Raw genomic sequence first — 118,612 nt, 5'->3', positions numbered from 1 at the left:
GGCTAAGACAGCAGCTAAGTGATTTTGGAATTTTGTTAAACAAGATACCTATAAATTGTGATAATACTAGTGCCATAAATCTGTCTAAGAATCCTGTCATGCACTCAAGGACTAAACATATTGAAATTAGACATCACTTTCTAAGAGAACATATAGCTAATGGAACCTGTGATATAAATTCATTGGCACTGAATTTCAATTGGCTGATCTATTCACTAAACCTCTTGCTAAAGACAGGTTTTATTTTCTTCTAAATGAATTGGGTATCATTAGCTTAAATTGTCCTCTGCAGTAAAAATTTTAATCTATTATTTTATAGTTTAACATGTTTTGTTCCCTGTTTCAGAATCACAGTTGTGACTAGGAAAGAGAAAGATTTACTTTTTCTCTCTCTCACTTTATCCTTGACTGCTTTTACGGTTATTAACCAGCAGGTCTATGCCAATTAGCTTATGGGTATCCTAACTGATTGGATTGTGTGTAAGTGCAACAGATTTGATTTATCAAATTAAAATCTGGTTCCAATATATTCTTGCGCATATCAACACCTGAATCTGCTGCACCACAGGAATAAAATCTGAAGTATATCAAATTGATTTTTCTGTTAATCTATAATTTCTGAAATCTGATTAAATTGATTTCCTTTTAAAATTTGTGATCTTTTGAAATCTGATTTAAAGACTCTATATAAACCTAACACAAATCAGCTTTTCTCTCACACCTTCTCATTTGTGCTATAAGCTGTCCAGGTTCAAATCTGCTTCTCTACATGTTTCGCTTCTATTTTTAGTGATAATATGAACTGCAATTTTTTTTCTAGCTGGAATTGTATATTAATAAACAGGTGCAGGTAACAACAGATTGAGTATGGCATCCTCATCACACAGAAAGAAGAAATCCAAAGAGCAATCCAGCAGCAACCAAGGCATTCTGGAGAAATGGTTTGCTGGAGATTTTGAAGCTATGACTAGGTTCATCCATGAGACAAGCAGAAAGCAAGTCAATGCGCCCAAAGTCCTGGAATTCTCTTGGTTGAGAGAAGAAAATCTGACTGAAGCAAAAACCTTGCTCAAGCATCAAAAGCTGAAGAACTTCTTAGAAATGATTGGAAATGTCTATCCAAACTTGGTGAAAGTATTCTACAGCAACTTAGTTCAAGATGGCAAAAATTTGGTCTCCCATGTGAAAGGTGTGAAGCTGAAAATTACAAGGGAAATATGGAGCAATGTGGAAGGAATCAAGTACTCTGGAATGAAGGTTAGCAAAGGGAATACTGCTGGAATTCAAGGATTCAACAAGATGCAGTTTTACAGAAGTTGTGTTAGAAATCCTGTTGAACTAGTAGCTAGATTTCAAGCTGGAAATCTGACATTAATTCCAAGACTCCTAGCCTACATAATTGCTTGGCAGCTTACTCCAAGAGGCAGTAATCATGCTACTCTCCATGAAGAGGACTTGATTCTGCTGTACTGTATCATGAATCAACTCAAGGTAAATTGGGTGAGTACAATGGTGGAGCATATGCTCAAATCCACAAGGCTACCAGACTATCGTTTTCCATATGCTATTTTTGTGTCAAAGCTAATCGATTATTTTGAAGTTGACACTACAAATGAGAGAAATGACATCATTAAGGCAGCAAGTGAAATAGACAACTCTACTCTCTTGAAGATGGGGTTTCAAAAGGAGGATGACAGTTGGGTATTTAGAAGGAATGCTGCAAACAGAGCTGAAAATGAAGCAGCTGATCCAGCAAATGAAGAAGAAGAAAATGCTGATGGAGTGTAGCACATGGATGAATCACCAGTGCACTCTACTGGACATGAAGATATTGCTACTACAAGTCAAAATGCACTGGTTGCATATGAGGAACCTGAGTACAGAGGTGAACCTCTGTCCATGTTTGAAAGACAAGTACTAAGCAGGCTGGACACACTCACATATGAACAAAAGGCACACTATGAAATGACTTACGCCAGGTTTCAACACTTAGATGACCAAATTGAAGGAGTTCAAGTGCAGCTAGCTGAGCTTTACTACAACAACAAGTGATCCTATTTCTTAGTCTTTATCTTTGATGAACAATTTGAATTCAGTCGGTTTGTTTCTATTATGCACTGTTTTTAGTTGGTTTTATTTTGGTTTGTAATAGAACTCAATACTAGCTTTGTAGTTTGAACTGTGATGAATGTCTATGTTTTGGTATGTTTTTATCCCATGCTTTATTCTGTTTGATGAATCCAAAGGGGGAGAAGAACAGCTCACAGAAAGCTCATAAAAGTTGTTGTTCTGACTCAAGCTACGTGGAGGTAGCACAAAACTCACAACTGCTGAATTCTGGTTTTATGTCTAAAAATTACTGTGCAGGTTTTGGCAGTTAGTATAGTACATATTTGATCATCAAACTATGTTGTGCAAAGGGGATTTGTCTCCATCAAACAGGGAGATTGTTGAAGATGGATGAAGCCTCTTCTCTACCTAGTTTTAGTGTGTGTTTGATGTAGAAAATAGCTAGTTTGTTTTGAAGTTTGTAATAGGTTTAGATGATCTTGTATGTAGGCTTGTGGATGTGTAAGGTTTCCTTTTGCTACATGATCTATCCTAGATGCCTAACCAAGCCTAGAATAAGCATATGAAGTGGTTAAAAGTTTTTCCAAAAGCTTTCTAGAGGTTTCTTCAAAAATCAGGACTCTGCATAAAAATAAATCTGTTTCTCTGTAAAAGAATAGGTTTATTCTTTGGTTTGCTGAAAGGATTTTCGAAAGTTAGTTAGGGCACCAAAAGTACAACTCAGACAGTTATTTCAGTTAGCTGAGTTGGCAGTTTTCATAAAATAAATTTGTTAAGTTTAAAACTGAATCTATTATTTTCATAACAGCTTTTCAACTGTTTTTTGAAAAGAAGTCAGAAACTGTTTTCTATATAAAGAAAAGCCTCTCTCACATGAAAGGATGCTGGGCAATTACGTTTTTGACAAAAATCAAACACTTTCAATGTGAGAAGAAGGATTGAAAAGATTTTTGAAAGGTTTTCCAAAGGGATTTTCAAGTGTGCTTGTTCTAGGAAACCTTTGATCTTAGTGAAGGTGTTGGTGCAGTTCTGCAACAAATTGAACTACTGGTTTTGAGTTCTTGCATCTTCTTTTCAGGTGTTATCTTTCCTTTATTCTGGTTTGTAAAGGTGTAAGTGTTAGTCACTCCTTGATAGGCTTTCTTGGAGTGCAAGGTGTGCTGAAATAGGGTTTTTCAGCATTGGTTGTATTGTTCTTGTAGTGTTCAAGAACTGTTGTGTTTATAAGTGATTGATACTGTTTTAGTGGATTCCACCTTGGAGTAAGGTGAAACTAGATGTAGCTCTGTATGAGTGAACCAGTATAAAAACTTGCTTGTCTTTTTCTTCTCATCCCTGCATTCATTTCTGGTTTTGCTTAATTATGTCAAGAACTAAATCTGTTCTTTTGAAATTGAATCTGTTAATTCTAGGTTTAATAGAAACTGTTCTTCCTAATCTATCAAAGCTCTTTAATCACGAACAAGGTAATTGTATATGAAGTCTTAACTGGGTTGTGAACAAATTGTCTACTCATTAAAACCTGAGAAAGATTCATTCTCTTTAAAACCTTGTGTTGAATGAACTTGGTTGATTTCTTGGCATAGCAGTATTCTTCAAACTCATAAAATCTAACCAATCTGATTCTGTTATACCTCTCTGTTGATTACAATTTTCATTTGAATAAATTCAAATTGTGCTAGACTGCTCTGAAGAATCAATCTGTTTCATTTAAAAACAATCTGTTCATTTGCCTCTGATATACTGAAAATTGTTTGTACTTGAGAAAATTTTATAAGCTCAATTCAGTGGAGATTCTTACGCGGAACTTCAAGAAAAAACCATTCCGGGAGAATTTTTTAGAAATTTTGTGCAAACCAAGACTATCCTCTAGCAAAACTTGTGAAATTTTGCCCTACTTTATGCAATTTTTTTCCGGGTCCATATTGCGCTGAAAAAATTCACGCAAGTACTTTCGTATGTTGTTTGCACCCAGGTAAGGAGGCACGTCCATAAACAAATCACAGAGAGAAGATACGGGGAAGAAAAGCCAGGACGTTTTGTTTTCGGAAAACCGGTTTTGTTCACTCTCGGTCTGGGACTTACTGCGCCTTACTCCTTGGGTATTTTGGTCCGAAATTTTTACCAGACATTCGTCATTGTGTCTATTGTGTTTTTGCTGAGATTTGATCCCCAGACTCGTCCCGCAAGATTCGCAATAAATTTTTTATTCATCACTGCCTCGACTGAAAGAAAGGTTCGTTCGTGTGTGAAACTGTTTCATTTTTTTCCTGGGAGAATACTCATCCGTTTGACCTGAAATCTGTCACGTTTTGTCCCAAATTCAATGGAGATTCTTACGCGGAATTTCAGGAAAAAACTATTCCGGGAGAATTTTTCAGAAATTTGGTGCAAACCAAGACTATCCTCTAGCAAAACTTGTGCAATTTCGCCCTACTTTCTTCAATTTTTTTCCGGGTCCGTATTGCGCTGAAAAAATTCACGCAAGTACTTTCGTATGATGTTTGCACCCAGGTAAGGTGGCACGTCGATAATCAAATCACAGAACGAAGATACGGGGAAGCAAAGCCAGGACGTTTTGTTTTCGGAAAACCAGTTTTGTTCACTCTCGGTCTGGGACTTACTGCGCCTAACTCCTTCGGCATTTTTGTCTGCAATTTTTACCAGACATTCGTCATTGTGTCTATTGAGTTTTGGCTGAGATTTGAGCCCCAGACTCGTCCCGCAAGATTCGCAATAAATTTTTTATTCATCACGGCCTGGGCTGAAAGGAAGGTTCGTTCGTGTGTGAAACTGTTTGATTTTTTCCTGGCTGAATACTCATCCGTTTGACCTGAAATCTGTCGCGTTTTGTCCCAAATTCAGTGGAGATTTTTACGCAGAATTTCAGAAAAAACCATTCCGGGGGAATTTTTCAGAAATTTTGTGCAAACCAAGGCTATCCTTTAGCAAAACTTGTGAAATTTCGCCTTACTTTCTGCAATTTTTTTCCGGGTTCGTATTGCGATGAAAAAATTCATGCAAATACTTTCGTATGTTGTTTGCACCCAGGTAAGGAGACACGTCCATAAACAAATCACAGAAAGAAGATACGGGCAAGAAAAGCCAGGACGTTTTGTTTTTGGAAAACCGGTTTTGTTCACTCTCAGTCTGGGACTTACTGCGCCTTACTCCTTGGGCATTTTCGTCTGAAATTTTTACCAGACATTCGTCATTGTGTCTATTGAGTTTTGGCTGAGATTTGAGCCCTAGAATCGTCTCGCAAGATTCGCAATAAATTTTTTATTCATCACTGTCCGGGCTGAAAGGAAGGTTTGTTCGTGTGTGAAACTGTTTGATTTTTTTCCAGGGTAAATACTCATCCGTTTGACCTTAAATATGTCGCGTTTTGTCCCAAATTCAGTGGAGATTCTTACGCGGAATTTCAGGAAAAAACCATTCCGGGAGAATTTTTCAGAAATTTTGTGCAACTCAAGGCTATCCTCTAGCAAAACTTGTGAAATTTCACCCTACTTTCTGCAATTTTTTTTCGGGTCCGTATTGCGCTAAAAAAATTCACGCAAGTACTTTCGTATGTTGTTTGCAACCAGGTAAGGAGGCACGTCCACAAACAAATCACAGAAAGAAGATACGTGGAAGAAAAGTTAGGATGTTTTTTTTTCGGAAAACCGGTTTTGTTCACTCTTGGTCTGGGACTTACTGCGCCTTACTCCTTGGGCATTTGGGTCTGAAATTTTTACCAAACATTCGTCATTGTGACTATTGATTTTGGCTAAGATTTGAGCCCCAGACTCGTCCCGCAAGATTCGCAATAAATTTTTTATTCAGCACTGCCCGGGCTGAAAGGAAGGTATGTTCGTGTGTGAAACTGATTGATTTTTTTTCTGGGTGAATACTCATCTGTTTGACCTGAAATCTGTCGCATTTTGTCCCAAATTCAGTGGAGATATTTTACGCAGAATTTCAGAAAAAACTATTCTGGGAGAATTTTTCAGAAATTTTGTGCAAACCAAGGCTATCCTCTAACAAAACTTGTGAAATTTCGCCCTACTTTCGGCAATTTTTTTCCGTGTCCGTATTGCGCTGAAAAAATTCACGCAAGTACTTTCGTATGTGGTGTTCACCCAGGTAAGGAGGCCCGTTCATAAACAAATCTTAGAAAGAAGATACGGGGAAGAAAAGCCTGGACGTTTTGTTTTCGGAAAACCGGTTTTGTTCACTCTCGGTCTGGGACTTACTGCGCCTTACTCCTTGGGCATTTTGGTCTGAAGTTTTTACCAAACATTCGTCACTGTGTCTATTGAGTTTTGGCTAAGATTTGAGCCCCAGACTCGTCCTGCAAGATTCGCAAAAAAAATTTATTCATCACTGCCCGGGTTGACAGAAAGGTTCGTTCGTTGTGAAACTTTTTTATTTTTTTCCTGGGTGAATACACATAACTTTGACCTGAAATCTATCGCGTTTTGTCCAAAATTAAGTGGAGATTCTTACGTGGAATTACAGGAAAAAACCATTCCGGGAGAATTTTTCAGAAATTTTGTGCAAACCAAGGTTATCCTCTAGCAAAACTTGTGAATTTTCGCCCTACTTTCTGATATTTTTTTCGGATCCGTATTGCGCTAAAAAATTCACGCAAGTACTTTCTTATGTTGTTTGCACCCAGGTAAGGGGGCACGTCCATAAAGAAATCACAGAAAGAACATACGGGGAAGAAAAGCCAAGACGTTTTGTTCTCGGAAAACAGGTTTTGTTCACTCTCGGTCTGGGACTTACTGCGCCTTACTCCTTGGGCATTTTCGTCTGAAATTTTTACCAGACATTCGGCATTGTGTCTATTGAGTTTTGGCTGATATTTGATCCCCAAGCACGTCTCGCAATATTCGCAATAAATTTTTTATTCATCACTGCCCGGGCTGAAAGGAAGGTTCGTTCGTGTGTGAAACTGTTTGATTGTTTTCCTGGGGAATACTCATCCGTTTGACCTGAAATCTGTCGCGTTTTGTCCCAAATTCAGTGGAGATTCTTACGCGGAATTTCAGGAAAAAACCATTCTGGGAGAATTTTTCATAAATTTTGTGCAAACTAGCAAAACTAGTGAAATTTCGCCCTACTTTCTGCAATTTTTTCCGGGTCCGTATTGCGCTGAAAAAATTCACGCAAGTACTTTCGTATGTTGTTTGCACCCAGGTAAGGAGGCACGTTCATAAACAAAACACAGAGAGAAGATACGGGGAAGAAAAGCCAGGACGTTTTGTTTTCGGAAAACCAGTTTTGTTCACTCTCGGTCTGGGACTTACTGCGCCTTACTCCTTGGGCATTTTGGTCTGAAATTTTTACCAGACATTCGTCATTGTGTCTATTGAGTTTAGGCTGAGATTTGAGCCCCAGACTCGTCCCACAAGATTCGCAATAAATTTTTTATTCATCACTGCCCGGGCTGAAAGGAAGGTTCGTTCGTGTGTGAAACTGTGTTATTTTTTTCCTGGGTGAATACTCATCCGTTTGACCTGAAATCTGTCGCGTTTTGTCCCAAATTCAGTGGAGATTCTTATGCGGAATTTCACGAAAAAACCATTCCGGGAGAATTTTTCAGAAATTTTATGCAAACCAAGGCTATCTCTAGCAAAACTTGTGAAATTTCGCCCTACTTTCTGCAATCTTTTTCCGGGTCCGTATTGCGCTGAAAAAATTCACACAAGTACTTTCGTATGTTGTTTGCACCCAGGTAAGGAGGCACGTCCATAAACAAATCACAGAAAGAAGATACGGGGAAGAAAAGCCAGGACGTTTTGTTTTCGGAAAACCGGTTTTGTTCACTCTCGGTCTGGACTTACTGCGCCTTACTCTTTGGGTATTTTGTATGAAATTTCTACCAGACATTCCTCATTGTGTCTATTGAGTTTAGGCTGAGATTTGAGCCCCAGACTCGTCCCACAAGATTCACAATAAATTTTTTATTCATCACTGCCCGGGCTGAAAGGAAGGTTCGTTCGTGTGTAAACTGTTTGATTGTTTTCCTGGGTGAATACTCATCCGTTTGACCTGAAATCTGTCGCGTTTTGACCCAAATTCAGTGGAGATTCTTACCCGGAATTTCAGGAAAAAACCATTCTGGGAGAATTTTTCATAAATTTTGTGCAAACTAGCAAAACTTGTGAAATTTCGCCCTTACTTTCTGCAAATTTTTTCCGGGTCCGTATTGCGCTGAAAAAATTCACGCAAGTACTTTCGTATGTTGTTTGCACCCAGGTAAGGAGGCACGTTCATAAACAAAACACAGAGAGAAGATACGGGGAAGAAAAGCCAGGACGTTTTGTTTTCGGAAAACCAGTTTTGTTCACTCTCGGTCTGGGACTTACTGCGCCTTACTCCTTGGGCATTTTGGTCTGAAATTTTTACCAGAATTCGTCATTGTGTCTATTGAGTTTAGGCTGAGATTTGAGCCCCAGAATCGTCCCACAAGATTCACAATAAATTTTTTTTCATCACTGCCCGGGCTGAAAGGAAGGTTCGTTCGTGTGTAAACTGTTTGATTGTTTTCCTGGGTGAATACTCATCCGTTTGACCTGAAATCTGTCGCGTTTTGTCCCAAATTCAGTGGAGATTCTTACCGGAATTTCAGGAAAAAACCATTCTGGGAGAATTTTCATAAATTTTGTGCAAACTAGCAAAACTTGTGAAATTTCGCCCTTACTTTCTGCAAATTTTTTCTGGGTCCGTATTGCGCTGAAAAAATTCACGCAAGTACTTTCGTATGTTGTTTGCACCCAGGTAAGGAGGCACGTTCATAAACAAACACAGAGAGAAGATACGGGGAAGAAAAGCCAGGACGTTTTGTTTTCGGAAAACCAGTTTTGTTCACTCTCGGTCTGGGACTTACTGCGCCTTACTCCTTGGGTATTTTGGTATGAAATTTTACCAGACATTCCTCATTGTGTCTATTGAGTTTAGGCTGAGATTTGAGCCCCAGAATCGTACCACAAGATTCGCAATAAATTTTTTATTCATCACTGCCTGGGCTGAAAGGAAGGTCGTTCGTGTGTGAAACTGTTTGATTTTTTTCCTGGGTGAATACTCATCCGTTTGACCTGAAATCTGTCGCGTTTTGTCCCAAATTCAGTGGAGATTCTTACCCGGAATTTCAGGAAAAAACCATTCTGAGAGAATTTTTCATAAATTTTGTGCAAACTAGCAAAACTAGTGAAATTTCGCCCTACTTTCTGCAAATTTTTTCGGGTCCGTATTGCGCTGAAAAAATTCACGCAAGTACTTTCGTATGTTGTTTGCACCCAGGTAAGGAGGCACGTTCATAAACAAAACACAAGAGAAGATACGGGGAAGAAAAGCCAGGACGTTTTGTTTTCGGAAAACCAGTTTTGTTCACTCTCGGTCTGGGACTTACTGCGCCTTACTCCTTGGGTATTTTGGTATGAAATTTTTACCAGACATTCGTCATTGTGTCTATTGATTTTGGCTGAGATTTGAGCCCCAGATCGTACCACAAGATTCACAATAAATTTTTTATTCATCACTGCCTGGGCTGAAAGGAAGGTCCGTTCGTGTGTGAAACTGTTTGATTTTTTTCCTGGGTGAATACTCATCCGTCTGACCTGAAATCTGTCGCGTTTTGTCCCAAATTCAGTGGAGATTCTTACGCGGAAGTTCAGGAAAAAACCATTCTGGGAGAATTTTTCAGAAATTTTGTGCAAACCAAGGCGGCTATCCTCTAGCAAAACTTGTGAAATTTCGCCCTACTTTCTGCAATCTTTTTCCGGGTCCGTATTGCGCTGAAAAAATTCACGCAAGTACTTTCGTATGTTGTTTGCACGCAGGTAAGGAGGCACGTCCATAAACAAATCACAGAAAGAAGATACGGGGAAGAAAAGCAAGGACGTTTTGTTTTCGGAAAACCGGTTTTGTTCACTCTCGGTCTGGGACTTACTGCGCCTTACTCCTTGGGTATTTTGGTGTGAAATTTTTACCAGACATTCCTCATTATGTCTATTGAGTTTTAGCTGAGATTTGAGCCCCAGACTCGTCCTATAAGATTCGCAATAAATTTTTTATTCATCACTGCCGGGCTGAAAGAAATGTTCGTTCATGTGTGAAACTGAATGATTTTTTTCCTGGGGAATACTCATCCGTTTGACCTGAAATCTGTCGCATTTTGTCTCCAAATTCAGTGGAGATTCTTACGCGGAATTTCAGGAAAAAACCATTCGGGAGAATTTTTCAGAAATTTTGTGCAAACCAAGGCTATCCTCTCGCAAAACTTGTGAAATTTCGCCCTACTTTCTGCAATCTTTTTCCGGGTCCGTATTACGCTGAAAAAATTCACGCAAGTACTTTCGTATGTTGTTTGCACCCAGATAAGGAGGCACGTTCATCAACAAAACACAGAGAGAAGATACGGGGAAGAAAAGCCAGGACGTTTTGTTTTCGGAAAACAGTTTTGTTCACTCTCGGTTGGGACTTCCTGCGCCTTACTCCTTGGGTATTTTGGTATGAAATTTTTACCAGACATTCCTCATTGTGTCTATTGAGTTTAGGCTAGATTTGAGCCCCAGAATCGTACCACAAGATTCGCAATAAATTTTTTATTCATCACTGCCGGGCTGAAAGGAAGGTCCGTTCGTGTGTGAAACTGTTTGATTTTTTTCCTGGGTGAATACTCATCCCCTGAAATCTGTCGCGTTTTGTCCAAATTCAGTGGAGATTCTTACGCGGAATTTCAGGAAAAAACCATTCCGGGAGAATTTTTCAGAAATTTTGTGCAAACCAAGGGCTATCCTCTAGCAAAACTTGTGAAATTTCGCCCTACTTTCTGCAATCTTTTTCTGGGTCCGTATTGCGCTGAAAAAATTCACGCAAGTACTTTCGTATGTTGTTTGCACCCAGGTAAGGAGGCACGTCCATAAACAAATCACAGAAAGAAGATACGGGGAAGAAAAGCAAGGACATTTTGTTTTCGGAAAACCGGTTTTGTTCACTCTCGGTCTGGGACTTACTGCGCCTTCCTCCTTGGGTATTTTGGTGTGAAATTTTTACCAGACATTCCTCATTATGTCTATTGAGTTTTAGCTGAGATTTGAGCCCCAAACTCGTCCTATAAGATTCGCAATAAATTTTTTATTCATCACTGCCCGGGCTGAAAGAAATGTTCGTTCCTGTGTGAAACTGAATGATTTTTTTCCTGGGTGAATACTCATTCGTTTGACCTGAAATCTGTCGCGTTTTGTCCCAAATTCAGTGGAGACTCTTACGCGGAATTTCAGAAAAAAACCATTCCGGGAGAATTTTTCAGAAATTTTGTGCAAACCAAGGTTATCCTCTAGAAAAACTTGTGAAATTTCGCCCTACTTTCTCCAATTTTTTTCCTGGTCCGTATTTCGCTGAAAAAAATTTACGCAAGTACTTTCGTATGTTGTTTGCACCCAGGTAAGGAGGCACGTCCATAAACAAATCACAGAAAGAAGTAACGGGCAAGAAAAGCCAGGATGTTTTGTTTTCGGAAAACCGGTTTGGTTCACTCTCGGTCTGGGACTTACTGCGCCTTTCTCCTTGGGTATTTTGGTCTGAAATTTTTACCAGACATTCGCCATTGTGTCTATTGAGTTTTGGCTGAGATTTGAGCCCTAGAATCGTCCGAAAAGATTCGCAATAAATTTTCTATTCATCACTGCCCGGGCTGAAAGGAAGGTTCGTTCGTGTGTGAAACTGTTTGATTTTTTTCCTGGGTGAATACTCATCCGTTTAACCTGAAATCTGTCGCGTTTTGTCCCAAATTCAGTGGAGATTCTTACGCGGAATTTCAGGAAAAAACCATTCCGGGAGAATTTTTCAGAAATTTTGTGCAAACCAAGGCTATCCTCTAGCAAAACTTGTGAAATTTCGCCCTACTTTCTGCAATTTTTTTCCAAGTCCGTATAGCGCTGAAAAAATTCACGCAATTACTTTTGTATGTTGTTTGCACCCAGGTAAGGAGGCACGTCCATAAACAAATCACAGAAAGAAGATACGGGGAAGAAAAGCCAGGACGTTTTGTTTTCGAAAAATCGGTTTTGTTCACTCTCGGTCTGGGACTTACTGCGCCTTACTCCTTGGGTTTTTTGGTCTGAAATTTTTATCAGACATTCGTCATTGCATCTATTGAGTTTTGGCTGAGATTTAGAAAATTATTTGTAGGGAATTTTTCAGAAATTTTGAGCAAGCCAAGGCTATCCTCTACCAAAATTTGTGAAATTTAGCCCTACTTTCTGCAATTTTAATCTGCGTCCATACTGCTTTGAAAAAATTCACACAAGTACTTTCATGTGTTTTTCGCACCCAGCTAAGGAGGGATGTCCATAAAAAAATCACAAAATGGAGATTCAGGGATGAAAAGCCAGGACATTTATTTTGGAAAATAGGATTTGTTCACTCTAGGTATGGGACTTACTACGCCTTATTGCTTTGGTCTGAAATTTTTACCAGACATTCATCATTGTGTGTGTTAGGTTATGGCTGAGATTTGACCCCAAATTCGTCCCACTAGATATGCAATAAATTTTTTATTCATCACTGCCAGGGCTGAAAGGAAGGTCCGTAGGTGTGTGAAACTGTTTGAGTTTTTTCCTAGGAGAATACTCATCCGTTTGACCTGAAATTTGTCGCGTTTTGTCCCAAATTTAGAGAAGATTCTTCCATGGAATTTCAAAAGAAAATTATTTCCAGAAAATTTTTCAGATATTTTACGCAAACCAAGGCTATCCTCTACCAAAATTTGTGTAATATCGCCCTACTTTTTGCAATTTTATTTTACGACCATATTGCATTGAAAATATTCACACAATTACTTTAATATTTTGTTTGCACCAAGCTAAGGAGGCACGTCCATAAGCAAATCACAAAAAGGAGATATAGGGAAGAAAAGTCGGGTGTTTTGTTTTCGGAAAACCGATTTTTTTCAATCTCAGTCTGGGACTTACTACACCTTATTTCTTAGGTCTTTTGGTCTGAAATTTTTACCAGACATTCGCCATTGTGTGTGTTGAGTTTCGGCTGAGATTTGAGCCTCAAATTCGTCCCACAACATTTGCAATAATATTCTTATTCATCACTGTCAGGGCTAAAAGGAAGGTTCATTTGTGTGTGAAACTGTTTAATTTTTGTCCTTGGTGAATACAAATCCGTTTAACCTGAAATTTGTCGCGCTTTGTCCCAAATTCAGTGGAGATTCTTACATGAACTTTGAATAGAAAATTATTTTCGGAGAATATTTCAGAGATTTTGTGCAAACCAATACTTTACCAAAATTTGTGAAATTTTGCCCTACTTTCTGCAATTTTATTCTGCGTCTATATTGCGTTGAAAAAATTCACACATGTACTTTCATATTATTACGAAGTGGACTTTAAGTCTAACTCAACCCCATAAAACAGGTTCATGAGGTGAGGTTTGCACCCTCTTATATACAATGAAATGTCATAATCTTAGTCGATGTGGGATTTCCAACACACCTCCCTCACGCCAAGAGTGACAACTCGTGCTTGGGATAACATATTATGGGTGGTCTGATAACAGCCCGATAGCGGGTGGCCTGATAAGGCCAACAAACACTCGTTAGGATAGGCTCGAAATGTCTCTGATACCATATTACGAAGTGGACTTTAAGCCTAACTCAAACCCATAAAACTGGTTCATGGGGAGAAATTTTTGCACCCACTTATATAAAATGAAATGTCCTAATCTCTAGTCAATGTGGGATCTCCAACACATATGTTATTTGCACCCAGCTAAGGAGGCACGTCCATAATTAAATCACAAAAAGGAGATATAGGAAAAAAAAGTCAGGTCGTTTTGTTTTCGGAAAACAAGTTTTATTCACTCTAGGTCTAGGACTTACTACGCCTTATTGCTTGAGTCTTTTGACCTGAAATTTTTACCAGACATTCATCATTGTGTGTGTTGAGTCTCGGCTGAGACTTGAGCCCCAAATTCATCTCACAAGATTTGAAATAAATTTTTTATTCATCACTGTTAGGGCTGAAAGGAAGGTTCATTTGTGTGTGAAACTGTTTGATTTTTTTCCTAGGTGAATACTCATCCGTTTGACCTAAAATTTTTCGCGTTTTGTCCCAAAATCAGTGGAGATTCTTACATGGAATTTTAACAAAAAATTACTTTCGGAAACCAAGGCTATCCTCTACCAAAATTTGTGAAATTTCGTTCTACTTTCTGCAATTTTATTCTGCGTTAATATTGCGTTGAAAAAAAAAATCACACAATTACTTTCATATGTTGTTTGCACCCAACTAAGGGGGCATGTCCATAAAAAATAGAAAATTATTTCTATGGATATTTTCAGAAATTTTGTGCAAACCAAAGCTAACCTTTACCAAAATTTGTGAAATTTAGCCCTACTTTCTGCAATTTTATTCTGTGTTGCTTTGAAAAAATTCACACAAGTACTTTCATGTGATTTTCACACCCGACTAATAGGGAGGCACGTCCATAAACAAATCACAAAAAGGAGATATAGGGAAGAAAACCCAGGACGTTTTGTTTTCGGAAAACCAGTTTTATTCTGATGTGATTCCAATAGCACAATTAAAATGATTCTTGACATTCTTAGGAATCATCTTGAGTTGGTTAAGAGCTAGGCACTTTATCATAGAAATGGATCAAGGTTCTAGATGTTAACTTCAAGATGTTAACTCAATAATGGCACTGGAATCAATTAAAAACAGTAAGCCAATTAATTGAGATAAATTTTTTAAAATCGCTGCCAGATTACCGTATTCTTTTCGGCAGAATTGTACACTTTTTTTATTTTATTTATCATTTTTTGTGTACTTTGAATTTTTGAATGATTCTTTTTTCTACTCTTTTCTATCACTTTTAATATCACAAATCCAGAATTTCAGAATTTTCCAGTGAGTAAATCAATTGCAATAAGGAAAAACAGTAAGCACTTTTTTTTCAGAAACAGAGGAATCCTAATAGGAATAAAAAACATAATTATGAACTAGCAAAGACATAATGGAAAATGATGTATTGGAACTTGTATAGGTCTAGAATACAAGTATGAACTCAATTCTAAAAAGAAAATGCACAAAGGATCAATATCAATTCAGAAAATTATATGACACTAAAGCAAGAAACAATCAAAAACAATAAAAGTACTACTAGAAGTAATGACAATTATGGAATAACATGACTAAGACAAAACTTGACATGATTCAAAAAGGAAAATACTCAAACATATGATAGGCAAAAGAATTAAAAACAGCAAGTAAACTCAAAATAAGCCTAAAACAGAAACTTAAATTGCAAGAAATTAAAAGAGCTCTTGAAATAAAGTGCTACACAACTCAACAATTAAACAAGAACACACCTAAACTCATGATACCACATGATGTGATTCCAATAGCACAATTAGAATGATTTTTGACATTCTTAGGAATCATCTTGAGTTGGTTAAGAGCTAGGCACTTTATCATAGAAATGGATCAAGGTTCTATGAACAAGAACTCACCAAAACTAGTGCCAAAACACAAACTCATATAGAAGATCAATTATTGTCAAATTGAACCGAACAAAAAGGCACAAAAGCTAAGCAAACTGAATTTGAATGCTGGAAATTAAAATGAACCGAACAAAAAGCTGGAAAATGAAGAAGAAAGATGAAGAACAGCAAGGCACCATAAAAGAACCGAAGCAACACAAATAAAATGAAACTACCGAACCAAATTCAACAAGGAAACAAGCTAAGACAAGGAATTAACAAAAAAAGAAAGGAAGGAGAAGAGAGTGCTTATGAAGATGGATGTATGGTTGGATGATCACGCCACTAGAAGGATGGTTGCTCCTAGATGAGTGTGCTGCCGCCACTTGAGGACACCATGGATCCTTCAAGATGAGACTAGAGAAGAAGGCTCAAAAGCTCTCCAATGATCACTCAAAATTTGAGTATAGTTTCTTTTCTCTAAAATTCAAATCTGCAATTTACAAAGGAAGCACCTCTATTTATAGCCTAAGGTGCTGAAAATGCAAGCTAAACAATTTCAAATTTCCCCCCTAAAACAAACTAGAACCGGCGCCTATTTACAAGGCATGAGGAAGGTGTGACCTCTTCCTTCACTTTGGCACCTCCTATTCTACTCCTACACCTATCTACTAATACACCCCCCTTCCTAAAGCTCCTAACTAAAGCCTAAAAGATGCTATAACAAAAGAGGTTTCTAATGTTTCCCTCTAAGCACCTTCAACCAAAGAAATTACAAAAAGAGAAAATAAATGTCCCCTAGCTCCTAAAGCTTTGAACATGCTTCTTGTAAGCCTTTGAGGTAGGCTTTGACCTCCATGGGCGTCCTCCATTTGTGCCTCTACCTCTTCTTAATCTTGTTGATTGGCCTCCATGTCCTCTTCAGCTTGATCTCCATCATATTCACTCTAAGTCTGGGACTTACTACGCCTTATTGCTTGGGTCTTTTTACCTGAAATTTTTACCAGACATTCATCGTTGTGTGTGTTGAGTTTCGGCTGATATTTGAGCCCTAAATTCGTCCCACAAGATTTGAAATAAATTTTGTATTCATCACTGTTAGGGCTGAAAGGAAGGTTCATTTGTGTGTGAAACTGTTTGATTTTTTTCCTAGGTGAATACTCATCTGTTTGACCTAAAACCTTTTGCGTTTTTTCCCAAAATCAGTGGAGATTCTTACATGGAATTTCAACAGAAAATTATTTCCGGAGAATTTTTCAAAAAAAATTTGCAAACCAAGGGTATATCCTCTACCAAAATTTGTGAAATTTTGCCCTAATTTCTGCAATATTATTCTGCGTCCATATTGCTTTGAAAAAATTCACACAAGTACTTTCATGTGTTTTTTGCACCCAGCTAAGGAGGCACGTCCATAAACAAATCACAAAAAGGAGATATAGGGAAGAAAAGTCAGGATGTTTTGTTTTCGAAAAACCGGTTTTGTTTATTCTCAGTCTGGGACTTACTGATATGATTCCAATAATAAGATAGAGATGATTCTTTGACATTTTATGGAATCAACTTGAGTTGGAGATTGAATAGGCACTTTTATAGAAATGGATCAATGTTCTATGTTTCAAGAACTCACCAAAACTTGCGCCAATACACCAAAACTCACATGGAAGTCCATTTCTTGCCAATTGAACCGATTAAATTGCTTAAGAATGTAAATGAACCGATTAAAATGCTTGACAATTGAAATGCACCGAACAAAAGCAAGTAAGAATGAAGATGAACCGATTAAACTCAGTAAGAAAGAAGATGAACCGAACAAAATAGCAAAAGAAGCTAAAACACCGAATAGAATTGCAAGAAAAGGCCTAAGACATGTTTAAGGAGTTCAAATGGACATGAAAATGGAAGAAATAGATGGAGAAGAAAGAAGACTTATGTGGTTGTAGTTCTTGGTTGATGAGCACGCCACTTGAAGTGTGAATGCTCCAAGATAAGTGTGAAATGCCACCACTTGAGGAACCAAGGCACTCAAGATGAGACTAGGAAGAGTAGAAGGCAAGTTCTCACTCACTCAATCACCAATTTGGGAGAGTTTTGTTACTTCAAAATTCAATTCTATTATTTGAAGGACCTAAGCCCTCCTTTTATAGGAGCAAGGGCCGGTCATGAAGCTTACAAAGCTTGCACCACAAGCTAACCAAAAGTCCCCTAAGCTAACGCCTATAGTGATTCATGAAGAGTCACCTTCTAGAAAATTCTAAACTAAAGCCTAAAGATGCTTTACAAAAGAGGTATCTAATGTTTCCCTCTTAAGCACCTTTCTAACAACTATATATTTAAACATTATACTTTTATACAAAAGATACTATAAAAAGAGAAAACAATCTACCACTACTTCCTAATTCTTTAAACTTGCTCCTTGTAAGCCTTTGAGGTAAGCTAGTGTCTCCTTGAGCTTCTTCAACATCGGCCTCTACCTCTTCTTGACCTTGATCTTCGGCCTCTATTTCTTCTTGATCCTGTTCTCCATCACTTACTACACCTTATATCTTGGGTCTTTTGGTCAGAAATTTTTACCAGATATTCGTCATTATGTGTGTTGAGTTTCGGCTGGGATTTGAGCCCCAAATTCATCCCACAAGATTCGCAATAAATTTTTTATTCATCACTGCTAGGGCTGAAAGGAAGATTCGTTTATGTGTGAAACTGTTTGAGTTTTTTCTTAGGTAAATACTCATCCATTTAACCTGCGCTTTGTCCAAAATTCAATGGAGATTCTTACATGGAATTTCAACAGAAAATTATTTCCGAAGAATTTTTCAGAAATTTTGTGCAAACTAAGACTTTCCTCTACCAAAATTTGTGAAATTTTGCCTTACTTTCTGCAATTTTATTTTGCGTCCATATTGCGTTAAAAAATTTACACAATTTGTAGTGTAAATAAAAAGAATTTGCAATTTGATTTTTTTAAACTATCACTTCATTTATTTTGATCCAAAAATTATTCATTTAAGTTACTAAAAATTTAAATTTTAATATGAAAATAATTTGGACTTGTGATTAGCTATTTTCTACAGTCATATTTTCAGGTTTATCAAATATGTTTTGAGGACTTATGAAGTTTCTCAAAATAAATTTTATATTCATTCTTCAAAACCCCTTAATTTAAAGATATTTTTTAATACCTTGATTTTCTAGGTATATAATATAGAACATAATATAGTTATTATTTATATTTGACTTTCTTTTTTATTTAAAAATTTAATCAACATCTTTAAGAGTAAAATTGAATATTTTCCGTTAACTTAAAAGAAAATCGTAATTGCATATATAACTAAAAAAATCATTCTTAAAATTATAGATTGACCCCTAACTATTTTTCAATATTGATTCTTAATTATTTTCTATTTACAACTTAGTCCTTAAATAGAAATTTTTATTAATTACAATTAGGTTCCTAGTAAGCTAATTACGTTTATTTTGAAAACACTTTAGTTACTGACCTCCACAATTTAGTGTTCTCCTTGGATGTTATATTTGGTATAATGAGTTCTCTTAGAAAGTTTAGAGGTTAATATTCGTCTAACTAAATCTTTATTATTAATTTATATAATTTATAATTATATAATATATAGATCTGATCTCTATATCTTATATTTTAGAGATTATATTCGTATCATGTTTTATAATATTCAGTGTCGGTTGGAAATCTCACATGGACTAAAAATTAGAGACTTTTTAAATGGATGTAAACCTCATCTCATTGAATCAGTTTTACGGGGTTGAGTTAGGCTTAAAATTCATTTCCTAACAGTGTGATAGTATCCTTCGTTATCTCGTGTCATTAAAGATGATATGCATCTCTGGGTTCGTGTTGGATGCCAGTATGCTTATAAAAAAGGCACGAACGTGCAGCGGACTACACAAGAGAAGATTTTGGCGTATCTTTTTAATGGCGGCCAAAACAAACTCTACTTATTGACCTGTGTGTTCCATCGATAATATTTGAATCCAGTTTCTCTCTTCTCACCAATCACCCAACATGGAAGAACGCTCAACAGCACCACTCCACCTACTGGCCTTGCCATTTCCAGCAGAAGGGCACATCAAACCCATGTTTTATCTGACAAAACTTCTTTGCCACAAAGGCCACAGAATCACCTTCGTCAACACCCAGCACATCCACAATCGCCTCCTTCAACACACAGACCTACCCTCCTTCCACGCTGATTTTCCCGATTTTCGCTTCACATTCGTCGCCGACGGCGTGCCTCACGACCTTGCTCCCAACGACTTCAGCGTCATAGTGTCTCCGAGCAGTCGGTCCAGGGTGGCGGAGGAGTTCCGGGAGATGTTGAGGGGCCTTGTCGAGAATCCTCCGCCGTGGGGCCCGCCTTCTTGCATCATTGCGGACGGAATGATGTCGACGATTGCCATGGACGCCGCTCAAGAGTTGGGGGTTCCGGTCATTGCTTTCCGAACCTACAGTGCCACTGCCACGTGGGTCACAATCCACGTAAGCAAAGTTCTTGAGGAGGGAGTCATGGATATGCAGAATCCGGGTTAGTATATAAATTTCATCCATCAAATTTTACTTCATACCAATATTTCATCACTTCATAAGTTTGATTACTCTTCCTTGTATAATATTATATGTTGTAGTGCTCGATACATGTAATTAAGAGTAAATAAATCTCATCAAATATTGTAAGAAAAACTTAAAGAAATTATTAAAGGTTAAATTAAAAAAAAAAGGTATTAATGTGACAACACTAAAACAGTTGGACTTAAATATTAATGTGAGAACACTAAAACAGTTCCCGTGTAGTTGGCCTGTGCCGGCAAGTCGGTTTCAATCATGTTCTTAATAAATCCTTAAATGTTACAAAAACATGGATGGATGGTGTAGTCAAAGAATTAGGTGGGGTTTTTAATGGGAATTGGAAATAGATGTTGTGAGAGTTTTTTTTTTTCAGAAATGTATCCTTAGTTGCTTTATTTTGGGTCTCCAACTTCATAAAACTCTCTATCCTTAAGCCATATTTCATCTTAAACATTAGTGTAGTCAAATTAATATAAGATAGATGGACTCTTTCTTCCTACACCTTCCATACACCTTTCTATGGAAGGTGTAGGAAGAAATAGTGAAATAGATGTTGTGATTCCAAATCTAGGAACCAACATCCTTTTACACCTTACACAGCCAACCCCGCCAACCCCACCAAGAACGACGACTTGCTATCTACAATTGTGATGAGAAATTTATCTTAGGACAAGTGTTTTACTTCTAATTTTTTTATTTCTATTTGTCACAGTTTTGATGAATAATTCCTACCTGTCACAGTTTTGATAAACTGTGGCAGCTCCCACAATATCCTATGTATACAAAGTTATAAATACTTTCCACCTATAGTAAGCTCAATTACACTATGTAGTTCTCCATCCATTTAGGCTTAATAATTTATGTTTTGGGTCTATTGGGATTGATGGACCTAGTGTAATATTTGGTCTCAATTAGAATAATTGATTCTAAAACAAGACCTTATTTTACATTTAAACAAATTTAGGGGATTTTAGTCGTGGACAAAAAAAATTATACTATATCTTTACTTTGAACTTGATTTCATAGTAACCCATATAAAAATATAAACCCTTTGATTCAAAATAACTAGATTGAACTAAAATTAATTTTACAAAAGTAATTCATTCAAATTTAATTTTACAAACATTCATCTAAACACTACACGAAAAACGTATATTAACGTCGGTATGCGTCATCTCAGAAGCAAACCCTAAACTCTAAACACTACGAACGAGTGATAATTGTGAGTTGAAAAAACACAAATGGAACTCACCAGCAGGGAGGAACTCACCGCCGCAAAGAACCCTTCAACTTAGCTTTTTCTAATTTAGAGAAATATGAACGCAGAGAGGGAGAAAGTGAGTGAGCTCTAAATATATCACTTAAATAGCATCAATCAACACGACACAAAGTTCAACACGCATTTAACAAGGCAAACTCTTTTTTAAATTTACTTTTTTCACTCATTTTTATTTACTTTAACTATTATTTTTATGTCTTTTTATCATTTCTTCTTTAAAATTTAATTTTTTAATTTTAATAATTTATTATTATAAATTATTGTTAATTACATTTAAAAAATAATAAAAAATGATACTTTATTTACTTAAATACATATATTCAAATTATTACATTTAAATAATAAACTTTTAAGCAACACTCATGCATTCAGTTTATGTGTCCACTAAACCGATGCAAGTATTAAAAAAAAAAATCAGTTTGCATGGCGATACATTTCTCATTTAATTTAAAATTTATATTCTTTTAGCGTTTTATAGGTCAACGCAAACATTTCTTCTTTTTTTTTTAACGTCTTGTAGAGTGCGCTTGATTCACAAACTCTACTTGCGTCCTATAATGAGTCGACATGTGTGGCAGATAATCTCTGCACATCCAATATTATCTTAATTAATTAATTTTATAGATTATTTGAATATACTATCTATATAAGTTTATTAATATTCAAAATACTAGTTGAAGACATATATGTTTACAACACTGAGATTTTGACCGATAATTTAGAAATGACATCGATATTTTATATGTCTCAAAATTAAATTATTATTAATTTTTATTACTGTATTATGAAAATAAAAATTTCAAGTGGGTATTTATGATGAAGGTGTCAAAAATATATTTTTTCTTATTTTAGAGAAATCTAGGTCATGTTATCTATAAACCATCAATATTTAATGTGATGTAATTTTTTCTAAAAAGGAATCATGTAATTTCTTAAATATTAATACTTATATATTTGTAAAAATAAATTTGCATTAATAGATTTTTTATTAATACATGCGAATAAAATCTCTTGTAAAGCCACTAAATATAAAAGAAAACAAAATACTAGGGTTGGAATTCAATGAAATATATATGTTAATTTTTATAGAAACTTTCTTCATTTCTTGGTAATTAGTGCATTACAATTTCACTCTTATTACACTGAGAAGCTTGACAATTTCATGATGGAATTGGAAATGAAATGCAGAAGATGTACACAAGGTGGTATCAAGCATTCCAGGGCTAGAGAATCTACTGAGAGATTGTGATCTTCCAAATGTTTTCAAAATGAAACGTGGAAGCTCTGGTCTTGATTTCTTCATGAAAGAAACCCTAACCATGACAAGAGCTTCTGCTCTCATACTCAATACATTCGATGAGTTAGAAGCTCCCACCATCACTAACCTCACAACTGTGTTTCCCAGAGTCTACACAATTGGCCCTCTTCACACTCACCTCAAGAACCAAGTCACACAAAACCCTTCACTGTCCCTTAATGTCCGAACACAAGATAGAAGCTGCATAACATGGCTTGACCATCAAAGGGCAAAGTCAGTTTTGTATGTGAGCTTTGGCACTGTGGTGAAGCTCTCAGAGGAGCAGCTTTTGGAGTTTTGGCATGGTTTGGTGAATAGTTTGAAGCCTTTCTTGTGGGTTGTTAGGAAGGACTTGATGAATGGAAAAGGTGGTTTTGGTGACAATGTAGCTGAAGAGCTTGAGTTGGGAACTAGAGAGAGAGGGTTGTTGGTTGAATGGGCACCTCAAGAGGGGGTCTTGGCACACCCAGCTGTGGGTGGTTTCTTGACACATTGTGGTTGGAATTCAACACTGGAATGCATTGGTGAAGGTGTACCTATGCTTTGTTGGCCTTTCATGGTGGATCAGACGGTTAACGGGAGGTGTGTGAGTGAGCAATGGGGGATTGGAGTTGGCATAGATGGAAACTTTGATAGGTTGGTTATTGAGAAGATGGTGAAGGATGTGTTGGAGAATCGGATTGAAGGGCTCAGAAACTCTGTGGATGAGATTGCAAAGCATGCTCGTGATAGTGTCAAACAAACTGGTTCTTCTTCTCGTAATATAGAGAGTATGATCAAGGACATGATGACAATGAAGGAACAAAATATTCAGCATAAGAAATAGTGTTTGTTTGTTACTTTTTTTTTCGTGTGAAGGTGTGATTGGTGATGATTGTTATTAATGAAGTATTGAGATATTAAGTTGCATCATGTTGAATATGAAAGTTTTATAAAAAAATAATTTATTTTTCAAAACATTGATGAAGCATATTTCTTTTTACAATCTATAAATTTTAGTATTTAAATTATTTTTGTAAAATATTATTAAATAAAAATCAATATTAAAGATAAAAAATTATTAATTATTTTATTAATTAAATTAAATACTATTCTAGAAATTATTGATATTTAAAATTATTCTATTATTAATAAAAAATTAAATTAATATTTAATTAGTTATCAAGGTTTTAACTACTAACTTTAGTTAAAATATTAATAACTAATTAGATATCAATTTTAGAATTCAACTTAATTTATAAATTTATTATAATAAAAACTATTTTAAATATCAATAATATTTTTAATTTTTATATGTTATTTTATAGTTCTAAATATCGTGTTTTTTTCTTCCATTTGATTGGTTACATGCTTATTTGTATAAGTTTGATATACTTCCTTATTATCTAAAGTTCCAGATTTAAAAACCGTTTTAATTTATGAAGTTTAGGTTGAGTAAACTATTGAGACTATATATCACTAAATTGGTCTGATACTGAGTTTAAAAAAAAATCTAATGAGTGGCCAACTTGACCAAAAGTAAAAGTGACTCATATATATTCAAAAATTTGTACTCAAATATATATTATATATCCTCCTCTTTAATTAATATGTGAAAAAAATCAGTTTTATCAATACAAAAATAAGAACATAATGTAGTATAAAATTCACACTGTACAAAAAATACATTCCTACGTTCTGTATTTTAAATAGACTTTAATTTTTCAAAACCACGTTTATCTCGAAAAACTTGCGGGTAACAAAAGTATTTTAAAATTTTTTGACATCCATGTACATAACAATTTATCTAATCTAATAAATGCACAACTAATCAAAGTAATAAATATTGAATTTTGAGTTCAATCGAATGAGTTGATGCAAATGTTTGTTAGACTACAGAGTTTACAGTTGTTCACTCCAACCATCCAGAACCTCAGAGACGGTTTCTTCCAGCACCTCCATATCTTCTTTTTCAGAACATGAAAATACATTCTTATCTTTCTTGTATCACTCTCATAGAGTAACTTCCGAATTATATAATCCGAAAATGCATTTGAAAAAAGACTTCCGGATTACATAATCCGAAAGTTAAAATAGACTTTCGGATTATGTAATCCGAAAAGTAATCATACATCTGAAAAAAAAGGCTTCCGGATTATATAATCCAGAAGCTAATTACAAATTTGAAAAATGACTTCCAGATTATGTAATCCGAGATATTAAAGAGGAGCATTTTTGGAAATACGAAAATCTATGGAGATGAGAAAAGAAGGTATGGAGGTGTAGGAAGAAGCAGCCCCTCCCAGACTCACACACTTCCCATACAACCAACCCAACAAGCCCAAACAAATCACTTGGAGGACAAAGTGCTTAACCCAAAGGATGGTAATGTTACACTACAGTCCATCAATCCCACACGCACAAAATACAAATTACTCAACTTAACGTTAGAGGGGTGGCAATGTGGGCTGGCCCGCCTCGCATAGGCCTATCCCGCATTTGGCCGCGCCCACACTAGGAATGTGGGCTCATTTCACTAGCTCACCCCGCATAAGAAGTAACATGCGGGTCAGCCCGCATAAGAATCCTTTTTTTTCAAAAATTAAAATTTTATTAATTATAAAAAATGTATTCCTACGGCAGAAAAATAAAATTTTATCCAGGTTTCAATTCATTTAATTAAGATAAAAATATAAATTCAAGTATGAGGGTTGTTAGAAGATTTGATTAAAAATAATTAAAGTTTGGCTTTGCATCTATTTTTTCCTATATGTATATAAATGTATAAGAGTATCATATCAAAGTTTTACTACAAAGTATTTTAATGAAGATGACTAATTTTTTAACTATCCTATTGAAATCTCTTTTTTATATTTTTTTATTAACAAATTTTAAATATAAGACTTTACTTAAAACTAAATTCATTGTCACTCTTAATACTAACTCTGTTAGATGATTAAAATAAAACATTTTTTTAGTACATTAAATTTAATTTTTTAAAATAAAATAAAATAAATGTTACACTGCAATACTAGGTGAATGAGGTATAAATTTATTTTTTTACAAAAAATTAAATAATTAATTTTTTATTTACACGGACCAGCAGACCAACATGCTCCGTCCCGCCGTTGGTCCACGTGGGTTGCAGATTTTAAAGAGCTGCGAACTAAATTAGTGAATTCGTCCCACTTCGATTAGTGAGTTCGTCCCCACTGGATTTGAAATTATTCTTTATCATTGGACAAACAAACTACTTCTTATGCTGAATATTTTGTTCCTTCATTGACAAGATGTCCTTTATCATACTCTCTATATTACGAGAAGAAGAACCAGTTTGTTTGATACTATCACGAGCTTGCTTTGCAATCTGATCCGCAGAGTTTCTGAGCCCTTCGATCCGATTCTCCAACACATCCTTCACCATCTTCTCAATAATCAACCTATCAAAGATCCCATCTATACCAACTCCAATCCCCCATTGCTCACTCACACACCTACTGTTGATTGTCTGATCCACCATGAAAAGCACACAAAGCATAGGCACACCTTCACCTATACATTCCAGTGTTGAATTCCAACCACAATGTGTCAAGAAACCACCCACAGCTGGTTGTGCCAAAACCTCCTCTTGAGGTGCCCATTCAACCAACAACCCTCTCTCTTTAGTTCCCAACTCAAGCTCTTTAGCTACATTGTTACCAAAACCAGCTTTTCCATCCATCAACTCCTTCCTAATAACCCACAAGAAAGGCTTCAAACTATTCACCAAACCATGCCAAAACTCCAAAAGCTGCTCCTCTGATAGCTTCACCACCGTGCCAAAGCTCACATACAAAACTGACTTTGCCCTTTGATGGTCAAGCCATGTTATGCAGCTTCTATCTTGTGTTCGGACATTAAGGGACAGTGAAGGGTTTTGTGTGACTTGGTTCTTGAGGTGAGTGTGAAGAGGGCCAATTGTGTAGACTCTGGGAAACACAGTGGTGAGCTTGGTGATGGTGGGAGCTTCTAACTCATCAAATGTATTGAGTATAAGACCAGAAGCTCGCGTCATGGTTTGGTATTCTTTCATGAAGAATTCAAGAGCAAGGCTTCCACGTTTCAGTTTGTAAACACTTGGAAGATCACAATCTCTCAGTAAATTTTCTAACCCTGGAATGCTTGATACCACCTTATGTACATCTTCTGCATTTTAATTCCAAGTCAATCATCAAATTGTAGCTTCTCAGTGTAATAAGAGTGAAATTGTAATGCACTAATTACCAAGAAATGAAGAAAGTTTCTATATAAAAATATACCATATACTTATTTAAATGACATTATTAATTTGAATATATGTATTTAAGTTAATTAAATAGAGTATCATTCTTTTTTATTACTTTTTAAATGTAATTAACAACAATTTATAATAATAAAATTATTTAAATTAAACAAAAAAGTTATAAAAAGACATAAAAGTAATAATGAAAAAGAGTAGTTAAAAATAAATAAAAATGAGGGGACAGTAAATTTGAAAAAGGGCTAACGCCGACTTGCTGATGCTAAACGTGTGTTGAACTTTGCGTCAATGTAGTTTACGTTAAACACGTGTTGAACTTTGTGTCGGCTTGGCCGACACTATTTAAGAGATATATTTAGAACTGACTCACTTTCTTCCTTTGTGTTCTTATATTTTCCAAAATTAGAAAATCTAAGTTGAAGGGTTTTTTGTGACAGTGAATTCCTCCCTCTTGGTGAGTTACATTTGTGTTAACCTTTGTTATTTTCCAGGTTCTCACCGTTTTCATTCCTTCGCCGTTGTTCATCTTCTTTCCATAAAAAATCCCACTGCACTTCTATTTTTGTTTCCTCGTAGGTTCGTTTGAGTTTCTCCACAGGTCCGTTTCAGTTCCTCCGCAACTCCATTTGGTAAGTAAATCCCAATACGCGTGTGTTGTGGTTCTTTATTTTGAGTTCCTAAGTTCGTTGAAAGCATTTTTGTGTCATTGCAGCGGGATTGAAGGGTTTGGTGTTACTTGTGGTGGTGTGCGTTGCTGATAACTAAAATTAACATAAAGGCGAGTTTGATGGGTTTTTTTTTCAATTTGTTGAGTTTCTAGATGAATTTGGAATTTGAATGAAATTTAGAATACAGGTTAAGGAATCCCTTAAACTACTCAAAAATGCTTTTTTTTTATAGTGTACAAGCGTAGGCCAAAGCTCACGCATACCTTTAATTACATTTAATTTTATTCTTAGTTTCATGTTTCGCATGGACCTATGCATGCTAGCTTTTTTTTCAATTTCGTCTACTTAAGCGTCGGTGTAAGCGAATCTATGTTTAAATTTACTAATTTATTAAAATTTTTATGTGGGCTTAACCTACGCAATGTAGCTTCTTTTAAATTTTTTCTCTTGAGTCCCATTAGCGTCGATGTAACCCATAATATTTACGTAAGTTAATCTTAGATTTGGTCCACACAAATATCGTTCCATTTTCAAGTCGACACAAGCTAATGTTATTTGTAGGTTTTTAGTGTCTGCTCTTGAATTGATGCATAACCGACGTGAATATACGTTTTTCGTATCGTGTTTAGAAGAATGTTTGTAAAATTAAATTTGAATGAATTACTTTTGTAAAGTTAATTTTAGTTCAAACTGGTCAAAGGAGTTTATGTTTTTATATGGGTTTATTATAAAATCAATTTCGAAGTAAAAATATAGTATAATTTTTTTGTCCACGACTAAAATCCCCTAAATTTGTTTAAATGTAAAATAAGGTCTTGTTTTAGAATCAATTATTCTAAGTGAAACCAAATGTTACACCATGATCCATCAATCCCAACAGACCCAAAAGATAAATTATTCAACTCAAATGGATGGAGAAAATAGTGTAATTGAGCTTACTATATAGAGATGTAATAAATTAGCCGTATAGGTGGAAAGTACTTTTAACTTTGTAAATGCCCAAATTGACTCATTCAGTTCCTATTTTAGGTCTAAAATCATCACGAATGAGTAAAGAAGAATTTAGTTACCCTAGTTTTCTAAGTTTATGTGTATCGAAGGTCTAACATTGGGTTGAGTAATTTGTATTTTGTGTTTGAGGGAATGATGGACCGTGGTGTAATATTACCATCCTCTGGGTCAAGCACTTTGTCCTCCAGGCAAATGCTCCCTGCACCCAACACTTTTGAACCTGCACCCAACATAATTTCAAAAATCCCAAAAATACCCTTTATTCTAGAAATGAAAATTCAGAATTGAAAATAATGCATTCCAGAAAAATAAATTCGAAAGAGATTTTTGTGTTTTGGATATAAAAATCCAGAAAAAGAAAATCAAAATCCCATTCCGGATAAAAAAATCTGGAACAGAAAATAATACATTCCAGAAAAATTTATCCGGAAGAGATTATTGTGTTCTGGAAAAGGGGATTCAGAATGTAATTTTATATGCACCCCATTTTTTTAAGGGTATTTTCGGTTTTTCTCATGTGATTGGGTGCAGTGATATGGTGCAGGAAGCAATTGCCTGTCCTCAAAGTGGTTTGTTTGGGCTTGTTGGGTCATGTTGTGACATAGTTCTACGAGGTGGAGATATTGTACCAAGAGTGAGGGTGCTTTTTGATATAGCAATGTAGGTAAGCTTCTAATCTCAATTGAGAACTTTCGTTTGAACATCTCTTTGTGGATGGTAAGAAAAGCTAAATTTTAATGTTGTTCTCTGGGTTTTATATCTACCAATAAAATAACTTATTCATTATATATATAAAAAAAAATTACAAAGTCAATATAGTTTTAAAGAATATAAATAAAAAAAAATAGATTAAAAAATGATGTTAAAAATCACATATCAATATAATCAATTTTTATTTATATATAGAGACCACCCTCATCCTACAAGTTAAATTTTTAAAATAATAAGTTAAATTTAAATTCAATTCTTAATAAGTGATTAAAATTTATTCTAATAAAATTTATTAATATCCGAATCAAATTACTCATACCGAATGAAAATATATATTTTCAGATGAACTGAACATAAGATTAATTTTCACTTAAAATCAATTTATAGTTTAAAGTAAATATAATTTTCACGTCACAATATAGTTTAAGCTAATTTTGTAAAGATGAATCGTTTTAGTTGTCTTTGAGGTTTTGCATTATACAGTTACACTGATGAAACATTGGTATGAAGTAAAATTTGATGGATGAAATTTATATACTAACCCGGATCCTGCATATCCATGAGTCCCTCATGAAGAACTTTGATTACATGGATTGTGACCCACGTGGCAGTGGCACTGTAGGTTCGGAAAGCAATGACCGGAACCCCCACCTCTTGAGCAGCGTCCATGGCAATCGTCGACATGATCCCATCTGCAATGATGCAAGAGGGTGGGCCCCACTCCGAAGGATTCTCCACAAGGCCTCTCAACATCTCTCCGAACTCCTCCGCGACCCTGGACCTACTCGTCGGAGATATTGTGACGCTAAAGTCGTCGGGAGCAAGGTCGTGAGGCACGCCGTCAGCGACGAATGTGAACCGAAAATCGGGAAAATCGGAGTTGAAGGAGGGTAGGTCTGTGTGTTGAAGGAGGCGATTGTGGATGTGCTGGGTGTTGACGAAGGTGATTCTGTGGCCTTTGTGGCAAAGAAGTTTTGTCAGATAAAACATGGGTTTGATGTGCCCTTCTGCTGGAAAGGGCAAGGCCAGTAGGTGGGGTGGTGCTGTTGACCGTTTTTCCATGTTCGGTGATCGGTGATTGGTGAGAAGAGGGAAAGATTTTCTTTCGAAATAAGAACAGAAAAATAAGTGTTTTTCATTTATTCGTCTGCATAATGTAATGTAAGGCTCATAACAAAGCCACGAAGTTGCAGCGGATTCCACAAGATACTTGTACTTCTAAGATGGTGGCCTCTTAATAGACTTTTTATGGCCACCTTAGGAAAGATGTCGCCTTCTACCAGCACTTCATATTGGCTTGTCTTGTCAATTTGTGCTCTTGGGTGCGGGACTAACATGCGGCTCAACACAAAGTTTTTGTTATAGAAACTCCTGTTGCAACTCTAGTCGCACCTATCAGTCTCCTTTCTCATCTCCTTTATTAGTTCTTGACGTATTTTATTCGTCAGTTATGCTTTGGTCTCTGAGGCGGGGAGAGAGGATGAGTGTACACAACTACAATGCTCAGATTGTCCAATTGCTTCAACCAAGATATCATGACGACCTTCAGGTACAAAATTACCATGGGAGCTTTGCTCAAACAATGAATCATGCAAGAGACCAAAATCATATAAGTTTTTAATATAATTAATGCTTTAAAATAAATGTAAAAGAGGATAAAAATAACTTACAATTTTTTTCCGAGACTATCCATGATTGCTCAGATTTAAATGCACCCGACTTTTTAAATCGGGCCATCTTCCATTTTTCGTGGCGGGAAGATAGTGATGGAGGTTCAGTGACCCCGGTATCAATCTCAAACCTAGTCTCCTGTCTAGATTGCTCATTTTCCATCATTAGTGATTGTTCAAGCTTTTGATATCCTGAACGAGACATTAGGTGCAGAATAACATTCTTTTGTGTTGTGACTTGAGCTTTCTTCCAACAGTCCTGTCATAAATGAAATAAACAAAGTGAATTAAATAATATTAAGTTATTAATGTTATATAAATAAAATAGTTAAATAACTTCACTTACCAACCACACTTCAGATTCACAGCTTTGAACAAAAAGATGCTATGTCTCTTCATCATTAATGGTGGAGGAAGCGGTGCGGAGCGGTGGTATAAGCGAATTAGAACAGTGGCAGTAGTGCGACATCAATGGTGAAGGCAAAAGCTAGAGAGAAATAATTTTAAGCGCAGTGAGTAGTGAGAGTGTGAGGAAACGGTAGGGTAAATAAACATATTTACACTGATTTGATGAACCAATCGATGTAATATGTCTAGCACCAAATTACTTTTTTTTAAACTTTCTTTTTTAGACTCTCAATGACATATTACATCAGTTGGACGAACCAACTGTTGTAATATGTGTATCGCCAAATTACTTTTTTTTTAAAACTTTCAAGGACATATTACATTGGTTGGATTAACCAACCAGTGTAATATGTTTAACACTAAAATAAGTTTTTTAAAAACTTTATTTTTTAACTTTGAAAAAAACATATTACATCGGTTGATCCTTACAACCGGTGTAATATATGTCAAATATTTACAAAAATGTCACTGCATTTTTAGTTACATCGGTTCTCAATTAACCGACTTAATATGTTGTTGTAGAATGCATTTTCTACACTAGTGAATAACGATATCACACAACCCAATTCTTTTGTTTTTTCACCATGTTTATATATCCTCCAGATTTTATTCTTTCGCACCTTATGTTTGCTACTTTTTACATGTGGATACATGACCCAGGTGGAATATGCTCACCATGCTCCATTAATAAGGTGACACCCTAATTCGGATTTGAGGACAAATCCTTTTGAAGGGGGGAACCTGATGGAGGACCATCTTCACTTTCCAAGCCATCATACAAAAAACTAAGAGCATATAACAATCTCAAGATATACAAAATAAATATTTTTCTTAGCTTTTATAAAAACTTGTAAAAAGTAGAGTAGATAATTCTTCATGTCTTGTATTTTTGGACCATTTTTAGGGTAGGTTCTTAAGTAATTCAAAGACATTCTAGAAACCCTCACTTGTCATACAAGCAAGGGTTTTTAGACTATCTTAAGAAGCTTGGGCGATGACTTCTTAGATTACTAGAGCTCACCATGGTTAAGCTTGCTTAACTAGAGTTATGGAAGCTTAAGAGCTATGGAAGCTGAATGAGTACGCTGAATTTTCATATTCATTCTCTCCCTAAATATACTTTTTCTAGAGAGCCAATTGGCCTAATAAAGCCTTAGGAAGTTGGTCACACCTCTTCCTAAATTTAGCACCTAAATCATTCTATTTCTTCACCAATTCCTCTCCAATTTCGGTGCATTCTCATTCTCTTTCGCTGCCAATTCAATTCACTCCAAGAAATAACCACACAGATTGCATCACTCCCTCTATGATAACGAGCCATGAACTTGATTTGGTGTTCGATGCTAATGTGAAGTTGTTGTGTCCGTACCTCTACTTCGTACCTCCAAGATCGGGCATCATTCATTGGTTGTCCCTTGTCCTTTACAGGTTTTTCTCCATCGGGATGGGATAAGACTCAACTACCTACAAAACAAAGTGTATTGGGTTTTTTCCTGCAAATTCTACTTCAATGTGTGTTTTTCAATACTAGGTCAATATCGTGAGTTGTTCATGGATAGCTTGCAACTTGACCCATGTTGGTTTCTCCTCGTTTTCTTAAATGAGACTTTTCATTCACTACAAGAAAATCATGAAATAGAAACCAATTTTAGAGACCAAAAATAATTAGTTGCTATAATAACTAAATTAGAGACCATTTTAGAAACTAAAAAAAATTGGTTTCTAAATTAGTTTCTATTATTGTTAAATAGTTTCTAAATTGGTATCTAATTAGCTACCAAAGTTTTAACTACCTTGGTAGTTAAAACTTGGTAGTTAAAACTACCAAGGTAGTTAACTTGGTAGTTAACTACCTTGGTAGTTAAAACTTTGGTAGCTAATTAGATACCAATTTAGAAACTATTTAACAATAATAGAAACTAATTTAGAAACCAAAAATTTTTGTAGTCTCTAAAATGGTTTCTAATTTAGTCATTATAACAACTAATTATTTTTTGTCTCTAAAATTGGTTTTTATTTCATGATTTTCTTGTAGTGATTTGAGGGTCCATCTCTAAATTTGACAAGGATGAAAAGTATAGTTTTGCTTCAGTTAAGTACTATAAGATAACACTTCTGCTTTGGGAAAAAGTTTTACCCAAGTCTCATTTTGAGCACCAAATATTCATACTGAATATAAACATATTGTTCTTCTAATAAGGTGAAAGAAGTAAGTCCCTAGAAAATCAAACTAGATTCTCCTAAATGTAACCACCAAACTTTTGATAAAGACCAATGGAAGAACTGGAAGAACTATCTGCAAAAGATTGTTTTATACTCGACTTGATAATATTTATAAAAAATATTGAGTATATGATTATTTTGTGACAAGATTAGTAAGAACTCCCTATATAATCAATATGTATTTATAGACTTTTGAACATTTTTTAATAAATACTAAAATAATAAAAAGAAATAAAAGATATAATTAATTACTAAATTCTTATACTTTATACTTTTGTTATCATATTATTTGAGTTATTTGAATACCAAATTCTATATTATTCTATATTTAATTATAATTTTGTATCTGAGTATCTCGGAATCAGATACATAGAAAAAAAAACTTATACAATACTTCAAAAGTACGAAACAAAAGAGAGTAAATATAACAATTAAAAAAATAGTTAAAAATATTTATTTATCAATTTTTTTCTTTATTTGATATTAGAATCGACCATAAGATATCAAATATTTTTTTTCTTTAAAATAGTTATTTAACAAAACTTTAGAAACTATTTAGATAAGATAATTATATTTAAAAAAATGATGGTTTATTCATGCACGCAAAGAAAAAATTAACGTGTTATAATTTTATAACTGTGGTCGGTTTCTGACAACTTCCGTGAATTGTTTATTCAAAGAATGTAGTTTCCTTCGGTCACACACAGTGTTTTGTTTGGTTTCCAACTATGCTAAGAAAAAGCATCATTGCCCACATGAGGGCCCACTAATATGGCAAAAGATATACGAACGGCTGTGATTCAACTAAATCTGTGATGAGTGATGGCGATATTGACAGGAGAATGCAATGTCTTATTTAAAAGTAACATAGATTCTTTTTGTCCTCCACGTGTTCCCATTTGGCTTTCTTCTTATTTTTGGACCACATCTAAAGAATAAAAATAATTACACTGTATTTATTTATCTTGTCGCTTAAATACTCTTTAACTCCTAAGGTTTATATATCTTAAGTCTAACAAATCTCAGGTGTATATTTTACAATATTTTAAGTCCCTTTATATTATTTCATTCCAACAATATTTCAATTTGTCTTATTAGGGTAGTAAAAAAATCCAAATCGATATTACTTTTAATTTATTTAAATGAATTTATTTAAAATTTAAATCTATATTTTTTAATTTTAAGTTTAATCCATATAATTGAATATAGATTAGATATAAATTAGATATATTTTTGGATTGTTTGGATTTTGACTTGACTCGGTCTAAGTTAAGTCGAGTCAATCTGAACCCAGGTCGAGTAAAGTCAGTCTAAAATGTTGAGTCGAGTCGGTCCATGCCAAAGTCAAGCCAAGTAAACCCTAACCCAAGTCGAGCTGAATGAGCCAAAGCCCAAGTCAAGCTGAGTGAGCCAAAGCCCAAGTCGAGTTGGCACCCGAACAAGGTTAAGTTTGTTCAGGCCAACTCGGTTCGACATAGGCCTAGGCAAACTCAGTTCAACATAGGCCCAAGTAGACTCAACTCGATATGGACCGGACCGACTCGACTCGACATGGGCCGAACCAACTCAGCTCCACATCGGCCTGAGTCGATTCAGCTCCACATCCGCCTGGGTCGACTTGGCTCAGCTCGACATCGACCCAACCGACCCGGCTCGACATCGGCACGGGCCAATTCAGCTTTTCATCAGTCTAGACCGACTCGCTTGACATGGGCTTGGGTCAACTCAGCTCGTCATAGCCCCGAACCGACTCGACTTGATATGGGCCCTCGTGCCCATGTTGAGTTGAGCCTTCCTAGTACTAGGTCGAGTCTAGTGTCCAAGTTGACACGAGTCGTCCCGGGTCTAGGTCGACCCGATTTGGTTCGGGTCCAGGTCTAGCCGAGTGGACCAGGGTATAGATTTAGCCAAGTCGGTCTAGGTCCAACTTGAGTCGGCTTAGACCGAGGTTGAGTCAGATTAGTCCGTGTCCATATCGAAATGGATTTAGTCTAATTGACAAAGTGAATTTAATATAGATTTAATCCACTTTAAATGGATTTGAAAAAATCCAAATAAATTTGGTCTAGTTAAAATGGATATGAATTTTAAATCGAATCCATTTGTTTGGATCTAGATTGGATTATAAAAAATCTAATCCATGACCACCCCTAGTCTTGGCACTTCGCCAACCCGAAAACTACTTGATATGAGTTGAAATGACACATGCATGATTTTATCGAGATGTTTAGATGCTTTAGGATGGAAGGAAAGTAACTCAATAAAGAATATAAGTGTGTTTATTTCAAAAAGCAGGAGAAAAATAAACCTATTACATTACAAGCTTAATCATGACAAAAAGTCCAGTATAACAAGCTTAATCATGACAGAAAGTGTAGTATAAGAGGCATTAGATAATTAAGTAAGAACAAGTAAAGAGAAAAACTAAGAAATAAATTATTTGGAAATGGAAAGGTGATGTTCTGCCACTTGGAAGACTTTTCAAGATGAGTGATTATTAGAGTTGCCACTTGAATCAATATAACAAGATAAGACTTCAAAAAAGAAGAGAACTTTTCCCTCACAATTTTGTTATAGTAAACATACCCTCACTCAATCAAATGTTAATTTACAAGTGGCCCTATTTATAGGTTATATGGTTGCAAGCTTCCAGGATCAATTTTTTGGAACAACTAGTTCTAGAATGGCATTTATTAAAGTCTTAAACTTTTTTTCGCAACAGACTAGACTAGACTAGACTAGACTAGACTATATAGTAAAGAAATTAAAGAAGAATAACAAATTTTTATACTGGTTCACCAAAACACACAGTTATATCTAGTTGTCCCTTAAGTAGATTGCTCAAAGAATCAAATGAATGATTAAAAAACGAATACATCAATCACTCCTAGTTAAAAATGAGTACACTAACCAATCTTGGTTCTCATAAGTACACTAACCACTCTTGATTCCAGTTGTCCTAACTCCCCTAAGATTAAAACCTCTAAAAAGAAAAGAAGACTTTCAAAGAAAGCACAATATAAGTTCACTGGATAAAAGGCTATAGCTCCCCTAAAGAACACTAAGATAGAAAGAATTGAGAAAACTTGTATTGTTTTATATTCTTGTGTGTTATTCCTCTTCAACTTGTTCTCTTTATATAGACTCTAGAAGATGACAGTTGTAGTTTGAAATATGAAGACTTGATCTTTGCTTGGACTTCAATGAGAATCTTCATCTTCTTTTTCATAAATGCTTGATGAGAAAGCTTTTTTTTTTTATATTAATCAATAAGGTGTTTATGTATTTGTTCTAAAATGAAAACATTTCAAACACAATATACAAATATGATAATTAATCATAATTGATCATAATCGTGTTGATTCGTTTGTTTCCATATTAGTATAACCTATTTGATCGTTTGAATTAAATCAGTTTTATACATATATATTATAGTTGTATGATACAATTGTTTTTAACACTTTATTTATCTAAAAAATCCTTTGATGATTTTAGCTTGTACAATTAATTAATTACTACGAGACTTGCTATAAACATTGGATGGTTTATTTATCCTTGAGCTACCACAAAACACGTGTTAAAATGTTCAAATAAATTAAACTCATTCAAACATATAAAACACTTAGAGTGTTTGTTATTATCAAAACTTTATAGGTGGTCTATTGGCTTAAGATTATCTATTAGGGCTTAGATTGTATAGGGTCTCAACAATCTCTCCATTTTTTATGATAGCAAAATTTATAAGTGCATAAAAAAACATTAGAGCATGTATTAGAAATATTACACATAAATATGCACAACAAGAACAAGAAGATTACTCTCATGTTTCTAACCTCAAAAGAGCAAGAAGATTGAAAAAATGATCATTAATTCAAGTTCAATTTCAAGGTGAGTGTACAAGGAAAAAAGAGGTCTTATTTATAGATACATAAGCCTTTTTCTATTCCAATCCTAGAAAATATGAGACTTAAAAATAAGCAAAAAAGTGGATTGAATAAGTGAGGATTAAACACTAGCGCCTTGAAAATAGCCCAAAAATGGCCTCTTCAATTTTTTGTTGAATTCAATAAATGGATTATGTTTGAATAAATTTCAATTTTGTGTTTGTATTCCAGGGATTGCTTTATGCTCATAGTTCATGTTTAAATCTATTAAACTATAAATTAATCGATTAGTAGGGTGAAATAATAGATTAAATTACCAAATAATAGATTAAAAATGCATAAATATTTTTTTAGTGTTTTGATTACAAGGATGATAATCAATTATATTAGAGAATTGTGTTTTTTTGAAGTTTTTTTTTTATTAGCATGTGAGCATAATGATTATTCCAGACTTTTTTAATATTTCTTATCTATTTCTTTAGCACATGCTATTTTATATGATTTTTGATGTATTTTTTTTAGGGGAAGAATATATGCATGTTTGCTCATACATGAGCTTAAGATGAGTTTTTTTTTTCTACTCTTAATCTGATCTCTTTATTTTTTTTTTTCCCTTGTATTTCATGTCTTAACAAGGGAGAGTTCCATGCACTGAGTTTTTACATATGTGATTGAATACTCTAATGGAAGCAATGTGTGAGTATCTCCAACATCTAAGTTTTGATCATGCATTAAGTATGTGTCATCTAAAAAAAAGGGAGATTTTGGACTTGACGAGTAAAGTCAAGCATCAAGAGAAGTTTATGTGTTGCTTTTGTTATGTTGTTTCTGGTAACATCAATTTTTTTGAGTTGGTAGAGTGTTTCCAATTTATATCCTCTTAAGTGTTCAAGAGTTAATTTAGTTGGTTTTCTCTTGGTGTGATCCCAAGGTGGGACATATCCTTTTGATTGTACTCAAGAGTTGATCTTTGTTATCTGTTGTCTTGTGTATGTTTTGCTTGTGGTATAAATATATAAAGATAATGAATTCCAAGTATTCTAAGGTTGAATAATTGAGACTAGATATATGATTAGTTGTGATATGAACTAGTATATATATTTTTTTGTGATCTTTCTTTTTCTTTCTCTTTTTTATTTTGTTTTTATTAATCATTATCAATCTTCATTCCTAAATCAATTACATTCAATTTTCAAATAACAAATATTTTTCAAAGCATGAAGTTGAGTTTGTTAAGGCAAAAATCATATCATAGTATTAGGTTTATTAGTGTCTAAGTACAAGAGGGGGGTGAATTGGACTTATAAATTTTTTGCAAAGAAAACAGTTTTAAGAAATCCTAATAGAAAAAAAAAAGATTGATTCAAAGTAAAAACATATTTATTTTCTGAGTTCAAGTAGTAGTTCAAAAAATACAACATATTTATTTTAGAAATAACATATTTAATTTCTTGCTTAATAATTCCAAATACTAGCAGATTTAAAAGGAACAATTCAGTTAAGAGATACTCAGTGTAGAAATTAATTTTGACAGACAACCTTTAAAATCTTTTTGAAAGCAGTTTCAAAGACAAAAGAATTCTGAACAAGATTGCTTAATTGAATTTTAAACACTTGTATTACTCAATCAACAATTACAGACACAGTGAATTTTAAGCAAGATACAGGCCTTATCAGAATCTTGAAGAACAGTATATGATTTAACCCAGTAACAGTAAAAAGAACAATAGATTCAATTTTCAAACAACAGATTCATTTTATTACAGATTTTAGATTTAAAGAAAAGATCAAGGAAGGAGAAGAGCACACATAGTTTTATACTGGTTCACTCATCAAGAGCTACATGCACTCCCACTTTTTACCAAGATGGATTTCACTAAGCCAAAGCAATCTTTAGAAACACTACTTGGTTCTTGAACCCTCCAAGAACAAAGAACACAAGCTGAAACACCCTATTTCAGCAACACACTTACTTCAAGAAACCCTGTCAAGAAGTACAATTATAAACACCTTTACAAAGAGAAATTATAGGAAAGAAAACACCTAGAGTGCAGATACAAGAGTTCAAAAACAGGACCATGAATACAATGTACATCAACCTTTAAGAAGATTTTCTTCATCAAACACTTTCTTTATCCAAGTTGAGAAGAGTCTTCATCTATCTTCAACACATACTAGTGTCTTTTCTATCAAATGATAGGAAATTGTTGATCAACAACAAGGTTTGTAGCAGAATGAATAACAAACAAAAAATCATTGAACAAACCTTTTACTTCCTCTGATAAGCATTGATGAGTGTCAGACGAAATGAGTGTTACAAAGATCAACCAAAATGTCTGATAAAGAAGTGAGAGAGCATTTGATGATGCGCTCAATGAAGACTTAAAGTCAAACACAAAATCAAAGAATATTCCTAAAGCTTGAATCTATTTTAGAGACTACCTTCTACATCTATCCTAAAAAAGATTTGCGTCAAGACAACATTTCAGTATTTCTTGGGATATGAGCTAAAGTTGCAAGGACCAACAACTCTCGTGACAAACTACATTTGAAATTTGGCTTACTTGTCATGTATGATATGCACTTTTACCATACGATGGTACAAAAGCCTTTATAACTGAGGGAAGCATATACTATCAGTCATTCAAGAGATTACGTAAAGAAGAAGAGAACACAAGATAAGTCTCTTTGGTCTCTTAGGAGAGTGAATTTTCATCTTGTATTTGTCAAAAGATGTAACCCCCACAGAGTGAGAAATGATCTAAACTATGAGAGGTAACCAAAATCTTATATTCATCTTAAGACGCAAACACTCTCCCTTAGTTAGACAAAATGATTGGACGATCATTCAAATCTTCGACCTTTCCTATGTTAGCAATGAGTGACTAAAAAGTATAAAATAATACTCAAAGTATTAGTGAAGAGTGGCTTGAACAAATAATAATTAGTGTTGAGTCAAGAGTGGTTGGTGTTAAGAAATCTTAGTATTAGTCAAGAATGACTTCAGCAAAGAATACTCAATGTTTAGTCAGGAGTGCCTGGTGTCAATAATACTTAGTGTCAGCTAGGTGAGGTTATAGGAAAGAATATTCAAGGGTTTAACTAGGAATGACTGTGAACCCACATAATACCCAACGCTTACTTCGTAACATTAGTATGCTTAGTTGAACTTGATAGAGTTAGTTAAGAGTTGGATGTAATCTATTGTAATAGATGAACCAATATAAATTATTGTGTGTAGTTTTTCTCTCCTTTTCTATTTTTACATTGCATATCATTATCATCTGCTCTAACCTAAGTAGAGCTAATACTTAATAACTTATTAAATGTTTTGTTAAGCGATTTTAAACTAAGTATCTAATCTACACATGCATCGGTTAGTCAGGCACTAAAACTATGATCTAATTACTTTTTAAAGTAAACATAAATCTATGTTAATCAAGTGATTTAGTTATCTGTAAAATTTGTGTTTGACACAATCTCTCTAAGCTAGAAAAGTTAAGTATAAAATAAGTCTTTGACTGACTATATTCGTCTGACTACAACACTTGTTATGAGTTTTTTCCTCAAGAAAAAATGTTTACTTTCATCAAACAAAATAAATGTATTTAAATAAAGGTTTTACTTTAAGTCTGGATTCTTTAAAAATTCCTCATAAGTGAAATATATATCGGGTGTGTCTATCAAACAAAAGATTTAGAGTCAAATCCTTAATAAATGAATAAAAAAATATCTTGACGAATGAGTGATAAAGTGCTAATGACATAATATATCTGATGAATTTTTTTGTGTATTTTACAATTCAAATCATTTTCTTTATTATGAAAGATCAAATGATACTTTTTTTAAGAGTTTTCAAAATTAATTAAATCACAAATTAACAATATCTTGTGTTTTTTTATTCACAATACATTAATATTAAATCCATAAAAATTAATATGGAAACTTTATTATCTAAATTAAATAAATTTAAAGATAACAAATCAACTACTAAAATATAAATTTGCAATCTAAAATAAGATTCTTCAGTTATCAACTGTAATTATATAGAATAATGAATTAGACTATTTTCATACCAATAGGACACAATTTTAATACCACAATAATATAAAAGAGGGATAAAATAAACAATAATCTTATTTAAATAAATAAATACGGGCTTATTAAATGAACATAGATATATTCACTAATTTCACTTGAAATAAACTTATTTAATAGAGAATAAAATCCAACATATATGAATACAAGTAGAAGTTATTTATAAGTCAAGCTACAAATATTACTTGAAATAAACTTATTTAGTACTGAACTAAATAAGAATTTAATACAAATAGATAAATATTCTTTATAAATAAGATTACTATACTGTATGAAATAAGAAATTTCTCAAAAAAGAAAAGAAATTAAATTCAGTAAAAATATATTTTTTTCTCTGAAAATAACTATTATTTAATCTGTAATTCTCGTACAAATCAAAGTAAAACAACATGTATTTGTTTTTCAGTGAAATCCGTAATTATCAGACTATATATCCATAACAATCTACAGTAAAATATAAATAAGAGAAAAGAATAAAAACATAATAATGGAACAGCTGCACACATTATTATTATTATTATTATTATTATTATTATTATTATTATTATTATTATTATAATAAAAATAATGATGATGATGATAATAATATTTATTCTTCTTAATATTATTATATATATACACGCTTTATTAGATGCCAAAATTTGTGCTACAGTGTCGAAACTTTAAACCCTTTGTCAATTTCTTTGTTGTTCTTCAACTTCTACACTCTTCTCCAACTTCAGGCACAAACCATGGCAAAGGACAGAACGATCGGTGTGGCTATGGATTTCTCCAAGAGCAGCAAGAATGCTCTCAAATGGGCACTTGAGAACTTAGCTGATAAGGGTGACACCATTTATGTCATTCACATCAGCCCCAATTCTCTAGACGAGTCTCGAAACCAGCTATGGGCTAAATCTGGTTCTCGTCAGTATCGATTTTCTCTCAATTTTACTTTTTGTGATCACTTTTTCAGGAATCTTTTGATCTGGGTTCATCAGATCTGTTCTGATTTCGATTCTGCTTTGTGTTTTTGAAGCTCTTATTCCTCTGCAAGAGTTCAGAGAGCCTGAGATTATGAGCAAGTATGGTGTTCAAATTGATATCGAGGTTCTTGATACGCTTGACACTGCTTCCAGACAAAAGGAGGTGAATTGAAAAAAAAAATGCTTCCCCCTCTCTCTCCCTTTCCTTCTACTTAGATTCTCTAAATGGAATTCAATCCAGACAACCATGTTTTTGGGTGTTCCCATGTTGTCTCTGAACTTGTTGATTTTTTAGGTGCACATTGTTACAAAAATTTACTGGGGCGATGCAAGAGAGAAACTTCTGGATGCAATTGAAGATCTGAAGCTGGATTCTCTGGTTATGGGAAGCAGGGGTCTGACCACAATCAAAAGGTGCCCACTTTTGTCCCCGAATTCTATTTTTCAGCATCTCCCACCGATTGTTTCAAAGAGATGTATTTGCATTGATAGATATTTGTTTTTCATTTATCTTTTGTTGTAGTGTGACTTTTCTGTTGCCATTAATGCCATGGATTTTTATCATCTGCATTTATTGGGACATTTACTAAAGGGTTGCAATTTTATACAAAAATTAAGACAATAGATAGATTTTGGCAAAGAAAAAACTAAATGGCTGCGATTGTACACAAAAATTAAGGAAATGGATAAATTTTGAGAAAATTTACCTGTAAGTAGTCTTTGCTTAATTTGTTTGAACTGAAGTCTTTGTCTAATGTTTTAGTTACCTGTTTAATTTTTCTTTTCAATTCCAAAGAAGTGATTCTCATCGATGTGGGCCCTCTTATCATCGGAGGTAAGGTTGACTTGGGAGGAGATGGTGGAGGTGGTGTTGTTGTTGGGAGGAGATGGTGGAGGTGGTGGTGTTGTTTGGAGGAGATGAAGAAATCTGTTTCTGGTAATTGCGGCATCCATGTTGGGATGTTTCCACTTGTGTTGGCCTCTTCAGTTGTTGAGGTTGTTGTTGTTGTTGTCTTTAGGGAAAGAGTTGAGAACTAGTGGCTTGTGGGAGGAGAAGCTCCTATTTGGATTTGAATCATGGAGAGATTCCACCTCTCTTGCCTTAAATTTCAATGGGTTGAGGGAGATAAAGAGATGCAGACTTAGGGAGGGAAGGAGAGAAGAGAGAAAGAGAGATAAAGTCTTAGTAAATAATACAATTGGACTCAGCAAGGACTTTGAGACTTCATAACAACAACAAAATTAAATACAAGTGCCCTTTATATTAGCTTTCAATATTGCACTATTCCCTTGGATTTGTTTTTACCAACAATTTCACCACTTGTTATGTTATAAGTTATGAATCATCATAATCAAGATTCTCTAATCTTGAGTTTTGGTGTTGACCCTTTAGTATGTCTTCAAAATATACTGATTTTGGTATATAATTTTTTTTAATATATCAGTATATTTTGAAAACACAGTATAAAAATAACACCAGTTAAGAATATGGAACTGTTAGGAGAAAACATGACTTCTTTGGAGTAATAAGTAGAAAGATTTAATCAGAAATCATTACTCTAGAGCGATTTGTGTAATATATATCAAATAAAATAGTCAGAAAGACTTCTGTAGAAAAAGAAAATTTTCTTTAAAACTTGTAAAAAAAGTTGTACAGAAACTAAATGGTATACTAGAGTACAACTTTTTTTTTATTAAAATCGTATGACTTATTTATACAAGTAATTTTTTTTTTTCAAAATCTTCTTAGTATGATAATTTTATATAAAATTATATTAATCTCATATATTTCCCATGTTATTGAAATATGAGTCTAATTGACATGTCTATTTTGTATTGAAAAAACAGGATCATTTTGGGAAGTGTAAGCAACTTTGTGATGGCCCATGCTTCTTGCCCTGTGACTATCGTGAAGGAACCTATCAGCAAGTAAAGATAAATCAATTGGGAGAGAAGAGAACATTTAAATTTCATATGATATTTTCTTTGCAATGTTCTTGATCTAGTAGAATCATATTTCCTTTCCTAAACTATTTTGGTGTCTAATAAGAATGAGTCATATTATAGATATATGATGCTTTCTGTATTTTAGCTCTCACTCTTTGACTTTATTGAAGGAATAATTTAATCTGAGTGCCATATATAAGGCCATTAGGCCTCAAAATTTTCTTCTAATCCTTAAATTTCTGACATTTATATTTATGTTTTTGCCTATTAACATGTCAAAACAAAATGGTCTCATAATCCTAAGTAGTTTCTATATTTTGTTGCATATATTGTTGATATGTTTGGAAGTGCTGCCATTGTCAAAATCATAGTAATTAATATCTTACGATTCACGATACGTATTGTATGAAACAATATAGTTTCACCCTCCCACGATACGAATCTCTTGAAGAATCTTTTTCGTCCCTGAATCTTAGATATATCGTGCGATTCACACGATGAATCGCAAAACGAAACTATTTCGTATTGTGTGAATCAGTGTGGATTTTAAAAAATGAGTAAATAAAAAAAATAAACAAAATTTGTTTAATAACATGTATGTAACACATTATTTTTTTTAGAGATTGTTTAGGTAAAATTGTGTGGTATATATATAATTATATATATATATATATATAATTTATTGTATCTTGCATGTATAGATATTTTATATATTTAAGTATATATTAAATTTTTTAATGTTTATCAAACTTACAACTCACGGAACAATTTACGATTCATAATATCAACTCACAAGCAAAGGATGCAATATAACTTGAATCAAAAGTTAAAAAACCCAATTCAAAGAAAACTTTTAAAAATTAATATGCTACGCCATTTCTTTTGACTATTAGAAGGATTATGTTCCCTTTTCCTTCTTCTTTTTCCAAATTAAAATCTCTCTGGAATCCACATGCTACATGCTTTTAGGTCAAGTTGGAAGATTTCTAAACAATGAAGATCCATGTGAGCAGCATGGGTTGGTGGGTCAGAGCAGAATTGAGAATAGTGGCATGATAATGGCAAAAGAGTGCTCTAAAAACTACTTTAGTCAAATATGCATTAAATTTTTTTTAAGTAAAATTAGGTGTAGTTGTGATTGTGGTCTTCGTATTTTATAAAATAATAATATGGTTCTTAATTTTCTTTTCTGTAATTTTAATCTTTAAACTTGTATTTATATGTAATATTGTTGTCTAAATTTCTTTTAACACAATTTTGCTTCCTAGATTTGTTTTTAGACAATTTTGTTAAATTTTTAGTTCTGTTATCTATAATTTTTGTTATTTTAATATAATAGAGTGAAACTGAGGGAAACATATGCATGGAACTTATAGCTTTTTTGCATTATTGAAAAAGATATCAGTTTCGGGACATCATATAAAATGGAATGTGACAGTATTTTGACATATTTTTAAAATTGAGAATTAAATACAATAAAAAATTGTGCTTGCAAGAATTGAAATGGTCTAAAAAAGGATGCATTTTCTTCTAATTTAGTTAATATCTCTATGGGTGTATTCTTTTCAAATTCTAGATAGTCTCTTGAGACCATAGACAATTTATACCACATTAGATGGTTGGATGACCTATTGCCATAAAAAAAAAAAAATTGGTTGGATGACCAGAAGATCATGTGTTATTTATATTTTAATCATATGTGAATTTTATTATATTTTGATGATAACAAAAAATAATATAAATATATTAAACCCTAAATCCAATAAATTCTTATGAATATATATTTATAATAGATGGTTTGATATATCATTTGTGATAGATGGTCTTATGAATGAACTAAACGAGTAATAGATTAAAAAAAATAAACAAAATCTTTGAATATATATATATATATATATATATATATATATTATGGGTTAAAAATTTCTTCAATCAAAGTTATATATAAAGAATAAAAAGATTTCAAACTGCGTGTTTTGTGGAAGATTTTTTTAACCGGCTTTGTTTGACCATGATTTTAGTATATCTTTAAATCTATCATTTTCTAAATAGATTTGTTGAAATTATATCTTGAAAATATTTTTGGATATATTTGTATATATTTCTAAAACTTAAAATAAATGCATTGATTGAAAATCTTAAGTATTCTACTTTTAGCATCACGAACTATTTTGAATGAAAATATTTTTTATTCTATTTTAATTTGTTTTAATAACCTGCAAATACTTATAAACTTATTAAAATAGAAGAAAAGAAAAAATAGGATAAATCTTTTGTCTTTATTGAGCACATAAGGTTATGTTTATATAGAGAAAAAATATATAAAAATATGGACTAAGCTAATGACATAGACAAAAATATCTAACATCTAGAAATATCTAACACTCCCCCTCTGGTGCATATAAATTGTACATACTCAGCTTGTTATAAATATAATCAATCCAACACACCATGTTAAATATTTAGTAAGAAGATATGCTAATAGATAATTTGAATTAACAAACTCCGTCTTGGTATCTCTCTACACAATATTTTATCAAATAAAATAACAATTAATCTCAATATGTTTGATCCTTTCATAAAAATTGGGATTTGAGCTAATACAAAGAGCAACTTGATTATCACATAAATGTGTCATATGATTTACCTCTTCAAATTGCAATTCTCCAAGTTTAAACTGGTTTAGTATGTTGTTGTAAAAACTCTAATTATGCACCTCACTCATACTGATTTTGCTGGTTTTCTTTATGAAAATCACAGTGAAAATTGGTTCATTGGTGCAAGTGAAACCTGGATATGATTGCTCTTTGGTACATGCACATTTTCGATTTTGCAGGTGCTTTCAAATTCAAACACAACAACACAAGCAAACCAGAGATTTGTCTTCATCAAATAGGGGGAGATTGTTGAACATGAGCTTTGATGTCTCCAAATCTGTGTGGATTGCTTGAACTGCTTGTGTGTGTGGATTCTGGGTAGTTTGAATTTGTAAATCCACTTTAGTTAGGATCCAAAGTTGGTTTAAATCAAATTCTTTTGAAAAAAAGTGTTTTCTAAAGAAGTGAAAAAACAACCTGTTTTTTTATCGTTTCAACTAGTTGTTTTACACTAAGTGTTTTTGAAACAGGTTTTGACAAAGCTTGAAATTGGTTTACCTTGCTGTCAAACCAATTCAATCGATTATTTCAACATTTCAACCGATTGTTTTTTGAAAATCCTCAACAAAATTTGTTAAGTTTGGTAAATAGATTCAAAACTGATTTGGCTCTTTCATTAAATATTTTTAACAACCTTTTAGAGTTTAAATAATCTGTTTTACGCTCCTGGTAGTAATGATATCAGATTAAATCTTTCAAATCAGTTTTCTCCAAGATTTGCTTCAAGCTTTGGATTTTCTAAGAGTGAAATATGATTGTTTTGTAACTTTTGAATTCAATCTGTGATTGTATCATGTGTGATCATTCCTTTTCTCTCTTGAATATTGTAATTCTGGGTAAACGTGTTCTGTGCAGATCTAGAGGGTGATCTGTGATCTGTGGTGTGTTGTTTGCCAAAGGAGGTGTGTGTTCTTGAAGGGTTCAAGATCACCTATTTTGTATGTGGTTTGTAATCAAGGTTATTGATTACTTAGTGGAATACCTAGTGGTTCTGGGGACTGGATGTAGCTCTTGGATAAGAGTGGACCAGTATAAATTTGTTGTGTGATTCTTTTAATCCTTAATCTCATTTAAGTCTGTTTTGGTTTGTTTTTATTAACTGCTGATGAAAACAACCGTTTGAATCGCATAAGCAACTGGTTGATTTTCTGGAAACATAATAAAATAGATTTGTTTCTTGTCTAACTTGGTTTCTCTTTCTTTGATTCTTCATTGGCTTTCTCTATACCTTCAATATTTGCGAAAGTCTTTTATAAATAATTCACCCCCCTCTTGTTTAAGGCCTAAAATTCTAACAACTACAACTCTGTATTATGCTTCTTCATTAGATATCGTCGTAATATTGTGTTTCTTTCTTTTCTAAGAGATCAAGTTATTACCAATTGAGACATAATATCCAAAAACAAATCTTTTATCAAACGATCTGAATAATAGACGACTTTAGTATGCTTATTCTGACCATATAACAAACTTTTTCTAGGAGGCCTTTAATGTACTTCAGTATACAAAAGACTACATTCCAATGATCTTCACATGAAGGAATTAAGAAATTAACTCACCACACTAACTACAAAGGTAATATCAAGACGAGCAACAGTAAATTTCAATGATCCAATGTATATTTTCGTTGAGAGATAACAATATCAATATTGGATTGTGCTACTTCAATCACTAAGAAATATTTGAGTTTGTTAATATCTTTGGTTTAAAAATGGTGAGAAAGGTGTTGTTTTACTTGTGAGATTCCATGATGATCATTTCCTATAAGAACAATGTTGTCAACATAGACTATTAGATGGATACACTCAAAGTGACAATAAAAAAACTGAGTGATCTACGTCACCAAGTGAAGAATGAAGACTTTATGTTTTTAGTGTGTGCGTTTGATTTCTATGTATGAGTCTATACTTATCCCTTACCAAGCTTAATTGATCCAAGAATGGTTTCAAAATATTTTATAAATTGTTTGGAACTTGGTGATAATATTAAGAGAACTTTAATTGGTTGAATTGATAATTTAATCTATTAAAATATTATTAACGAGAGTCTTTAAAGACTAAAGTAAATATTTTAACTAGTTGACATATCAAATCAATTAGTTAAAACCAGTTAAGATTTTCAGAGGTTATGTAAAGATTTTTCAGTAAGCTAAAACTAGTTTTCAATAGACTAAATTTCTTAAGTTTTAGAAGGTTGTAGTCTTGATATATTAAAAACTTGAATTAGTTTATTTTTTTAGTTTAAGTGATATCAAAATATTAAAATGAAGTTTGAATCGGTTAAAATTGATAGTTTCAATTTTAGGTAAAACTATGTTTTTATGTGTTTTAATAGAATTCAAAAGTTTTTAAATTCAACAAGAGAAAGAAATTACTACATTCGGTGTGAGAGAAGAGAGAAGGCCTAAGACATAATCAAGATACATATTCAAAAGTCACAAGATTCAATAAACCTTAGAGACAATATACATGTGTTTAATAGAAGAAACTTTACAAAGTGCAAGACTTGTAAAAATTATGTAAAGCTACTCAACAACACATCCCAGGGATGAATTTAACATAACACACATACTATATGACTATAATTAAAATAGTGTTGCCAAAACAACAAAAAAGTAAGATGGAAAATATTGTCCTTTATATAGCACTTTGAATGTAACAACAAAATAAGTCAATTGAATGTAACAACAAAATATGTCAACCTAAAGTCGAACATGTTATAAAAAGGCGCTAACACCAGGACAAGCTACATTACACAAACTTCAGTGGTCTAATCTGAGATGTCTATAAAAGAAGACCTTTACGTCTAATGTAAATATTGCATGTGAATAAGGTTTGAGGTTCTGAAATGCTTAATCAAAGTAGTCTTATGTAAATATTGCATGTGAATAAGGTTTGAGGTTTCTAAGTGCTTAATCAAAGTAGTGTGTTTGATGAATCATGCATAACGAGTTATCATTTTATAAATCATTCATTCAATTAATTTTAAGACTCTAGAATAAAGGATCATTATTTGTTTATCCTCTCTAGCGAGTGTTTATCTTGTAAAAACAACTTTATTGTTGTATACTCCAAACATACTTTATGTGTTTGATTAGAAATACGTTGTGTACATAGTGCTAAATCTAAGGGGGAGATTAGTAGATAGCCTAAAGAGGTGAACCAATGTAAAGTGTAATTTGTTATGATTAGTGAAATCTTTTATAGGTTGCAAATGAGAATATTATGTACCACAATTTGAGATGAACCAATGTAAAGTGTTCATTGCTTTTTTCATTACTTATAACGTTTCTCTTAGTTATCCTTTCAAAGGCTTGTAAGAAAAGTTTTTGAACTTATTTCAAAACCTATTGTACAGGTTGGGTCCGTACGATCGAGATTATGACTTTGCACCCAGTCATTGCACCGACCGACACCGCAAAGTCAATTACGCCTAAGTAGAATTAGTGAGGTTAATTAACAATTAAGAGCTAGGTATACACTTCTAAACATGACCCAACTCCATAATCTGATCCAATAAGAAAAAACCCATAATAACCATATAAATAAGCACAAAATCCAAGAATCATGTACGTCATTATACAATGCTCAGAGTACCGACTGTCGAATACTCAATTCTGACTTGAGCATCGAAGTGCCTTTTACAGGTATCATCCGAGTCTAAACTTTGTGAAGACCGAGAGGCAGAGTGAGAAGAGGAGAGTGAGGAGCTTGCTTGGAGAGGAATATAAGTGTTGACCGACTGACCGAGGGGGTAGAAGAGCAACTTGAATCACTCTCTTGATTCCAACCCGTTCGAGAACACCAATAAACAACCTCATCAACATGTGAAATTTTTCCATAACATTTCTATTCAAACCCCATTTTCTAGAGTTAACTATATCTTTCATTTTTTTCAACACTAAATGAGCATTCAAACTCAAAAACTATGTTCGTTTTGTCAAAATTGCCTTTTTGTCAAAATTGCCTTGAACATGTGTGAGTTAACTTATGTGTGAGTTAACTTGCACCACTTGTTCACGTTCTTGCATTAATGAATGTACTTTTTTTTTTAATTTTCACACATTAGACTAATCTACTTCATATAGACTTGTGTTTCGTACAAAAACTTTGTCCACTCATTAATGATTCCAAATTCACAATCCTTTTAATTGTTTAAGGTTTAAGCTAAGATTTCAATATTTATGAGGGTAATAAAATCAGTCCAATTGTTATTCAAGAATCTTTGATTAGTGATAAGGTTTATCAACAACTACTTAAATCGTTTCAAAAATATAAATACAATTTTCATTTTACTTACTTTGAACATTAAATATTAACTATTTTGAATATTTTCTGAAGTTAACCTCACATAAATAGTTAGACTATTCTTTTAAAAAAAAGTCAAATTTCATGTTATCAGTTTTATATTATTAAAATAAAAAAATAATTTTAAAAGAGGAAAGACTGAACAGAGGACTTAAATATTTTCTACAGCACACTTTTTGAAATACAAGTAAAAGTAAGGTTGTGAAACTTTGGAGCAAAAACACTCATCTAGCCAAACGAGTGCCGAAATAGCCACCAATAAGGAAGAAGTCAACAAAATAAATAAATAAATAAAGTCGTGGGATTTTTTGAGCAAATATAATAATCTAACCTTCTACATTTAAAAAATTAATTCTAAAAGATAAATAGATCATATAATTAAACGTTAAAATTTAAAACAATATTATACTTAGTAAACTCAGAGATATACGTAAATATATTTAATGATTTTTTTATTAATATAATTATCCAATTTTAATTGAATTATTTATAACAATATATAACGAAGATTGTCCTTATAATTTATTTACACAATTTTTTGATTTTTATTTCCAAAAAATAATAATTAATTTAATATATCAATTTAATAACTTTTTTTCAATTTTATTCATAAAAAAATATCTATTCTCAATTTAATAATTTTTTTTCCTTCAAAGTTATCAGTTACAACATTATTTAAATAACGTATTCCAAACTTCATCTTCTTTTCTCCATTCCTACTCTCATTCTTTCCTTTTCTTTTATTTTCATACATACACTGTCATTTTCAATTTTCTTTCTTTTTCTATATTTTTCTATATTTTGATTAATCTCTACAAAACATTATTCTCTTTATTAAATTTAAATTTAAAATTATATGATTGTGTTCTATTTCTTCTATCTTCTTTATATGCATTGTATTATTATACAAGTATTAAAATATTATAATAAATTTAAAATAATATTTAAAAAATACTGATACACATATTAGTAAGATTTAAAAATGGAAATAACGTGTGCGAATGTGTTTCTGCAGGTTACTAAAAATGGCAATGAAACTTTGTCAAAGTTTTATATTAAAAAGAAATGATATTTTTTTATATAATTTTTAATGTGATTAATTTAGATATAAATATATATATATATAATAAAAATTAAATAATATAAAAATATTAAAATAATAATATTGAAAATTGTAATATGATTTATATCATTAACCTAAAATCTTAAAAAGAATGAATAAGATTCATGTAGACTTTTTCAACAAGTGTAACAATCTTGAATCCAAGTGCTGACGTGTATTGAATATCTGAGGACAACGATGACGAAGACGTAGTTTCCACAGTGCCGTTTGAAATTATAATTCAATCGCTGCCCAAATTAAATGGAATTTTTAAAACATGGTTCAAAAATGACAACGCTGATCTTTTTAATTAAATATTAAATATATTAACAAATATTTTAAGGATAATAATTAAAATTAATTTTGAGCAGCTTTGAACTAATGAAATTGTAGACCAATTTTTTCTACGGCGGCTATTTACTCGTTCGTTATATTATATTATTAATGTGTTTGTTTATCTTTGAAAGAATGGTCAAGAAATGGAATTTATTAATAAGTTATGTGAAACTGAGTGTAGTATATAAATCTCTCTCTTCCCCTTGTCTTCTCCAGTACTAGGCTGTGTTTGTTTATCTCTTCATCAGAAAGTGCTTTTGTTTTAAGGTTCAGTTTCCATGGCTTCGATGTCTCTAAGGTTTTCTCCTAATGTCACTTCACTCACAAACGGTACCTATTATCTCTACTTTTGCAACAACACTTACTTGCTTATTATGTTTCAACCATTTTTTTTTATCATTTTTTCCAGTTTTATGGTTATTAATATGATGAACTGTTCGTAATTGCAGGAGGAAATATCTGGCAGAGCAAACATTCTACCAAGAATTTTTCCTATGGAAGTATGTTTCACATATATTTCCTCTGTTTTCTTTAATTAACCTTCTTTTTTTGTTATAACTAATAACTATTTTACTTTCACATTTTTTTTTCTTCATCCGAAAGAAATACTCAAATACTTTTACCTTTCATAGTAATGGTGTGAGAAAATATGTTTGAGATCTCACGTCAACTAGAGATAAAAATATTTCATTGTATATAAATGGATGGAAACCTCACTCCATGAGTCAGTTTTATGGGATTGAGTTAGGTTTAAAGTCTTCTTCGTAATATGGTATCAGAACAATTTAAAACATATCGTATCACATGTTGTCCCATGCATGAGTTGTCACTCTGAATGTGAAGGACATTAGGTTTAAATTACACTTCATAATAAAATATAATAATAATAATTGTGTAATTTTAAGCTTTAGACATGGGATACCATATAATTGATTCATGGGATGCCATATAATTACATAACCTTTGAAATCTGATAAATTGAAGCAAAGGTAAAGATTAAATTACTTTTTCTCTCTTTATTTTGCAAACTTTGATATAAATATTGCAAGGAAGGATGTACTTATTTTTTTACTGTTGTAATAAAATAAAGGTTTTCAAAATTACATTATTTGATTTTTTTTTTCATTTTTAAAATATTTAATAGTCTTTTAATGATATATTCGTGTCCTAAACACTTTTAAATAGTGTGTTTGTGTTTCATATGATTTACACAAAAAAATATATAGAAATATTTGCGTTAATTTTTATTTTCTTTCACACTATGAAAATTTTGATCAACGAATTAATTTAATCTTAATTAACGTGAATATGCGAATGAATTTTTTTTTTTAAAAATATAAAAATAATTATATGTGACTTTGATTTTTCAAAGGACTTAAGGGTATATAAAGACAATTGTTGAAAACAATTTCTTTTATTTATGAAATAATGGTTTTCTAGTCAAACATTTTCACTGTTGTTGTGCATGGTCACTGATACTGCATTTGTGTTGTAGCTTCTTTTGCACCAAAAACTTCAATGCAGCAAAGAAAAAGTCAAATAGAATATAACCCTTTGAAGTTCCAACAACTGAGTATTAAGAATCAGTTCAAAAGTGTTGAAGGAGGATCCAACTATGAAGAACACAACAAGAAATATATTCCAAAAGCAATCTCAAAAGAATCTTTTGGGTCTGAAGAATCTGATGCTGCTGAATCAAAAGACATTGTTGGTTCTGTAAAACGTTTTCTTGTTGCGTTATATTGGTTTGTCTATCCTTACACAATGTTTGGTCGGGTAAGTTCAATTGTTTTAATAGACATAATCCTAAATTAATGTTATGCTTAATACTTAATTCAATTTATTTGTATGAAACACTACTTTATATTAAAAAAAAACTTTGGTTATATCACTAATGTTTTAAATGTTTCAATTTTATTTGTGTTTGACAGACATTAAGCACAATTGCTGCATCATTCTTAGCAGTGGATAAACTATCAGATATATCATCTCCTTTATTTTACATTGGTGTATTACAGGTGAGATTCTAAATATATTGTTTTTATTAAATATTCACTAAAAGAAATTATTAAATAAAATTAATTTTAAAGAAAAAAAAATTAGTTACTATATTAACTAAATTAGATATCCTTTTATATATTAAATAAATTATTGATTTTTAAACTAATTTTTATTATTAATAAATTATTTTTAATTAATAAATAATTTCAAATTGGTATATAATTAGCTACCAAATTTAGAATTTAAATAATTGGTGGTTAAAACCTTAGTAATTAAATAAAAATTAATTTAAAAACTATTTATTAATAATAGAAACTAATTTAGAAACCAATAATTATTTAGATCTAAAATCGTTTTTAATTTAAACAATATAAAAACTAATTATTTTTTATATTTAAAATTGATTTATATTTAATGATATTTTTTTTAGTTATTTAACTATAACCAATCCTTTAATTTTGTTAATATTTTTTTTGACTTTTGAATGTTTCAGGCTCTGCTACCTTTCACGTTAATGGACTTCTATGTTAATGGCGTGAATCAATTGTATGATCTTGATATTGACAAGGTAAATGAAAGTTACTATTAGAAATAAATAATTTGAGTGCAGAATAAGTTATTACTTTTTATGTCTTTTAGGGTTTGTATTATTATACCATTAAAAAATATGTTAAAGACAAATTTCTTGTGCAGTTTACCTCAAGTTTGTTTTGTAGAAAAATGTCAAACTGGTTCTTAATTAATATTTGATGTGGTCAAGAAAACCTGCCACTTTTTATAGCTTAAAAGCTTTTGTATTGTATTGTTTGTGTTTTATTAATCTCTGTTATGTTTTTTGGCAGATAAACAAACCCTTTCTTCCATTGCCATCTGGAGCATTTTCCTTCACCACTGGTGTTCTAATTACAGTCTCATCTGCAATCATGGTTCATATTCATCTTTCTTTTACAACAATCACTGCAATAAAATAAAATATATTAGTTTTAAAATCTAAAATAATTAGTTACTATGTAATTAAATTAAAAATATTTTTAAACTAAAAATATATTAGTATTTAAAATAATTTTTATAATTAATAAAAATTTATAAAATAGTTTTTAAGGTAGTATTTAACTATTAATTACAAAAAATTTAACTAATTATCATTTTATATTTTAAATTAATTTTCATTAGTTTTTTTTAGAGATACTAATTTAAAATATATAATAATTAATTTAGATATCAATTTAAAAATTATTTTATAATTTTTTATTAATAATAGAAATTACTTTAAATATAAATATTTTATTAGTTTTTAAAATAATATATAATTTAATAAAGTGATTAATTATTTTTTATCTTTAACTTTAATTATTATTTAATGATTTTTTTTAGTGAATATATGTTTTTTACATAGTAGTTGAGACTTATTAGTTTATTCTTTGGTTACAGGGTTTTTTGACGACCTATATGATAGGTTCTTGGCCACTATTTTGGGGTCTTCTATCATTCTTTGTGATATGGAGTGGTTATTCAATCAAGGTGAGTTCTTTTAGATTTCACCTAAATGGGTATTTTATAATAAACACAAAACTTGCTTTTTATTTTATTGTGACGACACTGTTTTTGTAACTTTTCAGGGTCCCCTATTGAGATGGAAGCAAAATCCAGTGCTTGCTGCAGCTTCCATCATTTCTACCATGGCTATTGTATTTCCCATTGCCTTCTTCTATCACATCAAGGTTTGTCTAATAACTAATTATGATTTTTTTTATAGACATTTAGTATTAGCTTATATGCATGTAATAATGATAATTTATGAAGTTTCAACACTCTTATTATTAGATGATGTATTTGTGTTGAACATACATATTGGATATCAACATTCATACGATACATTTGTAGAATATTATGTATTTGTGAAGTGTCTAATTTAAAAGTATTTATTAAATTTCTAACAATTTTAACATGATTATAACAAAATTTTAAAAAGAAAAAAATACATTAATATTCTAAAAATTTAAATTTATTATATAAATTTTATTATGATTATAAAAATAAAAAATAAATTTTTTTATTAAAAAAAATTAAAACATACTTGTGCACATAAATTTTTATTGTCAATTTATATAATTTATAATTATATAATATATATTCATGTTAATGTATCTTATATTTAAAAAAAAATTATATATATATATATATATATATATATATATGTCCTTATCCATATTGTATCAGGGTTTAGGGTTTAGAGTTGGTGTCGAGAACTAATGATTTGTGTGAAATTTTGCAGACTTTTGTGTTGAAGAGAGCAGTTGGGTTTCCTAAGCCATTGATGTTTTTTGTTGCATTCACGACCATATACTCACTGGGTATAGCACTCTTCAAGGTAAAGCTCTATTCTTTATCAAAACACACATTTTTAAATTTTTTATTTTTTTTATTTGTAACAGTTATAATCTAAAATAATTTAGTGTTGAATATCAAAACTGAGAATGTTTATTTGATTTTATACAGGATATACCTGATATTGAAGGAGATAAAGCATTTGGCATCCAATCTTTTTCAACACGTTTAGGTCAAAAGAAGGTATGTTTTTTCTTTAATCAAACATATGATGAAGTGAGTAAGTTGCGTAATATTATATACAAGAAAATTATTAAATATTAATTAAATTTAAAGATGATATATATGTTTCTTGTATTTAATAAAACATATGATAAAATTTATATTTTTTATTTAATAATTTTTTTAATGATATTTCTAACTAATCTTCCTTAATTAGGTTTTCTGGATCTGTATTTCCCTTTTGGAATCTGCTTTTGGAGTTGCCATTATAGCAGGACTATCATCTCCTTTCCTTTGGGCTAAACTTATCACGGTAATATACTTTTTCACATGTAATTAGTGTTTTTTTATTCACAAATAATAAATAAATTAATGTTTCAATTTTTATAAAAAATTTATTAACATAACCTATAACCTACAATCTAATCTGTGTTCTAATGAATAGCAAAACAATAATTAAATAATAAGAGAACAACAGTTTCATAATACATGTAATTATGAGTGTGATGAATCTTTCTTAAACTATTATCTTTGGTCATACATTTTTCACATCATTATTAATAACATTATATTATTAAAATATTCACTTCTCTCCCATTTTTACAAAAACGAATCTTTAGATTAGTAATTCTAATAGGAAAAATTATCATAAACAAGTTATATTATTTGTTAAGAAAATAAACCAAAAGTTTGCATTGAAGTGTAAAATCAATGGTGTACAGTAATAAACAATAATGCATATGTGATTTTACAAACTATAATTTTTACATTCACTACAAGAAAATCATCGAATGAAAACCAATTTTTTAAAAATTAAAATAATTAGTTGTAATATTAATTAAATTAGAGACCATTTTAGAAACTAAAACAAAAATTGGTTTCTAAATTAATTTCTATTATTGTTAAATAGTTTCTAAATTGGTATCTAATTAGCAACCAAGGTTTTAACTACCAATTATTTAATTTCTAAATTTAGTCTCTAAAGCCTTGATTGCTAATTAGATACCAATTTAAAAACTATTTAACTAATTTAGAAACCAATTTTTGTTTTAGTTTCCAAAATGGTCTCTAATTTAGTTACTATTACAAGTAATTATTTTGGTCTCTATAAATTGGTTTTTATTTAATGATTTTTGTGTAGTGATTTCATATATTCACTATAATATATTTATTATAATACATTCATTATAATAGAGATAGACACTTAACCATGAAAATCTCTATGAACAGTTTCTTTGAACATTGAATCTTTAGATGTTCGATATTGCTTACAAGTGTAGATTTATTATTTTACAATAACTTGAAATTTGTTTGGATGTCAAACTTTTAGGTTGTGGGACATGCTGTTCTTGGTTCAATTCTCTGGCACAATGCCAAATTTGTAGATTTGAGTGACAAAGCTTCCATAAGATCCTACTACATGCTCATTTGGAAGGTAATAATCTAAGATACTTACTTCATGGTGTGAAAAAATTCAACATCACCAAATTAGGACATTTTATATTTTTTCTATATTCTTGTGTTTCTTTTATGCAGCGTGGAACATGCTGATATAAAACATACACATCACATCCAATAAACTAATATTTTAATCATATTTAATTTAAAATATTATTATATTATTATAATGATTGTCGAATTTTCCTTTGTATTGATGTTTGGTTTGTTATTGCAGCTATTGTACGTGGCATACTTCCTCATGCCTTTGATTAGATAAGGATTCTTTGAAGATTAAAGCAATGTTCATACTATGTTGAACAAAATAAACGAGATTCGTTTTGCATCTAAAGTTAATAAAAGAGTCAAAAGTGTAGAGTTTTATTTTTTATAATAATCGTTGTATCATTCAGTTCTTTCTTTAATTATGTGTACGGTTCAAAGACAATCTTTTAGATTGTTTTTTTATCAAATAATGTCATTTATCTAACCAATATAATATAAAAAGGGCCATTTTATTCACACGGGTTCTAGAAATGATGTAGTTTTATTTGTTTGTAACGGGTATTATTGACATTGAAACCTTCATATTCAATATGGGTTATGATCATAACAAACTTAGAATATGATATTTCTTTAAATACATTGTTTGTTTTGCAATTAATACAAAATATGTAGACAAAAAATAATAGTTATAATAAACCAGCATAATATATTTGATCATTTCCTAAAAAAACAAAGCAATTTAATAACTAAAGTCTTTATTTTAAGTAATATTATAAATAAAATAAACATAAAATTTAACTACCAAAATATTTGGATTTACCTTAAGATGTTGTATAAACAACATATTGTCATCAAACAATAGGGTTGAATATTGAAAGAACTAAAGAATTTGAAATATGCACTACAATAAAATAATAAACTAGAGTTAGTAAATCACAGACACATATAAGAGTCGATGCTTATGTATGGGCAATGTGTTGGCCATTTAACGGATGCTAAAAGTGTGAAAGCTATCGAGTGTAGTGTCGGCGTGAAAAATCGATGCACGTAATGTCGACCTAACCCATGTTAAAGAGACATTAAATATTATAATATTTTGTATTTATCGAGCCAATGTAAACGAAAAAAAAAATTACAATGGGTTTGTCCCACACTTAAGTCGATGCTAAATAAAATTATTAAAAAAATATTGTAATTTGGAACAAACCAATGGACACCTAATTTATAAAAACATTTAAATCATCAAAATTTCAATTTCAACCCATCAATTTTCAATTTCAAAGAATTCAATTTTCTATTTGAAACCATCTAGTATTAATGGATCAATCCTCCGTCAAAATTCAATTGAATTAAAAATATTAATTGTAATAAAAGTACATTTATGTATAAAAAAAACCAATTCAAAGTAAAAAATATAAAAATGTATGAAAATAAAAATAAAAATATTAGAATATACAAGAGAAGTCTCTCATGCATTGTAATGAACACTGATATCATCCATAAAAATAGCTTGTGAAAACAATGCAAATCATTTCAATAAATAGAACATTTAATACATTATATGAAATAATGAAATTTACATTTTAGGATCAACTTCGTAGAAGGGGTCATGGTCACGGTCTTTAGCATAATGGTGGTGGAATTGACTTGTACCGGTTGAAGCATCAACATGTTGTCAGTCCATCACCATGACAAGTTGTTGTTGTATGAGCCTGATTGGGTCCTCCAACTGTGCAATCCTTTGATTTAACAATTGAGTTATTTCATTTGTGATGGAGAACCATCTTCACTGCCAAGCCATCATATTTGTAGCCTTGTATAAATTTGTAAATAGTATAAAAGTATTTTCTGACTTTGTATTCTAAGCCAATTTAGTATAGGAATGTTGGGTCTTGAGTCCACATTTTAGAAACTCTTAAAAGGAAGCCCAATTTCTCCAACAGGGCACCCAACATGGAGCTTCCTCCTTGCAAGATAGAACTCTTCAAGCTCTTTAAGAGAATAAGTAAGGTGCCTTATGCAAAGGAGTCTCTAATCATTTGATGCCATGTGTAAACTCATGAATGGAGAGTTTCTTGCACTTAGGATTGTCACATGACATGCTATGAATGGAGAGGATTTTTAGAACTTCAATAGTCATCTCAGGAGACTCTTAGCACTATAAATAAATGTGCTTGCCTTGTAGCACTTTAGACTTGAATGATATATTATTTTTTATTTTTTTTTCTGAAACTCTCAGCACATCTAGTCTCTTTCTATGATCCTCTCTTGCATACTATAACTCAAGCAAGTTGGCCTAACCTTTTCTTTGACCCCTAGAACCTAGAAAACTGCCATTTCACTCTCTAAACTCCATACCATTTCGGAGCTTCCTCCACAACTTTACAAGTATTTCGCTGCCTCCATTGCATCCATGGTCAAACTCAAGGCACCATTGCATCAATTTGTTTGTTGAACTTCCTGAAGAAGTTGTTCATTTTCAACCAAATGATTAGAATAATCAAAGTAAGAAGCAAGAAATGAGGGCTAAGGAAGATAGGAAAGTCCTTGGAGAAAGTTACAAGCCAAGTCTCTTATGCCATAAACTCAACCTTTACTATGTTAAGTCAGCAGATGATCAATATTCATCAGACGACTTCATGATATCAGCGTCTATATATTTTGATGATAATAAACACTATAAAATGTGTTATGGTATATAATAAAGCTCAATCATGTGCAACATAAGTTTAGAAAAATAAAAACAATAGAGAAGATGAGCAAGACCCATTAACGTCAATGTATCAGACGATACACATAGTAAAAGACTATTAGACAAATAATGACACATGCTTATAACGAAAGACAATCAAACAACCATGGTTTGGTCTTAATATTGCACAAATGCCCAAGAGTTTATAAAGATAACATTTAAGGAAAGTCTCGCATGAGACAATAACATGAAATTGGTCAAACGATGTCGAAAAACTACGACAAACTATACCAATAAGAAGATTCAGATGAAGTAGTTGAAAAGATCTTATCAGATGATCCTAGTGCTCACAAACTCATCAAAAGATCTCATCAGATCAACCCCTTGAGTAATAACACAAGGCATGTGATATTGAAGCACTTATTATCAAGTCATCAAACGCACACTGAAGATTGCACACATTAGGAAAGTGTCCATACTTAATCTTTACATTCTCATAATGTTTTATGACACTACTCTTATATTTTCCAATCTTATTTGACTTTTCTTAATCATAGAAAATATTATTTTCAAATAATATTATTGGTTACATTATTTGGGAAATTTTTCGTATTTGAGAGCGTAATATAGAAATATGAAAATCTCAAATACCTTGTGCTTTAATGTTTTGTGAATGGAAAAAAATTCCACATTGATTATAAAAAGTTTTCGAATATAGTTGTGCAATTAGAATTAGATTCAAGACTTATTGAAAAGTTTTCTAATGAATATTTCACTATAAAGTATTCAAAAAACAAAGCATAATTTTCTATATCGAAGAATTTTCAAAATATGTTTTTTTGAAATAATATACAAGTTAAATATAATTAGGTTACAATGTTCTGATTTAATATTAACTTGAAATGTATTTGAAAGTGCATTAAACATGAAAAAAACTGAGAAAATAAAGTCTCAATAATTCGTAGATATTATTTCAATGATACTCATGAATTAAATTATAAATTGTAATGTTCACTAATACTTATTTTCTTCCCAAATATTATTAAAGAGACTTAAAGACGCGAGTAAAGATAAAAGCTAAATTTTCATTTTTTGCGTCTAACGAGAAAACAATGAACCTGATGAGCGAGATTTGTTCATAATCTTGCAGATCATTTTAAGCATTGTATTTCAAATTAATTTTGCCAGCATATTCTATTCTTGGTTCCAATTGTTCGTTTTAATTTAATCTGTTTTCAATGAATTCTCAAAAAGAGTATAAAAAACATTTGAACATATATAGAATGGAAATATTAAGTTTGGAAACTTCGTCGTCAGACGATTTTCCAACACGTATCATCGTCTGTCATGTTGACTTGATTATCGTCTAACACGTTGTTGAGCTTTTATTGTCTGTCGATTTTGTTAGCTTTCTTTAACACTGTAATGAGCTAGGTTCATTGAGTTTTTCTGTAGACATCGTCTACCACGCTTTGTGAGACCTTTGTATATCTCCTATATGCTTGAGCATTGTCCAACTCATATGCTTGACATTGTCTGATGCTTTCTGTGAAGACAGTGTTCACTCTCATCATCATCTAGCAGCCCTCTTTGGTTGAACGTCTAGTGATTCTTGTTCATCTTCATTAGATGATGTAGACTTTGATTATATCATTTGTTCCCTAAAGTCCTCTGTGATGGATATAGTATTTGATATAGTCTTAAAATTTTGTGTAACATCCTCTTCTTCCTTTCCAATATATCATTTAGTGTGCATTCACTATATAGTGTTTCCATTATATCATTTAGTGTGCATTCACTATATAGTGTTTCCAATATATCATTTAGTGTGCATTCACTATATAGTCTAGCACCTGTATTCTTTGCATCGTCTGATATGTTAATCCTTTTGACAATTCTTGTTCTTCGAGCAATGTCTAGCAGTGTCTATCATATAAAATCTTCACAACATGTATTGTCCGATATGTTATGCGTAGAGTCTATTTGTTCATAGATTTGTTTGGCTCTCATGATCGTCTGATATATAGTTTCTACTAGTTATGTACATGAGCGAGCTTCGTATATTACAATACATATTGTCAAAACATATAAATGTTGAATCATGAGATCATTTGATTGGGTATTCTTTCATCTACTAACTCAACAAAACTAAGATCAAATGTTATGTGTGAAGATCTAAACTCTTATTGTATGGTTTGTACTTTATAGGATGTGTATTGTAAGTTTTTTTTATCTTCATTTGATCTAGTACTGCATTTAGAAAGTTCTCTCAAATTCATTTAAGGACTTCATTTGTCTTAAAGACTTTGTCTGACTTTGAAGACTTCGTCAATCTTTGAAGTTTTCATTTGTCATTTAAAGACATTATGTCTTTGAAGACTTCATATGTGTTTTAAAAATTTAATTTGTCTTTTGAAGATTTCATTTGTTTTTTTAAATTCTTTGTTTTAATTTATTAAATAACAAATTAATCAATTAAAATTACTTACAAATGATTTTAACATACTAAAATGAAGCTTTAATTTGTTAAAACTTAGACTTTGTTATAATTGACTAAAGAGGTTTAATTAATTAAAATAACTTAGATTAGAATTCTATAAATATCACTCTTGTTTTCAAAACCATGTGTGCAAAATCAATTTACATCTTTTGAAAATCATTTCTATTTTTTGAGAGAGTATGGTCGATTGCACAAAGAAGTTGAAAGAAGACCATTGGCTACAAAGTAATTTCCCTACGGTCTTAAAAAATTATAGAGGTACAAGAAGAAACAAAGAATGCGTAATTGCCCTATCTCTTATCAGTCCAACAAAAGCAATATGTTTTCGGATTATTTTTTCCAAAACAAATTTTTTGTATTGCAGAATTATATTTTCAGAATGAGATTTTGATTTTTGAATTCTATTCTGAATTTTTATTCAAAACACAATAATCTCCTCAGCATCTCCTTTTCTGAAATGTATTATTTCCAATTTCAGATTTTCATTTCTAGAATGAAAGATATTTCCAGAAATTTAAAAGTGTAGTGTGTTCAGAAAGATTGGGTGTAAGAAGAACTTACCAATTTAAAATCATGAAATTGGACTCTCCTAATATTTAAACAAAGCCAAAATTTAACATTTCAAAATATTATAATATGTATTTTAACAAAATAAAGCACAAAAATAAATAAAAGACTAGTGCAAATTTGTGGACAAATGATCAAGGTCCTGTGCAGAGCATAGCATCTGCTTTCAACATGACTGAACAAAAAAGTAGCACCAATAGAAGGTTTGCTTGCAGTCACCATAATAAACAACTTTAACCTTACATCCATTCACCATCCTCTTTAACCTTTATTTTTCTTTTCCAATTTTAATTTACAACAGTATGTACATGATGAGAGTTTATTCAATAAGCTTTTAGTTAAGCTTTTAACGGAAACACCCCTCAAGTCCTCCATGGATTCCACTCGAGGAGAAGATTCATCACTGGGAACATTCAGATTTGGTGCATGGTCTTTTTCATCAATTCCCTCATATATAAGATAAATTGTGGTCTTGTTAACAGTTAATCCGCTCCAGAAAACAACAACAATTTGCACCTTGTTTCCAGGCTCAATGTTTGATAGTACCCTCTGCCACTCCTCATCTTCAAACGACGCTAATGCATTTCTCTTGTAAAGCTGAATGGTGGTCTTTGTGTGATTTATCACCAACAAATTTTTTAGCCCATCTGAAGTTATATTTTCAGAGGAAGAATAATGGGTATGACACATCATTGTCTTCAAGTTACGCCCATTCACTCGAGGGATTTCAAAAGTCACAGAAGAACCTTTGCTGCTGAAGGTTAACCAATCTGGATAACAATTGCCAGGGAGCAAACAATCACCGCCCTCACTTGTAGTCATATTCTGTAAAAGTAAAGATGTATATGCTGAAAGTTTATCAAAGTTTATCAATTCATTCATTAATACCACCTTATAATAAATTCAACAATTCATGATATAACAAGATATAAACGCATTTTACCATGAATTAATATTCTGATCTTTTTCCAAAAAGTATTCTAAATGATGATAGCTTGCACGAAAGAAGTAAATTGTTCAAAAGACACTTGCAGATAGAATTGATGTATTAAAAATAATTCAGCTGCCAAAAAATAAGTAAATTTTCAAACCAGAATACAATTAGATGCATTTGAGAGAGAGAGAGGGGAACCTGTAAAATTCTCTGTTTCAGAATATGTGTGATTTCCCAACTTGTTCCCATTTGAATTAAAAGTGTTTTCTCAAAACGTTTTGAACTTGAGTTGCATTCAATTAATGTAAATACATTCTGCATTTGTGATGTGGTTCCAGATGACTCCGATTCTTCAGAATTTGTCGCATATAAAGCATCCAAAATACTTGATGTATCTCGAGAAAGTTGAAGGTCTGAGCCACACTCAATCCAAAGACTTTGAAGCTTTGGAAGCTCCTCAGAGAGATATGATAGCTGATTGGAACTGCTTTTTTGTACATCTAAAGAAACAAGAGAAGACATGTCCACGAATGTTTGAACACGGGAAGAGAGACTATTTACTGGTGACATCCAAGACCAAATGATAGAGGAAAATACATCGCGTGAGAATCCTTCATAACCACATAATGAAATATATCCAATACTTTTTGATCTAACTACTGAAAAGGGCACCCTTGTAATACCAGTCTTATCTGCAATAAGGGTTGTCAAAGACTCCATCTGTTCTAAGCTCTCTTCCAACTCGTCAATCTTTAAACATCCAGAGAGAATGAGTGTTTTAAGAGATTTCAACTTATAGATACTTCTTGGAAGGTTACGAAGGCCAATACAATCTTGAAAATTTATTAGTAGAACTTTGGTGAGATTACCAATGGTATATGAAACTTCAGACAGCCTTGGACAGTCCATGAGTACCAGCTTTTCAAGATTAGGCAAATTCAGAAAGTCTGGAGTCTTTGTTAAATAATGAGAATGGCTAAGATTGAGAATTTTTAACTTCTCCATCAGCTACAAGAAAAGAAATACAATAGAGAAAAAATAGATAAAAAACAACAAAATAAATGAAAGCAATTAAAATGTCATGAACAGTGAAGTGGGAAGTTAAATATATAGTTATATGCCATTTTTGTAGTGATGTCAATGATAACAATTTAGCTATAAGAAATCCTATAATCCACAATTTAACATGAAAAGACAAAACACAGAAAAATTAAAAGAAAATTCATAAAAAAACTAAATTAATACCTGAGCCTCCTTCCACATCATTGTAATCTTACTGTTTTCTAACTCAATAGAGACTATATTTCCTTGATAAAAGCTTTTTGGCATGAAGGCTAGAGGAAATCCATGCCAACAAAGCCATCTAAGGTCTTTGGAAAGATATTCAAAATCTCCAACAAGTTCTACACCAGAAAGTTGCAGCAACCTGAGTTTCTTCATGTTCATAAAAGCTTTAGTTCTTAGAGATTTTGTATTACTTATTGGTAACTTCAAAGTCAATCCCTCAATAAACTTTGTTCCCTATCACAGAAAAAAGGAACGGTAAAATATGCATAGCTTTAAAACCCTGAGAAAAAAAAATCTCATTTATTCTAGAAGCTAAGAGGAAACAAACAATTCACAACCAAAGTAATTTTTATAATTCTTGTGACAATCAATTAAACAAATAAATGCTAATAACCAACTCATAAATGTGTATATTTCCATGAGCTTTATATATTTTAAATACTAAAATAATAAATGAAGGTCTTACAGTTTCTTTTGATAACACATCAAGCACATCGTCGTGAAACCATAACCTGCTACGCTCCTCAAGCTCCATTGGTGATTTTGAACGAATAATTTCCCTTCCCATGTCTCGTAGCAAATCATGCATTCCAAGTTGGTTCTTATCATCTACAGTTACAAGGCTTCGCTCTACCAAGACACGAATTCCATTTTCTGGGAAAAGTTCACAACCATTCAATATATGTATAACATCATTTCGATCCTTCCCTATAAAGAAACATGCAATATCAAGGAATATTCCTTTCTCTGTATCATCACTTAAACCATCATAGCTTATTTTTAACTTCTCCTGTACTTCATCATTAGGAATTTTCCTGAGTTTTTCCAATACAATCTTCCACTCTGTTACCTCCATATCAAACAAATAAGACCCAAGGACTTCAAGAGCTAGTGGCAATCCCCCAGAATAAGCAACTACATTTCTTGAAAGTTCAATAAAATCTTCTTTGGGACTTGCTTGCTTGAATGCATGCCAACTAAAAAGCTCAATAGATTCATCTACATCCATTCCTTTCATACTGAACACTTGGTCAACTCTTTTCCCTCTAAGTAAATGTACGTCTCTGGTTGTGATGATTATTCTACTCCCTGAACCAAACCATTCACGATTTCCACACAAAACATTTAATTGCTGTAATTTATTTACGTCATCAAGTATAAGAAGTATCCTTTTATGGCGAAGTCTTTCTCTTAATATAATTTTTCCTGATTCAATGTTATGTATCTTTGTATTGTTTTCTTTGTGGATATCAAATAGAAGTTGTTCTTGTAAACAAACGTGGCCAGCTTCTTGCCCCCAAACTTCCCTAATATCTGCAAGGAAACTCCTTGCCTCAAAATTGCGGCCAATCTTATTGTAAATTGCTTTTGCAATGGTTGTTTTACCAATTCCTCCCATCCCCCATACCCCAAGTAGTAGAACATCGTTTGATTGTTTTTGTTCTAGCAATTGAACCATTTCTTGCACTCGAGATTCTACTCCGACTGGATTATTGGCAACAAACAACTCTGTCTTGTCCAACAAACTTGTAACATTTTTAACAATATTTTTCACAGCCTCGCTTTCATTCCTACAACAAGAGCCATACTATGCGCATCAAAATAAAAGGAAAATTTGAGTAGAAAGTTATACTTGAACAAATGTGTGTTCATCTAATGCACTGTTTTTTTTTATTTTTTAGATTTTTAAGAACTATTTTGTAGCACACATGTCAAACTATCCTTTCGAATGGGAAAAAATAAATTTAATGGGGAATAAGCTGGAGTGACACAACTGTGAATATAAGTAATTGAAAACTAAAGTTAAACAAAGACTATTTTTGGAATTGTTAGTAGAAATTACTTCTCTGAAACAATTGTTCTTATTTTTTGGTTTTATAAAAACATATTTTTGTACGAACATGAAACAAACATGCTCTTGTTCTTAGTACTTTAACCAATGTTTGTTTGATTTCCTGAAAATACAGTTAAATAAACTAGAACTATTATTTCATCAAACCATTAGTATTACTTTCTAATTAATTATAAATATTTTTTAATTTGAATTTTTGTGTTTATAATATTTATCAGAACTCAATTACCATAACTATTCTTACATTGTCATGTATATTTCCCCTGGTTTCATCTTTTAAATATTTATCTTTCTATGAGATTGTTTCTGCATGACCTTTCAATGATAAAATTAACGAGAAAAAATTACAATAAAGAGGTTGATTTAAAAGGTTAATTGCAAATTTATAATTTGTGCATTATGATACTGTGACACATAAAAATTTGAAGTATAAAGTAATGGTATTTCTTTAAAAAAAATATCAGAGAAAGTAGAAGTGTTTCATTACCCAGAATTCAGGATTACAACCCCTGAAATGCCAGCAGCCTCACAAAGTGTGTCACCAGCATGCTTCACAAGGTAGTTGATCTCGTTATCCTTTATTCCTCTTCATACATATCATGAATTTCATGTTATTTCTAGAGACAATGTTTAGTAAAAATTGGAGAAAGTAGGTGTTTCATTACCTGTAATGCTGGGCTACCAACCTCGAGATGGCAACAGCCTCACAGAGTGCCATCCTCCAATGATTCAGAAGGCTCTCTATACGATTATAAGCCTTCAGCTTTTTTAAACTTCTATACATGTTATGAATTTAATAAATGTTACTATCATAGACAATGTTAAGTAAAAACATGAAAGCACAAATTGTTTCAACTGTCTCTCGAAGAGGAGTGGTAGTGAGAATCTCTTTAACACTCTTTCCAGCCTTCTTTTTACTATTTGTTAAAATTTATTAGAAGTTGCAATTTTAGATAGGTTTAATTTCTAAATCATGAAATGGTTCCTAAAATGAGAGAGAAGAGATATAAACAATTGTAATAATAAACAAATTTCAACTAATAGAAGAGTGCTGAAAATAAAAAAGTTTTAAGAGAGTTAAAGTTCCTCTTACCTGGATTCAAAGACTGCACCTGTTGAGTTGTCAACAGCACCTGCTGAGTTGTCAACAGCACCTGCTGAGTTGTCAACAGAACCTGCTGAGTTGTCAACAGCACCTATTGAGTTTTGAAGAGCGTCATATAGTTCCTGCCTCCAAGACTCCAACAACTCTTCTATCTCAATTTCTCTACTTGATACATGTTATGATTTTCATAAATGTTATTTTGTCATTACATTTCATAAATGTTATTTTTAGACAAAATAATGAACAGTAAAAATCTGAAAGCTGGAACTGTTTCAATTACCTGGAAGAGAGTTGTTTATTATCCCCTGAAATACCAGAAGCCTCAAAAAGTTTATCCCTCCAATGATTCATGAGGTCCAATATCTCCCACCTTGTTACGAATTTTCATAAATATGTTACTTTAAGAGAAAGTGTACCATTGCAATCTGAAAGCACAAACTATTTCAATCTCATCATCACCTATAATAATCATATCATCTCCATTTCTCCGCTTCATAGATGTGATGAATTTCATAAATGTTATTTTTAGAGACAATGTTTAGTGAAAATATGATCAAGCACTAAATGTTTCAATTACCAGGAATTCAAGACTGCGCCCCCAGAGATGCCAGCAGCCTCAAAAAGTGCCTCCCTACAATGCTTCACGTGGAAATCTATCACATTAGCGATCTCCGCTCTGCATTTATATAATCAATTTCATAAACGAGTTGAAAGAAATAGATGAAATGTATTTCTGATATTATTTACAAATGTAATTACAGTCTCAATTTATAGACTGTTTACAACCTAATTAATAAAAGAAATAATAGGTAATGAAAGCAAGAAATAATGGGTGATTAAAGTTGTACACATCAAAGTACTAACAAATTTGTCCTAATAAATAGAGAATGAAATCTGCATTTAATTACGGAATAATTCTCCTAATTATGCAACACTCTCCCTCAAGTTGGTGAATGTATATTTATTATTCCCAACTTACAAGTAAGATCTTTGAACTGGTTTGTGAGAAGTCCCTTAATAAACATATATGCCAATTGGAGTCTTGAAGGGATGTACTCGGTGGCTATAAGACCATTATCCAACTTCTCCTTAATGAAATGTCAAACTATTCTACGTGCTTTGTTCGGTCATGTTGAACTGGATTGTGTGTAATACTGATGGCGGACTTATTATCACACACCAAACCCATAGGAGCTTCATATTTTATTTTGTGATCATCGAGTATGATCTTCATCCATAATAGTTCACAAACCCCTTGAGTCATGGCTCTAAATTCTGCTTCTGCACTTGATCTTGCAACTACATTTTGTTTCTTGCTCCTCCATGTCACCAGATTTCCACACAGGAACATGCGATAGCCTGTGGTGGATCTCCTATCAACAATTGTTCTTGCATAGTCAACATCAGTTTATATTTTCATGGATAAGTTTTCCCCTTTTTTAAATAGCAATCCTTTCCCTAAAGAGGCTTTTAAGTACTAAATAATTCTATTTACTATTTGCAAGTGTCTTTCTCTTGGATCAAGCATGAATTGACTAACCACACTAACTGCATAAGCTATGACTGGCCTAGTGTATGATAGATAAATGAGTTTTCCTACAAGTCTTCGATATTGTGTCTTCTACACCTTTGGATTTTCTTCATCATTCCCAATCCTATGATTTTGCTCTATTGGCACTCCAGTAGTCTTGCAACCCAACTTACCAGTCTCTTTGAGGAGATCAAGGATATATTTTCTTTGAGAAATAAAGATGCCTAATGCCTTGTCTAGAGTAAGCAACCTCTATCCCAAAGAAGTACTTCAGTTTCCCGAGATCCTTCATCTCAAATTGAGCAGTCAGTTTGTCCTTCAAAGTTTGTTTTTCAATCTCATCATCACCTATAATAATCATATCATCTACATAGACCAAAAGTAGGGTGAGTTTACCGTGTCTTCATGGGTATCTTTCTCATTCTTTTACCACTTTTATGAAATTTCATGGCATTCTTCAACAAAATGGGGTGGTTGAGCGCAAGAATAGACACCTTGTTGAAACTACTCGTACAATGTTACTTCATGGTGATGTTCCTCAACGTTTTTGGGGTGATGTTGTTCTTAGTGCATGTTATCTAAATAATCGTGTGTCATCTTCAGTATTATAGAATAAAATTCCTCATTCTATTTTATTTCCTAATGAACATCTTCATCCCTTACCACCTAAAGTTTTTGGGTTTACATGTTTTGTTCTCAATTTTTGTCTTGGTCTTGATAAATTATCTATTAGGTCACACAAATGTGTTTTTTTAGGGTTTACTAGACCTCAAAAAGGATATAAATGTTTTTCACTCTCTCTTAACCGTAATTTCATTTCTGCAGATGTCACCTTCTCTGAGTTTTCCTTTTATTTTAAGTTTTTATCTTCTCCACCTATATCTCCATCTGAACAAGTACACATTCCAGTTGTCTTTGATCCTCCTATTATGTCTACTGTACCTAAAGATTCTCCTCCTCCACCACCTCTTCAAGTTTACAGTTGTCAGTCTTCCCATCGTCCACAGGATAACTCTCTTCTAGTGCCAGATTCTCTGTCCCTTCTGGCTCCAATAGTTGAACCTAATATTCCCATTGCCATCCTATAGGTATATGTTCTACCCATAAACTCTCTCCACATTATAATGCTTTAAGCTACCATCGACTATCTCAACCTTTTACCTGCCTTTCATTTATTTCTTATGTGTCCATTCCAAAGTTTGTAGATGATGTCTTAGCTTAACCTGGTTGGCATCAGGTTGTGCTTGATGAAAAGAGTGCGCTTCAAAATAATGAAACTTGGGACCTAGTTCCTTTACTTTCTGAGAAATTTGTTGTTGGTGGTGGGTGATTTTTTGCTATCAAAGTTGGTCCTGATGGTACCATTGTGGTGCTTGTGTGCGTGGCAGGTCTCATCATCTTGCATTTACTTCTTCTTCATCTGTTTATTTTGTACCTTAAGAATGCGTTTATATTGATGTTTGGGGACCTTCCCCTGTTCCTGCCTCTAATGGTGCCAAGTACTATGTCTATTTTTTTATGCATACTCTAAGTACACATGGTTATATGTCATGCATACTAAATCTCAAGTTTCGACTGTTTTTAAACAATTCAAGATGTTTTCCAAAAATCAAACTAGGTATAAAATTTGTGCTATTCAAATTGATAACGCCATGGAATTTGTTTGTCTAAATCAATTTCTTATAGAACATGGAATTCGTCATTGATTTACTTGTCCTCGTACTCATCAATAGAATGGATCTGTGGAACAGAAACATCGCCATATTACTAATATGGGGTTGACTTTGTTAGCCAATGCTTCACTTCCTATTCGCTGGTAAAATTTGACATGTGCTTTTCAATGAAACAGATTTTCCTTACAATGATAAAACCAATCGGTTTGAAATACCGTATTCTTCTGTGATTGAAAATATTACTTCTTCTCCTCCAATAATTGCTTTGCAACATGTTTGCAAACACACCCTCCTCACGTCGAGAGTGACAGCTCGTGCGTGGGACAACATATTATGAATGGTCCGATAACGGTCCGATAGCAGGTGGCACGATAGGCCCAACAAATACTCGCTAGGATAGACTTTAAATGGCTCTAATACCATATTACAAAGTGGACTTTAAGCCTAACTCAACCCCATAAAACCGGCTCATGGAGTGAGGTTTGCACCCACTTATATACAATAAAATATTATTATCTCTAGTCGATGTGGGATTTCCAACAATACCTTATCTCCATCTCCATCACCTTTAATAAATTATCATCCCATGACTACTAGATCAAAGGTGGGAATTTTTAAAACGAAAGTCTATTATGGTCACCTCTCTACTGTACCTTCTCCTCCTGCTACTGTTAAAGTGGTTGTGGCTTCATCACAATGGTTCCAAGCTAAATACTTTGCTCTTCTCAAGAACCATACGTGGTCTTTAACAACCCTACCTAAAGGAGCGTCTTTGGTGGACTGCAAAGGGATTTTCAAGACCAAACTCAATGTCGATGGTTCGTTCCAGCGTTGCAAAGCACGGTTAGTAGCTAAGGGGTTTAATCAAACAGAAGGATTTGACTACATCGAGACTTTTAGCCCAGTTGTAAAGCACACTACAATTCGGGTTATTTTGGCTCATGTTGTCACTTCCAACTACCATAAGGCAAATAGATATCAACAATGCATTCCTCATCGGTTGAAGAACAAGAATACATGCAGAAACCACCTAGTTTTTTCACTGGTGATCCAGCACACGTGTGTAAACTTTAGAAAGCAACTTACAACTTGAGCAGGCACCAAAATATTGGTTCCAAAAGCTAAGCACAACATTGCAAACTCTTTTTCCAAGTTTTTTGCATCATCTACTATGTTTATTCTTATATATGTAGATGATATCATCATAAATGGATGATCATCTACTGTGGTTCAATGTCTTATTACTGAACTAAGTACTTTGTTTGCTTTGAAGGATCTAGGACCGCTCCACCACTTTCTAGAGATACAGGTTACTTGCACTAGTGATGGGCACATGCATCTCTCCCAGTCTCAGTACATACGTTATCATGCATCAACAACATAATCATCATTGGCAAGCTATAAAACGTATCCTTAGATATCTCGCCGAAAGAGTTCATTATGAAAGTCTTCTTTGCAAAAACTCTTCCTCCTCCATTATTGGTATTTGCGACGCTAACTGAGGAGTAGATGTCGATGACCGCAAGTCCACCACGGGTTATAGTGTTTATATGGGATCTAACATCATTGTCTGGTCCTCACAAACAGAAGTCAGTTTCCAGAAGCAGCACCAAAACAGAACTAGATTTACATTTCGTGCGCGATCACATACTACGGAAGTGTGTCTCTCTGGTTCATCTCCCTACTGGTAGATTGCAAATGCTCTCACTAAACATGTGTCTGACTCCAAATTTTTTGTCATTCGAGGTAAACTCATGGTGGTTCCCAATCCCACCATGAGTTTACGGGAGGTGTTAGATGTATTACATAGTTATGTATGGGTATGCTTGGGTATCTATGATACATACCCACTTATATATATCTTTCTCGATTGTACCTTCGCTGACATACAATCAATAATAATACTTTAGTTTCTTTCTTCTTTATGTTCTCTCTCTTCTCTCTCAGTGGGAGGGTGTTCCTCCTTGTATCGCTTATGATTGTTGGCAGATATAGACGTGATCTTCCGCATTTTAGGTTTTCTTATTAGGTTTGGTTTGGTTACTCCGCATTTTTGTTAATAATATGAAGAATGTTGCATGTGATTGATTGACTGAAACAGGTTGGTTAGAATATAACCTAGTTAGTATTATAACCTGTATAGTGATGCAATAGCCTTTTTATCTTGGCTAAAAAGTAACAATGTTAAGTAAAACTCTGAAAGTTTAAAGTGTTTCAATTACCGTGGATCTAAGAATGCAACCTCTGAGATGCTAACTGGCTCACAAAATACCTCCCTCCATTGCTTCAAGAGGAAGTCTGTCCTATCTTCAGTCTTCATTTCTCTAGTTCATACATGTGGGGAATTTCATAAATGTTATTTTTAGAGACAATGTACAGGAAAAACCTGAAAGCAGGAAATGTTTCAATTACACATACTTTACTACACACCTAATCGGGATTTCAACACCCGTACGAAGTCCGTTCATCCAGTGCATCACGAGCGAGTCTATCTCATCAGCAATCTTCATTTTCCCCCTTGATACATGTCATGAACATCACAATTATTATTTTAAAGAGACAACGTTCAGTAAAATTTCGTAAAGCATGAAGCGTTTCTATTACGTTGGATCTACGTCTACAACCCCTGAGATCTGAGCAGCCTCAGCAAGTTCCTCTTTCCAATTCTTCAGCACGATGTTTTCTAACTCTTCAATCCTACAAACATGTTATGAATTTCAAAAATGTTATTCTTAGAGACAATGTTCTATAAAACTCTGAGGAAGCAGGAAGCGCATCGTTGCCTGTCACGTAGGATTTCAACCTCGAATAGAAGCCATTAGTCTCACCAAGTGCGGTCCTCCAGGACTGCTTCCAATCCAGCACCTTTTCCTCAATAGTCTCACCAAGTACGGTCCTCCACCGCTGCTTCCAATCCAGCACCTTCTCCTCAATCTCATTCGAAATCTTGCTCGAAAGGCGTCGAAATGCTTCCCCGAAGTCCCCTCTTTGATGACGTACTTCAGAGGGATCAACGTGATAGAACACTGGTAGCACCACATGCCCTATGGTTCTGTGACACTCCATTATTTTCTCCAACTCTTTCAAACACCACCACGACTCTGCATAATTTTTGGAGAAAACAACAACAGAAATTCGAGACTGTTCGATCGCCAGCCTCAGAGAGGGTGAAATTTGCCTTCCCCGGGGAAGTGACTCGTCATCCTTGAAAACAAAGATTCCGGCATTCTGAAGAGCAGCATAGAGATGGGAAGTGAAAGAAGCACGCGTGTCTTCCCCTCTGAAACTCAAGAACACTTCATAGTTTCTGCTGTCCTCGTACCGATCACGAAGAAAGTCCATCTCCATCTCATCATCACCATCAGAGAAAGACATGGAAGAGATGAAAGTTGTGTGCTGCTGAAGAAAGAAGGAAATTGAAAAGTTGGTAGAGAAATGTTTAGGATCAGACCATAACCTTTCTACTCATTCATTCAGTGCTGATACTTTCACTCTGTTTGTTAAGTAATTTTTTTATTTAAAGAACTGATTCATTGGGTGGAAAATGCGTGGAAAGGGGAAGAAAAAACAGAGCAAGTAGATGTCAACAGAATTGAGTGGCTCCAACTAAATCTTTCTATTGTAGACAATAAAAAAAAATTAAAACAAATAATAGAAAAGATTAATATGATATTGATTTATAATTTTTAAATAATTTTATCGTAGTTTTGTAAAAAAAATTGCAAAAATGACAAGTATTATGTCTTGAAAAATAGGTTAAATAAGATAAATATGTATTTTCAATTAAAGATTTCTGAAAGTGAAGGAGGGGTTTACTTTTTTCCACCAAGAGAAATGGAAATAGTATTTAATTTTGAGAAAATGTTGTGAATTTTAATTTTATTTTAATTCTTAATTTTAATTATGGAAAAGCTTTAAAATAGTAAAGAATATTTTTTTCATTCAAAAGGGTCACTGGACCAAGTCCACACGCTTTGTAAACGTTTTTCAATGTATTTATTTAAGATTAAGACTATGGCAATTGCATTTTCAACATTGACTTGACCCTTCTTCTCTATTTTTCTTTTATTGCAATATGAGTAAAGAAAAAAAATGAAAACAAAAAACAAAATTTAATTTGATTGTATTATTTAACTTATGGTTTTTTTCATTTTAGTTATTTTAAAAGGAATATTTACATAAATGTTAATGGAAAGAGACCTTAAATCTTCATATAGGGCAAGCCAATTTAATTGTAGAAAACTAAATTTCTAACTCAATTTATTTGTAGACTTTATTTGTGAAATGAGTTTATTAAGATTTTTCTCTATTTCAAGAATTTTACTTCCATTTTGTAGCACTCTAGTCTTCAATAGATCATATTTTTTTTTCAAAATAGTGTTTTCATTTAAAATGACTTGTCATTATGTCTTTAAAATAAAAATATAATATTTAAAGACTCGCAATTGTTAGGTTACACTAAAATAATTCACTTTGAGTGAAAACTTTGCAGAATAAAAATTTGTTTTTTTACATAACATTATAATATTCAACTTCTAATATCAACTTTAATTTGTTTATTTATTTTATCTATGTTTATATCATTTGATAATAATGAGATAAAATTTAAAATCTCTCACACACACATTTGGGAAAGAGGAAAAGAGAAGGAGAATAAATCTTGTTGTCTTCAAAATTTTCTGATTCTCACATCTCTCTTGATCTTTAAATGTGATAAATGTTTTGCCTTTAAAAAAAAGGTTTAACGGTAAAAGAAATATAAAATTTAACAAATTTTTAAAAATTAAACATTCTAAGAAATCTCTATATATTTCACGAAATATTCTAATAAGTATTTGTTTAGAAAATATTTTTGGAAATCTAAGAATGAGGGTTTTGAGAAAACATGCTCTGAAAAATTATTTTTTTAGTTAGGTGTGTTTCACGAAAGTTAGTTATGATAAGTATGTGCTATATATAGGAACTTGTAATGATAATTAATAATAAAATTTAGAATTTTTGTCCATATGTTATATTGTCTAAGAGTGAGTTAAGTGAGAGTTCATTATAAAAATGAAATTTTAAGTTGTAATATCTATGCATGGATGTATAACATTTTAATTAAACCATATTATTTTTTCATGTGTTTCTTTCTTGTTCTTACTTCATTTATCTTCTAGTTTTTATTGTTTGTAGTCTCATCTTTGTTATTGTTTAATGTTTGTGTGGTAGATGCTTCTAGATTTTGTTTGGTCTATTCCATAATAAACTGAAGTGGTGAATGTAAAATTTAATTATCATGACTTCCGTAAAGTACAAGATTGAAAATTCATTGGTTTGAATCATTTTGAGTTGTGGTGGTTGAACATGTGTGGTACTATACTTTAACAATCTCTCCTTAAACTCTGGAAGAGGGATCCAAGCTTGACGTAGCCATGGTGGAGAAGGACAAAAAAACATTACTAAGGCTCATAACATAATTTTTTTTTTTATCCTATGTGATAAAGTGTTCACAAAGGAATTATGGGAAAAGCTAAAGAGTTTGTGCATGACGAAGTCCTTTCTTAACTACTTATACCTGGAGCTAGAGTTGTACTAATACAAGATGGTATTTTGACATAGTGCAACCTCTTATCTTCTTTCTTCTTCTTGATAAGATGTTTTATATAGATGCTGGAAGAAGATAGTCGCTGCAAAAGACAATTTCTTGTTGTTAAGTAGCTTCAACTTTTCATGCACGTCCTTTTTTGTGTGTAATGAACTTGAATATGGGTGTTGCATTAAATACATTCCATCCTACTTTAAATGCACTCATTCTTCTCTATGCAACATTCTTGATCACTACTATTACTTAACTCCCTATGTAACATAACCTTTTGCATCATCTCATGACAAAAGTGTACAACATACAAGACAGGTAGTTAGATCAAAGTTGAAATATTGAAATATTCTTTGTGTCACGAAATTGTCAAAGAAAACAACTTTAACTCTTTTCCCAAAATGTCATTTGATGTTGATTTGTATTTAGACTTGAACAAATCTCTTTAGTGAGACGGAAACAACAAACATTTCCTATAATAATATAATAAACATACAATTGTTCAGTGAAACATTTCCTATAATAATATAATAAACATACATACAATTGTTCAGTGAAATGGAGTTAACTTGATGTGTACGCTTATCAATCATACCTATTAAACATAAAAATAAGATTACATAATGTTATATTGTTTGTCAAACAAAATACTCACATCTTATATATCCATTGTTGAGTTGAATCATCATCTTTTAGACGAATCACATTATAATGATTTTACACTAAATTATTTTTAATTAAAATTATAAGTAATGTAAACCACTTATAAAAAACTAAGAATGTAACATAATATTTTAAATTTCAAATATAAATTTTTCTTATCTTACCTTCTCTCTCCCTCTTCTCGTAAGCCATCTATTAGTATACATAATTATAAAAATAATATTTTTCATATATTAAATAGGTTATAGTGGGAGTTTGTCAAAATGAAAAACAAGCAAATAAAATAAAAGTCACAAATTTCCAATGAAAAGCAAAAGCACTCATCCCTTATCCAAACCTTCACCGAAAACCGAAATAAAAAATAGACACAAGAAGCATAACTGTTTATTATTCCCTTAAAAGATAACGCAAACTCTCACAGAGGCATGAAAACATGATTGCTCTCAAGCCCATTGTTCACGCTTCCTTGCACGCGTTCCACCACGCGCCACCGCACAACGTGAGAGGTTCCGTGTGGTGCGTTTGCAGGTCGAAGGAGTCCGATTCCGAGGGTTCTCCGGCGGAAGGAGATGCGAAGAGCCAAGAGCTTCTGGCACAAATCGCCATGCTTCAGACGCAGAAGGTTCGCCTCACCGATTTTCTTGATGAGAGGTCTGCGTATTTGTCGCAGTTCGGCGAAGAGGCCAAGGCTGAGTTCGACAAGATCGGAGAAGATGCACTCAAAGAGTTGGATGAAGCTGGTGCCAGAGTATGTCTTCTTCAACTTCTTCACGTTTTCTTCAAAACTTCATAATGTTTTCTTCTTCTTGCTCACCATTAGATTCAGTTTTCCAGATTAAGTTTGAGTTTATTTAGTTTTTATAATCCAATGTTATTGTTTTTAGCTTCTATACTTGAAAATAATTAGTTTTAATCTTGTTTATATATATTATTTTAATGATTTTTACTCTTCATTGTCTACAGTCTTTAATATTTTTTAGTTATGATGTACGTAGAAACTGAAATACGGACACTATATTTATAATTTCTAAAAACATATATTTATATATTTTTAAAATGCATGACATAAAAACACAAATAATGTATTATTTTTTTTAAAATTGTGTTAGAAATTCTACAATAATTAAAAATCTAATAAATATTTTTTTAATTAGATATTTCACTAGTATCTATCTTATATAATAAAATCCTTGCAAAGGAAAATATCAGTTAATAATCTGATTACAGAATTGAAATCTGAAACGAAACAAGAGATCTCAGTAATACTGCATAATTCAATCTGCATGCTGCAGAATATATATGAAAGTGAAAATTACTTAAAGAATGACCCTTTTACATTCATTTGTGATGAACAGATAACAGCAAACATAGAGAGTGAGATGCTAGCATTTGAGGAATCTAGTGAACTTAACAGAGTAGAGATTGAGGAGAGTGAAAAGAAAATAGAGGAGTTTGAGGGCCAAATGGAGAAGAACCGAAACGAAGGGCTATTCTTCAAGAACCTTGGAGAGAAGGCACTTGATGATAAAGAAAAAAAACCCAAGGAGAAGGTGGAAAAGATCAAAGAGGTGAACACAGAAAACAGTGGTAGTGGCAAAACCAGGAAAAATGTTTACCTCTTCTTCATTGGCTTGCTGAGTTTGGGAATAGTTGATTCTTTTGCCTCTTCCTCAGGTGCTGATTGGAAAAGAGTTTCAGTTCTTGGAGGTGTTCTTGTTGTCTTGTTTTCTTTATTCATCAATGAACAAAACAAGGACAACCAGAAAGACTGAGAGAAAAACTCAAAGTTCATTTTCATTTTGATAAAAAGAAGTTTCTGGGGGATGATGACATTGTGAATTGGTAATGCATGATTGAATGTATGATCCCCCAAGGTAGAGCTTGCAACTTGGACTTGATGCATCAACCAACTTTTTTGGCTTCAAATTCATCTGAGATATTGCTGATGTTACCACAGTGTTGTCCAGAATTTGGTTGACTAAATACCATGAGATACTGCACAAATGTAGAATTGCTTTAAATCTTGTGTTGATGTGGAAAATATGTACATAGTTTGTAGGAGCATCTTCATAAATTTTTACTAGATAATTTTGCAGGTTAATTATTAAAATGTATATAATTTTAAAAAATTACTAAAATATGTAAATAAATTGTATTTGGAAAAGTTTACTTTGTCACCCACAAAGTAAACCACGACGCAGCACGGTGCACGAAGGAGGGTATTTTAGGTTTTTTCTTGTAGGGGTATAGTTAGTAATCATAGGGGTTTAGGAAGCAAAAGCCCCTAAAATATACTGCAAGTATTCATATCCAATACAGAAATAACACTGCTATTTTTTTTAATTTTTTGAGACTTCATTGCAATAAATGCAAAACTTTATCAACTCTTGGTTGGGTAAGAATAGGTCTAGATAAGCTTGGGCTGTTTCTTCCTGCACCTCCATGTATTCTTCTCCCACCTCCATACACTTTCATATTTTCAAAAATACCCCTCAAAAATATTCCTGTGTAATATTTCGAATTACGTAATTCAGAAGTTTTTTTCTAATAATTAATTAGCTTCCAAATTTTATAATCCAGAAGTCTTTTTTTAGATGCATGATTAGTTTCCGGATTATGTAATCCAGAAGTCTTTTTTAGCTTCCAGATTACATAATTCGGAAGTCTTTTTTCAAATGCGTGTCCAGATTACATAATCCGAAAGCTACTCTATGGGGTGGCAGAAGAACCTAAGGAGGTGCAGGAAGAAACAGTCATAAGCTTGTAAAGTGTATCAATTGGGAAACCAAGAAAAAGGGCTTTTGCAGGCTCTACTCAACCTCTCACCAAAACTCTCATTTCTCAAGGCTTTTTCTTCTTGTAACCCCATAATCTTTAACTGCACCATTACCAAAACAAGTTTTATATAATGAGCTTTCCAAAACAAATGAAATACATTCTGGAACAAGCTTTCGAAAACATAAATGATAGCTTCTTGAACGAGTTTTACGTAACAACTTTCTCTCTTCTTTCTCTTAAAGAGTGCATCACGATGGATAACGTAGGTGTAAGTGGTAGCGATGACAAGAACAATGGTGGCAATAGTGGCGTGGTGCAAGGAAGGGTATTTTAGTCTTTTTCTAGTATGGGTTGCAGTTAGTAATTATAAGGGGTGTAGGAAGCAAAAACCTTTCCATAGTTTCTTTCTACATTTCTTTGGAGTGTGAGAAATGTCAAAAATATCTCTTCATGCAGAAGATTTTGAATTGAGTGATCTGAAAAAATTTTAAATTACTGAAAGTTAAAAATTTAGTTGTTTCGTTCTATATTATACAATTTAGAATTGTTTATTTTCAATGTTGTTCAACGTTTCAATTGTCTAATCTAGAATGCATTTTAACTTTTAGATTGTTTAATCCAAAATTAATGTCTTTCATATTTGGATTGCTTAATCCGAAATTATTTTTTTCACTTCTACATTAGTTAATTTGGAATTAGCTTTTTTAGTTCTAGGTTTCATATAGAAATTTTGATTTGGCGCTTGTATAGAATTTGAAAGTCAAACGAAATTTTTATCCATTATTATTTTACAATCTGAATTGTATCTTGAATGTAAGTTCCATTTTAATGCCTCTAGAATCTTTTGTTGTATAAATGGAACACGATAACTTATATTCCTAAAAGAAATAGATAAGACCTGCTTTGCTCAAAATTGTTGGACTTGAAGAGTGCCTAAAGTTTCAAATGGAGATGTTTTGATGATGATTGAAGATGAAGATACTGAAGACATCTTAGAGACTTTTGCTTTTATTTTATGTCGTTGAGTCTTTAAGAGAAGGTATTCACAAGTTTATAATCAACACACAAGCATATTAAAATGGTTTAAAAAGAAAATGAGTTTTTAAAAGTGAAAAATTATGTTTTAAAATTTTTACGGTCTTATTCACGGATTACACTTTGGGCAATAGGTTGAGACAGAGAATTGAGAAGTCAAGACATGATTAAGGTATTGCAAGGTTCCTATGTCGCATACAAAAGATCAGTGGTTGCAAGTCCAGTAACAACATCGGTCAGAAAGCCCATTTTGTTTTGGAGATTCAAGTCATATGAATGACTCGGGACCACAATTGATAATTTGAGCTAGTGAGAACAAGGGTAATGGTTACATAACTGGGTTCTTCAGTGGGATGAATGTAATGAGCGCTGGAGGGATGAAGACTAGAATTTGTAATTCCAAGATTAGTGTGAGAGTGAACCTCAGACATGGAGAAGGTATTTGAAAAACTCCTTTTGGAGCTCTGATACCATGTGAGAAAACAATGTAAAAAATAGAAAAGCACATAAGTAAAGATGATGGAAATGTTTGTTATCTTATTCTGCAATCAATGCTCAGAATATATATATACATTTTTTGTGTAAAGAAAATGACAAAAGAGAATAACAGAAAAATACAACTCATGAGTACATCTCATTCCCTTTTTTAGAAAGATCTATTAAAAACTCAGAAAGTACTGCATAATATATACTATGTATTTCTTGTCATTGAACTGAAATTATTTTGTTTAGGGTGCTCTAGAGTTTTCTTTTACAAACCTAGTCAACATTTCAGTAACATCAATTTTCTAATGTTTATTTATTTATCACTCATGACAATTACATAACATATTTCAATGATTTACCCAAGGGTGTGGCAATGAAGGTATTCAACCGTGTGAATAAATTATGAGAGAAGAGAGACAAGTGTAAAACCATAACAATTTTGTTCCAACATGGTCAAATCAGACATGCCATCAATGTCGTGAGACCCTTTTGTTTTTGTTGTTTGAAATGTTTTTGTTACACTGCCCCACAACACTCCTTTATATTTGTTTTTCCACCGTAATTTGCTTTCTTTATCACCGAACTTTCATTGGTGCAAGATGTGGAGATGTTTTCCCCCTCACTTTTTTGACTTGTGTTGATAATAGAGCTTTACAAATTGTATTGAAAAGAGAGAAAGCACCAGATATAAGAGTTGGTAATTGAAATGGTGATGGATTTTATTCCTTCAATATCCTAGTGGGACATCTTCATTCATCTTACTTCTTCGACCACAATCATTAACTTCTAATTTATGTCTACGTGATGGGATTTGAGCTTCATAAAAAAACACAGTTTAAAATGTTTCTTTTTGGAGTTATTGGTCACCTACAAATAAATTGCTCTTCGATCTTAACTACGTTTATACGCACTAACTTAGCCCTTAGAATCCAACCAATAATAACCAAACTTTTTTTCCCAATAAGGTAAGATACATGCATCAAACGCATCATGATTGAACATAATCGGGTATAGGGATAAATGACAAATCTACAAACAACTTTTTTGAGTAAATAAGAACAAAAATTACTTCGTGGGAGTGTAATGGTTAATGGGTTTCAAATAACTTTCACTTTTGGAGACCATCTAGGTAAAAAAATGGTAATAACTCAAAGTGATGATCGAATAGAAAGTAAAAATGTAGAGTAGTTGTTCTCGAACAAGGTTCTAACAACGAGAATGTTTGTCTTTTTTTTCGATCCATCGGTCTATCTTTTCTGTTTTTTTAAAATGGTCATTGTATCTTTCTTTCACTTTCTTATTTTTTGTCTTCGTGAACTCCAAGCTCGGATAATACCTGTAAAATGAACTTTGACATTCAAGTAAAATTTCGGTATTCGGCACTCGGTGTTATTAGTACTAAATGATGATGTACCTTATTCTTGAAGTCTTTGCCTATTTATATGATCATCATAGACCCTTTGTTATTGAGTTGGATTATGGTTTTGGATCGTGATTAAGAGTCTATTACCTAATTTTGACTATTGATTAGTTTGGTTAATCTTTTGTTTAGACATAATGGATTCAGTTGTGTTGGTCGACCCTGACCGAGTATTGAACTTCCAGTTATCGTGCGGATCCAACCGGTACAATAATAAAATATAATATAAAAAAATTGATTTTAATTTTTTTTTAAAATAAATTTTATTTTTTATTGATAATACTAAATTTAAACTTAATTATTTTTATAAAACTGATTTATAAAATAAAGATTGTTTTATTTATATATTTTAAATTGATGTGAAACCTTCAATATCATATAAAAATTAATGATTTTAAGATTGCATGAAAAAAGTTAACACATTTAAATATTTAAAAGAACAATTTGCTTTTCATAACCCTAAGCCATTACAAAGAGGTAATATTAATTTAAACTTTAATTTCTTGAATTAATAATAGGAAATGTAATTTATTTTTATGATTTCACTTTTAGTTCTAAAATGTTTAAACTAAAGTACTAAATCATTTTTAAAATATTTGAATCAAAAGTGATTTTCCTTGAAAAAAGCTATAATAAATGGACTCAATCGCGTTTCCAAGAACTTCAGGAGTGGAAATTATTTTTAAAGAAAATTATGATATCATTTTTTAACAAAAATATCACATGCTTAATAAAGCCATTAATTTAAGTATTGAGACATTTTCCTTTTACAATATCTAAAAAAAAAAACTCATGACTAGTTTTTGGTAATTACTCCTTTGTATAAAGTAATACTTTGATTCAATCCCATATAAGTCAAATAGGTTTTTGTATATATATAGATCACTTTTTTTTATGCTAACTAAACTATCTTTCAGTTTTCAAATATATAGATAAAACATAACTACCAAAAATATAATTATTCTTCCATAAATTAAAATAATTAAAATGTCAAATTGTAATAAATCTCTGCCAAGAGTAAGTTTGTTTTTCTTTATCATTAAATACACAGATATTATTCCAACTTGTGTCATATTTAAATCCTAGATAAACACATGTATATAACACCATCAATATTATCTTTAGTAATTTGTAATAATAATTACAGTTTCGAAATGGATTGTAATTAAGGAAACGATTACTTTCCTTTTTAGTTGGTCAGTCTATCTTTCTTTCTTTTTCTTAAATGATTTCTTTGTTTTCGTGAACTACGGATTCGGATGATATCTACAAAAGGTTCTTTGATGTTCAAGTAAGATTTTGGTATTCAACATTGTGTTTGTAGTACTGAATAATGACATATCTAATTTTTGAAATTTGTGTCTATTTATATAATTACCATGAACTCTTTATTATTGGGTTAGATTGAAGATATAAATCATAATTAAGAATATTTACCTAATATTTTATCATTGATTAATATTGTTAATTCTTTTTGAGTACGATGATCTCAATTGATTTTGATCGGACATTAAATTTTTATCCAATCCCGACTAGTACACTTACCAATTAAAATACTCTAACAATAATTAAAAGCTAAAATAGTGTTGTACTCAGACGACGATCGAGTCGATCAGGCAGTCAGAAACTTGATCATTCAACCAATCAACTACAACGAGAAGGTCACACGACGACACGTGACCGACCGACTCATGTCGACTAGCCATGGGTTGACCAAGTCATCAGGGTTAATCCATAATTAAGGATTGTTTAACACAACTCTAAACATGAACCAACCTCCTAATGCGGCCCACCAACAAAGGTCCATTAAAGTAATATAAATAGCACAAATTCCAAGGACCAGATAATTATCTATTGTACTCTGACACCCGAGTGCCGACACCCTAACTGACTTAAACATTGGAGTGCCTTCTGCAGGTACCATCCCCGCCTGTAAAGACAAACGACCAAAAAGAGAAAAAAGAAACAAGAAGCTTTGAACAATAGTAATCGACCAAAGATAGAAGCAGAATCAATCGTTCTCTCAACACTCTTTCGATAGATAGAAGTGTTTTATATATGATATGTGAAGATTAACATAAATAAGATTGAAAAAGAGGAAAAATTATGAGGTTGGACCGACAAATCTCACATAGGTAATTTGTTTGTGTTAGAAGGGACCGACCCATATATTCTGCATCATTCCGCTTTCCCTGTACTTCTCGAAGCTCGCCAATTCTCTTCTTAGAAAATCTGCATGCCCTCACACCAAAACTTCTCCCAACAAATAATATTCTAATGCATTCTAAATTCCAAAGAATCTCAACTCTGCATTCCATAAAATATTATGTTTCTCTCTCATAAAAGTTTTTTTTATCACAATTTTTTTAAATAATATCATTAAAATCAATCATCGTCGTATTTGAAATATTATCTATTTTTAATTTTAAAATCTTTTAAAAAATATTATTTCAAAAAAAAAATGTTTTATCTTACATCTAAAATATTCAATGTGATTAAGAATAGTGTCTAAATCTGTCTTATTTTTTTTGTTCTTTCTTCTTTCTATATTAGATATTGATACTTACTTAATTCGATAATAAAAATTAATTATTCAAAATCTTTTAATTTGATTAATATTAATGTTTCGGATAACGTAATTAATATAAATGTATTTAAGGTATTATTTATTTTAAAACTCGACTTAAAAATAACCAAAAGATTAAAAAGAAAAAGTATATTTAAAATACCATACCAACGTATTGGAACAATTTTAACGTAAATTTTGGTCATTTTATCTCTTATGATACATAATAAAAAAAAACTACATGTACTTGCACCAATGCACAATTCAACTAAAATTCATAAAGAAAAAAAGTAACTTTAAGGTTAGAAAAAATTGCAGTGTTAGCACCAAACTTTCTTTCAATATAAAAGTATCCAAAGTTAAATCACTTCATTTTAAAATTTAGTTTAAAGTTATTTTACAATACTCATGTTAATACACACATTGTGTTCATGTTCAGTCATGCACAATCATGTTAAAATACCAATTACCATGCATTTTAGTAAATGTCTACATATTTGATTTCACATTTAAGAATTAATTATTAATCTCTAAACAGTACACTGAAAGATATAAAAAAAATAAACATTGAGGGATTATTAATTATTAGTCTAACAATTTCATTCTACATGCAAAATGAAAAATGAGTAACTCATATTCTATGCAGTAGACACTAATATAACACATAATCTCTACAACACAAGAAACTACATTATATGTAATCTCTACCACACCGAAGTTACATGTACGTAATCTCTAAAATATAAAACATGAGAACATGAATCTATATATTATATAATTATAAATTATATAAATTGATAAATATGTTTCGAATATTTTTTGTAACAAAAAGATATTTTTTAAATTGATTCAAAAGATTTGTTCCTTATTTTTGTAATCATAAAAAAATTATACAGTAAATTCAAATTTTTAAAAAATTAATGTATTTCTTCTTTTTAAAATTGTGTTAAAATCATGTTAAAATATAAAAAATTTAATAAATATCTTTTAATACATAGGAATACTTAAAGTCTCATCTCTCATAGCTCATGTTAGAGCCAAAGCACAGTAAATATTACATAGAGCAGTTAATTAGAAGAGTTTGCAAATAGAAGAACGAAAGAGGTAGGCAGCTGCTATGGTTTGTAATATTTGTCTACTGAAAAATAACCCTTTATTGCACTATCAAGTTTCAGTTGACGTTGACCTGACATAGCAGTAGCATTAATATTCCTCTAGTTTCAAGTCAATCAGTAAATCTGCAAAATTGTTCTTCTTTTACAAACATGGAGGGTCACCTTTCTGCACTCTTATCCCTATATATTCTTTTACTCATGTCTTGTTCCTGTTAACACCCTCCTTATGTCCACACACTCTTCATTGTCTCGGTAACCCCAAATGCAACTGTCTTAATCTTCATCACCACAACCCCACAACAATACCATTCTCCTCTCTTTCCACATCAGTAAAAAATTTCTAACTTTCACATACCCTTAACACATAATCTCCAAAAGATGTGTTTAAGATCACCCTTTGTTGAGATGAATCTCAGTGGTTAGACTTCTTCACTAGAAAAAAGTTCAAACTCTAACATTTTCTTAGACATAGATTCGGTGATATGAGTTGATGGATGTTTTATGGGGCCATGGCCTGTGATAAGTCACATGTAATAAAGTGTGATTAATTGATGCCAAAGGGAAAAAGGATCGACCAGTTATCTTGTACTCAAAACTACAACTCATGACAAAGAGCAATTGCAGGTGGCATGAGCCCACCTTGTAACCACTTTTGCAGGAATATAAAACATGCCAAAATTCAGGTTAAAATGCTCCCAAATTATAACCCTTCCGACAATCAGCATTGCTTTTGCAGCATAAAGACAGAAAAAGAAACCATATCAGGTTCAAAGACAAAGCATATTTTGAGTGGCGCCATGAATCTAGCCACATGTCTCATTTATTTTCAGGCAAATTAAAGTAAGTGAACATGGTGTGTGTGAAGGAAGAGTTTTAAGGTCACTATTCACTAACCCCAGCAGCGTAGAGCAAAAGCAGAAACACTGAAAAAACTAAACTGAAGAAGCATGGTAGGCAGTGTAAAAGAAAAAATGCAGGGTGCTTTAACCAACCAACCAACCATCAAGAAGAAGAAGAAGAAGAATAGTAATAGTAATAATACATAGGGCATGTGTGGTTTACACAAGAAATGCAGAGCAAAACTAACAACATGAAACCAAAAGAACACCTTGTGGATCTTCTTCCATGTCAATACAATCCAAGCACACTTCTTGCAATAGAATGTGTTTGATTTGATCGACTTTTCACAGACCCATTTCTTCTGCTTCCCCTCATGGGGGTCAAGTAAAACCTCAAGAGACCATTGTCAATGTTGTTGGGAGAATACCTTGCACTCCTATTCCTTTCCAACACAAACTCCTCTTTCCCCTTCTTCCCATTCCCATTCCCATTCCCATTCCCATTACCCTGCACACCATTCCTCCTGAAACCCCCAAACACCCCACCACCACCATTTCCAACCCCTTGACCATTCCTCCAACTCACACTACTATTGCTTCTCAACATCCTCCCATTAAAACCACCACCACCACCTCTGCCATCACCACCCCACGTCTCCGAATAAGACCTCTCCACCCCATTCACCCTGCTATACCTATCCTCATCCTCATCCTTGTTCCCACCCCGCCGGTGAATAAACCCCCATATGCTCCACCGCCATCGCCGCCCCTTCTTCCCTCCCTTCCCATCTCCATTCCCAATCACCCCCACATCAAACATCTTCTCAGAACAGCAATCTTCCCGCATTGAATTCGACCCGAAATCCCTTTCATTAAACCCCATTTTCACACCCTGCACATAATCCACCCCAGAAGGAGCCACCTTAGCATTCACATTCACATTCACATTCAAATTCCCATTCCCATTCACAGCACCACTTCCATTGTTACTCAGCTCATCCACCTCCAAACTAACACTCTTCCTAACCGAACTAGACCTATCAAGACTCTTTCTCCTCCTGGAACCGGAATCAGAGTAATACTCCCTAGTCTGTGTATTCCCACCAGGAACACCCTCGTCCTCATTCACCGGCTCCTCCACCGGAATCTGTGTATCGGTCCTCACCACATGCTGCACCGGTGCTATCGGCGCGTCTTCCACCACCGAGAGCATCGTCGGCATCCTCGGAAAGTTGCTCCGGCCGAGCAAGTATCCGTCCCACGACGCCCGCGGCTCCTCCAGCGAGTACCGAGGGTCGTCGAACGACATCCTCCCCGCGTCAAGCGAGAACTGCCCGGCGTCGAGCGAGAACCGCCCAGCGTCGAGGGAGAACCGCGGATCGGTGTCGCAAGACCGCCGCCCGAAGCCGTAGTCGGCGATCTCCGACTGCGTGTCGCGGAACTGGCGCCCGATCGGCTTCTCCACCGGAAGAGCGCCGTTCCTCCGCTTCTTCGCTTTCTGCTTCTGCCGCCACTTCTGCAACTTCTTGCTGAAAACCGACGCCGCGGAGAAGAAGCTTCCGGCGAGGTCCTTGAAGTCACGCGCTTTTTGCTGCTTGGCTTGTGACGAGTCAAGGTCGATGTGGTCCTTCATTGTCTTCAGCTCCTCCTCTTCTTCTTCAACGATAGCAACAAGCTCTTCTTCCTCTTCTTTCTCTTCCTCTATCTCTTCAACTTCAACTTCAGCTTCTTCAATGACTTCAACTATTTCGTTCACATTGGGCTTGGGCTCCTCCACAACCCTGATCTCGTCTTTCTCTTCTTCTTCTTCTTCCTGGGCTTCTCGTTTATCTTCGGGGTGGTCGAGAACACGTGGGTGAATGTCGTTTCGTTGTGGGGGGTTGTCGTTTTGGGGGTTCAGGTCTTGGTGGAAGAGGTTGGAGAGGGTGCTGCGGACGCGGACGTCGCAGGATTTGCGCTGGGGTTCGAAGGAGGTGGAGAAAGGTTCGTTTTTGGAGGCGGAGAAGGACTTGGTGCGGCGGAGCTCGGGGAGGGCAGGTGGGCGGAAGAGGGCTTTAAGAGCGGCGGCGGCGGTGGAAGGGGGTTTTCGGGCAGTGGCTGGGGTGTTGTTGTTGTTGGGGTCGAGGAGAGCGAGGCGTTCGCAGAGGCATGAGGGACAGAAGCCGGTGAAGGCTTCGTCGGGGTGGCGGGGGCAGGAGGTGGAGGGACGGTGGGGCTGCGGCGGTTGGGGGGGATTCATAACCGGAAGTAAGGAAAAGATGTTTGAGGTTTGGTCATGTTATGAAGAATGAAGTGAAAGAGAAAGTGAAGAAGAAGAAGAAGAATGAGTGAGGAGTGTGATTTGTCTGTGTGGAGTGATGACAGAGAAAGGAAGAGAGAGAGAGAGAGAGAGAGTGATGTGATGACAGTGAAAGGTTGTGAAGGTTGGTGGCACTGTTTGGTTCCCAGGGACAGCGAGAAAACAAAAGTGCCGTGGCGTGACACAAAATTAAGGTTTATACTATGTGGACCAATCTTTAAAATAAAATAATAATATAGAATATTAATCTATTCAAATTTTCATTTCAATAAATTTTTTAAACTTTCATATAAAATTAGATATTAATTATGTTCTTGAAAGGGATTGGGGGGACGGGAAGAAAACTGAAATTTTTTTATCGGCCTGCATCTCACTCTTTTTTTTCAATTGATCTTCTACCACTCTCCCTCTTCAACTTTCAGTTTTAGTCAATTTTGGATTAAAATGGTATCTGTAAAAGGTATTCCTATGCTCAAGTCAAATTTCGACACTTGACATTTAGTGTTTAGTACTAGAAGATAACATACATAATCCTTTGAGAGTTGTACTAGGACTATCCTTTGAGAGTTGTACTAGGACGACCGATTGACTTAGTGAGTCTGTCAGAAACTCGACCATTCAACCAATTAACCACAATGAAAAGGTCACTTGACAACACGTGACCGACCGACCCATGACGACGAGCCATGGGTTGACAAAGTTAGCAAGGTTAATCCACAATTAAAGGCTATTTACACACAACCTTAAACACGAATCCGACCCGTCAACGAAGACCCATTAAGGTAATATAAATAACGCAAATTCCAAGAACCAGGTACATCATTATCTAAAGTACTCTGACACTCGAGTTCCTACATCCTAACTGACTTGAGCGTTATAGTGCTTCTGCAGGTATCGTCCCAACCTATGAAACCAGATGACCAAGAGGAGGAAGATGAAGCAGGAAGTTAACAGTGATAACGACCGACCAAAGAGAATGGAAGAGCAATCGTTCTCTAGGACCCAACATTCGTTCGAGAACAAAAATGTTTACAATATTTATATAAATATTATGAACCCTCTATTATTGGGTCTGATTAAAAATTTAATCTGTAATTAAAAATGCACTATTTAATATTTAACCTGCTTAAGTGTGATATGGTCTAAATCGACCTCAAGCGAAATCTAACTTAGATGTGTGGATATTCAATATTATATTTTTTTTATACGTATTACAATTCAATTTATGTATAAATAAATATTTTTTTAATGGTTCATTTATATAGCAAGCTTAATTATAACCTATGTGATTGTATTATTTTTTGGAGAACCAAATTTAATATTTAAATTTTTATATGGAATGTGTGATGAAGTATTTGGAAGCAACTACGTAAAGGAAAGTGTAGGGTCGGTTACCGAGAATTTGGAATTTCTCCTTGCATTGAAGTGTAATAAGTGTATAATTTAAAAGCTAATGTGGAATAATAATTGTTAATTAAAAAGAATTAGGATTTTAAAATCTGTTTATTAAGGAAACAATATATAGATTAAAGTAACATAGATGACTCAAAAAACAATTTAATGTATAAAAATTGTAATGACAAATAGATGCATGTGGTAATGTTTATGTTATATTTTTACATACAATTAGAGTTTTTCTTTATAGTATTTTAATATTTAATAGAATTATTTATTATATAAATTAATGACATAAAAGTCTAAATTTGATTAAAGAATTAATCAAAATAATGTATTTAATTTTTATCATTTTTCACGAATAAAAGTATTAATTTTATTATAATTACCATAAAAGTCATTCTTAACATATTCATAAGAGAAAATTATTCGTGCTAAGTTTTTATATTGTTATCTTACAATAATATTCGATAAATTTGTTGAATTCTAAGATAGTTATTTTAAAATTATATTAACAATGGTTTATTTTTTATTTCTTTGTCCTGATATAAATAATAAAAGTATTAATTTTATTATAATTACCATAAAAGTCATTCTTAACATATTCATAAGAGAAAATTATTCGTGCTAAGTTTTTATATTGTTATCTTACAATAATATTCGATAAATTTGTTGAATTCTAAGATAGTTATTTTAAAATTATATTAACAATGGTTTATTTTTCATTTCTTTGTCCTGATATAAATAATAAAATTATTCTTTTTATGACATTTCAAAGTTATTTATAAAAATTTAATTTTTTTAAGTAATTTCAAGTAACACAATCTTCAAAATATTTTTTTATTCTACTCATTAAAATAGTTGGTACTATTTTATACAATAATTAAATATAAAATAAAAAAAATTACAAGTTAATTAAGTGTACATAAATGATTGAAGAAAAGTCAAGATATGTCACCAAATTACCGCAATTATATAGTTTAGAAGTATTGACATAAGATGAAACGTTTAGATATTGAAGACACATAGATTATTTTAACATAATCAATCAAGCATAACAGATATGTATTAAACTTCGCTTAATCATAAGATTTACTAAATATCGACCCACATGCACATGTATCCAATTATCTCTATAAATACATTTTTAAAAATAATATTAATATCATATTTAATAACAATTAATACTCCAACCACTATATACCGAATTTTAATTTAAAAATCAGAGTACCCTTTAATAAATACTTCATCTTCGATCGAGACGGAAAATCAAAACTTTTAACAATTATTTGAGAAGACAATCCTTTAACTGAGTGAATATAAGAAAAAAAAAATATTTAAAATTAAGTGTAAATTATTTAATATCAATATAGACTCACAAATTACATTTCTTAATCTATAAAGTAAGTCATGTAATTGGTGTTATAATAAGATCTCGTTATCAGTTACTATGAATATTATTAGTATTGTCTCTGACGTGGTTCCTTTAGGTTTTGTTTGGGTTGCTACTTTAACTTTTATTTTTTTTTTTAAATAAAGATGGATGCTTTAACTTTAGGTGTGGAGTGGGGAGTTCTATGGGGTCAGAACTTGTCACTATTTACAGAAAATAAACAATGAGAGGTTGTTGTTTTTACTAAAGGTGATGGGGATTGGGGATTGTGCCTTTTGTTCTATCATTTTTTGTTTTTATCTCTTTTCTTTTTCCATTTTTCTACACTGTGAATTCATACAATTTTACCTATCATTCAAACATCTACTGAATGTAGTGTCACCAAGTTTTAGATTATAATTTTTTTTTTTATAAAAGCTATCATGGTATCATTTAACATCTCAATAACAACAATTATATGTTTTCGCATTAAAAAGTATTATTATAAGAAAAAGAAAAGAAAATAAAAAATATAGACGTGAGAAACTATACCAAAACTTATATATTAACAAAAACGATACATATATAATACCTATTAATAAAAAAAACTCTAAGTAAAGATTAGATATAAGCTTATTATACCAATGAAAATATTTTCTATGAATAAAATCTAAGTTAGCAAACTTATCATCACATAAAAAATAAGAAGATCCTAAATCTGATTTTTTTCACAGTAGTTAAGACAAATATTTCACCTATTATAAAGCATCAAATGAACATGAGTTATAACAGTAAATAAAACACAAATCAAGATAATCATCGTTTTCAAGATTCTTAAGAAAATGGTGATAAAATATTATAAAAATGAAAAGCATAAATTAAGATATAATTTTTGTAGCAGGGTAAGGAAAGTGATGTAAAGATGAGGTCCCCTTATGACAGGTTGGAGCAGTTGAGGAATCTATAGAGAGGGAAATGTAGAATTGTACTATGCAAGGAAATTGAATGTATGAATGATCAAAAGAAAAGATGAAGAATGTTTTGTTTGGATGAATATAATATAATTTTGATTTTGATTTGGAATTTATAAGAGGAGGATCGAAATGAAGATCTGAGTTGTCTTTCTTTTTTGGGACCATATTTGTGTCTGGTGAGGAAGTGCACGAGCACACAAATAATCATAAAAACAGTATATATGAGCAGACCACACCATCGTAGGCATGCACGACGACTATATCATAGGACATTAGGACCACCTTAGTGCTTATACATCGCAATCTTATCCAATGCCCTTCTTACCAAAATAACCTTTTTCTTTTCTCATTTTCCTCCATTTCTCACCAAACTTCCAATGCAACTTCTTTTTTAGGTACATTCATTTCTCTCTAAACTTTATTCTATGAAAATAGTGTGTTATTATTCTTTTAAGATCTTAGTAGTATCCATATATTACGATGTCAACGGACTTTAAACCTAACTCAACCCCATAAAATCAGTTCATGAGATTGTCCCGATAACGATCCGATAGCGAGTGGCCTGATAAACCCAACAAACACTCGCTAGGATAGACTTTAAATGGTTCTGATAGCATATTACGGAGTGGACTTTAAGTCTAACTTAACCTCATAAAACCGACTCATGAGGGGAGGTTTGCACCAACTTATATACAATGAATTGTCATCATCTTTAGTCGATGTGGGATCTCCAACACCACACTAACTAAAAAAATGCAATAAGTATATGTGTTAATAGTAAACCCTAAGTTACAACATAATAATGAAACACATGATTTTTTTTATTTAAATATCTTATTATTATTATTAAAAGAAAATATAATTAATTACGTAGTAGTAGAGAACAATCAAATTATTTAGAATTTTAAACAAAAATTATGGTATTTGTGATTATGTACACCTAATAGTCTAGTCTCGCATCGTTTAGGAGTCCATGTCAATGACATTTTAAATATATTTTTCTCTGTTAGTCCATTTAAGTATCTTTTAAAGACAAAATCGTGACGAAACTTCAAATTTTAAAACAGACAATATCTTAGATGCGATGATTAACTCTAACGATGTTATTTTCTAACGTATTCGAGATTTAAACACTATCTCAATATCAAGAAACTAATCTAATTCTAAAATTTCTAAGTATGACTAAGGATCATACCAAAATACTTATATGAGTAGAACAATAATAATTATTAATGTTATTATTATGAAATTTATTTGTGTTTGTTGTTTTTCCTTCGTCATATTGTTTTTGTCCCTTTACTTGTTGTTTGATGGGGATGATTTTGATTTTGGAATATTCCAGTTGAGAGAAAGTGAAAATAAATCACGCCACTGAAAGAAAGAAAAAGGGTCTCCTTCTACATTATTTTCCACGTTTTGCTTTCAAATTTCATCTCTCTTTTACTTCTCTTTCTCCCTTTCATTCCTCTTTCTGATTTTCTTTTTCATCTCTCTTTTCTCCATAGACAAAGAGCAATCAAAATCTTTATTTATTTTTAAAAGAATTTAATGATAATTCGAACGGGTACAAGATGCAATTTGGATTGAAAATTTAAACTTACCGAAAGATTTAATTTGATTCAAATTTATTAAATTATTATTATTTCCAATTTTCTTATTTTTCTTATTTTTAGTATTATTATTATTATTTTCTTCTTCTTCTTATTAATAATGTATTATTATACTATTTTATATTATTATTATTTAATTACCCTTATTTCCTGTAAATAACAATATATATGGAAAAGTGAGACAACAGAACACATATACGAAATGGAATGGAATAGTGTGATAGCTAATGTTTGAAAACCTTTATAATAAATAAAGATAAGTTTTAGATGTAACAAAAAGAAAAAAAACAACCTCCTTAAAAAATGTATAATGAGTAAGGGAAAAAATACATTCAAATTACGTAAATCAATATATCATTCACTTAGGATTAATATTTTATATAGGTTTCCGTAATAATATATTTACATATCATTTGTTTCATAATTATTATAAAAAAAATATTTAAATTTCTATATTAATTAAAAAATACTTTTAAAATATTAGGATGTTACAATTATTTTTCTCTAAATAAATTTGATTCTAATTTTTTTTTCTACTTTCTAAAAAAATGGAAATGGTAAAGTCTCTTTTTAACATATTTAATATAATGTGATTGTTAATTTAATTATATTTTAAGAATTATAAATATTCTAAATTTTATCTTATCATACATAATTAATTTTTTACAATTTTACTATGATAAAAGAAATTAGTTGGCAAGTCTTTTTGGATAGCATATTATTCGTGGATTTTTACAACATTTATCTCTTCAAGAGATGGTAAAGGCGACTTTCTAATGGTCTTGATGATTGCATATATGTACATAATAAGGTTTGGGCGAGGTAGTTTTGCTAAGGTGGAGGGGATGTATGTTGGGTGGAAGGTTGAGTTGTAGTGGGGTAGACATTCCAACTACGATAAACGGTCTAGCTGGTGTAGACGATGAGATGAGTGATATGTGCTTTACCTAGAAAGTGGTGGTGATTGTGTTAAAGATCGTCTAAAAAACTTCAAGGAGGGAAAACCATTATCTTCCTCTTCTTCACTTCTATCATCTACATGATTGATTGGTAGTGTTTTCTCTTCCTCTAGTGACATTAGCTCCATAATAGAAACCAATTTAGAGTCATTTGTGATTAAGTAGATTCTTTTTCTATTGACTCTGTAGGTATATCAAAATAAGATCATGTATCACTGTTTTCATAATCAATAGTTAGAAATTGATTTATCTCAACACATGTCTCACAAATAGAAGAATCACAACTTAAATCACAAGTGTTTTTAGTACCAAAATTAGTTGTTAAGAGTGATTCCAACTCCCTCAGTGTTGGTTGAACAATGGATGGTGGTGGTTCAAAAAATCCAGTAACCTGAACTCAATTGGGTTAGATTTTTGAACAACTGATAAAGTTGTGTTTGTTTACTATCATATGGTAAACAATACTGGTGTAGTACTACCAACATCTACATTATAAGCTATATCATCAGACAATACATATTTGTCTATCTCAACACATATTTGACAGATAGACGATCTAGTATATGAATTACAAGTAAAAGTATGATTTTTTTTTATAATTCAGAAAAATCAAAACCCTTTAAGAAATCAAGAAAATGTCATCTACCAAACAAATGATTATGTGAGTGTAGAAAACAAAAGTATTTTGAAGCTATTTTGCATTGTTTAGTATGTTGAATTTCGCTAGACGATCCCCAAACTCCATGGTCAGTATGCTAGCATGAACGTCAATCTTAGTGCGTGCCATTTTCAAGAAAGGTCTACCCAAGTTGTTGGCCAGTGCACCAACACATCTTCTATTAGTCTTGCAAGGTTGGCAATGCTTTTGTTGGCCAATTGTATCAAAACACTAATAATTTTCAAGGCCCAAGAGATAAGGAGGTGAAACTGGATAGGGCCATATCATTGTTAGACACTCCTAGATCAAGCATATCATTATCAAATATGTCATTACCTATGGTACCTGGGATGGAGAAAATCCTTAGGTCTTGGGAAAATCCTTGGGAAGACAGCATGAGCCTTCTAAAAGTGTTCTCTGAGGAAGAAGTAAGGGATGTTGTGTGGCAATGTGAAGGTTCTAAGAGCCCAGGACCTGACGGTTTTAACTTCAACTTCATTAAGGAAAGTTGGGACTTTGTAAAAGAGGAGGTAATGGCAATTATGAATCTTTTCCATGCTACAGGTGCCCTACCGACGGGATGCAACGCATCCTTCATTGCTTTAGTCCCGAAGATTAGGGACCCTATCAAATTGGAGCAATATCGACCTATTTCGTTAGTAGGGGCTATGTACAAAATCATCTCTAAGGTGTTGGCTGGCAGAATCAGGATCGTCATCTCCTCAATAGTTGATGATAGCCAATCAGCTTTTGTTAAGAACAGAGGGATTCTAGACAGTGTGCTAATGGCCAATGAAGTAGTAGAGGATATAAGGAGGGGTGGGGGGAGTGGCTTGTGTCTGAAGGTGGATTTTGAGAAAGCGTATGATTCGGTAAGATGGGAATTTCTCTATGACATGCTCCAAAGGTTGGGGTTTCAAAATAAATGGATTAGCTGGGTTAGAGGTTGCATGGAAAGTTCCACCGTTTCAGTGCTTGTAAACGGGAGCCCGACGGAGGAATTTAAACCTTCCAGAGGGCTGAGGCAGGGCGATCCTCTTGCCCCCTTCTTGTTCATATTGGTAGTAGAAGGCTTGACAGGTCTTGTGAGACAAGCTACTAAGGCGAATCTACTATTAGGCCTTAAGATTGGGAGGAAGAAGGTTGAGCTGAGTATCTTGCAGTTCGCAGATGACACCATGTTCTTCTGTGAGGATTCCTACTCTAATGTGGTGACGTTGAAGGCAATACTCAGGGGTTTTGAGTTAGCTTCAGGTCTGAAGATAAATTTTCACAAGTCAAAACTAGCAGACATCAATGTCCAAAGAAACATCTTAGATTGCTATGCTAAGACCCTCAACTGTGCTCAAATGGGGATACCTTTCAAGTATTTGGGCCTTGAAGTAGGAGGGAATCCCAGGACAAGCAAGTTTTGGGAGCCTGTGCTAAACAAGTTAAAAGACCGACTCAATGTGTGGAAGGGCAGATTCCTATCCATGGCAGGGAGGGTGTGCTTAATCAAATCGGTTCTCTCCTCTGTCCCGCTCTACTACTTATCTATGTATAAAGCACCGGCGTCGATCTGCAAGAGTATCACCAGAATCCAAAGGAGGTTTCTTTGGGGTTGGGGGAAGGAGAAGACGTCTATCTCTTGGGTAAGGTGGGAAGTTGTGTGCAAAAATAGAGAGGAGGGTGGTCTGGGTGTGAGAGAGATTCGAAAGTTTAATGCAGCTCTTCTGGCTAAATGGAGGTGGAGATACATTTCGGAAGAGAAAGGGAGATGGAAGGAATTACTAGATTCGAAGTATGGCTCGGAAGTGCAGACTCCGGTCAAACTTCAATCATGGTGGTGGAGAGACTTAAACAAAGTATGTAGGGAGGGTGAAGGTGAAGGGTGGTTTCATAAAGAAATTGGATGGAAGTTAGGATGTGGAGATAAAATTAGGTTCTGGGAGGATGTGTGGATTGGTAATGGTAATCTCAAAACTTTGTTCCCCAGATTATTCTCGTTGTCTTTAAATTAGGGGCACAAGGTGGGAGAGGTAGGGGTGTGGGAAGAGTCGGGTTGGTGTTGGCAGTTAAGGTGGAGACGGGAAAGATTTGAGTGGGAATCCGCCCTAGTACAAGAACTGGAAGTGCTCATAACTACGACAACCATTCTCAAAGAAGACAAGGTATAACCGCATTTATAAATGCTATAACCGCATTTATAAATCGCATTTACGAATGACGCTTAGGGTTTCTTTTCTTTTTTGCTATTGTTTGGGTTTCTTATCAAAGTTCTCAACTTTGATCTTTTTCGAAGAACAAGTCATCATTTTAACATTTCTTTTGATCTCTTGGTGCATGAATATCATACCTCTTCACATTCTTAGTATTTCATCCCAATCTGAATGTAACATGTTCTGAAAAAAAAATACAAATAATGGATTGATATTGGAAGGCTTGATAACTAAGAACATAAAGAAAAGTTCATAAAACGCAAATAAATTTTTTCCAATGAAACGCAAATACACGACGGAGTAAGGCGGCAACAACGACGAGGAAGATACAGTAGAGAGCAAACAAAAACCTTCCCAATAAAACAATGACCTTAGCAATGACATAAGACAAAACATAATAGCCACATTCTTAAATCAAAGCGCTTGATTTAAGAATGCAACTATTACAAATAGCTGCCTTTGTAAATCAAGTTAATTTAAAAAATGTCCATGAATTTTGAAAGACAGCGTCTGACCGTAAAAACACATTAAATAATGAGTTATTGTTTTAAACTTTTATACTAGTGTCCTAAAGAATTGGTTGAATGTATGAAAAAGGAAATATAATAACATAAACACAAGTAACAACAAAATTAGCAAGTATAACAACATTATCAGCATATGCATCAGTATCATGAACTGTATTAGTAGTTGTTACATCCACTCTACAATGTCAACACAAAAGAAATAATATGAGAATATGTGTTACACATTACTCTTTTAGTTTTTTTTATTAACAAATAATAAATAAAATAAAACATTTCAGATATATCCAACCCATATATATTTTTTAGAAATATCGTAACTCTTGTCCACTTATTAAAATAAATATGTTAGACATTACTCCTTTAAGAAATAGCTAAATATACCGAAAAGATGAGAGTAAGAACATTATGATTCACCAATAAGTTTTCAACAACGAAATCAGATAAGTGCTGGAAAGGGGCTTTTGACTACTTGAAGTTCGGATTTCAAGAATGTTCAAACTAAAGAATATGCTAATAAATGTTTATGCACATGCATAAAGGATCCGTTCCGAATCATCTAACTTCCATAAAATTTCTATATAAGTATTCATAGAATAAAAAATAATAACATATAAAATCAGTTTTTTTTATAAATTAGAAAATAGTTTCTATAAAATTAATCTTATCTTTCTTTTCCTATAATTATTTATGAAAAAGTTACTTCACATGTAGAGAGGGTTTAGGTAGAAGATCCACCTTAATTTTTTTATTTTCTTGATGCTTCCTTGTGGTTTGCATATGAATAAAGCTTTTTACTTTTCATATAAAAGGTTATCTTGAGCTTTAATTTTTACCTATTTCATATATAACCCACGTGAAATGAGTTGGCTTTAGATGCAATGTTTTGTTTTGAACTCAATTTCCCTAACCCTATTTTCCTTAATCATGATTATTGCTACACACCCATTCATATAATATAATATAATATGTTCCAAGTAGTAGACTACACTTGAACTCATTGATTTAAAGTTAAACAAAAAAAAAAAAAACTTATATTTAATAATCTTTCTCTTCTTTTATGATAATTTTTTTAAAAGTTTTCTTTTTGTATTTTTTTGAGTATTTTTAATTTGATCTATTATTTTAAACAAATATCACGTATTATTATTGTAACACTAATACATGAAATTATATGAATTTATTTCTTACACTACAAGAAAATCATGAAATAGAAACTCATTTTTAGAAAGCAAAATAATTAGTTACCATAATAACTAAATTAGAGATCATTTTAAAAATTAAATAAAAAATTAGTTTTTAAAATAGTTTTTATTATTATTAAATAATTTCTAAATTGATATCTAATTAGCAACCAAATTTTTAACTATTACCAATTATTTAGTTTTTAAATTTGGTTTCTAAAATCTTGGTTGCTAATTAGATACCAATTTAGAAACTATTTAACATTAATAGAAACTAATTTAGAAACCAATTTTTTTTTAGTTTCTAGAATGGTCTCTAATTTAGTTACTATTGCAACTAATTATTTTGGTCTTTAAAAATTAGTTTATATTTCATGATTTTCTTATAGGGTTAAGAAAATAAAATAAAATAAAAATAAAATTTAATTAAATGATGAAAATGATAGTTAAAAAAATGGTTAAACCTTAAATTTACTTTTGACCAATTTGACAAGTTCATGATTTTGGTCCTATAAAATTCAATTGCTTATTTAAAAATGAAGTAACTTTGCTCTGACCGTAAAAGATGTTGATTGTTTGTTAATGATAAAAATATTAACTCTTATTGTCAAATCTTATTTTAAAGTGGTACTTGTCATTTAACAAAAAATACTTGTCATTTTATATTAATTGTTAATATCATTTTTAATAAATTTTAGTACTTCACGTTTTTTTTAATATGCAAAGACAAATAAATAAGATGATGATAATACTTAAATCACCTAATTAAAAAAAATAGAAGATAAAAATTTAATTAAAAATTATAATTTTTTAATAATTAATAAAAAATTAATTAAAAATATTTAAATTTAGAAAACACTTAAAAAATCAAAATCTTATTAAAAATATAAATTATTATTATTATTTATTTATTTTGTAATTGATAACAGCTAGTTCTTGGCAACCAAAGCAATAGTGTATATATATATATATTATATAGTTGAGCGTGCGCATCCAATCTATAGATTTTAGTTATGATTGTGGAGGCCATTATATCCAATTTCAATCATGTTGTCCAATTATATATCTTTGCCTAATTATTGTTCATAATCACACTAACTATTTTCAACCATTTATCATTTCTCACTTTTCTTACTTCTATTCTATATAAAATAAGTTAAATAATAGGATATATGTTCTTAAAAATTAAAAAAAGTTTGTTCTTCTAGGTCCATTCATCTTCTTTGTTGATTCGAGTTAATAGGATATTTATAAATATATTTTAACGTTCAAATTATATAAGATCGATCGAATTAGTTAATTTAGAGTTTAAACAATCATTACCTTTTATTATGTATATTTTCTCTAATTTATATTTTTCTATTGGGTGTTATGGTTACGGTAGGTGGAATTAAATTGTGTTTTGTAACCTTTAATAAAATTAATATTATTAACCTGTATTTTGATGTGAACGTTGCTTTTACCGAAAAATTATGTGTTCCTTTCTAAGTGACCTCTCAATTTGTGATAGAACAATACGAAATTTTAAAACACCACACAAACTACATATTTAAAATACTATGTTCCTTATATTTAATTTATAATAATTTTTATAAGCATAATTTTATCTTTTTAATGAATATTCATTACTTTTTTTCATTTATTTTTTATAACATTAATGATGGGTAAAGAACAATAAATAGCTTAATTATTATATGATTAATTTTACAAGCATAATCGTTATATTATTCCATCTACTTATTAACTTTTCTTAGTTTGTATTAAAAAAAAAATCAAAGACAAAATCTATTATGGTATGGAATAACTACCCTTTCATTTTCATTTCTTTTAATTTTTTATGTAAAAAAATTAAAAATGTGATAAATTTTCTATAACTTAATAAAACATTTATACAGTTTTACTTTCTCCTTTTTCATTTTTACATCATCATAAATATATAAGTAAATTAATTAAAATCTAGATAAAATATAAGAGTGTATAGTAATTGAGACAAAAGTAAATTAGTGAAAATACATTTAATAAATTAAAATTTAATATTTATATTGAAGTAAAAATATATTATTGAAGTAAAAACACATCTAAAACTATTTTTTTTTCTATTTTGAGAGAGTTATGCTCCCTTTTTATGAGAACAATTATAAATATCAGACATAAAAGTAAAGACAAGCATTTGTATTAGAAATAAAACATTTATGAATATAAAAATAATATATATTTTTAATAAAAAAAACCCCTATTTAGTTATTTAAAATCAACAATCACTAATATTAACAAAATTTGAATATTAATAAATTATTATTATTATTATTATTATTATTGTCATCTTATTAATGTTTGGAAATTGTATAATATAAGTCCTCGTTAGTCGCGTAAGGGTATAAATTTATTAGCTTGTTCAGAAACCTTATTATTGAATAACTTTTTAACATATTCTAAAAAACTAACTCTTTTTAATCATATTATACTTTAGATTTATAATCTCAAAAGTGTTCATATTAGACAAATAACATTAATTCAATCTAATGATTCAGTTCTAATTTTTTTATGCATATTTACGTAAATTAGTTTTATACCATTTTTTTAAGAAAACTATAAACACTAAGTAAGAACTCTGAATCAACCCTTAATTAATTAACTAGTGTAAATTGAGATAACTAAGGATAGTTAGATTAAACAGTTATTTTCTTATTTTTAATTTAAAAGTATCATCTTATTTTATTTATTTCTTAGGTTTAATAATTTTTGCATTATTATTTTCATTATTATTTTAATTTCCTTTAATTATTGTTAATTATTTTAATCTGTTTTACCTTTTTAAACAAAAAAAATGTATTTTTTAAAATACAATAAAGATGTTATTAATTATGAATAAAGATTCTTTGACACAGCAAATACTAACTTATTTTTTTGACATCCCTTTATAATAATATTTTAAATTAAAAAAATAATAATTAAAATATCAATTTATTAGATTATTAAATGAGTATGTTTCAGTATCAAAGTATGAATGCTCATTACTATGTAACTTAAACTGAGTTTTTTTTACCACGTAAAAAAATGTCATAATATTATCAAGTGTGTGAATTAATTAAAATGAAATTAATTTAATTTAATTTAATTTAATTAACAGTTTCAAGCATCAGTATTAAATATTACAAAAATAATTTATAATGATCATATATGATTATTTTTTCATGCAAAAAAATTCAAAATATCTTGAATAGTTTATCTTTTTCCATCTTATCCTCTATGTAATCTACTTATTGGACTTTTATAGGTTGAATTTAAAAAATAATGATAAATAGTAGGCAATTTTAAAAGAGAAAATATAACTGTATAAGTCCATGCCTAAATGTGAAAAAGAAAAGAAAAAGGAAGAAAAAGCAAAAAACCTCATCATTACAAAGGAAATTTTCATGCAAAAGCAAAACCTTTTGCCCCACAACCTTATAAATCATATATAAATCAAAGGCTTTTAGGGTTTTGTGAATAAAATAGAAATGCTGAGAATCATACACACTTTAATAATCAAAGCCTCAATATTGGACCCAACATGTTTGTGAAGATCTTAGTTCACACTATGCAATTTTGTTTCAACCAATTATTACTCACAAATTTTATAATCATAATATTAGTGCCAAATGTTTTTTTTTATTAATTATCAATGATTATTTCTTATAAAAAAAACATCAGAAACTTTTATTGATTTTTCATCTATATTTTCAAGTTTAATTATATACTTTATCACTCAATTATTATTACTTTATGAATTTTATTCTCCAACTTTTTTGTTGCATTTTTATATTAAATTTGCCACAATATTGACGTCTCCTTGTAAGACAATTACAAAACAATGTTATTTTGTTTTTATAAAACACATATTGCCAAATTTGTCTTGAAAAACGTAAGTGTAAGATATGTAAAAGAGAAAAATCATTTGATAAAATGTATAAAAATTGAATTTTAAAGTAAAATGTGAAAAAATTATATGATCAAATTCGTGAAATGTTAATAATTATGTGACAAAAATTTTAATTAATTTTTTATTTATAATCTTTGATATCATTTGTTTAAAATGATTAAAACTTGATACTACTTCATAAACTAAGAAATTAATGATATGTAAAGTAATTTTTGTTATTAATAAAAAATTATAAACTATTTTTTAAATTAGTATATAACATTAACTATCAAAATTTTAGCTATTAACTATAAATTAGAATCTAAAATAATTACTATCTAAAATATTAGTAGTTAATGTTGCACACCAATTTAAAAATTAGTTTATAAATTTTTATTAATCACAAAAACTAGTGTAGATAAAAAAAAAATTGTTTATAAAATAATATCTAATTCAGTCAATATAGTAATTATTTTTTTTATAAAATAAATTTTTATTTAATGATTTTTTTTTAATGTTTGTTATATTTTAAAAAAAAATTAACCATGGTATTATTAGAAAATTAGTTCTCCTTTCAACATAGATTGTTATATATATAAAACGATGTAAAAAATTGAAGCTGAAGCAGTAAATTAAGAAATATAAATTGATATTGTTGTAAGAAAGAATGTTAATGAAATTCATGAAAAGAAGAATAATAGAGAATAAATAAAGTTCTCAAGTAAGTGAAGTGTTTAGAATTGTTTGAAAGGGTATTGATGTTGTTATCCAATTATTAGGTTCTAGACAATTTCTTAAACCTCCATAGATGTTGCTTCAAGTGGCCACGATTAAGCATTTTTTTTTGCACGAGGTGATTCCATCATGAGATAAATATCTAGTCATATAGCTATCATAGTGCATATACAAGGCTACTATAGAATCAAGGATTCTCAATGGAGAATGTAGAGTTTAGCATGTTAGTAAAGCAAGACCTAATGGGAAAAAAAATCATAAATTAATTTATACGAAATTTATGTTCTATCTGGAATTAGTGGGCGGAGTGTCCGTCGACCAAGGTCACGAAGTGAAAACTCTGTTGATTAAGGGGCTGCAAAGCATCATTAAAGACTTATTAGGCATGGACCAATGTCATTAAGAAGGAAGGTCCAATAGAAAACTATAAATAGAAGAAAGGTAATGACTGTCCAAAGCTCTAAACCTAAATAAACACATCTACAACTGACTTGAATATTGAAGTTTCTTTGCAGGTATTCCATCTCTCGGACTCAACGGACGAATAGCAAGAGAAGACATAAGATAGAAGATACTTTATATGGGATATTCAGTTTCTTGTATTGTAAGAACAATTTATACTAGAGTTGTCCGATAGATAAAGTAAATAAATTAACCGTTTAAGTTGAGTTGTATAAGAGAATTACAAATTTTGGTATTGGTTGACTAAAAACTTAATTTACTCGTGATGACTCGGATAGGTTTATTAACATGTAATAAAATAAATTAAAAAAAAACTTTGACACCTTCTAAGAATAACCTAACTCGGTTAAAGAAAATGGGGGTGAAAAAAAATATGCATTGTCTCTAAATTTCCTTCTTTCTCACTTCTTTTATCTCAAAATTAAAATCTCTTAATTCATTGATTCTTTTCTCAACATTATTATTACAATGTGAAATTAATTTATATCAGTTAGGATTTGTTTAAAAAAGGACTTGGACTACAAAAGTTTAGATTTTCTTGATTCCCATCATTGTTTTTGTTTTTATTCTTTTTCTATCATCTTTATAATATTGTCTTCTTTTAAGGATATATAAATGATTATCTTTAGGATATGATAGCAAAGTTTTGGTAGTTATACTTAAAAAGAGAATAACCTATTCTTATTAAAAAAAACATCTTATTTTATTGAAATAATATAATATTTATTTGAGGAAGAGTTAAAGTATAAAACAATAAAATAGACTATTAATATTATATATTTATATATTAATTTTTTTAATTGTTGTAGTTTTTTAATTTAAATTTTAATAAACAATTTTTTAATTACATGTAATTACAATATTTTTAATCTTTTGGAGAACTTAAAACTGGTTACACGCTTTTTTTTTTTTTAACTTTTATGTTCAAACATCTTTTGCTTTTTTTTTTTTTTATCTTTTATCACTTTTCTACTCAAACATTTTCTTCTCTTCTCATTAGTGTTTTTTGTTGGACTTGAAGATTTGTTGGACTTGAAGAGAACATTCAAACCTCTAAAAAAGATGTTTTGATGATGATGTTTGAAGAAGAAGATGTAGATGTTTCGAGAATTTCTAGCTTTCATTGTATGTTGTTGAGTCTTTCGTACAAGGTATTCACAAAGATTTTAATTTAACACACAACCTATAGTCAAATGAATTAAAAGAAAATTGTTTTTATAAAGTTTAAAATATGAGAAAAATATTTAATAAATTTGTTAATCGATTAAATTTTTAAGTAATTGATTAAAATATTTATGAGAGATTTTAAACTAGGATAATCAATTATCAATTCAGTTAATCAATTAAAACCAAAGCAAATTTAAGTGCTTTCAATGTTCTAAAAACTAACCAATTAAAATTTTACATAATTGATTAACTTCTTTTTATGAATTAAATACAAGGTTGAAATAATCAATTAGCAATACTATAATTAATTAATACAGAAAGAGTTGTAATTTTTTTTTTCAAATTTCATTGAGAGTAATTTATTACTAGCTTGAAATAACAGATTAAATGCGTTAGTACCTTTTTTAAATCATCATTTTTTGAACTCTATTAATAGAGTCTTGCTCTCACTCTTTTATACAACTAATACAATTGTGAAATATGCATTACGTTGAGATCATTTGAGCTATTTTCAATTTTCAAAGTGTGATTTCAAGCTTCCAAATCAATAAGGTTGTGTTATGTCGTTAAATCAACCTTGTTTTGTGCTTTTATTATGAATTGTAGTACATTATTTTCTTTACTTAGTGGTTGAAGTGTGTTCCATATATATCCTCTTGTGTGGTCAAGAGTTAATTTGGTTTTCATTCTTTTAGAGTGTTCCAAGGGTTGAATATATCTTGTGTTTAAAAGTTGATTTCTTAGTATTTTGTTATCTCGTGTTTGTAATTGTCATTGTAAGTATTTTTACAAACTTTTAAAGATAGTGAAATATAGTTATTCTAATGTTAAATAACTTAAACTAAATGTAGTATCATTTGAGATCTGAACTAATATAAATTTCTTGCGGAATAATATTGTTAACCAATTTCTTATCAATTCTAGTTCTCATATTAATTGCATTTTATTTTTTAAATTAATTTTTTTTAAAAGAACTTGAAGAAAGAACAAATCTTTTTAAAATAACAAAAGGTATAAGTAAGTTTTTCTTTCAACACTAGGTTTTGTGAATTATGTTTATTTGTGTTTTGTATAAAAATTATTTGCATATGGTAGATAATGATGGTAGATTAATAATGTTAGAACAATGATTCGTTATAAATTTGTTAAACTAACTTACCAAATTAGTGATTATAAATATTATTTCATTTATTTTTATATGATTTAATTTTGTTTTCAAATTATTTACTTATTCATTGGTATAGTCTTTCTCTATATTTATTGCAAATTTTAGATATTGACATAATTTTCCTACCATAATTTCAGTTAAAAATAAAAAATACTAATTAATTATAATATATAAAATTTAATGTAATAGAACGAACACAAAGTTGAAGGGATTTTTTTGTTAATATAATGCTTTAAATCCTTTTCTATGTTTTATTTATGAAATTTCTAAATAAAGGAGAATGTGTTGGAATAAGAATATGAAAAAGATGATATTTAAAGTGTTGTGCTATAGTGAATATGGAAGACACTTGGCAAGTATGTTGAATAGTTTTGTATATTATGATTCATTATGTGCAAAGTTCGGACACCAACTACTTCTAAGAATAGCAAAAGAAAATTTATTTGTTGTAGACATTACAATGGGGATTATAACTAGGTAATTATTTTTGTGACATGTGAATGAACACTAATGCAGAAAAGGTTAGCGGTTATTTTAGTAATTAGACAATAGTTTTTAAATTGTTGTCTATCAGCACGTAGTTTATATTATTCGGGTATAGATAAAGGTTCTCTAACCGTCGTTTATAAGTCACATATAGATGGCAGTTCATCCCACTAGTCTATAGCGAAAATTAAATATGGGTATATAGAGTGTTCGAAAGAGTATAGATGGTGGTTATGACCATAATCGTCGTTTATACCCTTTCCTGACACTACTGCAAAAGTGTGCATGGTCGAGGAATAGACGAAGGTTATGGTCATAACTGCCGTCTATTATGGGCATTTTTTTTATTTCATTTTGTTTTATGCGTTTTCCCTTCTTAATTAACCTAATCAGTTAAAAACCCATCAAGCAAGATACATAAATTTAGACACATTTATTCAAAGAAGAAAATTATATATATATATATATATATATGTATGTATATGTAGTGAAAATATGTATTACAAAAACTAATCATATCCTATCTATCTAATTCCTATACTATTCATTAGCTATCCTAGAGTTATAGTAATTAAGGAAGTATGTAGCTCAAACATTTCTCACAAAATTTAGGGCATCTAAAGGAAGTGGTTCTACTTTCTGCAATTTTTATTCTGCATCCGAATTGCGCTAAAAAAATTCACACAAGTACTTTCATATGTTGTTTGCACCCAGGTAAGGAGGCACGTCCATAAACGAATCACAAAAAGAAGATACGGGGAAGAAAATCAAGACGTTTTATTTTCGGAAAACTAGTTTTGTTCACTCTCGATCTGGGACTTACTACACCTTACTCCTTGGGTGTTTTGCTCTGAAATCTTTACCAGACGTTCGTCACTGTGTCTGTTGAGTTTTGGCTGAGATTTGAGCATCAGATTCGTCCCACAAGATTGACAATAACCTTTTTCTTGATCACTGCCAGAGTTGAAATAAAGGTTCGTTCGTGTGTGAAATTGTTTGATTTTTTTCGTGGGTGAATACTAATCCATTTGACCTGAAATTTGTCGCGTTTTATCCCGAATTCAGTGGAGATTGATACGTGGAATTTCAGAAAAAAACTATTTCGAGAGAATTTTTCAGAAATTTTTGCGCAAACCAAGGTTATCCACTACCGAAATTTCTGAAATTTCGCCCTACTTTTTGCAATTTTTATTCTACGTTTGTATTGCTCTGAAAAAATTCACACAAGTACTTTCATATGTTGTTTTCACCCAGGTAAGGAGGCACGTCCATAAACGAATAACAAAGAGAAGATACGGGGAAGAAAAGTCAAGACGTTTTGTTTTCGGAAAACCAATTTTGTTCACTCTTGGTCTGGGACTTACTACACCTTACTACTTGGGTGTTTTGGTATGAAATCTTTACCAGACGTTCTTCACTGTGCCTATTGATTTTTGGCTGAGATTTGAGACCCATATTCGTCCCTTAAGATTGACAATAAGCTTTTTATTGATCAGTGCCAGGGCTGAAAGGAAGGTTCGTTCGTGTGTGAAACTGTTTGATTTTTTTCGTGGGTGAATGCTCATCCGTTTGACAAGAAATTTGTCGCGTTTTGTCCCGAATTCAGGGAGATTCTTACGCGGAATTTCAGCAAAAAACTATTTCGGGAGAATTTTTCAGAAATTTTTGCGCAAACCAAGGCTATCCACTACCGAAACTTGTGAAATTTCGCCCTATTTTCTGCAATTTTTATTCTGCGTCCTTATTGCGCTGAAAAAATTCACACAAGTACTTTCATATGTTGTTTGCACCTAGGTAAGGAGGCACGTCCATAAACGAATAACAAAAAGAAGATACGGGGAAGAAAAGCCAGGACGTTTTGTTTTCGGAAAACACGTTTTGTTCACTCTCGGTGTGGGACTTACTACGCCTTACTCCTTTGGTGTTTTGGTATGAAATCTTTACCACACGTTCGTCACTGTGTCTATTGAGTTTTGGCTAAGATTTGAGCCCCAGATTCGTCCCACAAGATTGGCAATAAGCTTTTTATTCATCACTGCCAGAGCTGAAAGGAAGGTTCGTTCGTGTGTGAAACTGTTTGATTTTTTTCGTGCAAAACTTGTGAAATTTCGACCTACTTTCTACAATTTTTTTCCGGGATCATATTGCGTTGAAAAAATTCACGCAAGTACTTTCGTGTGTTGTTTGCACCCAGGTAAGGAAGCACGTCTCTAAACAAATCACAGAAGGAAGATAAGGGGAAGAAAAGCCAGGACGTTTTGTTTTCGGAAAACCAGTTTTGTTCACTCTCGGTCTAGGACTTACTGCGCCTTACTCCTTGGGTATTTTCGTCTGAAATTTTTACCAGACATTCGTCATTCTGTCTATTGAGTTTTGGCTTAGATTTGAGCCCCAAACTCGTCCCAAAGGATTCGCAATAAATTCTTTATCCATCACTGCTCGGGATGAAAGGAAGGTTCGTTTGTGTGTGAAAATGTTTGATTTTTTTACTGGGTGAATACTCACCTGTTTGACCTGAAATCTGTTGCGTTTTGTCCCAAATTCAGTGGAGATACTTACCCAGAATTTCAGGAAAAAACCATTTCGGGGAAATTTTGTGCAAACCAAGGCTATCCTCTAGCAAAACTTGTGAAATTTCGCCCTACTTTCTGCAATTTTTTTCCGGGTCCGTATTGCGCTGAAAAAATTCACACAAGTACTTTCGTATGTTGTTTGCACCCAGGTAAGGAGGCACGTCCATAAACAAATCACAGAAGGAAGATACGGGGAAGAAAAGCCAGGACGTTTTGTTTTCGGAAAACCGGTTTTGTTCACTCTCGGTCTGGGACTTACTACGCCTTACTCCTTCGGTATTTTCGTCTGAAATTTTTACCAGACATTCATCATTGTGTCTATTGAGTTTTGGCTTAAATTTCAGCCCCAGACTCGTCCCAAAGGATTCGCAATAAATTCTTTATCCATCACTGCCCGGACTGAAAGGAAGGTTCGTTTGTGTGTGAAACTGTTTGATTTTTTTACTGGGTGAATACTCATCCGTTTGACTTGAAATCTGTCGCGTTTTGTCCCAAATTCCGTGGAGATACTTACGCAGAACTTCGGGAAAAAACCATTTCGGGAGAAATTTTGTGCAAACCAAGGCTATCCTCTAGCAAAACTTGTTAAATTTCGCCCTACTTTCTGCAATTTTTTTCAAGGTCCGTATTGCGCTGAAAAAATTCACACAAGTACTTTCGTATGTTGTTTGCACCCAGGTAAGGAGGCACGTCCATAAACAAATCACAGAAGGAAGATATGGGGTAGAAAAGCCAGGACGATTTGTTTTCGAAAACCGGTTTTGTTCACTCTCGGTCTGGGACTTACTGCACCTTACTCCTTTGGTATTTTCGTCTGAAATTTTAAGCAGACATTCCTCATTGTGTCTATTGAGTTTTGGCTAAGATTTGAGCCCCAGATTCATCCCACATGATTCGCAATAAATTTTTTATCCATCACTGCCCGGGCCGAAACGAAGGTTCAATTGTGTGTGAAACTCTTTGATTTTTTTCCTAGGTGAATTTTATCCGTTTGACTTAAAATCTGTCGCATTTTGTGCCAAATTCAGTGGAGATTCTTACGCGAAATTTCGGGGAAAAACCATTTCGGGAGAAATTTTGTGCAAACCAAGGCTATCCTCTAGCAAAACTTGTGAAATTTCGCCCTACTTTCTGCAATTATTTTCCGGGTCCGTATTGCGTTGAAAAAAATTCATAGAAGTACTTTCGTATGTTGTTTGCACCCAGGTAAGGAGGCACGTCCATAAACAAATCACAGAAGGAAGATACGGGAAGAAAAGCCAGGACGTTTTGTTTTCGGAAAACCGGTTTTGTTCACTCTCGGTCTGGGACTTACTGCGCCTTACTCCTTCGGTATTTTGGTCTTGAATTTTTACCAGACATTCGTCATTGTGTCTATTGAGTTTTGGCTAAGATTTGAGCCCCAGACTCGTCCCACAGGATTCGCAATAAATTTTTTATTCATCACTGCCCGGGATGAAAGGAAGGTTTGTTTGTGTGTGAAACTTTTTGATTTTTTTCCTGGGTGAATACTCATCCGTTTGACCTAAAATCTGTCGCGTTTTGTCCCAAATTCAATGGAGATTCTTAGGCGGAATTTTGGGAAAAAACCATTTCGAGAGAAATTTTGTGCAAACCAAGGCTATCCTCTAGCAAAACTTGTGAAATTTCGCTATACTTTCTGCAATTTTTTCCGGGTCCGTATTGCGCTGAAAAAATTCACCCAAGTACTTTCGTATGTTGTTTGCACCCAGGTAAGGAGGCACGTCCATAAACAAATGACAGAAGAAAGATACGGGGAAGAAAAGCCAGGACGTTTCGTTTTCAGAAAATCGGTTTTGTTCACTCTCGGTTTAGGACTTACTGCGCCTTACTCCTTGGGTATTTTGTCTGAAGTTTTTACCAGACATTCGTCATTGTGTCTATTGAGTTTTGGCTGAGATTTGAGCCCCAGACTCGTCCCACAGGATTCGCAATAAATTTTGTATCCATCACTGCCCGGGCTGAAAGGAAGGTTGTTTGTGTGTGACACTGTTTGATTTTTTTCCTGATTGAATACTCATCCGTTTGACCTGAAATCTGTCGTGTTTTTTCCCAAATTCAGTCGAGATTCTTACGCGGAATTTCAGGAAAAAACCATTTCAGGAGAAATTTTGTGGAAACCAAGGCTATCCTCTAGCAAAACTTGTGAAATTTCGCTCTACTTTTTGCATTTTTTTTTCGGGTTCGTATTGCGCTGAAAAAATTCACCCAAGTACTTTCATGTTTTATTTGCACCCAGGTAAGGAGGCACGTCCATAAACAAATCACAGATGGAAGATACGGGGAAGAAAAGCTAGGACGTTTTGTTTTCGGAAAACCAGTTTTGTTCACTCTCGGTCTTGGACTTACTGCGCCTTACTCCTTGGGTATTTTCGTCTGAAATTTTTACCAGAAATTCGTCATTGTGTCTATTGAGTTTTGGCTGAGGTTTGAGCCCCAGACTCGTCCCACAGGATTCGCAATAAATTTTTTATCCATCACTGCCCGGGCTGAAAGGAAGGTTCGTTTGTGTGTGAAACTGTTTGATTTTTTTCCTGGGTGAATACTCATCCGTTTGACCTGAAATCTGTCGCGTTTTGTCCCAAATTCAGTGGAGATTCTTACGCGGAATTTCGGTAAAAAACCATTTCGAGAGAAATTTTGTGGAAACCAAGGATATCCTCTAGCAAAACTTGTGAAATTTCGCCCTACTTATTGCAATTTTTTTCCGGGTTCGTATTGCGCTTAAAAATTCACCCAAGTACTTTCATGTTTTGTTTGCACCCAGGTAAGGAGGCACGTCCATAAACAAATCACAGATGGAAGATACGGGGAAGAAAAACTGGGACGTTTTGTTTTCGGAAAACCGGTTTTGTTCACTCTTGGTCTGGGACTTACTGCGCCTTACTCCTTGGGTACTTTCGTCTGAAATTTTTACCAGAAATTCGTCATTGTGTCTATTGAGTTTTGACTGAGGTTTGAGCCCCAGACTCGTCGCACAGGATTCGCAATAAATTTTTTATCCATTACTGCCCGGGCTGAAAGGAAGGTTCGTTTGTGTGTGAAACTGTTTGATTTTTTTCCTACGTGAATACTCATCCTTTTGCCTGAAATCTGTCGCGTTTTGTCCCAAATTCAGTGCAGATTCTTACGCGGAATTTCAGGAAAAAACCATTTCGGGAGAAATTTTGTGCAAACCAAGGCTATCCTCTAGCAAAACTTGAAAAATTTGGCCCTACTTTCTGCAATTTTTTTCCGAGTCCGTATTGCGCTGAAAAAATTCACACAAGTAATTTCGTATGTTGTTTGCACCCAGGTAAGTAGGCACGTCTATAAACAAATCACAGAAGGAAGATACGGGGAAGAAAAGCCAGGACGTTTTGTTTTTGGAAAACCGGTTTTGTTGACTCTCGGTGTGGGACTTACTGCGCCTTACTCCTTGTGTATTTTCGTCTGAAATTTTTACCAGACATTCGTCATTGTGTCTATTGATTTTTGGCTGAGATTTGAGCCCCAGATTCGTCCCACAGGATTCGCAATAAATATTTTATCCATCACTGCCCGGGTTGAGAGGAAAGTTCGTTTGTGTTTGAAACTGTTTGATTTTTTTCCTGGCTGAGATTTGTGAATACTCATCCGTTTGCCCTGAAATCTATCGCGTTTTGTCCCAAATTCAGTGGAGATTCTTAAGCGGAATTTTAGGAAAAAACCATTTCGGGAGAAATTTTGTGCAAACCAAGGCTATCCTCTATCAAAACTTATGAAATTTTGCCCTACTTTCTGCAATTTTTTTCCGGGTCCGTATTGCGCTGAAAAAATTCACACAAGTAATTTCGTATGTTGTTTGCACCCAGGTAAGGAGGCACGTTTTTAAACAAATCATAGAAGGAAGATACGGGGAAGAAAATCCAGGACGTTTTGTTTTTGGAAAACCAGTTTTGTTCACCCTCGATCTGGGACTACTGCGCCTTACTCCTTGGTTATTTTGGTCTGAAATATTTACCAGACATTTGTCATTGTGTCTATTGAGTTTTGGCTAAGATTTGAGCCCCAGACTCGTCCCACAGGATTCACAATAAATTTTTTATCCATCACTGCCCAGGCTGAGAGGAAGGTTCGTTTGTGTGTGAAACTGTTTGATATTTTTCCTGGGTGAATACTCATCCAAGGCTATCCTCTAGCAAAACTTATGAAATTTCGCCCTACTTTCTGCAATTTTTTTTCGGGTCTGTATTGCGCTCAAAAAATTCACACAAGTACTTTCGTATGTTGTTTGCACCCAGGTAAGGAGGCACGTCCATAAACAAATCACAGAAGGAAGATACGGGGAAGAAAAGCCAGTACGGTTTGTTTTCGGAGAATAGGTTTTGCTCACTCTCGGTGTGGGATTTACTGCGCCTTACTCCTTGGGTATTTTCGTCTGCAATTTTTACCAGACATTCGTCAGTGTGTCTTTTGAGTTTTGGCTGAGATTTGAGCCCCAGACTCGTCCCACAGGATTCGCAATAAATTTTTTATCCATCACTGCCCGGGCTGAAAGGAAGGTTCGTTTGTTTGTGAAACTGTTTGATTTTTTTTTCCTGAGTGAATAGTCATCCGTTTGACCTTAAATCTGTCGCGTTTTGTCCCAAATTCAGTGGAGATTCTTATGCGGAATTTTAGGAAAAAACCATTTCGAGAGAAAATTTGTGCAAACCAAGGCTATCCTCTAGCAAAACTTGTGAAATTTCGCCCTACTTTCTGCAACCTTTTACCAGGTCTGTTTTGCGCTGAAAAAATTCACACAAGTACTTTCCTACGTTTTTTTCACCCAGGTAAGGAGGCACGTCCATAAACAAATCACAGAAGGAAGATACGGGGAAGAAAAGCTAGGACGTTTTGTTTTCGGAAAACCGGTTTGGTAAACTCTCGGTCTGGGACTTCTCCGCCTTACTCCTTGGGTATTTTGGTCTGAAATTTTTACCAGAGATTCGTCAATGTGTCTATTGAGTTTTGGCTGAGATTTGAGCCCCAAACTCGTCCCACAGGATTCGCAATAAATTTTTTATCCATCACTGCCCGAGCTGAAAGGAAGCTTCGTTTGTGTGTGAAAGTGTTTGATTTTTTTCCTACGTGAATACTCATCTGTTTGACCTGAAATCTGTTGTGTTTTGTTCCGAATTCAATAGAGATTCTAACGCGTAATTTCAGGAAAAAACCATTTCGGGAGAAATTTTTTGCAAACCAAGGCTATCTCTAGCAAAACTTGTGAAATTTCGCCCTACTTTCTGTAATTTTTTTTCGGGTCTGTATTGCACTGAAAAAATTCACACAAGTATTTACATATGTTGTTTGCACCCAGGTAAGAAGGCACGT

The 118,612-nt window shown here is 32.3% G+C and overlaps 7 protein-coding genes across 11 annotated transcripts; 4 read left to right on the top strand and 3 right to left on the bottom strand.

Annotated features, from left to right (window-relative positions):
* Nucleotides 1–19,436: 19,436 nt before the first annotated feature.
* Nucleotides 19,437–23,686, top strand: LOC137819494 (7-deoxyloganetic acid glucosyltransferase-like). The gene is made up of 2 exons (XM_068623363.1): nucleotides 19,437–20,112; nucleotides 22,621–23,686. The coding sequence occupies exons 1-2, from the start codon at nucleotides 19,593–19,595 to the stop codon at nucleotides 23,553–23,555; spliced, it is 1,455 nt and encodes a 484-aa protein (XP_068479464.1). The 5' UTR covers nucleotides 19,437–19,592; the 3' UTR covers nucleotides 23,556–23,686.
* Nucleotides 23,687–25,740: 2,054 nt separating this feature from the next.
* LOC137819418 (7-deoxyloganetic acid glucosyl transferase-like) lies at nucleotides 25,741–30,765 on the bottom strand. The gene is made up of 2 exons (XM_068623266.1): nucleotides 29,920–30,765; nucleotides 25,741–26,893 (listed from the first exon to the last, which is right to left on the bottom strand). Exons 1-2 carry the CDS (start codon nucleotides 30,437–30,439, stop codon nucleotides 25,959–25,961), a joined length of 1,455 nt encoding a protein of 484 aa, XP_068479367.1. The 5' UTR covers nucleotides 30,440–30,765; the 3' UTR covers nucleotides 25,741–25,958.
* Nucleotides 30,766–42,281: 11,516 nt separating this feature from the next.
* On the top strand, nucleotides 42,282–44,800 carry LOC137818252 (universal stress protein PHOS34-like). Its single transcript, XM_068621552.1, has 4 exons — nucleotides 42,282–42,566; nucleotides 42,679–42,788; nucleotides 42,921–43,039; nucleotides 44,474–44,800. Exons 1-4 carry the CDS (start codon nucleotides 42,392–42,394, stop codon nucleotides 44,556–44,558), a joined length of 489 nt encoding a protein of 162 aa, XP_068477653.1. The 5' UTR covers nucleotides 42,282–42,391; the 3' UTR covers nucleotides 44,559–44,800.
* An 8,221-nt stretch (nucleotides 44,801–53,021) lies between these two features.
* LOC137819437 (glycinol 4-dimethylallyltransferase-like) lies at nucleotides 53,022–59,484 on the top strand. Its single transcript, XM_068623292.1, has 13 exons — nucleotides 53,022–53,304; nucleotides 53,424–53,474; nucleotides 54,470–54,750; nucleotides 54,906–54,992; nucleotides 55,469–55,543; nucleotides 55,818–55,901; nucleotides 56,407–56,496; nucleotides 56,595–56,696; nucleotides 57,251–57,346; nucleotides 57,475–57,546; nucleotides 57,743–57,838; nucleotides 58,856–58,960; nucleotides 59,201–59,484. The coding sequence occupies exons 1-13, from the start codon at nucleotides 53,253–53,255 to the stop codon at nucleotides 59,240–59,242; spliced, it is 1,233 nt and encodes a 410-aa protein (XP_068479393.1). The 5' UTR covers nucleotides 53,022–53,252; the 3' UTR covers nucleotides 59,243–59,484.
* Nucleotides 59,485–64,755: 5,271 nt separating this feature from the next.
* On the bottom strand, nucleotides 64,756–76,608 carry LOC137819729 (disease resistance protein RUN1-like). 5 transcript variants are annotated; one of them, XM_068623679.1, is made up of 13 exons: nucleotides 75,913–76,608; nucleotides 75,714–75,806; nucleotides 75,528–75,626; nucleotides 75,332–75,433; nucleotides 70,483–70,581; nucleotides 70,186–70,275; nucleotides 69,894–70,067; nucleotides 69,466–69,576; nucleotides 69,288–69,386; nucleotides 67,415–68,519; nucleotides 66,907–67,182; nucleotides 65,860–66,669; nucleotides 64,756–65,552 (listed from the first exon to the last, which is right to left on the bottom strand). In XM_068623679.1, exons 1-13 carry the CDS (start codon nucleotides 76,482–76,484, stop codon nucleotides 64,989–64,991), a joined length of 4,194 nt encoding a protein of 1,397 aa, XP_068479780.1. In that variant the 5' UTR covers nucleotides 76,485–76,608; the 3' UTR covers nucleotides 64,756–64,988. The 5 variants fall into 5 exon arrangements, with proteins under 5 accessions (XP_068479780.1, XP_068479781.1, XP_068479783.1 ...); XM_068623680.1 differs by having other exon boundaries at nucleotides 75,540–75,626; XM_068623682.1 differs by having other exon boundaries at nucleotides 75,938–76,034.
* A 3,005-nt stretch (nucleotides 76,609–79,613) lies between these two features.
* Nucleotides 79,614–81,371, top strand: LOC137819730 (uncharacterized). Its single transcript, XM_068623684.1, has 2 exons — nucleotides 79,614–80,098; nucleotides 80,706–81,371. Exons 1-2 carry the CDS (start codon nucleotides 79,784–79,786, stop codon nucleotides 81,120–81,122), a joined length of 732 nt encoding a protein of 243 aa, XP_068479785.1. The 5' UTR covers nucleotides 79,614–79,783; the 3' UTR covers nucleotides 81,123–81,371.
* An 8,339-nt stretch (nucleotides 81,372–89,710) lies between these two features.
* Nucleotides 89,711–92,059, bottom strand: LOC137818936 (protein OCTOPUS-like). Its single transcript, XM_068622599.1, has one exon. The coding sequence runs from the start codon at nucleotides 91,826–91,828 to the stop codon at nucleotides 89,879–89,881; it is 1,950 nt and encodes a 649-aa protein (XP_068478700.1). The 5' UTR covers nucleotides 91,829–92,059; the 3' UTR covers nucleotides 89,711–89,878.
* Between the last annotated feature and the right edge of the window lie 26,553 nt (nucleotides 92,060–118,612).

This window comes from Phaseolus vulgaris, chromosome 10, assembly GCF_000499845.2.
Source record: "Phaseolus vulgaris cultivar G19833 chromosome 10, P. vulgaris v2.0, whole genome shotgun sequence".
Taxonomy (NCBI): Eukaryota; Viridiplantae; Streptophyta; class Magnoliopsida; order Fabales; family Fabaceae; genus Phaseolus; species Phaseolus vulgaris.
This window is presented reverse-complemented; position numbering and strand designations above follow the sequence as displayed.

Coding starts and splice junctions, on each gene's coding strand:
- LOC137818936 (XM_068622599.1), bottom strand. CDS start 91,828: ATGAATCCCCCCCAACCGCCGCAGCCCCACCGTCCCTCCACCTCCTGC.
- LOC137819418 (XM_068623266.1), bottom strand. CDS start 30,439: ATGGAAAAACGGTCAACAGCACCACCCCACCTACTGGCCTTGCCCTTT. Junction 26,894..29,919: donor CATGGATATGCAGGATCCGG/GTTAGTATATAA, acceptor ATTAAAATGCAG/AAGATGTACATAAGGTGGTA.
- LOC137819494 (XM_068623363.1), top strand. CDS start 19,593: ATGGAAGAACGCTCAACAGCACCACTCCACCTACTGGCCTTGCCATTT. Junction 20,113..22,620: donor CATGGATATGCAGAATCCGG/GTTAGTATATAA, acceptor AATGAAATGCAG/AAGATGTACACAAGGTGGTA.
- LOC137819730 (XM_068623684.1), top strand. CDS start 79,784: ATGATTGCTCTCAAGCCCATTGTTCACGCTTCCTTGCACGCGTTCCAC. Junction 80,099..80,705: donor TGGATGAAGCTGGTGCCAGA/GTATGTCTTCTT, acceptor TGTGATGAACAG/ATAACAGCAAACATAGAGAG.
- LOC137819437 (XM_068623292.1), top strand. CDS start 53,253: ATGGCTTCGATGTCTCTAAGGTTTTCTCCTAATGTCACTTCACTCACA. Junction 57,347..57,474: donor TGGGTATAGCACTCTTCAAG/GTAAAGCTCTAT, acceptor GATTTTATACAG/GATATACCTGATATTGAAGG. Junction 58,961..59,200: donor ACTACATGCTCATTTGGAAG/GTAATAATCTAA, acceptor TTGTTATTGCAG/CTATTGTACGTGGCATACTT.
- LOC137819729 (XM_068623679.1), bottom strand. CDS start 76,484: ATGTCTTTCTCTGATGGTGATGATGAGATGGAGATGGACTTTCTTCGT. Junction 75,627..75,713: donor GTTGTAGACGTAGATCCAAC/GTAATAGAAACG, acceptor ACATGTATCAAG/GGGGAAAATGAAGATTGCTG. Junction 67,183..67,414: donor ATGTGTTATCAAAAGAAACT/GTAAGACCTTCA, acceptor TTTCTGTGATAG/GGAACAAAGTTTATTGAGGG.
- LOC137818252 (XM_068621552.1), top strand. CDS start 42,392: ATGGCAAAGGACAGAACGATCGGTGTGGCTATGGATTTCTCCAAGAGC. Junction 42,567..42,678: donor ATGGGCTAAATCTGGTTCTC/GTCAGTATCGAT, acceptor GTGTTTTTGAAG/CTCTTATTCCTCTGCAAGAG. Junction 43,040..44,473: donor GGTCTGACCACAATCAAAAG/GTGCCCACTTTT, acceptor TTGAAAAAACAG/GATCATTTTGGGAAGTGTAA.